Source organism: Mixophyes fleayi, unplaced genomic scaffold (genome assembly GCF_038048845.1).
Source record: "Mixophyes fleayi isolate aMixFle1 unplaced genomic scaffold, aMixFle1.hap1 Scaffold_34, whole genome shotgun sequence".
In the NCBI taxonomy this organism is placed as follows: Eukaryota; Metazoa; Chordata; class Amphibia; order Anura; family Limnodynastidae; genus Mixophyes; species Mixophyes fleayi.
In genome coordinates this window covers 749470-893648 of record NW_027447404.1, presented here as the reverse complement: position 1 = coordinate 893648, position 144179 = coordinate 749470, and positions in this window count along the sequence as shown.

Here is a 144179-nt window from a genome sequence, read left to right as displayed (position 1 = left end):
ACTTTAATTTGTTGAAGGTTTTATGACAGCTATTGCAAGGTGCTAGCGCCCTTGGCTCAATGCAATGCCCTTCCTGGGGACCCACAATTATGAGACTGGTACAGTTGAACAGGGGGGACTCTGAAGTGTATGCGGTTTAAATTCGGCATCACTGACCCATTTGTAAGCGGAGAAACACCCCTTGAATATTATCAATCACAGGCGGCATAAAGCCCCAGGAGGCTTATACCTGGATACCCTATATTCATCATCTCATATCTCAGGCCCCCTTAGTCCTCCAGGCTTTATAGAGGGGTCATAATTTAAAGGAGAGTCTCAGCTCTTTCAGGGTACCACTGGAATTGTAATAGACCCAGGAGAGCAAGAGATATCGACATTCATATCGTCCTATTACGTCTTAAGGCCTTACCGACAAAACTGCACATGCTAGAGGCATTTTCTTGCTGTTATGGGTCCAATAGTATCCCAGACTCTGGCTTTGGCCTTAAACTTTAGCAGACAATCCCATCTTTCAGGGAACATTGAAAGCTAATCAATAGCCCCTCCAGAATCGGAGAAATCGAGGTTTCAGCCCCCCACCCCTGCTTCCAGAAAGGTAGGCCTGAAAAGGGTGGATGGGGGAACATCATTCAGTTGGGCATAACTCTGCAGTGCAAGGCCGTAGAGAAGTGAGGAAGGACTCCTTGGAAAGAGGAGGGTGGGGGCTTCAAGTTCTCTATTAGGCACCTGGGCCTTTGGGGCCCTTGGAAGGGCCAGACTCACTTTAATTTGTTGAAGGTTTTATGACAGCTATTGCAAGGTGCTAGCGCCCTTGGCTCAATGCAATGCCCTTCCTGGGGACCCACAATTATGAGACTGGTACAGTTGAACAGGGGGGACTCTGAAGTGTATGCGGTTTAAATTTGGCATCACTGACCCATTTGTAAGCGGAGAAACACCCCTTCAAAATTATCAATCACAGGCGGCATAAAGCCCCAGGAGGCTGATACCTGGATACCCTATATTCATCATTTCATATCTCAGGCCCCCTTAGTCCCCTAGGCTATATAGAGGGGTCATAATTTAAAGGAGAGTCCCAGCTCTTTCAGGGTACCACTGGAATTGTAATAAACCCAGGAGAGCAAGAGATATCGACATTCATATCGTCCTATTACGTCTTAAGGCCTTACCGACAAAACTGCACATGCTAGAGGCATTTTCTTGCTCTTATGGGTCCAAGAGTATCCCAGACTCTGGCTTTGGCCTTAAACTTTAGCAGACAATCCCATCTTTCAGGGAACATTGAAAGCTAATCAATAGCCCCTCCAGAATCGGAGAAATCGAGGTTTCAGCCCCCCACCCCTGCTTCCAGAAAAGTAGGCCTGAAAAGGGTGGATGGGGGAACATCATTCAGTTGGGCATAACTCTGCAGTGCAAGGCCGTAGAGAAGTGAGGAAGGACTCCTTGGAAAGAGGAGGGTGGGGGCTTCAAGTTCTCTATTAGGCACCTGGGCCTTTGGGGCCCTTGGAAGGGCCAGACTCACTTTAATTTGTTGAAGGTTTTATGACAGCTATTGCAAGGTGCTAGCGCCCTTGGCTCAATGCAATGCCCTTCCTGGGGACCCACAATTATGAGACTGGTACAGTTGAACAGGGGGGACTCTGAAGTGTATGCGGTTTAAATTCGGCATCACTGACCCATTTGTAAGCGGAGAAACACCCCTTGAATATTATCAATCACAGGCGGCATAAAGCCCCAGGAGGCTTATACCTGGATACCCTATATTCATCATCTCATATCTCAGGCCCCCTTAGTCCTCCAGGCTTTATAGAGGGGTCATAATTTAAAGGAGAGTCTCAGCTCTTTCAGGGTACCACTGGAATTGTAATAGACCCAGGAGAGCAAGAGATATCGACATTCATATTGTCCTATTACGTCCTAAGGCCTTACCGACAAAACTGAACATGCTAGAGGCATTTTCTTGCTGTTATGGGTCCAAGAGTATCCCAGACTCTGGCTTTGGCCTTAACCTTTAGCAGATAATCTCAGCTTTCAGGGGACATTGAAAGCTAATCAATAGCCCCTCCAGAATCGGAGAAATCGAGGTTTCAGCCACCCACCCCTGCTTCCAGAAAGGTAGGCCTGAAAAGGGTGGATGGGGGAACATCATTCAGTTGGGCATAACTTTGCAGTGCAAGGCCGTAGAGAAGTGAGGAAGGACTCCTTGGAAAGAGGAGGGTGGGGGCTTCAAGTTCTCTATTAGGCACCTGGGCCTTTGGGGCCCTTGGAAGGGCCAGACTCACTTTAGGTTGTTGAAGGTTTTATGAGAGCTATTGCAAGGTACTAGCGCCCTTGGCTCAATGCAGTGCCCTTCCTGGGGACCCACAATTATGAGACTGGTACAGTTGAACAGGGGGGACTCTGAAGTGTATGCGGTTTAAATTTGGCATCACTGACCCATTTGTAAGCGGAGAAACACCCCTTCAAAATTATCAATCACAGGCGGCATAAAGCCCCAGGAGGCTGATACCTGGATACCCTATATTCATCATTTCATATCTCAGGCCCCCTTAGTCCCCTAGGCTATATAGAGGGGTCATAATTTAAAGGAGAGTCCCAGCTCTTTCAGGGTACCACTGGAATTGTAATAAACCCAGGAGAGCAAGAGATATCGACATTCATATCGTCCTATTACGTCTTAAGGCCTTACCGACAAAACTGCACATGCTAGAGGCATTTTCTTGCTCTTATGGGTCCAAGAGTATCCCAGACTCTGGCTTTGGCCTTAAACTTTAGCAGACAATCCCATCTTTCAGGGAACATTGAAAGCTAATCAATAGCCCCTCCAGAATCGGAGAAATCGAGGTTTCAGCCCCCCACCCCTGCTTCCAGAAAGGTAGGCCTGAAAAGGGTGGATGGGGGAACATCATTCAGTTGGGCATAACTCTGCAGTGCAAGGCCGTAGAGAAGTGAGGAAGGACTCCTTGGAAAGAGGAGGGTGGGGGCTTCAAGTTCTCTATTAGGCACCTGGGCCTTTGGGGCCCTTGGAAGGGCCAGACTCACTTTAATTTGTTGAAGGTTTTATGACAGCTATTGCAAGGTGCTAGCGCCCTTGGCTCAATGCAATGCCCTTCCTGGGGACCCACAATTATGAGACTGGTACAGTTGAACAGGGGGGACTCTGAAGTGTATGCGGTTTAAATTTGGCATCACTGACCCATTTGTAAGCGGAGAAACACCCCTTCAAAATTATCAATCACAGGCGGCATAAAGCCCCAGGAGGCTGATACCTGGATACCCTATATTCATCATTTCATATCTCAGGCCCCCTTAGTCCCCTAGGCTATATAGAGGGGTCATAATTTAAAGGAGAGTCCCAGCTCTTTCAGGGTGCCACTGGAATTGTAATAAACCCAGGAGAGCAAGAGATATCGACATTCATATCGTCCTATTACGTCTTAAGGCCTTACCGACAAAACTGCACATGCTAGAGGCATTTTCTTGCTCTTATGGGTCCAAGAGTATCCCAGACTCTGGCTTTGACCTTAAACTTTAGCAGACAATCCCATCTTTCAGGGAACATTGAAAGCTAATCAATAGCCCCTCCAGAATCGGAGAAATCGAGGTTTCAGCCCCCCACCCCTGCTTCCAGAAAGGTAGGCCTGAAAAGGGTGGATGGGGGAACATCATTCAGTTGGGCATAACTCTGCAGTGCAAGGCCGTAGAGAAGTGAGGAAGGACTCCTTGGAAAGAGGAGGGTGGGGGCTTCAAGTTCTCTATTAGGCACCTGGGCCTTTGGGGCCCTTGGAAGGGCCAGACTCACTTTAAGTTGTTGAAGGTTTTATGAGAGCTATTGCAAGGTGCTAGCGCCCTTGGCTCAATGCAGTGTCCTTCCTGGGGACCCACAATTATGAGACTGGTACAGTTGAACAGGGGGGACTCTGAAGTGTATGCGGTTTAAATTTGGCATCACTGACCCATTTGTAAGCGGAGAAACACCCCTTCAAAATTATCAATCACAGGCGGCATAAAGCCCCAGGAGGCTGATACCTGGATACCCTATATTCATCATTTCATATCTCAGGCCCCCTTAGTCCCCTAGGCTATATAGAGGGGTCATAATTTAAAGGAGAGTCCCAGCTCTTTCAGGGTACCACTGGAATTGTAATAAACCCAGGAGAGCAAGAGATATCGACATTCATATCGTCCTATTACGTCTTAAGGCCTTACCGACAAAACTGCACATGCTAGAGGCATTTTCTTGCTCTTATGGGTCCAAGAGTATCCCAGACTCTGGCTTTGGCCTTAAACTTTAGCAGACAATCCCATCTTTCAGGGAACATTGAAAGCTAATCAATAGCCCCTCCAGAATCGGAGAAATCGAGGTTTCAGCCCCCCACCCCTGCTTCCAGAAAGGTAGGCCTGAAAAGGGTGGATGGGGGAACATCATTCAGTTGGGCATAACTCTGCAGTGCAAGGCCGTAGAGAAGTGAGGAAGGACTCCTTGGAAAGAGGAGGGTGGGGGCTTCAAGTTCTCTATTAGGCACCTGGGCCTTTGGGGCCCTTGGAAGGGCCAGACTCACTTTAATTTGTTGAAGGTTTTATGACAGCTATTGCAAGGTGCTAGCGCCCTTGGCTCAATGCAATGCCCTTCCTGGGGACCCACAATTATGAGACTGGTACAGTTGAACAGGGGGGACTCTGAAGTGTATGCGGTTTAAATTCGGCATCACTGACCCATTTGTAAGCGGAGAAACACCCCTTGAATATTATCAATCACAGGCGGCATAAAGCCCCAGGAGGCTTATACCTGGATACCCTATATTCATCATCTCATATCTCAGGCCCCCTTAGTCCTCCAGGCTTTATAGAGGGGTCATAATTTAAAGGAGAGTCTCAGCTCTTTCAGGGTACCACTGGAATTGTAATAGACCCAGGAGAGCAAGAGATATCGACATTCATATCGTCCTATTACGTCTTAAGGCCTTACCGACAAAACTGCACATGCTAGAGGCATTTTCTTGCTGTTATGGGTCCAATAGTATCCCAGACTCTGGCTTTGGCCTTAAACTTTAGCAGACAATCCCATCTTTCAGGGAACATTGAAAGCTAATCAATAGCCCCTCCAGAATCGGAGAAATCGAGGTTTCAGCCCCCCACCCCTGCTTCCAGAAAGGTAGGCCTGAAAAGGGTGGATGGGGGAACATCATTCAGTTGGGCATAACTCTGCAGTGCAAGGCCGTAGAGAAGTGAGGAAGGACTCCTTGGAAAGAGGAGGGTGGGGGCTTCAAGTTCTCTATTAGGCACCTGGGCCTTTGGGGCCCTTGGAAGGGCCAGACTCACTTTAATTTGTTGAAGGTTTTATGACAGCTATTGCAAGGTGCTAGCGCCCTTGGCTCAATGCAATGCCCTTCCTGGGGACCCACAATTATGAGACTGGTACAGTTGAACAGGGGGGACTCTGAAGTGTATGCGGTTTAAATTCGGCATCACTGACCCATTTGTAAGCGGAGAAACACCCCTTGAATATTATCAATCACAGGCGGCATAAAGCCCCAGGAGGCTTATACCTGGATACCCTATATTCATCATCTCATATCTCAGGCCCCCTTAGTCCTCCAGGCTTTATAGAGGGGTCATAATTTAAAGGAGAGTCTCAGCTCTTTCAGGGTACCACTGGAATTGTAATAGACCCAGGAGAGCAAGAGATATCGACATTCATATCGTCCTATTACGTCTTAAGGCCTTACCGACAAAACTGCACATGCTAGAGGCATTTTCTTGCTGTTATGGGTCCAATAGTATCCCAGACTCTGGCTTTGGCCTTAAACTTTAGCAGACAATCCCATCTTTCAGGGAACATTGAAAGCTAATCAATAGCCCCTCCAGAATCGGAGAAATCGAGGTTTCAGCCCCCCACCCCTGCTTCCAGAAAGGTAGGCCTGAAAAGGGTGGATGGGGGAACATCATTCAGTTGGGCATAACTCTGCAGTGCAAGGCCGTAGAGAAGTGAGGAAGGACTCCTTGGAAAGAGGAGGGTGGGGGCTTCAAGTTCTCTATTAGGCACCTGGGCCTTTGGGGCCCTTGGAAGGGCCAGACTCACTTTAATTTGTTGAAGGTTTTATGACAGCTATTGCAAGGTGCTAGCGCCCTTGGCTCAATGCAATGCCCTTCCTGGGGACCCACAATTATGAGACTGGTACAGTTGAACAGGGGGGACTCTGAAGTGTATGCGGTTTAAATTTGGCATCACTGACCCATTTGTAAGCGGAGAAACACCCCTTCAAAATTATCAATCACAGGCGGCATAAAGCCCCAGGAGGCTGATACCTGGATACCCTATATTCATCATTTCATATCTCAGGCCCCCTTAGTCCCCTAGGCTATATAGAGGGGTCATAATTTAAAGGAGAGTCCCAGCTCTTTCAGGGTACCACTGGAATTGTAATAAACCCAGGAGAGCAAGAGATATCGACATTCATATCGTCCTATTACGTCTTAAGGCCTTACCGACAAAACTGCACATGCTAGAGGCATTTTCTTGCTCTTATGGGTCCAAGAGTATCCCAGACTCTGGCTTTGGCCTTAAACTTTAGCAGACAATCCCATCTTTCAGGGAACATTGAAAGCTAATCAATAGCCCCTCCAGAATCGGAGAAATCGAGGTTTCAGCCCCCCACCCCTGCTTCCAGAAAGGTAGGCCTGAAAAGGGTGGATGGGGGAACATCATTCAGTTGGGCATAACTCTGCAGTGCAAGGCCGTAGAGAAGTGAGGAAGGACTCCTTGGAAAGAGGAGGGTGGGGGCTTCAAGTTCTCTATTAGGCACCTGGGCCTTTGGGGCCCTTGGAAGGGCCAGACTCACTTTAATTTGTTGAAGGTTTTATGACAGCTATTGCAAGGTGCTAGCGCCCTTGGCTCAATGCAATGCCCTTCCTGGGGACCCACAATTATGAGACTGGTACAGTTGAACAGGGGGGACTCTGAAGTGTATGCGGTTTAAATTCGGCATCACTGACCCATTTGTAAGCGGAGAAACACCCCTTGAATATTATCAATCACAGGCGGCATAAAGCCCCAGGAGGCTTATACCTGGATACCCTATATTCATCATCTCATATCTCAGGCCCCCTTAGTCCTCCAGGCTTTATAGAGGGGTCATAATTTAAAGGAGAGTCTCAGCTCTTTCAGGGTACCACTGGAATTGTAATAGACCCAGGAGAGCAAGAGATATCGACATTCATATTGTCCTATTACGTCCTAAGGCCTTACCGACAAAACTGAACATGCTAGAGGCATTTTCTTGCTGTTATGGGTCCAAGAGTATCCCAGACTCTGGCTTTGGCCTTAACCTTTAGCAGATAATCTCAGCTTTCAGGGGACATTGAAAGCTAATCAATAGCCCCTCCAGAATCGGAGAAATCGAGGTTTCAGCCACCCACCCCTGCTTCCAGAAAGGTAGGCCTGAAAAGGGTGGATGGGGGAACATCATTCAGTTGGGCATAACTTTGCAGTGCAAGGCCGTAGAGAAGTGAGGAAGGACTCCTTGGAAAGAGGAGGGTGGGGGCTTCAAGTTCTCTATTAGGCACCTGGGCCTTTGGGGCCCTTGGAAGGGCCAGACTCACTTTAGGTTGTTGAAGGTTTTATGAGAGCTATTGCAAGGTACTAGCGCCCTTGGCTCAATGCAGTGCCCTTCCTGGGGACCCACAATTATGAGACTGGTACAGTTGAACAGGGGGGACTCTGAAGTGTTTGCGGTTTAAATTTGGCATCACTGACCCATTTGTAAGCGGAGAAACACCCCTTCAAAATTATCAATCACAGGCGGCATAAAGCCCCAGGAGGCTGATACCTGGATACCCTATATTCATCATTTCATATCTCAGGCCCCCTTAGTCCCCTAGGCTATATAGAGGGGTCATAATTTAAAGGAGAGTCCCAGCTCTTTCAGGGTACCACTGGAATTGTAATAAACCCAGGAGAGCAAGAGATATCGACATTCATATCGTCCTATTACGTCTTAAGGCCTTACCGACAAAACTGCACATGCTAGAGGCATTTTCTTGCTCTTATGGGTCCAAGAGTATCCCAGACTCTGGCTTTGGCCTTAAACTTTAGCAGACAATCCCATCTTTCAGGGAACATTGAAAGCTAATCAATAGCCCCTCCAGAATCGGAGAAATCGAGGTTTCAGCCCCCCACCCCTGCTTCCAGAAAGGTAGGCCTGAAAAGGGTGGATGGGGGAACATCATTCAGTTGGGCATAACTCTGCAGTGCAAGGCCGTAGAGAAGTGAGGAAGGACTCCTTGGAAAGAGGAGGGTGGGGGCTTCAAGTTCTCTATTAGGCACCTGGGCCTTTGGGGCCCTTGGAAGGGCCAGACTCACTTTAATTTGTTGAAGGTTTTATGACAGCTATTGCAAGGTGCTAGCGCCCTTGGCTCAATGCAATGCCCTTCCTGGGGACCCACAATTATGAGACTGGTACAGTTGAACAGGGGGGACTCTGAAGTGTATGCGGTTTAAATTTGGCATCACTGACCCATTTGTAAGCGGAGAAACACCCCTTCAAAATTATCAATCACAGGCGGCATAAAGCCCCTAGAGGCTGATACCTGGATACCCTATATTCATCATTTCATATCTCAGGCCCCCTTAGTCCCCTAGGCTATATAGAGGGGTCATAATTTAAAGGAGAGTCCCAGCTCTTTCAGGGTGCCACTGGAATTGTAATAAACCCAGGAGAGCAAGAGATATCGACATTCATATCGTCCTATTACGTCTTAAGGCCTTACCGACAAAACTGCACATGCTAGAGGCATTTTCTTGCTCTTATGGGTCCAAGAGTATCCCAGACTCTGGCTTTGACCTTAAACTTTAGCAGACAATCCCATCTTTCAGGGAACATTGAAAGCTAATCAATAGCCCCTCCAGAATCGGAGAAATCGAGGTTTCAGCCCCCCACCCCTGCTTCCAGAAAGGTAGGCCTGAAAAGGGTGGATGGGGGAACATCATTCAGTTGGGCATAACTCTGCAGTGCAAGGCCGTAGAGAAGTGAGGAAGGACTCCTTGGAAAGAGGAGGGTGGGGGCTTCAAGTTCTCTATTAGGCACCTGGGCCTTTGGGGCCCTTGGAAGGGCCAGACTCACTTTAAGTTGTTGAAGGTTTTATGAGAGCTATTGCAAGGTGCTAGCGCCCTTGGCTCAATGCAGTGTCCTTCCTGGGGACCCACAATTATGAGACTGGTACAGTTGAACAGGGGGGACTCTGAAGTGTATGCGGTTTAAATTTGGCATCACTGACCCATTTGTAAGCGGAGAAACACCCCTTCAAAATTATCAATCACAGGCGGCATAAAGCCCCAGGAGGCTGATACCTGGATACCCTATATTCATCATCTCATATCTCAGGCCCCCTTAGTCCTCCAGGCTTTATAGAGGGGTCATAATTTAAAGGAGAGTCTCAGCTCTTTCAGGGTACCACTGGAATTGTAATAGACCCAGGAGAGCAAGAGATATCGACATTCATATCGTCCTATTACGTCTTCAGGCCTTACCGACAAAACTGCACATGCTAGAGGCATTTTCTTGCTGTTATGGGTCCAAGAGTATCCCAGACTCTGGCTTTGGCCTTAAACTTTAGCAGACAATCTCAGCTTTCAGGGGACATTGAAAGCTAATCAATAGCCCCTCCAGAATCGGAGAAATCGAGGTTTCAGCCACCCACCCCTGCTTCCAGAAAGGTAGGCCTGAAAAGGGTGGATGGGGGAACATCATTCAGTTGGGCATAACTTTGCAGTGCAAGGCCGTAGAGAAGTGAGGAAGGATTCCTTGGAAAGAGGAGGGTGGGGGCTTCAAGTTCTCTATTAGGCACCTGGCCCTTTGGGGCCCTTAAGAAGGGCCAGACTCACTTTATGTTGTTGAAGGTTTTATGAGAGCTATTGCAAGGTACTAGCGCCCTTGGCTCAATGCAGTGCCCTTCCTGGGGACCCACAATTATGAGACTGGTACAGTTGAACAGGGGGGACTCTGAAGTGTATGCGGTTAAAATTTGGCATCACTGACCCATTTGTAAGCGGAAAAACACCCCTTCAAAATTATCAATCACAGGCGGCATAAAGCCCCAGGAGGCTTATACCTGGATACCCTATATTCATCATCTCATATGTCAGGCCCCCTTAGTCCCCTAGGCTATATAGAGGGGTCATAATTTAAAGGAGAGTCTCAGCTTTTCAGGGTACCACTGGAATTGTAATAGACCCAGGAGAGCAAGAGATATCGACATTCATATTGTCCTATTACGTCCTAAGGCCTTACCGACAAAACTGCACATGCTAGAGGCATTTTCTTGCTGTTATGGGTCCAAGAGTATCCCAGACTCTGGCTTTGGCCTTAAACTTTAGCAGACAATCCCATCTTTCAGGGAACATTGAAAGCTAATCAATAGCCCCTCCAGAATCGGAGAAATCGAGGTTTCAGCCCCCCACCCCTGCTTCCAGAAAGGTAGGCCTGAAAAGGGTGGATGGGGGAACATCATTCAGTTGGGCATAACTCTGCAGTGCAAGGCCGTAGAGAAGTGAGGAAGGACTCCTTGGAAAGAGGAGGGTGGGGGCTTCAAGTTCTCTATTAGGCACCTGGGCCTTTGGGGCCCTTGGAAGGGCCAGACTCACTTTAATTTGTTGAAGGTTTTATGACAGCTATTGCAAGGTGCTAGCGCCCTTGGCTCAATGCAATGCCCTTCCTGGGGACCCACAATTATGAGACTGGTACAGTTGAACAGGGGGGACTCTGAAGTGTATGCAGTTTAAATTCGGCATCACTGACCCATTTGTAAGCGGAGAAACACCCCTTGAATATTATCAATCACAGGCGGCATAAAGCCCCAGGAGGCTTATACCTGGATACCCTATATTCATCATCTCATATCTCAGGCCCCCTTAGTCCTCCAGGCTTTATAGAGGGGTCATAATTTAAAGGAGAGTCTCAGCTCTTTCAGGGTACCACTGGAATTGTAATAGACCCAGGAGAGCAAGAGATATCGACATTCATATCGTCCTATTCCGTCTTAAGGCCTTACCGACAAAACTGCACATGCTAGAGGCATTTTCTTGCTGTTATGGGTCCAAGAGTATCCCAGACTCTGGCTTTGGCCTTAAACTTTAGCAGACAATCTCAGCTTTCAGGGGACATTGAAAGCTAATCAATAGCCCCTCCAGAATCGGAGAAACCGAGGTTTCAGCCCCCCACCCCTGCTTCCAGAAAGGTAGGCCTGAAAAGGGTGGATGGGGGAACATCATTCAGTTGGGCATAACTTTGCAGTGCAAGGCCGTAGAGAAGCGAGGAAGGACTCCTTGGAAAGAGGAGGGTGGGGGCTTCAAGTTCTCTATTAGGCACCTGGGCCTTTGGGGCCCTTGGAAGGGCCAGACTCACTTTAAGTTGTTAAATGGTTTTATGAGAGCTATTGCAAGGTGCTAGCGCCCTTGGCTCAATGCAGTGTCCTTCCTGGGGACCCACAATTATGAGACTGGTACAGTTGAACAGGGGGGACTCTGAAGTTTATGCGGTTTAAATTTGACATCACTGACCCATTTGTAAGCGGAGAAACACCCCTTCAAAATTATCAATCACAGGCGGCATAAAGCCCCAGGAGGCTTATACCTGGATACCCTATATTCATCATCTCATATGTCAGGCCCCCTTAGTCCCCTAGGCTATATAGAGGGGTCATAATTTAAAGGAGAGTCTCAGCTTTTCAGGGTACCACTGGAATTGTAATAGACCCAGGAGAGCAAGAGATATCGACATTCATAATGTCCTATTACGTCCTAAGGCCTTACCGACAAAACTGCACATGCTAGAGGCATTTTCTTGCTCTTATGGGTCCAAGAGTATCCCAGACTCTGGCTTTGGCCTTAACCTTTAGCAGATAATCTCAGCTTTCAGGGGACATTGAAAGCTAATCAATAGCCCCTCTAGAATCGGAGAAATGGAGGTTTCAGCCCTCCCACCCCTGCTTCCAGAAAGGTAGGCCTGAAAAGGGTGGATGGGGAAACATCATTCAGTTGGGCATAACTCTGCAGTGCAAGGCCGTAGAGAAGCGAGGAAGGACTCCTTGGAAAGAGGAGGGTGGGGGCTTCAAGTTCTCTATTAGGCACCTGGGCCTTTGGGGCCCTTGGAAGGGCCAGACTCACTTTAAGTTGTTGAAGGTTTTATGAGAGCTATTGCAAGGTGCTAGCGCCCTTGGCTCAATGCAGTGTCCTTCCTGGGGACCCACAATTATGAGACTGGTACAGTTGAACAGGGGGGACTCTGAAGTGTATGCGGTTTAAATTTGGCATCACTGACCCATTTGTAAGCGGAGAAACACCCCTTCAAAATTATCAATCACAGGCGGCATAAAGCCCCAGGAGGCTGATACCTGGATACCCTATATTCATCATTTCATATCTCAGGCCCCCTTAGTCCCCTAGGCTATATAGAGGGGTCATAATTTAAAGGAGAGTCCCAGCTCTTTCAGGGTGCCACTGGAATTGTAATAAACCCAGGAGAGCAAGAGATATCGACATTCATATCGTCCTATTACGTCTTAAGGCCTTACCGACAAAACTGCACATGCTAGAGGCATTTTCTTGCTCTTATGGGTCCAAGAGTATCCCAGACTCTGGCTTTGACCTTAAACTTTAGCAGACAATCCCATCTTTCAGGGAACATTGAAAGCTAATCAATAGCCCCTCCAGAATCGGAGAAATCGAGGTTTCAGCCCCCCACCCCTGCTTCCAGAAAGGTAGGCCTGAAAAGGGTGGATGGGGGAACATCATTCAGTTGGGCATAACTCTGCAGTGCAAGGCCGTAGAGAAGTGAGGAAGGACTCCTTGGAAAGAGGAGGGTGGGGGCTTCAAGTTCTCTATTAGGCACCTGGGCCTTTGGGGCCCTTGGAAGGGCCAGACTCACTTTAAGTTGTTGAAGGTTTTATGAGAGCTATTGCAAGGTGCTAGCGCCCTTGGCTCAATGCAGTGTCCTTCCTGGGGACCCACAATTATGAGACTGGTACAGTTGAACAGGGGGGACTCTGAAGTGTATGCGGTTTAAATTTGGCATCACTGACCCATTTGTAAGCGGAGAAACACCCCTTCAAAATTATCAATCACAGGCGGCATAAAGCCCCAGGAGGCTGATACCTGGATACCCTATATTCATCATTTCATATCTCAGGCCCCCTTAGTCCCCTAGGCTATATAGAGGGGTCATAATTTAAAGGAGAGTCCCAGCTCTTTCAGGGTACCACTGGAATTGTAATAAACCCAGGAGAGCAAGAGATATCGACATTCATATCGTCCTATTACGTCTTAAGGCCTTACCGACAAAACTGCACATGCTAGAGGCATTTTCTTGCTCTTATGGGTCCAAGAGTATCCCAGACTCTGGCTTTGGCCTTAAACTTTAGCAGACAATCCCATCTTTCAGGGAACATTGAAAGCTAATCAATAGCCCCTCCAGAATCGGAGAAATCGAGGTTTCAGCCCCCCACCCCTGCTTCCAGAAAGGTAGGCCTGAAAAGGGTGGATGGGGGAACATCATTCAGTTGGGCATAACTCTGCAGTGCAAGGCCGTAGAGAAGTGAGGAAGGACTCCTTGGAAAGAGGAGGGTGGGGGCTTCAAGTTCTCTATTAGGCACCTGGGCCTTTGGGGCCCTTGGAAGGGCCAGACTCACTTTAATTTGTTGAAGGTTTTATGACAGCTATTGCAAGGTGCTAGCGCCCTTGGCTCAATGCAATGCCCTTCCTGGGGACCCACAATTATGAGACTGGTACAGTTGAACAGGGGGGACTCTGAAGTGTATGCGGTTTAAATTCGGCATCACTGACCCATTTGTAAGCGGAGAAACACCCCTTGAATATTATCAATCACAGGCGGCATAAAGCCCCAGGAGGCTTATACCTGGATACCCTATATTCATCATCTCATATCTCAGGCCCCCTTAGTCCTCCAGGCTTTATAGAGGGGTCATAATTTAAAGGAGAGTCTCAGCTCTTTCAGGGTACCACTGGAATTGTAATAGACCCAGGAGAGCAAGAGATATCGACATTCATATCGTCCTATTACGTCTTAAGGCCTTACCGACAAAACTGCACATGCTAGAGGCATTTTCTTGCTGTTATGGGTCCAATAGTATCCCAGACTCTGGCTTTGGCCTTAAACTTTAGCAGACAATCCCATCTTTCAGGGAACATTGAAAGCTAATCAATAGCCCCTCCAGAATCGGAGAAATCGAGGTTTCAGCCCCCCACCCCTGCTTCCAGAAAGGTAGGCCTGAAAAGGGTGGATGGGGGAACATCATTCAGTTGGGCATAACTCTGCAGTGCAAGGCCGTAGAGAAGTGAGGAAGGACTCCTTGGAAAGAGGAGGGTGGGGGCTTCAAGTTCTCTATTAGGCACCTGGGCCTTTGGGGCCCTTGGAAGGGCCAGACTCACTTTAATTTGTTGAAGGTTTTATGACAGCTATTGCAAGGTGCTAGCGCCCTTGGCTCAATGCAATGCCCTTCCTGGGGACCCACAATTATGAGACTGGTACAGTTGAACAGGGGGGACTCTGAAGTGTATGCGGTTTAAATTTGGCATCACTGACCCATTTGTAAGCGGAGAAACACCCCTTCAAAATTATCAATCACAGGCGGCATAAAGCCCCAGGAGGCTGATACCTGGATACCCTATATTCATCATTTCATATCTCAGGCCCCCTTAGTCCCCTAGGCTATATAGAGGGGTCATAATTTAAAGGAGAGTCCCAGCTCTTTCAGGGTACCACTGGAATTGTAATAAACCCAGGAGAGCAAGAGATATCGACATTCATATCGTCCTATTACGTCTTAAGGCCTTACCGACAAAACTGCACATGCTAGAGGCATTTTCTTGCTCTTATGGGTCCAAGAGTATCCCAGACTCTGGCTTTGGCCTTAAACTTTAGCAGACAATCCCATCTTTCAGGGAACATTGAAAGCTAATCAATAGCCCCTCCAGAATCGGAGAAATCGAGGTTTCAGCCCCCCACCCCTGCTTCCAGAAAAGTAGGCCTGAAAAGGGTGGATGGGGGAACATCATTCAGTTGGGCATAACTCTGCAGTGCAAGGCCGTAGAGAAGTGAGGAAGGACTCCTTGGAAAGAGGAGGGTGGGGGCTTCAAGTTCTCTATTAGGCACCTGGGCCTTTGGGGCCCTTGGAAGGGCCAGACTCACTTTAATTTGTTGAAGGTTTTATGACAGCTATTGCAAGGTGCTAGCGCCCTTGGCTCAATGCAATGCCCTTCCTGGGGACCCACAATTATGAGACTGGTACAGTTGAACAGGGGGGACTCTGAAGTGTATGCGGTTTAAATTCGGCATCACTGACCCATTTGTAAGCGGAGAAACACCCCTTGAATATTATCAATCACAGGCGGCATAAAGCCCCAGGAGGCTTATACCTGGATACCCTATATTCATCATCTCATATCTCAGGCCCCCTTAGTCCTCCAGGCTTTATAGAGGGGTCATAATTTAAAGGAGAGTCTCAGCTCTTTCAGGGTACCACTGGAATTGTAATAGACCCAGGAGAGCAAGAGATATCGACATTCATATTGTCCTATTACGTCCTAAGGCCTTACCGACAAAACTGAACATGCTAGAGGCATTTTCTTGCTGTTATGGGTCCAAGAGTATCCCAGACTCTGGCTTTGGCCTTAACCTTTAGCAGATAATCTCAGCTTTCAGGGGACATTGAAAGCTAATCAATAGCCCCTCCAGAATCGGAGAAATCGAGGTTTCAGCCACCCACCCCTGCTTCCAGAAAGGTAGGCCTGAAAAGGGTGGATGGGGGAACATCATTCAGTTGGGCATAACTTTGCAGTGCAAGGCCGTAGAGAAGTGAGGAAGGACTCCTTGGAAAGAGGAGGGTGGGGGCTTCAAGTTCTCTATTAGGCACCTGGGCCTTTGGGGCCCTTGGAAGGGCCAGACTCACTTTAGGTTGTTGAAGGTTTTATGAGAGCTATTGCAAGGTACTAGCGCCCTTGGCTCAATGCAGTGCCCTTCCTGGGGACCCACAATTATGAGACTGGTACAGTTGAACAGGGGGGACTCTGAAGTGTATGCGGTTTAAATTTGGCATCACTGACCCATTTGTAAGCGGAGAAACACCCCTTCAAAATTATCAATCACAGGCGGCATAAAGCCCCAGGAGGCTGATACCTGGATACCCTATATTCATCATTTCATATCTCAGGCCCCCTTAGTCCCCTAGGCTATATAGAGGGGTCATAATTTAAAGGAGAGTCCCAGCTCTTTCAGGGTACCACTGGAATTGTAATAAACCCAGGAGAGCAAGAGATATCGACATTCATATCGTCCTATTACGTCTTAAGGCCTTACCGACAAAACTGCACATGCTAGAGGCATTTTCTTGCTCTTATGGGTCCAAGAGTATCCCAGACTCTGGCTTTGGCCTTAAACTTTAGCAGACAATCCCATCTTTCAGGGAACATTGAAAGCTAATCAATAGCCCCTCCAGAATCGGAGAAATCGAGGTTTCAGCCCCCCACCCCTGCTTCCAGAAAGGTAGGCCTGAAAAGGGTGGATGGGGGAACATCATTCAGTTGGGCATAACTCTGCAGTGCAAGGCCGTAGAGAAGTGAGGAAGGACTCCTTGGAAAGAGGAGGGTGGGGGCTTCAAGTTCTCTATTAGGCACCTGGGCCTTTGGGGCCCTTGGAAGGGCCAGACTCACTTTAATTTGTTGAAGGTTTTATGACAGCTATTGCAAGGTGCTAGCGCCCTTGGCTCAATGCAATGCCCTTCCTGGGGACCCACAATTATGAGACTGGTACAGTTGAACAGGGGGGACTCTGAAGTGTATGCGGTTTAAATTTGGCATCACTGACCCATTTGTAAGCGGAGAAACACCCCTTCAAAATTATCAATCACAGGCGGCATAAAGCCCCAGGAGGCTGATACCTGGATACCCTATATTCATCATTTCATATCTCAGGCCCCCTTAGTCCCCTAGGCTATATAGAGGGGTCATAATTTAAAGGAGAGTCCCAGCTCTTTCAGGGTGCCACTGGAATTGTAATAAACCCAGGAGAGCAAGAGATATCGACATTCATATCGTCCTATTACGTCTTAAGGCCTTACCGACAAAACTGCACATGCTAGAGGCATTTTCTTGCTCTTATGGGTCCAAGAGTATCCCAGACTCTGGCTTTGACCTTAAACTTTAGCAGACAATCCCATCTTTCAGGGAACATTGAAAGCTAATCAATAGCCCCTCCAGAATCGGAGAAATCGAGGTTTCAGCCCCCCACCCCTGCTTCCAGAAAGGTAGGCCTGAAAAGGGTGGATGGGGGAACATCATTCAGTTGGGCATAACTCTGCAGTGCAAGGCCGTAGAGAAGTGAGGAAGGACTCCTTGGAAAGAGGAGGGTGGGGGCTTCAAGTTCTCTATTAGGCACCTGGGCCTTTGGGGCCCTTGGAAGGGCCAGACTCACTTTAAGTTGTTGAAGGTTTTATGAGAGCTATTGCAAGGTGCTAGCGCCCTTGGCTCAATGCAGTGTCCTTCCTGGGGACCCACAATTATGAGACTGGTACAGTTGAACAGGGGGGACTCTGAAGTGTATGCGGTTTAAATTTGGCATCACTGACCCATTTGTAAGCGGAGAAACACCCCTTCAAAATTATCAATCACAGGCGGCATAAAGCCCCAGGAGGCTGATACCTGGATACCCTATATTCATCATTTCATATCTCAGGCCCCCTTAGTCCCCTAGGCTATATAGAGGGGTCATAATTTAAAGGAGAGTCCCAGCTCTTTCAGGGTACCACTGGAATTGTAATAAACCCAGGAGAGCAAGAGATATCGACATTCATATCGTCCTATTACGTCTTAAGGCCTTACCGACAAAACTGCACATGCTAGAGGCATTTTCTTGCTCTTATGGGTCCAAGAGTATCCCAGACTCTGGCTTTGGCCTTAAACTTTAGCAGACAATCCCATCTTTCAGGGAACATTGAAAGCTAATCAATAGCCCCTCCAGAATCGGAGAAATCGAGGTTTCAGCCCCCCACCCCTGCTTCCAGAAAGGTAGGCCTGAAAAGGGTGGATGGGGGAACATCATTCAGTTGGGCATAACTCTGCAGTGCAAGGCCGTAGAGAAGTGAGGAAGGACTCCTTGGAAAGAGGAGGGTGGGGGCTTCAAGTTCTCTATTAGGCACCTGGGCCTTTGGGGCCCTTGGAAGGGCCAGACTCACTTTAATTTGTTGAAGGTTTTATGACAGCTATTGCAAGGTGCTAGCGCCCTTGGCTCAATGCAATGCCCTTCCTGGGGACCCACAATTATGAGACTGGTACAGTTGAACAGGGGGGACTCTGAAGTGTATGCGGTTTAAATTCGGCATCACTGACCCATTTGTAAGCGGAGAAACACCCCTTGAATATTATCAATCACAGGCGGCATAAAGCCCCAGGAGGCTTATACCTGGATACCCTATATTCATCATCTCATATCTCAGGCCCCCTTAGTCCTCCAGGCTTTATAGAGGGGTCATAATTTAAAGGAGAGTCTCAGCTCTTTCAGGGTACCACTGGAATTGTAATAGACCCAGGAGAGCAAGAGATATCGACATTCATATCGTCCTATTACGTCTTAAGGCCTTACCGACAAAACTGCACATGCTAGAGGCATTTTCTTGCTGTTATGGGTCCAATAGTATCCCAGACTCTGGCTTTGGCCTTAAACTTTAGCAGACAATCCCATCTTTCAGGGAACATTGAAAGCTAATCAATAGCCCCTCCAGAATCGGAGAAATCGAGGTTTCAGCCCCCCACCCCTGCTTCCAGAAAGGTAGGCCTGAAAAGGGTGGATGGGGGAACATCATTCAGTTGGGCATAACTCTGCAGTGCAAGGCCGTAGAGAAGTGAGGAAGGACTCCTTGGAAAGAGGAGGGTGGGGGCTTCAAGTTCTCTATTAGGCACCTGGGCCTTTGGGGCCCTTGGAAGGGCCAGACTCACTTTAATTTGTTGAAGGTTTTATGACAGCTATTGCAAGGTGCTAGCGCCCTTGGCTCAATGCAATGCCCTTCCTGGGGACCCACAATTATGAGACTGGTACAGTTGAACAGGGGGGACTCTGAAGTGTATGCGGTTTAAATTCGGCATCACTGACCCATTTGTAAGCGGAGAAACACCCCTTGAATATTATCAATCACAGGCGGCATAAAGCCCCAGGAGGCTTATACCTGGATACCCTATATTCATCATCTCATATCTCAGGCCCCCTTAGTCCTCCAGGCTTTATAGAGGGGTCATAATTTAAAGGAGAGTCTCAGCTCTTTCAGGGTACCACTGGAATTGTAATAGACCCAGGAGAGCAAGAGATATCGACATTCATATCGTCCTATTACGTCTTAAGGCCTTACCGACAAAACTGCACATGCTAGAGGCATTTTCTTGCTGTTATGGGTCCAATAGTATCCCAGACTCTGGCTTTGGCCTTAAACTTTAGCAGACAATCCCATCTTTCAGGGAACATTGAAAGCTAATCAATAGCCCCTCCAGAATCGGAGAAATCGAGGTTTCAGCCCCCCACCCCTGCTTCCAGAAAGGTAGGCCTGAAAAGGGTGGATGGGGGAACATCATTCAGTTGGGCATAACTCTGCAGTGCAAGGCCGTAGAGAAGTGAGGAAGGACTCCTTGGAAAGAGGAGGGTGGGGGCTTCAAGTTCTCTATTAGGCACCTGGGCCTTTGGGGCCCTTGGAAGGGCCAGACTCACTTTAATTTGTTGAAGGTTTTATGACAGCTATTGCAAGGTGCTAGCGCCCTTGGCTCAATGCAATGCCCTTCCTGGGGACCCACAATTATGAGACTGGTACAGTTGAACAGGGGGGACTCTGAAGTGTATGCGGTTTAAATTTGGCATCACTGACCCATTTGTAAGCGGAGAAACACCCCTTCAAAATTATCAATCACAGGCGGCATAAAGCCCCAGGAGGCTGATACCTGGATACCCTATATTCATCATTTCATATCTCAGGCCCCCTTAGTCCCCTAGGCTATATAGAGGGGTCATAATTTAAAGGAGAGTCCCAGCTCTTTCAGGGTACCACTGGAATTGTAATAAACCCAGGAGAGCAAGAGATATCGACATTCATATCGTCCTATTACGTCTTAAGGCCTTACCGACAAAACTGCACATGCTAGAGGCATTTTCTTGCTCTTATGGGTCCAAGAGTATCCCAGACTCTGGCTTTGGCCTTAAACTTTAGCAGACAATCCCATCTTTCAGGGAACATTGAAAGCTAATCAATAGCCCCTCCAGAATCGGAGAAATCGAGGTTTCAGCCCCCCACCCCTGCTTCCAGAAAGGTAGGCCTGAAAAGGGTGGATGGGGGAACATCATTCAGTTGGGCATAACTCTGCAGTGCAAGGCCGTAGAGAAGTGAGGAAGGACTCCTTGGAAAGAGGAGGGTGGGGGCTTCAAGTTCTCTATTAGGCACCTGGGCCTTTGGGGCCCTTGGAAGGGCCAGACTCACTTTAATTTGTTGAAGGTTTTATGACAGCTATTGCAAGGTGCTAGCGCCCTTGGCTCAATGCAATGCCCTTCCTGGGGACCCACAATTATGAGACTGGTACAGTTGAACAGGGGGGACTCTGAAGTGTATGCGGTTTAAATTCGGCATCACTGACCCATTTGTAAGCGGAGAAACACCCCTTGAATATTATCAATCACAGGCGGCATAAAGCCCCAGGAGGCTTATACCTGGATACCCTATATTCATCATCTCATATCTCAGGCCCCCTTAGTCCTCCAGGCTTTATAGAGGGGTCATAATTTAAAGGAGAGTCTCAGCTCTTTCAGGGTACCACTGGAATTGTAATAGACCCAGGAGAGCAAGAGATATCGACATTCATATTGTCCTATTACGTCCTAAGGCCTTACCGACAAAACTGAACATGCTAGAGGCATTTTCTTGCTGTTATGGGTCCAAGAGTATCCCAGACTCTGGCTTTGGCCTTAACCTTTAGCAGATAATCTCAGCTTTCAGGGGACATTGAAAGCTAATCAATAGCCCCTCCAGAATCGGAGAAATCGAGGTTTCAGCCACCCACCCCTGCTTCCAGAAAGGTAGGCCTGAAAAGGGTGGATGGGGGAACATCATTCAGTTGGGCATAACTTTGCAGTGCAAGGCCGTAGAGAAGTGAGGAAGGACTCCTTGGAAAGAGGAGGGTGGGGGCTTCAAGTTCTCTATTAGGCACCTGGGCCTTTGGGGCCCTTGGAAGGGCCAGACTCACTTTAGGTTGTTGAAGGTTTTATGAGAGCTATTGCAAGGTACTAGCGCCCTTGGCTCAATGCAGTGCCCTTCCTGGGGACCCACAATTATGAGACTGGTACAGTTGAACAGGGGGGACTCTGAAGTGTATGCGGTTTAAATTTGGCATCACTGACCCATTTGTAAGCGGAGAAACACCCCTTCAAAATTATCAATCACAGGCGGCATAAAGCCCCAGGAGGCTGATACCTGGATACCCTATATTCATCATTTCATATCTCAGGCCCCCTTAGTCCCCTAGGCTATATAGAGGGGTCATAATTTAAAGGAGAGTCCCAGCTCTTTCAGGGTACCACTGGAATTGTAATAAACCCAGGAGAGCAAGAGATATCGACATTCATATCGTCCTATTACGTCTTAAGGCCTTACCGACAAAACTGCACATGCTAGAGGCATTTTCTTGCTCTTATGGGTCCAAGAGTATCCCAGACTCTGGCTTTGGCCTTAAACTTTAGCAGACAATCCCATCTTTCAGGGAACATTGAAAGCTAATCAATAGCCCCTCCAGAATCGGAGAAATCGAGGTTTCAGCCCCCCACCCCTGCTTCCAGAAAGGTAGGCCTGAAAAGGGTGGATGGGGGAACATCATTCAGTTGGGCATAACTCTGCAGTGCAAGGCCGTAGAGAAGTGAGGAAGGACTCCTTGGAAAGAGGAGGGTGGGGGCTTCAAGTTCTCTATTAGGCACCTGGGCCTTTGGGGCCCTTGGAAGGGCCAGACTCACTTTAATTTGTTGAAGGTTTTATGACAGCTATTGCAAGGTGCTAGCGCCCTTGGCTCAATGCAATGCCCTTCCTGGGGACCCACAATTATGAGACTGGTACAGTTGAACAGGGGGGACTCTGAAGTGTATGCGGTTTAAATTTGGCATCACTGACCCATTTGTAAGCGGAGAAACACCCCTTCAAAATTATCAATCACAGGCGGCATAAAGCCCCTAGAGGCTGATACCTGGATACCCTATATTCATCATTTCATATCTCAGGCCCCCTTAGTCCCCTAGGCTATATAGAGGGGTCATAATTTAAAGGAGAGTCCCAGCTCTTTCAGGGTGCCACTGGAATTGTAATAAACCCAGGAGAGCAAGAGATATCGACATTCATATCGTCCTATTACGTCTTAAGGCCTTACCGACAAAACTGCACATGCTAGAGGCATTTTCTTGCTCTTATGGGTCCAAGAGTATCCCAGACTCTGGCTTTGACCTTAAACTTTAGCAGACAATCCCATCTTTCAGGGAACATTGAAAGCTAATCAATAGCCCCTCCAGAATCGGAGAAATCGAGGTTTCAGCCCCCCACCCCTGCTTCCAGAAAGGTAGGCCTGAAAAGGGTGGATGGGGGAACATCATTCAGTTGGGCATAACTCTGCAGTGCAAGGCCGTAGAGAAGTGAGGAAGGACTCCTTGGAAAGAGGAGGGTGGGGGCTTCAAGTTCTCTATTAGGCACCTGGGCCTTTGGGGCCCTTGGAAGGGCCAGACTCACTTTAAGTTGTTGAAGGTTTTATGAGAGCTATTGCAAGGTGCTAGCGCCCTTGGCTCAATGCAGTGTCCTTCCTGGGGACCCACAATTATGAGACTGGTACAGTTGAACAGGGGGGACTCTGAAGTGTATGCGGTTTAAATTTGGCATCACTGACCCATTTGTAAGCGGAGAAACACCCCTTCAAAATTATCAATCACAGGCGGCATAAAGCCCCAGGAGGCTGATACCTGGATACCCTATATTCATCATTTCATATCTCAGGCCCCCTTAGTCCCCTAGGCTATATAGAGGGGTCATAATTTAAAGGAGAGTCCCAGCTCTTTCAGGGTACCACTGGAATTGTAATAAACCCAGGAGAGCAAGAGATATCGACATTCATATCGTCCTATTACGTCTTAAGGCCTTACCGACAAAACTGCACATGCTAGAGGCATTTTCTTGCTCTTATGGGTCCAAGAGTATCCCAGACTCTGGCTTTGGCCTTAAACTTTAGCAGACAATCCCATCTTTCAGGGAACATTGAAAGCTAATCAATAGCCCCTCCAGAATCGGAGAAATCGAGGTTTCAGCCCCCCACCCCTGCTTCCAGAAAGGTAGGCCTGAAAAGGGTGGATGGGGGAACATCATTCAGTTGGGCATAACTCTGCAGTGCAAGGCCGTAGAGAAGTGAGGAAGGACTCCTTGGAAAGAGGAGGGTGGGGGCTTCAAGTTCTCTATTAGGCACCTGGGCCTTTGGGGCCCTTGGAAGGGCCAGACTCACTTTAATTTGTTGAAGGTTTTATGACAGCTATTGCAAGGTGCTAGCGCCCTTGGCTCAATGCAATGCCCTTCCTGGGGACCCACAATTATGAGACTGGTACAGTTGAACAGGGGGGACTCTGAAGTGTATGCGGTTTAAATTCGGCATCACTGACCCATTTGTAAGCGGAGAAACACCCCTTGAATATTATCAATCACAGGCGGCATAAAGCCCCAGGAGGCTTATACCTGGATACCCTATATTCATCATCTCATATCTCAGGCCCCCTTAGTCCTCCAGGCTTTATAGAGGGGTCATAATTTAAAGGAGAGTCTCAGCTCTTTCAGGGTACCACTGGAATTGTAATAGACCCAGGAGAGCAAGAGATATCGACATTCATATCGTCCTATTACGTCTTAAGGCCTTACCGACAAAACTGCACATGCTAGAGGCATTTTCTTGCTGTTATGGGTCCAATAGTATCCCAGACTCTGGCTTTGGCCTTAAACTTTAGCAGACAATCCCATCTTTCAGGGAACATTGAAAGCTAATCAATAGCCCCTCCAGAATCGGAGAAATCGAGGTTTCAGCCCCCCACCCCTGCTTCCAGAAAGGTAGGCCTGAAAAGGGTGGATGGGGGAACATCATTCAGTTGGGCATAACTCTGCAGTGCAAGGCCGTAGAGAAGTGAGGAAGGACTCCTTGGAAAGAGGAGGGTGGGGGCTTCAAGTTCTCTATTAGGCACCTGGGCCTTTGGGGCCCTTGGAAGGGCCAGACTCACTTTAATTTGTTGAAGGTTTTATGACAGCTATTGCAAGGTGCTAGCGCCCTTGGCTCAATGCAATGCCCTTCCTGGGGACCCACAATTATGAGACTGGTACAGTTGAACAGGGGGGACTCTGAAGTGTATGCGGTTTAAATTTGGCATCACTGACCCATTTGTAAGCGGAGAAACACCCCTTCAAAATTATCAATCACAGGCGGCATAAAGCCCCAGGAGGCTGATACCTGGATACCCTATATTCATCATTTCATATCTCAGGCCCCCTTAGTCCCCTAGGCTATATAGAGGGGTCATAATTTAAAGGAGAGTCCCAGCTCTTTCAGGGTACCACTGGAATTGTAATAAACCCAGGAGAGCAAGAGATATCGACATTCATATCGTCCTATTACGTCTTAAGGCCTTACCGACAAAACTGCACATGCTAGAGGCATTTTCTTGCTCTTATGGGTCCAAGAGTATCCCAGACTCTGGCTTTGGCCTTAAACTTTAGCAGACAATCCCATCTTTCAGGGAACATTGAAAGCTAATCAATAGCCCCTCCAGAATCGGAGAAATCGAGGTTTCAGCCCCCCACCCCTGCTTCCAGAAAGGTAGGCCTGAAAAGGGTGGATGGGGGAACATCATTCAGTTGGGCATAACTCTGCAGTGCAAGGCCGTAGAGAAGTGAGGAAGGACTCCTTGGAAAGAGGAGGGTGGGGGCTTCAAGTTCTCTATTAGGCACCTGGGCCTTTGGGGCCCTTGGAAGGGCCAGACTCACTTTAATTTGTTGAAGGTTTTATGACAGCTATTGCAAGGTGCTAGCGCCCTTGGCTCAATGCAATGCCCTTCCTGGGGACCCACAATTATGAGACTGGTACAGTTGAACAGGGGGGACTCTGAAGTGTATGCGGTTTAAATTCGGCATCACTGACCCATTTGTAAGCGGAGAAACACCCCTTGAATATTATCAATCACAGGCGGCATAAAGCCCCAGGAGGCTTATACCTGGATACCCTATATTCATCATCTCATATCTCAGGCCCCCTTAGTCCTCCAGGCTTTATAGAGGGGTCATAATTTAAAGGAGAGTCTCAGCTCTTTCAGGGTACCACTGGAATTGTAATAGACCCAGGAGAGCAAGAGATATCGACATTCATATTGTCCTATTACGTCCTAAGGCCTTACCGACAAAACTGAACATGCTAGAGGCATTTTCTTGCTGTTATGGGTCCAAGAGTATCCCAGACTCTGGCTTTGGCCTTAACCTTTAGCAGATAATCTCAGCTTTCAGGGGACATTGAAAGCTAATCAATAGCCCCTCCAGAATCGGAGAAATCGAGGTTTCAGCCACCCACCCCTGCTTCCAGAAAGGTAGGCCTGAAAAGGGTGGATGGGGGAACATCATTCAGTTGGGCATAACTTTGCAGTGCAAGGCCGTAGAGAAGTGAGGAAGGACTCCTTGGAAAGAGGAGGGTGGGGGCTTCAAGTTCTCTATTAGGCACCTGGGCCTTTGGGGCCCTTGGAAGGGCCAGACTCACTTTAGGTTGTTGAAGGTTTTATGAGAGCTATTGCAAGGTACTAGCGCCCTTGGCTCAATGCAGTGCCCTTCCTGGGGACCCACAATTATGAGACTGGTACAGTTGAACAGGGGGGACTCTGAAGTGTATGCGGTTTAAATTTGGCATCACTGACCCATTTGTAAGCGGAGAAACACCCCTTCAAAATTATCAATCACAGGCGGCATAAAGCCCCAGGAGGCTGATACCTGGATACCCTATATTCATCATTTCATATCTCAGGCCCCCTTAGTCCCCTAGGCTATATAGAGGGGTCATAATTTAAAGGAGAGTCCCAGCTCTTTCAGGGTACCACTGGAATTGTAATAAACCCAGGAGAGCAAGAGATATCGACATTCATATCGTCCTATTACGTCTTAAGGCCTTACCGACAAAACTGCACATGCTAGAGGCATTTTCTTGCTCTTATGGGTCCAAGAGTATCCCAGACTCTGGCTTTGGCCTTAAACTTTAGCAGACAATCCCATCTTTCAGGGAACATTGAAAGCTAATCAATAGCCCCTCCAGAATCGGAGAAATCGAGGTTTCAGCCCCCCACCCCTGCTTCCAGAAAGGTAGGCCTGAAAAGGGTGGATGGGGGAACATCATTCAGTTGGGCATAACTCTGCAGTGCAAGGCCGTAGAGAAGTGAGGAAGGACTCCTTGGAAAGAGGAGGGTGGGGGCTTCAAGTTCTCTATTAGGCACCTGGGCCTTTGGGGCCCTTGGAAGGGCCAGACTCACTTTAATTTGTTGAAGGTTTTATGACAGCTATTGCAAGGTGCTAGCGCCCTTGGCTCAATGCAATGCCCTTCCTGGGGACCCACAATTATGAGACTGGTACAGTTGAACAGGGGGGACTCTGAAGTGTATGCGGTTTAAATTCGGCATCACTGACCCATTTGTAAGCGGAGAAACACCCCTTGAATATTATCAATCACAGGCGGCATAAAGCCCCAGGAGGCTTATACCTGGATACCCTATATTCATCATCTCATATCTCAGGCCCCCTTAGTCCTCCAGGCTTTATAGAGGGGTCATAATTTAAAGGAGAGTCTCAGCTCTTTCAGGGTACCACTGGAATTGTAATAGACCCAGGAGAGCAAGAGATATCGACATTCATATTGTCCTATTACGTCCTAAGGCCTTACCGACAAAACTGCACATGCTAGAGGCATTTTCTTGCTGTTATGGGTCCAAGAGTATCCCAGACTCTGGCTTTGGCCTTAACCTTTAGCAGATAATCTCAGCTTTCAGGGGACATTGAAAGCTAATCAATAGCCCCTCCAGAATCGGAGAAATCGAGGTTTCAGCCCTCCCACCCCTGCTTCCAGAAAGGTAGGCCTGAAAAGGGTGGATGGGGAAACATCATTCAGTTGGGCATAACTCTGCAGTGCAAGGCCGTAGAGAAGCGAGGAAGGACTCCTTGGAAAGAGAAGGGTGGGGGCTTCAAGTTCTCTATTAGGCACCTGGGCCTTTGGGTCCCTTGGAAGGGCCAGACTCACTTTAAGTTGTTGAAGGTTTTATGAGAGCTATTGCAAGGTGCTAGCGCCCTTGGCTCAATGCAGTGTCCTTCCTGGGGACCCACAATTATGAGACTGGTACAGTTGAACAGGGGGGACTCTGAAGTGTATGCGGTTTAAATTTGGCATCACTGACCCATTTGTAAGCGGAGAAACACCCCTTCAAAATTATCAATCACAGGCGGCATAAAGCCCCAGGAGGCTGATACCTGGATACCCTATATTCATCATTTCATATCTCAGGCCCCCTTAGTCCCCTAGGCTATATAGAGGGGTCATAATTTAAAGGAGAGTCCCAGCTCTTTCAGGGTACCACTGGAATTGTAATAGACCCAGGAGAGCAAGAGATATCGACATTCATATCGTCCTATTACGTCTTAAGGCCTTACCGACAAAACTGCACATGCTAGAGGCATTTTCTTGCTCTTATGGGTCCAAGAGTATCCCAGACTCTGGCTTTGGCCTTAAACTTTAGCAGACAATCTCAGCTTTCAGGGGACATTGAAAGCTAATCAATAGCCCCTCTAGAATCGGAGAAATCGAGGTTTCAGCCCCCCACCCCTGCTTCCAGAAAGGTAGGCCTGAAAAGGGTGGATGGGGAAACATCATTCAGTTGGGCATAACTTTGCAGTGCAAGGCCGTAGAGAAGTGAGGAAGGACTCCTTGGAAAGAGGAGGGTGGGGGCTTCAAGTTCTCTATTAGGCACCTGGGCCTTTGGGGCCCTTGGAAGGGCCAGACTCACTTTAATTTGTTGAAGGTTTTATGAGAGCTATTGCAAGGTGCTAGCGCCCTTGGCTCAATGCAATGCCCTTCCTGGGGACCCACAATTATGAGACTGGTACAGTTGAACAGGGGGGACTCTGAAGTGTATGCGGTTTAAATTCGGCATCACTGACCCATTTGTAAGCGGAGAAACACCCCTTGAATATTATCAATCACAGGCGGCATAAAGCCCCAGAAGGCTTATACCTGGATACCCTATATTCATCATTTCATATCTCAGGCCCCCTTAGTCCTCCAGGCTTTATAGAGGGGTCATAATTTAAAGGAGAGTCTCAGCTCTTTCAAATGTTTGTAAATTAGAAAAGAATTGTTATGATTTAACACTCGGTTAAAGTCCAAGTCTGACAGGCCCACTGATCCACTGGGAATTCAAATGTAATTTTGGTTGTGTATACTAATACATCAGTGCGGAAGAACTAGTCTAATCCTCTGTTTGTAAGAAGGGCACACAATTCATTTCATCCTGCCAACAGTTTAGACCATATATTTGTGGTAACAATGTACTTTGACAACCACCTCCATGGAGGCAGCTGTTACTTTGACTGTAGCCAGCTGATTGTAAGGAAGCAGCAATAATGTCCTCTAGGAAAGTGCAGGCATTCTAAGGTGGAGGTTCATCGTCCATGTGAAGGGGATGTGTCAGGATAAATGATCTTTCATACTTTCTGGGGGAGTTTGTTGTACCTCATCTTCCTCTTCCACCTCCTGTTTTCTTTTGCTTGAAGTCGATTCAGCATTTATGAGAATACAAAGTCAATGGCCCCAGTGGGTCAGGTGTTATGTTTCTGGACAGTCATTTATACTGCAGTTTCATCTTTTGAACAGTCATCTATATTGAGCTATTATGTGTGTGTATGTATGTATGTGTATATATATATATATATATATATATATATATATATATATATATATTATAATAATTTTTTTTTTTTTTTATTAGAATCATATTGTACATGTATGCTATGTGTTTGAAGGAAGGGTTAGGGTCACTGTAATAAGATTGTAGTACGATTTTCAGCAGTGTCACAATAGCTGCAGTGAGATGAACTAGTAGACAGGTTTAATCAGCAGCGTTTGCACTGTCTATTGGTGCTGCTGAGTTGTCACAGGTTGGACAACACTGATCTAGCCCATAGCATTTGATTAGTCTATTAGTGAAAGCTGTAGGTAACAGCTGGTATTAGGAAGTGGAATGTGATTGGTTCATGTGCTATTCCTTGTGTTTAAAAGGACAGCTCATACCTGTGCTAACAATGGCTGGATATTGACACATTTGGTAAGAGGTCTAAGGGACACAAAATCTGTTTTGAAATGTATTTTGGATTTTTGAATTAAATACACTGGGCCTGATTCATTAGGGGAAGTTAGCCACTATTTAATTTGTAACCTTTGCATTATAGCTGAACAAATATTTAATATGATGTAGCACTTACCCTTGTGTATCAAACCATTGTCCTATAGATTGTAATTTTTTTTGTGTGTTAGTAAATTTTCTGGAAATTATTTTATTTTGCACATAAGTTAAATACTGGCTGTTCTTTCAAGTAGCACATAGTCTGTGTGACACAGATACTTGAAAACTTATTTGTGCACTGAAATTTAAAGTGGATCTAGGAAATGAGCCAGTGTTTTCTTTATGTGCAAAATAAACTAATATGCACCCCTTGCATTGTAACATGATTTTGTCCAGAAAACTCACTAAAGTGAATTATCCACCCCCCCTCCCAGTGTCAGTACATGCCCTCATGTTCTAATACTTCTCTTCCTTTGTAGAATGTTTAACTCCTGCACCTTGTTCAAACCCTTGATATATTTAAATGTTTCTATTATCCTTTCTCTTCTGTGCTCAAAACTATACATATCACACATAACGCATAATAGTGCAAAAGACAATGTCTTGTTCCCCCCCCCCCATACACTAGAAGTCCCCCCCCCATACACTAGAAGTCCCCCCCCCCCCATACACTAGAAGTCCCCCCCCCCATACACTAGAAGTCCCCCCCCCCCATACACTAGAAGTCCCCCCCCCCCCATACACTAGAAGTCCCCCCCCCCATACACTAGAAGTCCCCCCCCCATACACTAGAAGTCCCCCCCCCCCATACACTAGAAGTCCCCCCCCATACACTGCAGGCCCCCCCCCCATTTACAGCAGGCCCCCCACGTTTTGTGCGCGCACCCCACCCCCCACATTTTGTGCGCGCACCCCACCCCCCACATTTTGTGCGCGCACCCCACCCCCCAACATTTTGTGCGTGCACCCCACCCCCCACATTTTGTGCGTGCACCCCACCCCCCACATTTTGTGCGTGCACCCCACCCCCCACATTTTGTGCGTGCACCCCACCCCCCACATTTTGTGCGTGCACCCCACCCCCCACATTTTGTGCGTGCACCCCCCACATTTTGTGAAACATTTTATGAAACAGTACTTGGGGCAGGCCGTAGGGTCAGCAAATATCCAATAACGTATGAAACTTTGAACAGAACATGCCACACTAGAAATTATAAACTTGTCTGCAAGTTATGTGATATGGCACCTTCTTTCATCCTTTTTTTTTGGGGAGTTTGTTGCATATTAACATCAACTTCCTCTTCCACCTCTCGGTTTCTTTTGCTTGAAGACGATTCAGCATTTCTGAAAATGCAAAAAGTCAATGATATATGTTTCTGGAAAGTCATTTATAGTGGGCTATTATGTGTGTATGTGGATAGAAATAGAGATATATTTATTTTATTAGAACCTTAATGTAGATGTATGCTGGGTGTTTGATGGAAGTGACATCACTGTAATAAAATTGCAGTAAGTATTTCAGCAGTGTCACAATAGCTGCAGTGAGATGAACTACTAGACAGGTTTAATCAGCAGCATTTGCACTGTCTATTGGTGCTGCTGAGTTATCATGTGTGTAATAAGGGCACAGACTTGTACAGTGTGTATATACACGTACCTTATTGTAGATGTATGCTGGGTGTTTGAAGATTTCCTGTGAAGCTGATTGCTGTAGAATTGTCTATATACAGATATCTGTGAGAAGCTAAGACGCTACATCTGTTGTGATGCAACACTCGGCTTATCAAAGAGAGCCCTGTATAGAAGTGTCAGCACCCTAGGAGAGGATATATATATATATATATATCTTATTGTAGATGTATGCTGGGTGTTTGATGGAAGTGACATCACTGTAATAAAATTGCAGTAAGTATTTCAGCAGTGTCACAATAGCTGCAGTGAGATGAACTACTAGACAGGTTTAATCAGCAGCGTTTGCACTGTCTATTGGTGCTGCTGAGTTATCATGTGTGTAATAAGGGCACAGACTTGTACAGTGTGTATATACACGTACCTTATTGTAGATGTATGCTGGGTGTTTGAAGGAAGTGACATCACTGCCATTCACCTGCCAACCAGGAAGTGCTGAGTGACAGGAAATACCTGGCAGCCATGCTCATTTCTCAGCACATAGCACATTGTACAGACATGTGTTCACAGCTCTCCTGACTCTTCTTATTCATTTCACCTCAGACCATTCTACAACAATCAGCTTCTCAAAGAGAGCCTTGTATATAAGTGTCAGCACCCTAGGAGAGGAGATAGATAGATAGATAGATAGCTAGATAGAGATGCAGCTCTTTGCAAATTGAAAAATGGTTCCAGAGAAGTGAATATCACACAATATCAATATCTGAGTGAGAGAAGTTAAAAATATCCAAGGCAATGTAAAATACAATATAACATTTTAATATACAATTAAGTCACAATGCTCAATATCAAAAGTATATATCAAAAGTCGTATACTGTGGAGATTAACCTATTATCTAATCTTTACATAACAGTTCCACTGGTGTTCACACTTATTATGATTGATCATCTACAATCTTATATAATAGTTCCATCTGTGTTTACACTTGCTATTATGATTGATCTATAATCAATATCATATCTTCTAATTTATTACTGCAGTAATATATACTTTTTATATTGAGTATTGTGACTTTTAATTGTATATTAAAATGTTATATTGTATTTTACATTGCCTTGGATATTTTTAACTTCTCTCACTCAGATATTGATATCATGTGATATTCACTTCTCTGGAACCATTTTTCAGCGCTGTGTAATTGTTTTCTTCCCAGGAGATTATAACCCTAACTCCCAGGCTCGGGTCTATGGAGGAGAAAATACTTTACCTACAGCTTGGCAGGGTGCTTTGGATACATATCAGTGAGAAGCTAAGATATTCACCAATAGTGCAAAAGCACTCAGCTTCTCACAGATATCCACAGAAGTTTATTCAGATCCCTATTCAATATATTTACCAACCAGCAGGGGATGTCAAGATGGTTTTATTGTACATTGGGTGGAATTCTGCAGTAATGAAATTACATTGATTAAATGGATTGTATCGGGGGGGGAGGAAGCACGGCAACCACTGACACTTGCACAGAGGAAAGGCCTAGCATCCCAGGACATATCTGTAAATAAAATAAAATTATATTTTAAAAAGTACATTGATAGTCAATTAAAATATATATTAGACAACAGGTGATAATACTTAAAAGTGGCAAGTTTTTCTGCTCAAAGGCATTTCCCAGCGATTTGGGTCACACGTGACTTTACCGGTCACTTGGTCATTGTTGGAAGTTTCATGCAAATCTGAGATGGCTCGGCCTCCATTCTCGGTTCTGCATTATGCGTAGATAGAGCGTGCTGTTTTATCAGGTTCCTTGCTATATCCATCTCTGTAGCTTCCACCTTTACCTGCATCCTCCTGGCACCAACATATGTTTATCCCCAAAATGTGGCTTATCCCCATTCCAGAACCTGGAAAGCTGAAGAATGCAAACTCCCGAGCTAGTTTCAGATAGTTGGTAGATAGATACGTTCACGGCACTAACAGTCATCCGCCAGCTCTGCTTTTTCCAACAGCAAGAATAAGCTGTTTTTTTGGAATGACATAGCCAGCACAGACATCATCCATCCATCCATTCTGTGCATGCACCAGAAATATTTATCCAAATATATCTTGCTGAAATATATTAGAATTTCCATGACTGTCCACTAGTCAGTCAATTAGTGACCAATGTTTGTAAATTAGAAAATAATTGTGTTTAGGCAGCTTAAGCTGTAATGGAAGTGAATAGCATTGATTACTATAATACATACAAACTGCACAGTGTGAATCTTTCTTGCAATATCAATATTTATTAGTCTTTGGGTAACATGTGGGTCCAAGATGGCCTGTTTACTGGTTTAACCTCTTTAGTTGGAGTTAATTTGCTTTAAAATCGGATTTATAAACTGCACATTTGAACATTACAGTTAACCATCATTAAGAAGTGGCTGCTTTATTTAAGAACAAAAATAAATACAAAATACCATACAGGTGTCAAATAACTGCCTTCCATATTCTCGCCTCCACTCACCCAGTTCATTAAAACACAAAATTATGACTGACTCTTCAAGCTTCCTGAATCAGCTACAGTTGATTAATAGGGCCTTCAGATTAAAAATGATTGTGTTTGTCCCTGGGGGAGGAAAGGTCTCGTGATGGAAGGGGCAGAATATCACAAATATCAAAGGGCTGTCAATCTTGTATGGGTTTGAATTAAAGAAACCCAACAAATTATTTAGCCTCTTTAGGGGAAACAATTTAGTTTTAGAAACAAAGGAAATTCTAGAATGTAGAATTTCTTACCAATAATATCCTTCATGCGCATCTTATTCTGCGCCTTCCTCCACTTGTCATAGCAAAAACGACCTTTGCAGACACAATAGTTACTTGAATGACATAATTCATATCGATTTATTTTTTTAATGAAAAGGGGATTTTATTTACTTTTTCAAAATCGTAAAATTTGAGGTAAAATACTTTACTTTCAAATTTTGTACAAAATACAGAGCTATCACATACCCCTGGGAAACTATGTATATTATACATATATTTCTATATAACATTACATCATATATATAATATATATGCCAAAAAAGGTGTGTTTTTTTTAAAAAAAATATGTATTTATTAAACGGAACAATTTAAGGAGCACTTTGTTGGAAGCACTCTGAAACGGTACTTGTGGCAGGGAATGATTGCAGCCCGTAGGGTCAGTAAATATCCGATAACTGTCCACCAGTCAGTCAATTGGTGACAAATGTTTGTAAATTAGAAAAGAATTGTTATGATTTAACACTCGGTTAAAGTCCAAGTCTGACAGGCCCACTGAACCACTGGGAATTAAAATGTAATTTAGGTTGTGTATACTAATGAGTCAGTGCGGAAGAACTAGTCTAATCCTCTGTTTGTAAGAAGGGCACACAATTCATTTCATCCTGCCAACAGTTTAGACCATATATTTGTGGTAACAATGTACTTTGACAACCACCTCCATGGAGGCAGCTGTTACTTTGACTGTAGCCAGCTGATTGTAAGGAAGCAGCAATAATGTCCTCTAGGAAAGTGCAGGCACTCTAAGGTGGAGGTTCATCGTCCATGTGAAGGGGATGTGTCAGGATAAATGATGAAAATACATCTTTCATACTTTCTGGGGGAGTTTGTTGTACCTCATCTTCCTCTTCCACCTCCTGGTTTCTTTTGCTTGAAGTCGATTCAGCATTTATGAGAATACAAAGTCAATGGCCCCAGTGGGTCAGGTGTTATGTTTCTGGACAGTCATTTATACTGCAGTTTCATCTTTTGAACAGTCATCTATATTGAGCTATTATGTGTGTGTATGTATGTATGTGTATATATATATATATATTATAATAATTTTTATTTTTTTTTATTAGAATCATATTGTACATGTATGCTATGTGTTTGAAGGAAGGGTTAGGGTCACTGTAATAATATTGTAGTACGATTTTCAGCAGTGTCACAATAGCTGAGTGAGATGAAGAACCACTAAAAACAGGTTTAATCAGCCGTTTTTGCACTGTCTATTGGTGCTGCTGAGATATCATTGTGTGTAATAAGGTCATAGACTTTCTCCCATTTGGGTTGTTTTTAATCTTCTTTCCACTTCATCATGGGATATTAAAGTTTCATGGTAGTCGCATAAGATCTCCCCTTTCCGAAACAGCCTGGTGGCAACCACTTTCTTTCCTTTAGTTTCATCTGGAATAAATGCCAGACCCTTCCATTCCTGACGGGAGATCAGATGCTCTACATCCTTGTTGTCTTTTTTGGACCCTGTGGCTTCCAGTTCACTAAAATCTCGCAGGTTCGCGGGATGTTTTGTTTCCATCCCTGGAGCTCAACATATTTAATAATTTGACGTTCCTCTGGAAGCCTTGTCCAAAAACGACCTGAAGAAAATTGACAAAACAAATATTAGAATGGCTAAAAAACATTTTAATAGTGCATAATCAAAGGGCTGTCAATCTTGTATGGGTTTGAATTAAAGAAATCCAACACATTATTTAGCCTTTTTAGGGGAAACAATTTAGTTTTAGAAACAAAAGAATGTAGAATTTCTTACCAATATTTTCCTCCATTCGCATCTTATTCTGCGCCTTCCGCCACTTAGGGAAAGTGATCAAAAGTGCGTGGGTGCCAACAGAATCACATATCTGTATTAAGGTCTCCTGACCCGTGATTTATGGCCCCCTGGATTGCCAGTCCAGATGCACATTTGTCCCAACCTTTCAAAGCTGCATTCCAGCCCTCTAACCAAAGAGGCAAGTGCTGATCTGCCACAACTGCACTTGATCTTGGCCGAAAGCCATAAAGAGATGTGAAGGCTGTAGGGCCTTCTGTGACTGCCCTCCAAATAAGTGTTTCTTGGTCTTTTTGTTTCTCAGATATCTGTCCCCAAGTCTGTAGTTTAGTGTGGGCATTGTGCAAATATACTAAGGAAAGGAGGAACTTCCATGCATAGATCAGGCTCTGAGCCTTTAACAGATGCGCAAGAACATCTACTTCACGCTGGAAACCATTTTCTAGTGGAGACAGTATAGGATGGTGAATGGTTGTACTTTTTTAAAATTGCTTCCAAGATGTTAATAAACATATTTAAAAGAAAATTCATTTAGCAAAAAATAAAATTTTAAACCAGGACAGTCCACCAAAAAACTAATCGTCTAAGTCGGCCCCTTCCCCTCCAAAAGAGGCTTTTTAACTCCATAGTCAAATAGAAGTTCCACCCCAGGACCGATGTATTGTCGCTGTGAGGTTACTGGGTTTAATTATGTTTTTATAGTCCACAGTTTGTAAGAAACTGGCTTAATGTTGTACTTGTTTCTAGAGTGATTCTTTTTTTTTTTTTTTTTTTGCCAAAAGTTGCTTTGAGGTGCAAGTGACAACTGTACGGTGCACTTATTGTGTCCACACACAACGCTATTCCTTGGAATCTTTAAAACAAAGCAGGTGCCCCATTGCTTCCTATGGGATTATCTTCATTCTTTTATCCCCTTCATCATTATATATTAAAGATCCATGAGAGTCACATAAGATTTCCCTTTCCGAACCCAAACTGGTGGCAACCAGTTTGTCTTCTTTATTTTCATCTGGAAACATTGCCGGACCCTTCCATTTGTGATGAAAGACCAGATATTGTTATTTTGGTTACTCAGACACTGTGGCTTTCAGTTGGGTCCTGCGGGGGGACCCTGTCGCCAGCTGACGGACTCTGGAACAGAAAAAAAAAGCAGGGCCCTGTCGTCCGGGCTGGGGATGTTTTGTGTCCATCTCTGGTGCTTAACGTACCGAAGAATCTGATGTTCTTCTGGAAGCAGTCAAAAAAATATTTGGCCTATTTGGGGGAACAATTTAGTTTTTGAAACAAAAGAATGCAGAATTTCCTACCAATAATATCCTCCATGCACATCTTATTCTGCACCTTTCACCAGAATAAGCAGCACAGACATCAGCATCCATCCATTCTGTGCATGCTCCAGAAGTAGTCATCTAAATGTATTTTGCTGAAATATATTACAATTTCCATGACTGTCCACCTGTCAGTCAATTAGTGACAAATGTTTGTAAATTAGAAAATAAGTGTTTAGTCCATTTGCACCGGACTGAAGTTTCTGAATCTGACGTTGCCATATTCCACTTGGCTCAGCTTCTCCAACATCTTCCTCATGTTGGAATGAGCTTCCTCTACCAAAATAGTGATCTGTCTTCTTCTGGCACACTCTTTGCAGATGCACTTTACACAAATCTATCACAGAACTTGCAGTAAATTTGACATGCTAATGGCACACAAACTGAATGAGTATTTTTTTTATAATATGTATTTGTTAAATGGAACAATTTAAGTACCCCTTTGTTCGAAGCACTATGAAACAGTACTTGGGGCAGGCCGTAGGGTCAGCAAATATCCAATAACGTATGAAACTTTGAACAGAACATGCCACACTAGAAATTATAAACTTGTCTGCAAGTTATGTGATATGGCACCTTCTTTCATCCTTTTTTTTTGGGGAGTTTGTTGCATATTAACATCAACTTCCTCTTCCACCTCTCGGTTTCTTTTGCTTGAAGACGATTCAGCATTTCTGAAAATGCAAAAAGTCAATGATATATGTTTCTGGAAAGTCATTTATAGTGGGCTATTATGTGTGTATGTGGATAGAAATAGAGATATATTTATTTTATTAGAACCTTAATGTAGATGTATGCTGGGTGTTTGATGGAAGTGACATCACTGTAATAAAATTGCAGTAAGTATTTCAGCAGTGTCACAATAGCTGCAGTGAGATGAACTACTAGACAGGTTTAATCAGCAGCGTTTGCACTGTCTATTGGTGCTGCTGAGATATCATTGTGTGTAATAAGGTCATAGACTTTCTCCCATTTGGGTTGTTTTTAATCTTCTTTCCACTTCATCATGGGATATTAAAGTTTCATGGTAGTCGCATAAGATCTCCCCTTTCCGAAACAGCCTGGTGGCAACCACTTTCTTTCCTTTAGTTTCATCTGGAATAAATGCCAGACCCTTCCATTCCTGACGGGAGATCAGATGCTCTACATCCTTGTTGTCTTTTTTGGACCCTGTGGCTTCCAGTTCACTAAAATCTCGCAGGTTCGCGGGATGTTTTGTTTCCATCCCTGGAGCTCAACATATTTAATAATTTGACGTTCCTCTGGAAGCCTTGTCCAAAAACGACCTGAAGAAAATTGACAAAACAAATATTAGAATGGCTAAAAAACATTTTAATAGTGCATAATCAAAGGGCTGTCAATCTTGTATGGGTTTGAATTAAAGAAATCCAACACATTATTTAGCCTTTTTAGGGGAAACAATTTAGTTTTAGAAACAAAAGAATGTAGAATTTCTTACCAATAATATCCTCCATTCGCATCTTATTCTGCGCCTTCCGCCACTTAGGGAAAGTGATCAAAAGTGCGTGGGTGCCAACAGAATCACATATCTGTATTAAGGTCTCCTGACCCGTGATTTATGGCCCCCTGGATTGCCAGTCCAGATGCACATTTGTCCCAACCTTTCAAAGCTGCATTCCAGCCCTCTAACCAAAGAGGCAAGTGCTGATCTGCCACAACTGCACTTGATCTTGGCCGAAAGCCATAAAGAGATGTGAAGGCTGTAGGGCCTTCTGTGACTGCCCTCCAAATAAGTGTTTCTTGGTCTTTTTGTTTCTCAGATATCTGTCCCCAAGTCTGTAGTTTAGTGTGGGCATTGTGCAAATATACTAAGGAAAGGAGGAACTTCCATGCATAGATCAGGCTCTGAGCCTTTAACAGATGCGCAAGAACATCTACTTCACGCTGGAAACCATTTTCTAGTGGAGACAGTATAGGATGGTGAATGGTTGTACTTTTTTAAAATTGCTTCCAAGATGTTAACTAGCGCCTCAGAGTTTATGAATTTTTGAGTGCACAGTGTGTACATTTTCTCATAGAAATCTGCAATTTCCATGCGAGCCTGACCAAAAAATACAGTTCTGACAAATGTGAAAGCAGTTCTACCTAGTGAGGAGCTGTCCCACCAACAGCATTTCTACCTGTAGTTACCACTTTATTGAGTTCATTGTACAGTGAGGTATAATTTGTCCTGATAGAATTTTTCCTACTAAAGAAGCCCCTTCCCCTCCAAAGGAGGCTTTTCTAACTCCATAATCAAAGTGGAGTATTTTGCAGTAAATTTGATATATTAATGGCACACAAACTGCATGAGTTATTTTTTTTTTTTTTAGAAAATGTGTATTTATTAAACACAACAATTTAAGTAGCACATATCTAAAACACCCTGCCAAGCTGATCCAAAGATTCTTTTGATATGATTTTTATACTTTTGAAATAAAAAAGGTTTTTTCCAAAATATGTATCCAATGTACAGATATCTGTGAGAAGCTTAAGATATTCACCAATTGTGCAAAAGCTCTCGGCTTCTCACAGACATTGCACTGGGATCTGAATACACTTCTGTGTATATCTTTACCAACTTTTACCAAATTTTATTTACTTTTTCAAAATCGTAAAATTTGAGGTAAAATACTTTACTTTCAAATTTGATACAAAATAGAGCTATCTCATACCCCTGGGAAAATATGTATATTATACATATATTTCTATATAACACTATATCATATATATATATATATATATATATATATATATATATATATATATATATATATATATATATATATATATATATATATATATAATGTAACCCCCTGTCACTGTGTGTATTGTGTGGTGCAATGGGTACACAGTGCACCTCCTTCTCAAGCCCAGGCTAGCTGATGGGCCATGGGTGTAAATGATCAGGGGGTCCCTGCACATGCAGGTGTTTCTCTGTAGTTAGTGGGACACAGGTGATGCAGTGTAATAAAAGTCACAATAAATTTGGGCGCCAGACCATCTCTATAACAAATTAAACTCTTTATTTACACTCCTCTTCCTCCAGCACGATAATCATATTGGTTTCATCAATAAAGAAATATATGTACAGCTCCTCACTCTCTCCAGCACAGTTCTTAATCAGCAATACGAATATGGTTGCAAATATCTTATTACTCCTCCTGCACAGTTCTTAATGTTATCCAGATGTTATGTAACATAAATCATAGGTTTTTCTTACACTCCATACTCACTGCAGATCACCCTCCTCTGCAGGGCACTCACATGGATGCTAACAGTCAGGCCGCTTCTCCTCCATGCAGCTCTGACACACTCTGTGTAACTCTCAGCTGCAGCTCATCCCTCCTCTGCGGGGATGATGTCTCCTGTCGGCTCTGACACGTCACTCTGTGTACTCCCAGCCTCAGGATCTGACAATGCAGCTACCATGCCTCTTGTAGCAACCCTCACTCCAGGGGCTCTTCCATGCAGATGTCCCCCTCTCTCTTGGGTTCTCTATAGTGACATGGAGTTCTCCCCCTCATCCAGGGCACACATTCCTTGCCCTGGCTGTCACCATCCTCAGACTTCCAGGCAAGGCTGGGGGATCCTGGATCTTCCACCCCACTCCCAGGTCCCCAGCTACATCTCTCCTCTTCTGTATCACCTCTCTATATCTCTCTCTCAATTCCTCCCTTTCTGACAGCCCCTCCTTCTTCTCCCCTAGTCTCACAGACTGGGCTGGGTTATCACCATGGTAACCAGTTTATGTAACTTTTCATAAACTTCTAGCTTGCCCTCTAGGTGACCCCTCCTGTATTCACTGAAGTAAAGGCTTTACTAACATGCCACTAGGGGGCGTTACATATATATATATATATATATATATATATATGCCAAACAAGTTGTGTTTTTTTAAGACTTTTTAGAAATTGTAACGTCTAAAGACACTGCACAGATTAGCTAGTTTACAGTTGTGTACATATGGAGGAGTGTTGGACAAGGGATATTCCTTGTGGCTTAGAATATACTAGAAGAGGTACATTAGAAAAATACAAATATTTGATACGCACCATTTCCTCATCCTGCTGAAGTACAAAAGTAGCAACTTGCTGCGTGGATGTCTTATGGTTCTTCACACCAACAACAGTAGTGTTTACCACTTCATCTCCAAGATTGCGCTGATGGCGTTTCCTTTGCAGCCACTCAGTCACCTGCAGATGATAAAGTCATTTAACTTATCTACAGTTTACCTGGAGGAAACAGAGGTCAGGTATTAGGGTGTTACTTACTGTCATGTTCTGCACTACACCCGGTCGTTGCAGGTGCTTGAGAATGACCACAGCCTCCAGATAGTAGAGGATTGTCAGCTTCTCTTTTTTCCTCAAGCTTCTGATCTGTTTTAGCTTTCTCAATGGCTTCAAGAAATCCAGGCTTTGCCACCGCCAGAAGCTTACGGTACTCCTCTGGGGTTTTAATGTCATCACTCAGCAAGTCGTACCTGTAAATAATACATACAAGAATGATTACACATGCAGCAGTTATAATATAATTGTACAATAATGTAGGACAGCCGAGGAGCTGTTGTAGGTACCTAGACACCCTGACTGTTGCAGTGCACAGTTTCTACCTAGAGCTTATGTGTATCTTTTGAATAGTTATTTAAAAGCAATTTCCTTTACCCTTGTCAGAGAGGTCTATGAGGAACAAAACTATGTATACCTGAAGTAAAACTGTGCCTGCCCCTGAATCCGTGCTTGAGTGTTACCTTTTTGCCACGATCTCCTTTGAGACGGCTTTATTGATGGCCCCTTGGATGTCCTTTGTCCGATTCATAAAAGATTGAAAGGCTTCAAACAGGTCCTTGTTTTGAAGCACCAGGTTGGTGGATGTGATCTGGTACTGAACAAACCTCTTCAAGCTCTTAAGATAGTTTGCAGCAGTCTGGTTCGTTAGTCCAGTTTCTCTAAGCTTGTTAAAATACTGGATGGTTTTTTCAATGTCCAGTACAAAATCCAAGGAGACTTTTGTTCTGTCCATGTAGAACAAGTACCTTGCGACATTTTCCACCTAAGATTAAAAAGTCCCACTGAACCATCTGACTTGTCACATTTGGCAGCTGATGCCTAGGAAGTGTTGGTTATAAAGGTATATTGGTGTTTACAAAGCCTGTTTCTTAAAAAAAACAAGTGTGCAGGCAGTGACATAGGAAGTGTAACACTGGCACAGGAAATACCTGGCAGCCATGTTCAGTTCTCAGCACATACCACATAGTAAGGACATTTTTTCACAGCTCTCCAGCCTCTTCTTCATTTGAACTCAGACCATTCTACAACAATCAGCTTCACAGGAAATCTTCTGTGTACACATCTGTGAGAATCTAAGACACTACATCTGTTTTGATGACACACTCGGCTTTTCAAAGACAACCTTATATGTAGGGAGCCCTTTATGCACTCACTAAGAGTGTCAGCTCCCTGGGAGAGGGTTCTAGGTCAGATGCCAAGTGAGACTGAGCTATCTGTACAGCACTGCGGTATATAAATATATGATGTGCTAAAAGCCACCAGGTCACATGTGACCTCCCCTTTAATATTCTGTCCATATGACCATTATACACTGTGCAGGAGGAGACGGATATATATAGGAATTGGGTAAATATATATATATATACACATCACTGCAACAGTTTGAAAAGATTAATGTTATATAGAGATACATATTTTTAAAGACAACCTTATATTTACAGTATCTAAATAAAAACTACAGTGATATTCAATAAAATTATATATTTATTGGACAACTGGTGATATTAATACATAATTAACAGTTAATGATATAGGTGCAACTATTTATGAACATATTAAAAATTTGAAAATAACCCAAACAATATTTTAAACCAGGACACAAAAAACTAATCGTCTAGAAAAGAGAGGTCAGCCCCTTCCCCTCCAAAGGAGGCTTTTGTAACTCCATAATCAAAGAGCAGTTCCACTCCAGGACTGATGTCCTCTGACGCCATCAGTAATATTGAAGATATGGAATTGTTGAAAAGGATTAAAGATATTGGCTTAATGTTGAACTTGTGTCTTGAATGATTGATTTTTCTACCAAAAGTCGATTGAAGGTGTGGGTGACAACTGCATGGCGCAGTTGTTGCGTCCACACACAAACGTTTTTGCTTTGAGTCTTTAAAAAAGTATAGGTACCCCATTTCTCCCATTTGGGTTGTTTTTAATCTTCTTTCCCCTTCATCATGGGATATTAAAGTTCCATGGTAGTCGCATAAGATCTCCCCTTTCCGAAACAGCCTGGTGGCAACCACTTTCTCTCCTTTAGTTTCATCTGGAATGATTGCCAGACCCTTCCATTCCTGACGGGAGATCAGATGCTCTACATCCTTGTTGTCTTTTTGGTCTTTCGGACGCTGTGGCTTCCAGTTCGCTAAAATCTCACAGGTTCTCGGGATGTTTTGTTTCCATCCCTGGAGCTCAACATATTTAATAATTTGACGTTCCTCTGGAAGCCTTGTCCGAAAACGACCTGAAGAAAATTGACAAAACAAATATTAGAATGGCTAAAAAACATTTTAATAGTGCATAATCAAAGGGCTGTCAATCTTGTATGGGTTTGAATTAAAGAAATCCAACACATTATTTAGCCTTTTTAGGGGAAACAATTTAGTTTTAGAAACAAAAGAATGTAGAATTTCTTACCAATAATATCCTCCATTCGCATCTTATTCTGCGCCTTCCGCCACTTGTCGTAGCAAAAACGACCTCTAGGAAGTTGCAGGCACTCTTTAAGAGGTGGAACTTCACGGTCCATGAGAAGGGGATATGTCAGGATGAATGACGAGTATACATCATCTTTCATCCTTTTTTGGGGAGATTGGGGTACCTCAACATCATCTTCCTCTTCTACCTCTCGGTTTCTTTTGGTCGAAGAAGATTCAGCAGTTCTGAAAATTCAAAGTCAATGTTATATGTGTTTCTGGACAATGAATTATAGTGCAGTTTCCCCTAATAATATATTTACTTTGTCGATGCTTGAGGTGGTTCCTTGGGAATCGTGCTATTTATCATTTCTGAGGCCATCACCAGGTCCTCTATGTTTTTCATCCGATAAAACCGCTCTGCGGTGGCATCCGAATGTGATAAATACTTGGCAAATGCACTCTTTTGGCCATCCGAGAACTTAGAGGACACATAAGTTTCCATAACGCGGCGGATTTCCTGGCTTGTGATGGGTTTCAGATTAAATCTAGAAAGGGAAAATAAAGTATAGTAAAGTAATGAAAATGTTAAGAGTATGGTAGCAAAATTGACCAATGTTTTTGCGTATCTCCAATGTGTTTATCCCCCCATGAGAAATGTAATATAGCTATGTTACGTGCAGATAAACAAGTCATCTTCACTTACTTTTGGTGGAACCTTGAGAGGTCATTGGATGCATTATATATTTTTTCACCCGTTGTTGAGATGAAAAAATATGCGCTGTCCTGGTTGTTCTTGAAGAATGTGGTTCTGATCTTCTTGAAATAAACATCAAACCACTGAAAGGAAAGAGAAACAAATGTTACCTTTGCAGACACAATAGTTACTTGAATGACATGTCATATCTATTTATTTATTTTTTAATGAAAGGAATCTTATTTACTTTTTCAAAATCATAAAATTTGAGGTAAAACACTTTACTTTCAAATTTGATACAAAATACAGAGCTATCTCATACCCCTGGGAAAATATGTATATTATACATATATTTCTATATAACACTATATCATATATATATATATATATATATATATGCCAAACAAGTTGTGTTTTTTTAAGACTTTTTAGAAATTGTAACGTCTAAAGACACTGCACAGATTAGCTAGTTTACAGTTGTGTACATATGGAGGAGTGTTGGACAAGGGATATTCCTTGTGGCTTAGAATATACTAGAAGAGGTACATTAGAAAAATACAAATATTTGATACGCACCATTTCCTCATCCTGCTGAAGTACAAAAGTAGCAACTTGCTGCGTGGATGTCTTATGGTTCTTCACACCAACAACAGTAGTGTTTACCACTTCATCTCCAAGATTGCGCTGATGGCGTTTCCTTTGCAGCCACTCAGTCACCTGCAGATGATAAAGTCATTTAACTTATCTACAGTTTACCTGGAGGAAACAGAGGTCAGGTATTAGGGTGTTACTTACTGTCATGTTCTGCACTACACCCGGTCGTTGCAGGTGCTTGAGAATGACCACAGCCTCCAGATAGTAGAGGATTGTCAGCTTCTCTTTTTCCTCAAGCTTCTGATCTGTTTTAGCTTTCTCAATGGCTTCAAGAAATCCAGGCTTTGCCACCGCCAGAAGCTTACGGTACTCCTCTGGGGGTTTAATGTCATCACTCAGCAAGTCGTACCTGTAAATAATACATACAAGAATGATTACACATGCAGCAGTTATAATATAATTGTACAATAATGTAGGACAGCCGAGGAGCTGTTGTAGGTACCTAGACACCCTGACTGTTGCAGTGCACAGTTTCTACCTAGAGCTTGTGTATCTTTTGAATAGTTATTTAAAAGCAATTTCCTTTACCCTTGTCGGAGAGGTCTATGAGGAACAAAACTATGTATACCTGAAGTAAAACTGTGCCTGCCCCTGAATCCGTGCTTGAGTGTTACCTTTTTGCCACGATCTCCTTTGAGACGGCTTTATTGATGGCCCCTTGGATGTCCTTTGAAGCCTTTCAATCTTTTATGAATCGGACAAACAGGTCCTTGTTTTGAAGCACCAGGTTGGTGGATGTGATCTGGTACTGAACAAACCTCTTCAAGCTCTTAAGATAGTTTGCAGCAGTCTGGTTCGTTAGTCCAGTTTCTCTAAGCTTATTAAAATACTGGATTGTTTTTTCAATGTCCAGTACAAAATCCAAGGAGACTTTTGTGCTGTCCATGTAGAACAAGTACCTTGCGACATTTTCCACCTCAGATTAAAAAGAGAGAAAAATGAGATTAAATACCATGCTGAAATAAAATGAAGCTGATATAAAGTACATTCCAATAACAGCAACCAATACTATGGGTTCTATATAGGAAAGTAATGTTGTATACAGTGTACGGGATATTAAGAGAAAAATGGTAATGTTTATATGTAGGCATGGAGCGCGAGTCTGTTGTATATAAAGGACCCATCACTGAACATTACTGACTATGCAACATATAAATGGCTGATGATTATGATAGGAAATACAAGATAATGTAATTGTTTATTACTACTAAAATTTGTACCTCCTGCTGGCAATTTGGTACATTCAAGGTATGTGTCAAGTGCTTTTGGAATCCTTTAAGGATGGGATGCTCCTTGCTGTGTTTGTCGTACAAACCAGCTTCAGACATCTTCTTCCTTAGTGGAACACTCCAGTTTGGTGCGTTATCACTGGAATTAAAGACAAACAAAACAAGTTATATTATCATTGCGTCCAAATATTGGTAACAAATGAAGCCCAATGATAGAGAGAGTGAGAAACGAAGGAACAAATGTATGATCCACTTTACTTACATTGCTTGATTTTCATTATGAATTTCATCATCATCTTCCCCATCTGTATCAACATTAACTGATGGACGTCTGTCCTTAATTTGGTTGTGTTTTTGCAGAGGCCTAAGGACACATTATGTAACAAATAAGAAATGAACAGGTTATATAAATAAATGGTGATGATGATGATAATACAAGGCCCTGACAATTCTGCAAATTATAAGAATGGGTGGGGGGGGGGGGTAGCATTGACAGGTGCAAGATATATTATCAGTTATCTTATAAATAGTAATACTATTAATTATTACATTGTTGCTTTAATGGAAACCTGAAGTTATGTGAAGCTATGGAAACAGATTGTAATTAGAAATAACCAATACAATCTTTACAGACCGTGCTGGGGTTGGTGAGGGTTTTCCTTTAACGTAAACTCCAGACTGCTCAAAAAACCTGACCAGCTCCTCCATGTGTGCCGCACTGAAGGTTCTGAATCTGTTGTCAGTATAGTTAACTATGCTGAGCTTTTCCAACATCTTCCTCATGTTGGAACGAGCTTCCTCTACCAAAATGGGGATGCTTGAAGGATCTGCCTTCTTCTGGCACACTCGTTGGAGATGGACTGATAAATTTGTGTCTAGTTTCTCACAGAACTTGCAGACCAGTGGAGTTCTGTGAGACCTGCCAAAAAAGCAAAATATTAGTTTTTCAAAGACGACATTATATACAATGTACTAAATAAATGATAGCTAGAATCTGGTTGCTATAAGCAACATCTCAAACTCAGTTTACTATCCCTATGTGTTTTGCCCCCAAAAAATATATGGCCTGCCAACTTTGGGGCCAAAAAAAAGCTCTTTGGGGGCCAAAACGCGTTTCGGGGTCGTCTCGTTCATCTGAGCATAATTTTTTTGTATGGAGGTATTTTTAAAGGTTCAAACCGGAAAATCCGTCTCAAAGGGTGGAAAATGATTTTCCCAAAGTCGGCCATCTTGAGGCTCAGAGCGACCGGCATGGTTTGCCCTGCGGTTTGACCGCGAAACAGGAGCGGGGGGCCAAGAACCATTTTAAAGCACCGTTCAGCTTGCGATTTCCACTGGTTTTTGCTGCGCGGTCACTCAAAAGCATAAAAGGCTAACGCTGGAAAACGCGTTTTGTCAAAAACAAAGTCGCTATTCATCTCCGGGATTGCAAAAAGCTTCATTCTGGCCTTTGTGCCGACGCGTCAGGACAAATATTACATTTCTTATGATTAATATTTCGTCAAGCGTGGTGCATATTTTTAAAAAAAGTCTGTGGTATCGATTAACAATTATGTCGCTGGAAGACTGACGACACAGCGATATAAGAGCAAGGGAAAAAAGTACATTTCAAACAATATTTAGTGGCCCAATTTATGCTTAAAAATTCTTCGCAGGGGACAAAGCCAAGGTGCTCACCTCATCTGGTACATCTGCTTTTTTCACAAAGCGAAAAATATACTTTATAACAAATTCCCTAGGAAAATTTGAGTAGGCATCTCGGTTTGACGGCGGACTGGTTAAGATAAAAAAAATTTTTTTAAAAAGCAAGCTTGGAAACGCGATAAACGCTGGTCTTAACAAATATAATTAATAAGAAAAGAAAAGTTCGCGACGCTTGAATATTGTTTTTTTCAAACTTCAAAACCAGATTCAGACAAGCTTTTGCGTCAGGCTTCCGATTGTACAAAATTTTTTCGTTTAGGCGCAAAAAGCGCCGATACTCAAGGATTACGCCAACAGTGATACCCTACTGGAGTGCATAAGACCACGAAGGCACCTCGTTCAGCAGGGCTGAACTCCGCAGTGCAAGGCCCTAGAAATGCCAAGGAGAATTCTTTGAACAGAGGAGGGTTGGGGCTACAAGATCTCTTTTGGGAACGTGGGCCCCTGGGGCCCCGGGATGGACAAGCATTTTTTTCAAAGGTTTTACATGATCACTGGATACCCTATATACCTGGATACCCTATATTCATCATCTCATATCTAAGGGACCCTTGGTCCCCTAGGCTATATAGAGGGGTCATAATTTAAAGGAGAGTCTCAGCTCTTTCAGGGTACCACTGGAATTGTAATAGACCCAGGAGAGCAAGAGATATCGACATTCATATCGTCCTATTACGTCTTAAGGCCTTACCGACAAAACTGCACATGCTAGAGGCATTTTCTTGCTGTTATGGGTCCAAGAGGATCCCAGACTCTGGCTTTGGCCTTAAACTTTAGCAGACAATCTCAGCTTTCAGAAGACATTGAAAGCTAATCAATAGCCCCTCCAGAATCGGAGAAATCGAGGTTTCAGCCCCCCACCCCTGCTTCCAGAAAGGTAGGCCTGAAAAGGGTGGATGGGGGAACATCATTCAGTTGGGCATAACTTTGCAGTGCAAGGCCGTAGAGAAGCGAGGAAGGACTCCTTGGAAAGAGGAGGGTGGGGGCTTCAAGTTCTCTATTAGGCACCTGGGCCTTTGGGGCCCTTGGAAGGGCCAGACTCACTTTAGGTTGTTGAAGGTTTTATGAGAGCTATTGCAAGGTGCTAGCGCCCTTGGCTCAATGCAGTGTCCTTCCTGGGGACCCACAATTATGAGACTGGTACAGTTGAACAGGGGGGACTCTGAAGTGTATGCGGTTTAAATTTGGCATCACTGACCCATTTGTAAGCGGAGAAACACCCCTTCAAAATTATCAATCACAGGCAGCATAAAGCCCCAGGAGGCTGATACCTGGATACCCTATATTCATCATTTCATATCTCAGGCCCCCTTAGTCCCCTAGGCTATATAGAGGGGTCATAATTTAAAGGAGAGTCCCAGCTCTTTCAGGGTACCACTGGAATTGTAATAAACCCAGGAGAGCAAGAGATATCGACATTCATATCGTCCTATTACGTCTTAAGGCCTTACCGACAAAACTGCACATGCTAGAGGCATTTTCTTGCTCTTATGGGTCCAAGAGTATCCCAGACTCTGGCTTTGGCCTTAAACTTTAGCAGACAATCCCATCTTTCAGGGAACATTGAAAGCTAATCAATAGCCCCTCCAGAATCGGAGAAATCGAGGTTTCAGCCCCCCACCCCTGCTTCCAGAAAGGTAGGCCTGAAAAGGGTGGATGGGGGAACATCATTCAGTTGGGCATAACTCTGCAGTGCAAGGCCGTAGAGAAGTGAGGTAGGACTCCTTGGAAAGAGGAGGGTGGGGGCTTCAAGTTCTCTATTAGGCACCTGGGCCTTTGGGGCCCTTGGAAGGGCCAGACTCACTTTAATTTGTTGAAGGTTTTATGACAGCTATTGCAAGGTGCTAGCGCCCTTGGCTCAATGCAATGCCCTTCCTGGGGACCCACAATTATGAGACTGGTACAGTTGAACAGGGGGGACTCTGAAGTGTATGCGGTTTAAATTCGGCATCACTGACCCATTTGTAAGCGGAGAAACACCCCTTGAATATTATCAATCACAGGCGGCATAAAGCCCCAGGAGGCTGATACCTGGATACCCTATATTCATCATCTCATATCTCAGGCCCCCTTAGTCCTCCAGGCTTTATAGAGGGGTCATAATTTAAAGGAGAGTCTCAGCTCTTTCAGGGTACCACTGGAATTGTAATAGACCCAGGAGAGCAAGAGATATCGACATTCATATCGTCCTATTACGTCTTAAGGCCTTACTGACAAAACTGCACATGCTAGAGGCATTTTCTTGCTGTTATGGGTCCAAGAGTATCCCAGACTCTGGCTTTGGCCTTAAACTTTAGCAGACAATCTCAGCTTTCAGGGGACATTGAAAGCTAATCAATAGCCCCTCCAGAATCGGAGAAATCGAGGTTTCAGCCACCCACCCCTGCTTCCAGAAAGGTAGGCCTGAAAAGGGTGAATGGGGGAACATCATTCAGTTGGGCATAACTTTGCAGTGCAAGGCCGTAGAGAAGTGAGGAAGGATTCCTTGGAAAGAGGAGGGTGGGGGCTTCAAGTTCTCTATTAGGCACCTGGCCCTTTGGGGCCCTTGGAAGGGCCAGACTCACTTTAGGTTGTTGAAGGTTTTATGAGAGCTATTGCAAGGTACTAGCGCCCTTGGCTCAATGCAGTGCCCTTCCTGGGGACCCACAATTATGAGACTGGTACAGTTGAACAGGGGGGACTCTGAAGTGTATGCGGTTAAAATTTGGCATCACTGACCCATTTGTAAGCGGAGAAACACCCCTTGAATATTATCAATCACAGGCGGCATAAAGCCCCAGGAGGCTTATACCTGGATACCCTATATTCATCATCTCATATCTCAGGCCCCCTTAGTCCCCTAGGCTATATAGAGGGGTCATAATTTAAAGGAGAGTCCCAGCTCTTTCAGGGTACCACTGGAATTGTAATAAACCCAGGAGAGCAAGAGATATCGACATTCATATCGTCCTATTACGTCTTAAGGCCTTACCGACAAAACTGCACATGCTAGAGGCATTTTCTTGCTCTTATGGGTCCAAGAGTATCCCAGACTCTGGCTTTGGCCTTAAACTTTAGCAGACAATCCCATCTTTCAGGGAACATTGAAAGCTAATCAATAGCCCCTCCAGAATCGGAGAAATCGAGGTTTCAGGCCCCCACCCCTGCTTCCAGAAAGGTAGGCCTGAAAAGGGTGGATGGGGGAACATCATTCAGTTGGGCATAACTCTGCAGTGCAAGGCCGTAGAGAAGTGAGGAAGGACTCCTTGGAAAGAGGAGGGTGGGGGCTTCAAGTTCTCTATTAGGCACCTGGGCCTTTGGGGCCCTTGGAAGGGCCAGACTCACTTTAATTTGTTGAAGGTTTTATGACAGCTATTGCAAGGTGCTAGCGCCCTTGGCTCAATGCAATGCCCTTCCTGGGGACCCACAATTATGAGACTGGTACAGTTGAACAGGGGGGACTCTGAAGTGTATGCGGTTTAAATTCGGCATCACTGACCCATTTGTAAGCGGAGAAACACCCCTTGAATATTATCAATCACAGGCGGCATAAAGCCCCAGGAGGCTTATACCTGGATACCCTATATTCATCATCTCATATCTCAGGCCCCCTTAGTCCTCCAGGCTTTATAGAGGGGTCATAATTTAAAGGAGAGTCTCAGCTCTTTCAGGGTACCACTGGAATTGTAATAGACCCAGGAGAGCAAGAGATATCGACATTCATATCGTCCTATTACGTCTTCAGGCCTTACCGACAAAACTGCACATGCTAGAGGCATTTTCTTGCTGTTATGGGTCCAAGAGTATCCCAGACTCTGGCTTTGGCCTTAAACTTTAGCAGACAATCTCAGCTTTCAGGGGACATTGAAAGCTAATCAATAGCCCCTCCAGAATCGGAGAAATCGAGGTTTCAGCCACCCACCCCTGCTTCCAGAAAGGTAGGCCTGAAAAGGGTGGATGGGGGAACATCATTCAGTTGGGCATAACTTTGCAGTGCAAGGCCGTAGAGAAGTGAGGAAGGATTCCTTGGAAAGAGGAGGGTGGGGGCTTCAAGTTCTCTATTAGGCACCTGGCCCTTTGGGGCCCTTAAGAAGGGCCAGACTCACTTTAGGTTGTTGAAGGTTTTATGAGAGCTATTGCAAGGTACTAGCGCCCTTGGCTCAATGCAGTGCCCTTCCTGGGGACCCACAATTATGAGACTGGTACAGTTGAACAGGGGGGACTCTGAAGTGTATGCGGTTAAAATTTGGCATCACTGACCCATTTGTAAGCGGAAAAACACCCCTTCAAAATTATCAATCACAGGCGGCATAAAGCCCCAGGAGGCTTATACCTGGATACCCTATATTCATCATCTCATATGTCAGGCCCCCTTAGTCCCCTAGGCTATATAGAGGGGTCATAATTTAAAGGAGAGTCTCAGCTTTTCAGGGTACCACTGGAATTGTAATAGACCCAGGAGAGCAAGAGATATCGACATTCATATTGTCCTATTACGTCCTAAGGCCTTACCGACAAAACTGCACATGCTAGAGGCATTTTCTTGCTGTTATGGGTCCAAGAGTATCCCAGACTCTGGCTTTGGCCTTAAACTTTAGCAGACAATCCCATCTTTCAGGGAACATTGAAAGCTAATCAATAGCCCCTCCAGAATCGGAGAAATCGAGGTTTCAGCCCCCCACCCCTGCTTCCAGAAAGGTAGGCCTGAAAAGGGTGGATGGGGGAACATCATTCAGTTGGGCATAACTCTGCAGTGCAAGGCCGTAGAGAAGTGAGGAAGGACTCCTTGGAAAGAGGAGGGTGGGGGCTTCAAGTTCTCTATTAGGCACCTGGGCCTTTGGGGCCCTTGGAAGGGCCAGACTCACTTTAATTTGTTGAAGGTTTTATGACAGCTATTGCAAGGTGCTAGCGCCCTTGGCTCAATGCAATGCCCTTCCTGGGGACCCACAATTATGAGACTGGTACAGTTGAACAGGGGGGACTCTGAAGTGTATGCAGTTTAAATTCGGCATCACTGACCCATTTGTAAGCGGAGAAACACCCCTTGAATATTATCAATCACAGGCGGCATAAAGCCCCAGGAGGCTTATACCTGGATACCCTATATTCATCATCTCATATCTCAGGCCCCCTTAGTCCTCCAGGCTTTATAGAGGGGTCATAATTTAAAGGAGAGTCTCAGCTCTTTCAGGGTACCACTGGAATTGTAATAGACCCAGGAGAGCAAGAGATATCGACATTCATATCGTCCTATTCCGTCTTAAGGCCTTACCGACAAAACTGCACATGCTAGAGGCATTTTCTTGCTGTTATGGGTCCAAGAGTATCCCAGACTCTGGCTTTGGCCTTAAACTTTAGCAGACAATCTCAGCTTTCAGGGGACATTGAAAGCTAATCAATAGCCCCTCCAGAATCGGAGAAACCGAGGTTTCAGCCCCCCACCCCTGCTTCCAGAAAGGTAGGCCTGAAAAGGGTGGATGGGGGAACATCATTCAGTTGGGCATAACTTTGCAGTGCAAGGCCGTAGAGAAGCGAGGAAGGACTCCTTGGAAAGAGGAGGGTGGGGGCTTCAAGTTCTCTATTAGGCACCTGGGCCTTTGGGGCCCTTGGAAGGGCCAGACTCACTTTAAGTTGTTAAATGGTTTTATGAGAGCTATTGCAAGGTGCTAGCGCCCTTGGCTCAATGCAGTGTCCTTCCTGGGGACCCACAATTATGAGACTGGTACAGTTGAACAGGGGGGACTCTGAAGTTTATGCGGTTTAAATTTGACATCACTGACCCATTTGTAAGCGGAGAAACACCCCTTCAAAATTATCAATCACAGGCGGCATAAAGCCCCAGGAGGCTTATACCTGGATACCCTATATTCATCATCTCATATGTCAGGCCCCCTTAGTCCCCTAGGCTATATAGAGGGGTCATAATTTAAAGGAGAGTCTCAGCTTTTCAGGGTACCACTGGAATTGTAATAGACCCAGGAGAGCAAGAGATATCGACATTCATAATGTCCTATTACGTCCTAAGGCCTTACCGACAAAACTGCACATGCTAGAGGCATTTTCTTGCTCTTATGGGTCCAAGAGTATCCCAGACTCTGGCTTTGGCCTTAACCTTTAGCAGATAATCTCAGCTTTCAGGGGACATTGAAAGCTAATCAATAGCCCCTCCAGAATCGGAGAAACCGAGGTTTCAGCCCCCCACCCCTGCTTCCAGAAAGGTAGGCCTGAAAAGGGTGGATGGGGGAACATCATTCAGTTGGGCATAACTTTGCAGTGCAAGGCCGTAGAGAAGCGAGGAAGGACTCCTTGGAAAGAGGAGGGTGGGGGCTTCAAGTTCTCTATTAGGCACCTGGGCCTTTGGGGCCCTTGGAAGGGCCAGACTCACTTTAAGTTGTTAAATGGTTTTATGAGAGCTATTGCAAGGTGCTAGCGCCCTTGGCTCAATGCAGTGTCCTTCCTGGGGACCCACAATTATGAGACTGGTACAGTTGAACAGGGGGGACTCTGAAGTTTATGCGGTTTAAATTTGACATCACTGACCCATTTGTAAGCGGAGAAACACCCCTTCAAAATTATCAATCACAGGCGGCATAAAGCCCCAGGAGGCTTATACCTGGATACCCTATATTCATCATCTCATATGTCAGGCCCCCTTAGTCCCCTAGGCTATATAGAGGGGTCATAATTTAAAGGAGAGTCTCAGCTTTTCAGGGTACCACTGGAATTGTAATAGACCCAGGAGAGCAAGAGATATCGACATTCATAATGTCCTATTACGTCCTAAGGCCTTACCGACAAAACTGCACATGCTAGAGGCATTTTCTTGCTCTTATGGGTCCAAGAGTATCCCAGACTCTGGCTTTGGCCTTAACCTTTAGCAGATAATCTCAGCTTTCAGGGGACATTGAAAGCTAATCAATAGCCCCTCTAGAATCGGAGAAATGGAGGTTTCAGCCCTCCCACCCCTGCTTCCAGAAAGGTAGGCCTGAAAAGGGTGGATGGGGAAACATCATTCAGTTGGGCATAACTCTGCAGTGCAAGGCCGTAGAGAAGCGAGGAAGGACTCCTTGGAAAGAGGAGGGTGGGGGCTTCAAGTTCTCTATTAGGCACCTGGGCCTTTGGGGCCCTTGGAAGGGCCAGACTCACTTTAAGTTGTTGAAGGTTTTATGAGAGCTATTGCAAGGTGCTAGCGCCCTTGGCTCAATGCAGTGTCCTTCCTGGGGACCCACAATTATGAGACTGGTACAGTTGAACAGGGGGGACTCTGAAGTGTATGCGGTTTAAATTTGGCATCACTGACCCATTTGTAAGCGGAGAAACACCCCTTCAAAATTATCAATCACAGGCGGCATAAAGCCCCAGGAGGCTGATACCTGGATACCCTATATTCATCATTTCATATCTCAGGCCCCCTTAGTCCCCTAGGCTATATAGAGGGGTCATAATTTAAAGGAGAGTCCCAGCTCTTTCAGGGTGCCACTGGAATTGTAATAAACCCAGGAGAGCAAGAGATATCGACATTCATATCGTCCTATTACGTCTTAAGGCCTTACCGACAAAACTGCACATGCTAGAGGCATTTTCTTGCTCTTATGGGTCCAAGAGTATCCCAGACTCTGGCTTTGACCTTAAACTTTAGCAGACAATCCCATCTTTCAGGGAACATTGAAAGCTAATCAATAGCCCCTCCAGAATCGGAGAAATCGAGGTTTCAGCCCCCCACCCCTGCTTCCAGAAAGGTAGGCCTGAAAAGGGTGGATGGGGGAACATCATTCAGTTGGGCATAACTCTGCAGTGCAAGGCCGTAGAGAAGTGAGGAAGGACTCCTTGGAAAGAGGAGGGTGGGGGCTTCAAGTTCTCTATTAGGCACCTGGGCCTTTGGGGCCCTTGGAAGGGCCAGACTCACTTTAAGTTGTTGAAGGTTTTATGAGAGCTATTGCAAGGTGCTAGCGCCCTTGGCTCAATGCAGTGTCCTTCCTGGGGACCCACAATTATGAGACTGGTACAGTTGAACAGGGGGGACTCTGAAGTGTATGCGGTTTAAATTTGGCATCACTGACCCATTTGTAAGCGGAGAAACACCCCTTCAAAATTATCAATCACAGGCGGCATAAAGCCCCAGGAGGCTGATACCTGGATACCCTATATTCATCATTTCATATCTCAGGCCCCCTTAGTCCCCTAGGCTATATAGAGGGGTCATAATTTAAAGGAGAGTCCCAGCTCTTTCAGGGTACCACTGGAATTGTAATAAACCCAGGAGAGCAAGAGATATCGACATTCATATCGTCCTATTACGTCTTAAGGCCTTACCGACAAAACTGCACATGCTAGAGGCATTTTCTTGCTCTTATGGGTCCAAGAGTATCCCAGACTCTGGCTTTGGCCTTAAACTTTAGCAGACAATCCCATCTTTCAGGGAACATTGAAAGCTAATCAATAGCCCCTCCAGAATCGGAGAAATCGAGGTTTCAGCCCCCCACCCCTGCTTCCAGAAAGGTAGGCCTGAAAAGGGTGGATGGGGGAACATCATTCAGTTGGGCATAACTCTGCAGTGCAAGGCCGTAGAGAAGCGAGGAAGGACTCCTTGGAAAGAGGAGGGTGGGGGCTTCAAGTTCTCTATTAGGCACCTGGGCCTTTGGGGCCCTTGGAAGGGCCAGACTCACTTTAAGTTGTTAAATGGTTTTATGAGAGCTATTGCAAGGTGCTAGCGCCCTTGGCTCAATGCAGTGTCCTTCCTGGGGACCCACAATTATGAGACTGGTACAGTTGAACAGGGGGGACTCTGAAGTTTATGCGGTTTAAATTTGACATCACTGACCCATTTGTAAGCGGAGAAACACCCCTTCAAAATTATCAATCACAGGCGGCATAAAGCCCCAGGAGGCTTATACCTGGATACCCTATATTCATCATCTCATATGTCAGGCCCCCTTAGTCCCCTAGGCTATATAGAGGGGTCATAATTTAAAGGAGAGTCTCAGCTTTTCAGGGTACCACTGGAATTGTAATAGACCCAGGAGAGCAAGAGATATCGACATTCATAATGTCCTATTACGTCCTAAGGCCTTACCGACAAAACTGCACATGCTAGAGGCATTTTCTTGCTCTTATGGGTCCAAGAGTATCCCAGACTCTGGCTTTGGCCTTAACCTTTAGCAGATAATCTCAGCTTTCAGGGGACATTGAAAGCTAATCAATAGCCCCTCCAGAATCGGAGAAACCGAGGTTTCAGCCCCCCACCCCTGCTTCCAGAAAGGTAGGCCTGAAAAGGGTGGATGGGGGAACATCATTCAGTTGGGCATAACTTTGCAGTGCAAGGCCGTAGAGAAGCGAGGAAGGACTCCTTGGAAAGAGGAGGGTGGGGGCTTCAAGTTCTCTATTAGGCACCTGGGCCTTTGGGGCCCTTGGAAGGGCCAGACTCACTTTAAGTTGTTAAATGGTTTTATGAGAGCTATTGCAAGGTGCTAGCGCCCTTGGCTCAATGCAGTGTCCTTCCTGGGGACCCACAATTATGAGACTGGTACAGTTGAACAGGGGGGACTCTGAAGTTTATGCGGTTTAAATTTGACATCACTGACCCATTTGTAAGCGGAGAAACACCCCTTCAAAATTATCAATCACAGGCGGCATAAAGCCCCAGGAGGCTTATACCTGGATACCCTATATTCATCATCTCATATGTCAGGCCCCCTTAGTCCCCTAGGCTATATAGAGGGGTCATAATTTAAAGGAGAGTCTCAGCTTTTCAGGGTACCACTGGAATTGTAATAGACCCAGGAGAGCAAGAGATATCGACATTCATAATGTCCTATTACGTCCTAAGGCCTTACCGACAAAACTGCACATGCTAGAGGCATTTTCTTGCTCTTATGGGTCCAAGAGTATCCCAGACTCTGGCTTTGGCCTTAACCTTTAGCAGATAATCTCAGCTTTCAGGGGACATTGAAAGCTAATCAATAGCCCCTCTAGAATCGGAGAAATGGAGGTTTCAGCCCTCCCACCCCTGCTTCCAGAAAGGTAGGCCTGAAAAGGGTGGATGGGGAAACATCATTCAGTTGGGCATAACTCTGCAGTGCAAGGCCGTAGAGAAGCGAGGAAGGACTCCTTGGAAAGAGGAGGGTGGGGGCTTCAAGTTCTCTATTAGGCACCTGGGCCTTTGGGGCCCTTGGAAGGGCCAGACTCACTTTAAGTTGTTGAAGGTTTTATGAGAGCTATTGCAAGGTGCTAGCGCCCTTGGCTCAATGCAGTGTCCTTCCTGGGGACCCACAATTATGAGACTGGTACAGTTGAACAGGGGGGACTCTGAAGTGTATGCGGTTTAAATTTGGCATCACTGACCCATTTGTAAGCGGAGAAACACCCCTTCAAAATTATCAATCACAGGCGGCATAAAGCCCCAGGAGGCTGATACCTGGATACCCTATATTCATCATTTCATATCTCAGGCCCCCTTAGTCCCCTAGGCTATATAGAGGGGTCATAATTTAAAGGAGAGTCCCAGCTCTTTCAGGGTGCCACTGGAATTGTAATAAACCCAGGAGAGCAAGAGATATCGACATTCATATCGTCCTATTACGTCTTAAGGCCTTACCGACAAAACTGCACATGCTAGAGGCATTTTCTTGCTCTTATGGGTCCAAGAGTATCCCAGACTCTGGCTTTGACCTTAAACTTTAGCAGACAATCCCATCTTTCAGGGAACATTGAAAGCTAATCAATAGCCCCTCCAGAATCGGAGAAATCGAGGTTTCAGCCCCCCACCCCTGCTTCCAGAAAGGTAGGCCTGAAAAGGGTGGATGGGGGAACATCATTCAGTTGGGCATAACTCTGCAGTGCAAGGCCGTAGAGAAGTGAGGAAGGACTCCTTGGAAAGAGGAGGGTGGGGGCTTCAAGTTCTCTATTAGGCACCTGGGCCTTTGGGGCCCTTGGAAGGGCCAGACTCACTTTAAGTTGTTGAAGGTTTTATGAGAGCTATTGCAAGGTGCTAGCGCCCTTGGCTCAATGCAGTGTCCTTCCTGGGGACCCACAATTATGAGACTGGTACAGTTGAACAGGGGGGACTCTGAAGTGTATGCGGTTTAAATTTGGCATCACTGACCCATTTGTAAGCGGAGAAACACCCCTTCAAAATTATCAATCACAGGCGGCATAAAGCCCCAGGAGGCTGATACCTGGATACCCTATATTCATCATTTCATATCTCAGGCCCCCTTAGTCCCCTAGGCTATATAGAGGGGTCATAATTTAAAGGAGAGTCCCAGCTCTTTCAGGGTACCACTGGAATTGTAATAAACCCAGGAGAGCAAGAGATATCGACATTCATATCGTCCTATTACGTCTTAAGGCCTTACCGACAAAACTGCACATGCTAGAGGCATTTTCTTGCTCTTATGGGTCCAAGAGTATCCCAGACTCTGGCTTTGGCCTTAAACTTTAGCAGACAATCCCATCTTTCAGGGAACATTGAAAGCTAATCAATAGCCCCTCCAGAATCGGAGAAATCGAGGTTTCAGCCCCCCACCCCTGCTTCCAGAAAGGTAGGCCTGAAAAGGGTGGATGGGGGAACATCATTCAGTTGGGCATAACTCTGCAGTGCAAGGCCGTAGAGAAGTGAGGAAGGACTCCTTGGAAAGAGGAGGGTGGGGGCTTCAAGTTCTCTATTAGGCACCTGGGCCTTTGGGGCCCTTGGAAGGGCCAGACTCACTTTAATTTGTTGAAGGTTTTATGACAGCTATTGCAAGGTGCTAGCGCCCTTGGCTCAATGCAATGCCCTTCCTGGGGACCCACAATTATGAGACTGGTACAGTTGAACAGGGGGGACTCTGAAGTGTATGCGGTTTAAATTCGGCATCACTGACCCATTTGTAAGCGGAGAAACACCCCTTGAATATTATCAATCACAGGCGGCATAAAGCCCCAGGAGGCTTATACCTGGATACCCTATATTCATCATCTCATATCTCAGGCCCCCTTAGTCCTCCAGGCTTTATAGAGGGGTCATAATTTAAAGGAGAGTCTCAGCTCTTTCAGGGTACCACTGGAATTGTAATAGACCCAGGAGAGCAAGAGATATCGACATTCATATCGTCCTATTCCGTCTTAAGGCCTTACCGACAAAACTGCACATGCTAGAGGCATTTTCTTGCTGTTATCGGTCCAAGAGTATCCCAGACTCTGGCTTTGGCCTTAAACTTTAGCAGACAATCTCAGCTTTCAGGGGACATTGAAAGCTAATCAATAGCCCCTCCAGAATCGGAGAAACCGAGGTTTCAGCCCCCCACCCCTGCTTCCAGAAAGGTAGGCCTGAAAAGGGTGGATGGGGGAACATCATTCAGTTGGGCATAACTTTGCAGTGCAAGGCCGTAGAGAAGCGAGGAAGGACTCCTTGGAAAGAGGAGGGTGGGGGCTTCAAGTTCTCTATTAGGCACCTGGGCCTTTGGGGCCCTTGGAAGGGCCAGACTCACTTTAAGTTGTTGAAGGTTTTATGGGAGCTATTGCAAGGTGCTAGCGCCCTTGGCTCAATGCAGTGTCCTTCCTGGGGACCCACAATTATGAGACTGGTACAGTTGAACAGGGGGGACTCTGAAGTGTATGCGGTTTAAATTTGGCATCACTGACCCATTTGTAAGCGGAGAAACACCCCTTCAAAATTATCAATCACAGGCGGCATAAAGCCCCAGGAGGCTGATACCTGGATACCCTATATTCATCATTTCATATCTCAGGCCCCCTTAGTCCCCTAGGCTATATAGAGGGGTCATAATTTAAAGGAGAGTCCCAGCTCTTTCAGGGTGCCACTGGAATTGTAATAAACCCAGGAGAGCAAGAGATATCGACATTCATATCGTCCTATTACGTCTTAAGGCCTTACCGACAAAACTGCACATGCTAGAGGCATTTTCTTGCTCTTATGGGTCCAAGAGTATCCCAGACTCTGGCTTTGACCTTAAACTTTAGCAGACAATCCCATCTTTCAGGGAACATTGAAAGCTAATCAATAGCCCCTCCAGAATCGGAGAAATCGAGGTTTCAGCCCCCCACCCCTGCTTCCAGAAAGGTAGGCCTGAAAAGGGTGGATGGGGGAACATCATTCAGTTGGGCATAACTCTGCAGTGCAAGGCCGTAGAGAAGTGAGGAAGGACTCCTTGGAAAGAGGAGGGTGGGGGCTTCAAGTTCTCTATTAGGCACCTGGGCCTTTGGGGCCCTTGGAAGGGCCAGACTCACTTTAAGTTGTTGAAGGTTTTATGAGAGCTATTGCAAGGTGCTAGCGCCCTTGGCTCAATGCAGTGTCCTTCCTGGGGACCCACAATTATGAGACTGGTACAGTTGAACAGGGGGGACTCTGAAGTGTATGCGGTTTAAATTTGGCATCACTGACCCATTTGTAAGCGGAGAAACACCCCTTCAAAATTATCAATCACAGGCGGCATAAAGCCCCAGGAGGCTGATACCTGGATACCCTATATTCATCATTTCATATCTCAGGCCCCCTTAGTCCCCTAGGCTATATAGAGGGGTCATAATTTAAAGGAGAGTCCCAGCTCTTTCAGGGTACCACTGGAATTGTAATAAACCCAGGAGAGCAAGAGATATCGACATTCATATCGTCCTATTACGTCTTAAGGCCTTACCGACAAAACTGCACATGCTAGAGGCATTTTCTTGCTCTTATGGGTCCAAGAGTATCCCAGACTCTGGCTTTGGCCTTAAACTTTAGCAGACAATCCCATCTTTCAGGGAACATTGAAAGCTAATCAATAGCCCCTCCAGAATCGGAGAAATCGAGGTTTCAGCCCCCCACCCCTGCTTCCAGAAAGGTAGGCCTGAAAAGGGTGGATGGGGGAACATCATTCAGTTGGGCATAACTCTGCAGTGCAAGGCCGTAGAGAAGTGAGGAAGGACTCCTTGGAAAGAGGAGGGTGGGGGCTTCAAGTTCTCTATTAGGCACCTGGGCCTTTGGGGCCCTTGGAAGGGCCAGACTCACTTTAATTTGTTGAAGGTTTTATGACAGCTATTGCAAGGTGCTAGCGCCCTTGGCTCAATGCAATGCCCTTCCTGGGGACCCACAATTATGAGACTGGTACAGTTGAACAGGGGGGACTCTGAAGTGTATGCGGTTTAAATTCGGCATCACTGACCCATTTGTAAGCGGAGAAACATTCCTTGAATATTATCAATCACAGGCGGCATAAAGCCCCAGGAGGCTTATACCTGGATACCCTATATTCATCATCTCATATCTCAGGCCCCCTTAGTCCTCCAGGCTTTATAGAGGGGTCATAATTTAAAGGAGAGTCTCAGCTCTTTCAGGGTACCACTGGAATTGTAATAGACCCAGGAGAGCAAGAGATATCGACATTCATATTGTCCTATTACGTCCTAAGGCCTTACCGACAAAACTGAACATGCTAGAGGCATTTTCTTGCTCTTATGGGTCCAAGAGTATCCCAGACTCTGGCTTTGGCCTTAACCTTTAGCAGATAATCTCAGCTTTCAGGGGACATTGAAAGCTAATCAATAGCCCCTCTAGAATCGGAGAAATGGAGGTTTCAGCCCTCCCACCCCTGCTTCCAGAAAGGTAGGCCTGAAAAGGGTGGATGGGGAAACATCATTCAGTTGGGCATAACTCTGCAGTGCAAGGCCGTAGAGAAGCGAGGAAGGACTCCTTGGAAAGAGGAGGGTGGGGGCTTCAAGTTCTCTATTAGGCACCTGGGCCTTTGGGGCCCTTGGAAGGGCCAGACTCACTTTAAGTTGTTGAAGGTTTTATGAGAGCTATTGCAAGGTGCTAGCGCCCTTGGCTCAATGCAGTGTCCTTCCTGGGGACCCACAATTATGAGACTGGTACAGTTGAACAGGGGGGACTCTGAAGTGTATGCGGTTTAAATTTGGCATCACTGACCCATTTGTAAGCGGAGAAACACCCCTTCAAAATTATCAATCACAGGCGGCATAAAGCCCCAGGAGGCTGATACCTGGATACCCTATATTCATCATTTCATATCTCAGGCCCCCTTAGTCCCCTAGGCTATATAGAGGGGTCATAATTTAAAGGAGAGTCCCAGCTCTTTCAGGGTACCACTGGAATTGTAATAAACCCAGGAGAGCAAGAGATATCGACATTCATATCGTCCTATTACGTCTTAAGGCCTTACCGACAAAACTGCACATGCTAGAGGCATTTTCTTGCTCTTATGGGTCCAAGAGTATCCCAGACTCTGGCTTTGGCCTTAAACTTTAGCAGACAATCCCATCTTTCAGGGAACATTGAAAGCTAATCAATAGCCCCTCCAGAATCGGAGAAATCGAGGTTTCAGCCCCCCACCCCTGCTTCCAGAAAGGTAGGCCTGAAAAGGGTGGATGGGGGAACATCATTCAGTTGGGCATAACTCTGCAGTGCAAGGCCGTAGAGAAGTGAGGAAGGACTCCTTGGAAAGAGGAGGGTGGGGGCTTCAAGTTCTCTATTAGGCACCTGGGCCTTTGGGGCCCTTGGAAGGGCCAGACTCACTTTAATTTGTTGAAGGTTTTATGACAGCTATTGCAAGGTGCTAGCGCCCTTGGCTCAATGCAATGCCCTTCCTGGGGACCCACAATTATGAGACTGGTACAGTTGAACAGGGGGGACTCTGAAGTGTATGCGGTTTAAATTCGGCATCACTGACCCATTTGTAAGCGGAGAAACATTCCTTGAATATTATCAATCACAGGCGGCATAAAGCCCCAGGAGGCTTATACCTGGATACCCTATATTCATCATCTCATATCTCAGGCCCCCTTAGTCCTCCAGGCTTTATAGAGGGGTCATAATTTAAAGGAGAGTCTCAGCTCTTTCAGGGTACCACTGGAATTGTAATAGACCCAGGAGAGCAAGAGATATCGACATTCATATTGTCCTATTACGTCCTAAGGCCTTACCGACAAAACTGAACATGCTAGAGGCATTTTCTTGCTCTTATGGGTCCAAGAGTATCCCAGACTCTGGCTTTGGCCTTAACCTTTAGCAGATAATCTCAGCTTTCAGGGGACATTGAAAGCTAATCAATAGCCCCTCTAGAATCGGAGAAATGGAGGTTTCAGCCCTCCCACCCCTGCTTCCAGAAAGGTAGGCCTGAAAAGGGTGGATGGGGAAACATCATTCAGTTGGGCATAACTCTGCAGTGCAAGGCCGTAGAGAAGCGAGGAAGGACTCCTTGGAAAGAGGAGGGTGGGGGCTTCAAGTTCTCTATTAGGCACCTGGGCCTTTGGGGCCCTTGGAAGGGCCAGACTCACTTTAAGTTGTTGAAGGTTTTATGAGAGCTATTGCAAGGTGCTAGCGCCCTTGGCTCAATGCAGTGTCCTTCCTGGGGACCCACAATTATGAGACTGGTACAGTTGAACAGGGGGGACTCTGAAGTGTATGCGGTTTAAATTTGGCATCACTGACCCATTTGTAAGCGGAGAAACACCCCTTCAAAATTATCAATCACAGGCGGCATAAAGCCCCAGGAGGCTGATACCTGGATACCCTATATTCATCATTTCATATCTCAGGCCCCCTTAGTCCCCTAGGCTATATAGAGGGGTCATAATTTAAAGGAGAGTCCCAGCTCTTTCAGGGTACCACTGGAATTGTAATAAACCCAGGAGAGCAAGAGATATCGACATTCATATCGTCCTATTACGTCTTAAGGCCTTACCGACAAAACTGCACATGCTAGAGGCATTTTCTTGCTCTTATGGGTCCAAGAGTATCCCAGACTCTGGCTTTGGCCTTAAACTTTAGCAGACAATCCCATCTTTCAGGGAACATTGAAAGCTAATCAATAGCCCCTCCAGAATCGGAGAAATCGAGGTTTCAGCCCCCCACCCCTGCTTCCAGAAAGGTAGGCCTGAAAAGGGTGGATGGGGGAACATCATTCAGTTGGGCATAACTCTGCAGTGCAAGGCCGTAGAGAAGTGAGGAAGGACTCCTTGGAAAGAGGAGGGTGGGGGCTTCAAGTTCTCTATTAGGCACCTGGGCCTTTGGGGCCCTTGGAAGGGCCAGACTCACTTTAATTTGTTGAAGGTTTTATGACAGCTATTGCAAGGTGCTAGCGCCCTTGGCTCAATGCAATGCCCTTCCTGGGGACCCACAATTATGAGACTGGTACAGTTGAACAGGGGGGACTCTGAAGTGTATGCGGTTTAAATTCGGCATCACTGACCCATTTGTAAGCGGAGAAACATTCCTTGAATATTATCAATCACAGGCGGCATAAAGCCCCAGGAGGCTTATACCTGGATACCCTATATTCATCATCTCATATCTCAGGCCCCCTTAGTCCTCCAGGCTTTATAGAGGGGTCATAATTTAAAGGAGAGTCTCAGCTCTTTCAGGGTACCACTGGAATTGTAATAGACCCAGGAGAGCAAGAGATATCGACATTCATATTGTCCTATTACGTCCTAAGGCCTTACCGACAAAACTGAACATGCTAGAGGCATTTTCTTGCTCTTATGGGTCCAAGAGTATCCCAGACTCTGGCTTTGGCCTTAACCTTTAGCAGATAATCTCAGCTTTCAGGGGACATTGAAAGCTAATCAATAGCCCCTCTAGAATCGGAGAAATGGAGGTTTCAGCCCTCCCACCCCTGCTTCCAGAAAGGTAGGCCTGAAAAGGGTGGATGGGGAAACATCATTCAGTTGGGCATAACTCTGCAGTGCAAGGCCGTAGAGAAGCGAGGAAGGACTCCTTGGAAAGAGGAGGGTGGGGGCTTCAAGTTCTCTATTAGGCACCTGGGCCTTTGGGGCCCTTGGAAGGGCCAGACTCACTTTAAGTTGTTGAAGGTTTTATGAGAGCTATTGCAAGGTGCTAGCGCCCTTGGCTCAATGCAGTGTCCTTCCTGGGGACCCACAATTATGAGACTGGTACAGTTGAACAGGGGGGACTCTGAAGTGTATGCGGTTTAAATTTGGCATCACTGACCCATTTGTAAGCGGAGAAACACCCCTTCAAAATTATCAATCACAGGCGGCATAAAGCCCCAGGAGGCTGATACCTGGATACCCTATATTCATCATTTCATATCTCAGGCCCCCTTAGTCCCCTAGGCTATATAGAGGGGTCATAATTTAAAGGAGAGTCCCAGCTCTTTCAGGGTACCACTGGAATTGTAATAAACCCAGGAGAGCAAGAGATATCGACATTCATATCGTCCTATTACGTCTTAAGGCCTTACCGACAAAACTGCACATGCTAGAGGCATTTTCTTGCTCTTATGGGTCCAAGAGTATCCCAGACTCTGGCTTTGGCCTTAAACTTTAGCAGACAATCCCATCTTTCAGGGAACATTGAAAGCTAATCAATAGCCCCTCCAGAATCGGAGAAATCGAGGTTTCAGCCCCCCACCCCTGCTTCCAGAAAGGTAGGCCTGAAAAGGGTGGATGGGGGAACATCATTCAGTTGGGCATAACTCTGCAGTGCAAGGCCGTAGAGAAGTGAGGAAGGACTCCTTGGAAAGAGGAGGGTGGGGGCTTCAAGTTCTCTATTAGGCACCTGGGCCTTTGGGGCCCTTGGAAGGGCCAGACTCACTTTAATTTGTTGAAGGTTTTATGACAGCTATTGCAAGGTGCTAGCGCCCTTGGCTCAATGCAATGCCCTTCCTGGGGACCCACAATTATGAGACTGGTACAGTTGAACAGGGGGGACTCTGAAGTGTATGCGGTTTAAATTCGGCATCACTGACCCATTTGTAAGCGGAGAAACATTCCTTGAATATTATCAATCACAGGCGGCATAAAGCCCCAGGAGGCTTATACCTGGATACCCTATATTCATCATCTCATATCTCAGGCCCCCTTAGTCCTCCAGGCTTTATAGAGGGGTCATAATTTAAAGGAGAGTCTCAGCTCTTTCAGGGTACCACTGGAATTGTAATAGACCCAGGAGAGCAAGAGATATCGACATTCATATTGTCCTATTACGTCCTAAGGCCTTACCGACAAAACTGAACATGCTAGAGGCATTTTCTTGCTCTTATGGGTCCAAGAGTATCCCAGACTCTGGCTTTGGCCTTAACCTTTAGCAGATAATCTCAGCTTTCAGGGGACATTGAAAGCTAATCAATAGCCCCTCTAGAATCGGAGAAATGGAGGTTTCAGCCCTCCCACCCCTGCTTCCAGAAAGGTAGGCCTGAAAAGGGTGGATGGGGAAACATCATTCAGTTGGGCATAACTCTGCAGTGCAAGGCCGTAGAGAAGCGAGGAAGGACTCCTTGGAAAGAGGAGGGTGGGGGCTTCAAGTTCTCTATTAGGCACCTGGGCCTTTGGGGCCCTTGGAAGGGCCAGACTCACTTTAAGTTGTTGAAGGTTTTATGAGAGCTATTGCAAGGTGCTAGCGCCCTTGGCTCAATGCAGTGTCCTTCCTGGGGACCCACAATTATGAGACTGGTACAGTTGAACAGGGGGGACTCTGAAGTGTATGCGGTTTAAATTTGGCATCACTGACCCATTTGTAAGCGGAGAAACACCCCTTCAAAATTATCAATCACAGGCGGCATAAAGCCCCAGGAGGCTGATACCTGGATACCCTATATTCATCATTTCATATCTCAGGCCCCCTTAGTCCCCTAGGCTATATAGAGGGGTCATAATTTAAAGGAGAGTCCCAGCTCTTTCAGGGTGCCACTGGAATTGTAATAAACCCAGGAGAGCAAGAGATATCGACATTCATATCGTCCTATTACGTCTTAAGGCCTTACCGACAAAACTGCACATGCTAGAGGCATTTTCTTGCTCTTATGGGTCCAAGAGTATCCCAGACTCTGGCTTTGACCTTAAACTTTAGCAGACAATCCCATCTTTCAGGGAACATTGAAAGCTAATCAATAGCCCCTCCAGAATCGGAGAAATCGAGGTTTCAGCCCCCCACCCCTGCTTCCAGAAAGGTAGGCCTGAAAAGGGTGGATGGGGGAACATCATTCAGTTGGGCATAACTCTGCAGTGCAAGGCCGTAGAGAAGTGAGGAAGGACTCCTTGGAAAGAGGAGGGTGGGGGCTTCAAGTTCTCTATTAGGCACCTGGGCCTTTGGGGCCCTTGGAAGGGCCAGACTCACTTTAAGTTGTTGAAGGTTTTATGAGAGCTATTGCAAGGTGCTAGCGCCCTTGGCTCAATGCAGTGTCCTTCCTGGGGACCCACAATTATGAGACTGGTACAGTTGAACAGGGGGGACTCTGAAGTGTATGCGGTTTAAATTTGGCATCACTGACCCATTTGTAAGCGGAGAAACACCCCTTCAAAATTATCAATCACAGGCGGCATAAAGCCCCAGGAGGCTGATACCTGGATACCCTATATTCATCATTTCATATCTCAGGCCCCCTTAGTCCCCTAGGCTATATAGAGGGGTCATAATTTAAAGGAGAGTCCCAGCTCTTTCAGGGTACCACTGGAATTGTAATAAACCCAGGAGAGCAAGAGATATCGACATTCATATCGTCCTATTACGTCTTAAGGCCTTACCGACAAAACTGCACATGCTAGAGGCATTTTCTTGCTCTTATGGGTCCAAGAGTATCCCAGACTCTGGCTTTGGCCTTAAACTTTAGCAGACAATCCCATCTTTCAGGGAACATTGAAAGCTAATCAATAGCCCCTCCAGAATCGGAGAAATCGAGGTTTCAGCCCCCCACCCCTGCTTCCAGAAAGGTAGGCCTGAAAAGGGTGGATGGGGGAACATCATTCAGTTGGGCATAACTCTGCAGTGCAAGGCCGTAGAGAAGTGAGGAAGGACTCCTTGGAAAGAGGAGGGTGGGGGCTTCAAGTTCTCTATTAGGCACCTGGGCCTTTGGGGCCCTTGGAAGGGCCAGACTCACTTTAATTTGTTGAAGGTTTTATGACAGCTATTGCAAGGTGCTAGCGCCCTTGGCTCAATGCAATGCCCTTCCTGGGGACCCACAATTATGAGACTGGTACAGTTGAACAGGGGGGACTCTGAAGTGTATGCGGTTTAAATTCGGCATCACTGACCCATTTGTAAGCGGAGAAACACCCCTTGAATATTATCAATCACAGGCGGCATAAAGCCCCAGGAGGCTTATACCTGGATACCCTATATTCATCATCTCATATCTCAGGCCCCCTTAGTCCTCCAGGCTTTATAGAGGGGTCATAATTTAAAGGAGAGTCTCAGCTCTTTCAGGGTACCACTGGAATTGTAATAGACCCAGGAGAGCAAGAGATATCGACATTCATATCGTCCTATTCCGTCTTAAGGCCTTACCGACAAAACTGCACATGCTAGAGGCATTTTCTTGCTGTTATCGGTCCAAGAGTATCCCAGACTCTGGCTTTGGCCTTAAACTTTAGCAGACAATCTCAGCTTTCAGGGGACATTGAAAGCTAATCAATAGCCCCTCCAGAATCGGAGAAACCGAGGTTTCAGCCCCCCACCCCTGCTTCCAGAAAGGTAGGCCTGAAAAGGGTGGATGGGGGAACATCATTCAGTTGGGCATAACTTTGCAGTGCAAGGCCGTAGAGAAGCGAGGAAGGACTCCTTGGAAAGAGGAGGGTGGGGGCTTCAAGTTCTCTATTAGGCACCTGGGCCTTTGGGGCCCTTGGAAGGGCCAGACTCACTTTAAGTTGTTGAAGGTTTTATGAGAGCTATTGCAAGGTGCTAGCGCCCTTGGCTCAATGCAGTGTCCTTCCTGGGGACCCACAATTATGAGACTGGTACAGTTGAACAGGGGGGACTCTGAAGTGTATGCGGTTTAAATTTGGCATCACTGACCCATTTGTAAGCGGAGAAACACCCCTTCAAAATTATCAATCACAGGCGGCATAAAGCCCCAGGAGGCTGATACCTGGATACCCTATATTCATCATTTCATATCTCAGGCCCCCTTAGTCCCCTAGGCTATATAGAGGGGTCATAATTTAAAGGAGAGTCCCAGCTCTTTCAGGGTGCCACTGGAATTGTAATAAACCCAGGAGAGCAAGAGATATCGACATTCATATCGTCCTATTACGTCTTAAGGCCTTACCGACAAAACTGCACATGCTAGAGGCATTTTCTTGCTCTTATGGGTCCAAGAGTATCCCAGACTCTGGCTTTGACCTTAAACTTTAGCAGACAATCCCATCTTTCAGGGAACATTGAAAGCTAATCAATAGCCCCTCCAGAATCGGAGAAATCGAGGTTTCAGCCCCCCACCCCTGCTTCCAGAAAGGTAGGCCTGAAAAGGGTGGATGGGGGAACATCATTCAGTTGGGCATAACTCTGCAGTGCAAGGCCGTAGAGAAGTGAGGAAGGACTCCTTGGAAAGAGGAGGGTGGGGGCTTCAAGTTCTCTATTAGGCACCTGGGCCTTTGGGGCCCTTGGAAGGGCCAGACTCACTTTAAGTTGTTGAAGGTTTTATGAGAGCTATTGCAAGGTGCTAGCGCCCTTGGCTCAATGCAGTGTCCTTCCTGGGGACCCACAATTATGAGACTGGTACAGTTGAACAGGGGGGACTCTGAAGTGTATGCGGTTTAAATTTGGCATCACTGACCCATTTGTAAGCGGAGAAACACCCCTTCAAAATTATCAATCACAGGCGGCATAAAGCCCCAGGAGGCTGATACCTGGATACCCTATATTCATCATTTCATATCTCAGGCCCCCTTAGTCCCCTAGGCTATATAGAGGGGTCATAATTTAAAGGAGAGTCCCAGCTCTTTCAGGGTACCACTGGAATTGTAATAAACCCAGGAGAGCAAGAGATATCGACATTCATATCGTCCTATTACGTCTTAAGGCCTTACCGACAAAACTGCACATGCTAGAGGCATTTTCTTGCTCTTATGGGTCCAAGAGTATCCCAGACTCTGGCTTTGGCCTTAAACTTTAGCAGACAATCCCATCTTTCAGGGAACATTGAAAGCTAATCAATAGCCCCTCCAGAATCGGAGAAATCGAGGTTTCAGCCCCCCACCCCTGCTTCCAGAAAGGTAGGCCTGAAAAGGGTGGATGGGGGAACATCATTCAGTTGGGCATAACTCTGCAGTGCAAGGCCGTAGAGAAGTGAGGAAGGACTCCTTGGAAAGAGGAGGGTGGGGGCTTCAAGTTCTCTATTAGGCACCTGGGCCTTTGGGGCCCTTGGAAGGGCCAGACTCACTTTAATTTGTTGAAGGTTTTATGACAGCTATTGCAAGGTGCTAGCGCCCTTGGCTCAATGCAATGCCCTTCCTGGGGACCCACAATTATGAGACTGGTACAGTTGAACAGGGGGGACTCTGAAGTGTATGCGGTTTAAATTCGGCATCACTGACCCATTTGTAAGCGGAGAAACATTCCTTGAATATTATCAATCACAGGCGGCATAAAGCCCCAGGAGGCTTATACCTGGATACCCTATATTCATCATCTCATATCTCAGGCCCCCTTAGTCCTCCAGGCTTTATAGAGGGGTCATAATTTAAAGGAGAGTCTCAGCTCTTTCAGGGTACCACTGGAATTGTAATAGACCCAGGAGAGCAAGAGATATCGACATTCATATTGTCCTATTACGTCCTAAGGCCTTACCGACAAAACTGAACATGCTAGAGGCATTTTCTTGCTGTTATGGGTCCAAGAGTATCCCAGACTCTGGCTTTGGCCTTAACCTTTAGCAGATAATCTCAGCTTTCAGGGGACATTGAAAGCTAATCAATAGCCCCTCCAGAATCGGAGAAATCGAGGTTTCAGCCACCCACCCCTGCTTCCAGAAAGGTAGGCCTGAAAAGGGTGGATGGGGGAACATCATTCAGTTGGGCATAACTTTGCAGTGCAAGGCCGTAGAGAAGTGAGGAAGGACTCCTTGGAAAGAGGAGGGTGGGGGCTTCAAGTTCTCTATTAGGCACCTGGGCCTTTGGGGCCCTTGGAAGGGCCAGACTCACTTTAAGTTGTTGAAGGTTTTATGACAGCTATTGCAAGGTGCTAGCGCCCTTGGCTCAATGCAGTGTCCTTCCTGGGGACCCACAATTATGAGACTGGTACAGTTGAACAGGGGGGACTCTGAAGTGTATGCGGTTTAAATTTGGCATCACTGACCCATTTGTAAGCGGAGAAACACCCCTTCAAAATTATCAATCACAGGCGGCATAAAGCCCCAGGAGGCTGATACCTGGATACCCTATATTCATCATTTCATATCTCAGGCCCCCTTAGTCCCATAGGCTATATAGAGGGGTCATAATTTAAAGGAGAGTCCCAGCTCTTTCAGGGTACCACTGGAATTGTAATAGACCCAGGAGAGCAAGAGATATCGACATTCATATCGTCCTATTACGTCTTAAGGCCTTACCGACAAAACTGCACATGCTAGAGGCATTTTCTTGCTCTTATGGGTCCAAGAGTATCCCAGACTCTGGCTTTGGCCTTAAACTTTAGCAGACAATCTCAGCTTTCAGGGGACATTGAAAGCTAATCAATAGCCCCTCTAGAATCGGAGAAATCGAGGTTTCAGCCCCCCACCCCTGCTTCCAGAAAGGTAGGCCTGAAAAGGGTGGATGGGGAAACATCATTCAGTTGGGCATAACTTTGCAGTGCAAGGCCGTAGAGAAGTGAGGAAGGACTCCTTGGAAAGAGGAGGGTGGGGGCTTCAAGTTCTCTATTAGGCACCTGGGCCTTTGGGGCCCTTGGAAGGGCCAGACTCACTTTAATTTGTTGAAGGTTTTATGACAGCTATTGCAAGGTGCTAGCGCCCTTGGCTCAATGCAATGCCCTTCCTGGGGACCCACAATTATGAGACTGGTACAGTTGAACAGGGGGGACTCTGAAGTGTATGCGGTTTAAATTCGGCATCACTGACCCATTTGTAAGCGGAGAAACACCCCTTGAATATTATCAATCACAGGCGGCATAAAGCCCCAGAAGGCTTATACCTGGATACCCTATATTCATCATGTCATATCTCAGGCCCCCTTAGTCCTCCAGGCTTTATAGAGGGGTCATAATTTAAAGGAGAGTCTCAGCTTTTCAGGGTACCACTGGAATTGTAATAGACCCAGGAGAGCAAGAGATATCGACATTCATATTGTCCTATTACGTCCTAAGGCCTTACCGACAAAACTGCACATGCTAGAGGCATTTTCTTGCTGTTATGGGTCCAAGAGTATCCCAGACTCTGGCTTTGGCCTTAAACTTTAGCAGACAATCTCAGCTTTCAGGGGACATTGAAAGCTAATCAATAGCCCCTCCAGAATCGGAGAAATCGAGGTTTCAGCCCCCCACCCCTGCTTCCAGAAAGGTAGGCCTGAAAAGGGTGGATGGGGAAACATCATTTAGTTGGGCATAACTCTGCAGTGCAAGGCCGTAGAGAAGCGAGGAAGGACTCCTTGGAAAGAGGAGGGTGGGGGCTTCAAGTTCTCTATTAGGCACCTGGGCCTTTGGGGCCCTTGGAAGGGCCAGACTCACTTTAATTTGTTGAAGGTTTTATGACAGCTATTGCAAGGTGCTAGCGCCCTTGGCTCAATGCAATGGCCTTCCTGGGGACCCACAATTATGAGACTGGTACAGTTGAACAGGGGGGACTCTGAAGTGTATGCGGTTTAAATTCGGCATCACTGACCCATTTGTAAGCGGAGAAACACCCCTTGAATATTATCAATCACAGGCGGCATAAAGCCCCAGAAGGCTTATACCTGGATACCCTATATTCATCATGTCATATCTCAGGCCCTCTTAGTCCTCCAGGCTTTATAGATGGGTCATAATTTAAAGGAGAGTCTCAGCTCTTTCAGGGTACCACTGGAATTGTAATAGACCCAGGAGAGCAAGAGATATCGACATTCATATCGTCCTATTACGTCTTAAGGCCTTACCGACAAAACTGCACATGCTAGAGGCATTTTATTGCTGTTATGGGTCCAAAGAGTATCCCAGACTCTGGCTTTGGCCTTAAACTTTAGCAGACAATCTCAGCTTTCAGGGGACATTGAAAGCTAATCAATAGCCCCTCCAGAATCAGAGAAATCGAGGTTTCAGCCCCCCACCCCTGCTTCCAGAAAGGTAGGCCTGAAAAGGGTGGATGGGGAAACATCATTTAGTTGGGCATAACTCTGCAGTGCAAGGCCGTAGAGAAGCGAGGAAGGACTCCTTGGAAAGAGGAGGGTGGGGGCTTCAAGTTCTCTATTAGGCACCTGGCCCTTTGGGGCCCTTGGAAGGGCCAGACTCACTTTAATTTGTTGAAGGTTTTATGAGAGCTATTGCAAGGTGCTGGCGCCCTTGGCTTAATGCAGTGCCTTCCTGGGGACCCACAATTTTGAGACTGGTACAGTTGAACAGGGGGGACTCTGAAGTGTATGCGGTTTAAATTTGGCATCACTGACCCATTTGTAAGCGGAGAAACACCCCTTCAAAATTATCAATCACAGGCGGCATAAAGCCCCAGGAGGCTTATACCTGGATACCCTATATTCATTATTTCATATCTCAGGCCCTCTTAGTCCCCTAGGCTATATAGAGGGGTCATAATTTAAAGGAGAGTCTCAGCTCTTTCAAATGTTTGTAAATTAGAAAAGAATTGTTATGATTTAACACTCGGTTAAAGTCCAAGTCTGACAGGCCCACTGATCCACTGGGAATTCAAATGTAATTTTGGTTGTGTATACTAATACATCAGTGCGGAAGAACTAGTCTAATCCTCTGTTTGTAAGAAGGGCACACAATTCATTTCATCCTGCCAACAGTTTAGACCATATATTTGTGGTAACAATGTACTTTGACAACCACCTCCATGGAGGCAGCTGTTACTTTGACTGTAGCCAGCTGATTGTAAGGAAGCAGCAATAATGTCCTCTAGGAAAGTGCAGGCACTCTAAGGTGGAGGTTCATCGTCCATGTGAAGGGGATGTGTCAGGATAAATGATCTTTCATACTTTCTGGGGGAGTTTGTTGTACCTCATCTTCCTCTTCCACCTCCTGGTTTCTTTTGCTTGAAGTCGATTCAGCATTTATGAGAATACAAAGTCAATGGCCCCAGTGGGTCAGGTGTTATGTTTCTGGACAGTCATTTATACTGCAGTTTCATCTTTTGAACAGTCATCTATATTGAGCTATTATGTGTGTGTATGCATGTATGTGTATATATATATCTATATATATATATATATATATATATATATATATATATATATTATAATAATTTTTTTTTTTTTTTATTAGAATCATATTGTACATGTATGCTATGTGTTTGAAGGAAGGGTTAGGGTCACTGTAATAAGATTGTAGTACGATTTTCAGCAGTGTCACAATAGCTGCAGTGAGATGAACTAGTAGACAGGTTTAATCAGCAGCGTTTGCACTGTCTATTGGTGCTGCTGAGTTGTCACAGGTTGGACAACACTGATCTAGCCCATAGCATTTGATTAGTCTATTAGTGAAAGCTGTAGGTAACAGCTGGTATTAGGAAGTGGAATGTGATTGGTTCATGTGCTATTCCTTGTGTTTAAAAGGACAGCTCATACCTGTGCTAACAATGGCTGGATATTGACACATTTGGTAAGAGGTCTAAGGGACACAAAATCTGTTTTGAAATGTATTTTGGATTTTTGAATTAAATACACTGGGCCTGATTCATTAGGGGAAGTTAGCCACTATTTAATTTGTAACCTTTGCATTATAGCTGAACAAATATTTAATATGATGTAGCACTTACCCTTGTGTATCAAACCATTGTCCTATAGATTGTAATTTTTTTTTTGTGTTAGTAAATTTTCTGGAAATTATTTTATTTTGCACATAAGTTAAATACTGGCTGTTCTTTCAAGTAGCACATAGTCTGTGTGACACAGATACTTGAAAACTTATTTGTGCACTGAAATTTAAAGTGGATCTAGGAAATGAGCCAGTGTTTTCTTTATGTGCAAAATAAACTAATATGCACCCCTTGCATTGTAACATGATTTTGTCCAGAAAACTCACTAAAGTGAATTATCCACCCCCCCTCCCAGTGTCAGTACATGCCCTCATGTTCTAATACTTCTCTTCCTTTGTAGAATGTTTAACTCCTGCACCTTGTTCAAACCCTTGATATATTTAAATGTTTCTATTATCCTTTCTCTTCTGTGCTCAAAACTATACATATCACACATAACGCATAATAGTGCAAAAGACAATGTCTTGTTCCCCCCCCCCATACACTAGAAGTCCCCCCCCCCCATACACTAGAAGTCCCCCCCCCCATACACTAGAAGTCCCCCCCCCCATACACTAGAAGTCCCCCCCCCCATACACTGCAGGCCCCCCCCCCATTTACAGCAGGCCCCCCACGTTTTGTGCGCGCACCCCACCCCCCACATTTTGTGCGCACACCCCACCCCCCACATTTTGTGCGCGCACCCCACCCCCCACATTTTGTGCGCGCACCCCACCCCCCAACATTTTGTGCGTGCACCCCACCCCCCACATTTTGTGCGTGCACCCCACCCCCCACATTTTGTGCGTGCACCCCACCCCCCACATTTTGTGCGTGCACCCCCCACATTTTGTGAGTGCACCCCCCACATTTTGTGCCTGCACCCTCCCCACCCACTTTATGCACCTGCCCTGCCCCCCACCACTTTTTATTTGCACAAATGTGTTTTTTTTAATTTTTTTAATTTTCATTTTTAAATAAATAAAGATATGTTAAGCTAACAAATTCTGTGGCGCTTTACCATCATGTTGCTTTTTCCAGAGACCAGACCCCCCCCCCCCCAGGTGTGTGCCTGCCCCCCTCCATCACTCTGTGCCATTCTGCCACCACCTTCATCACTACAGGGGCTATCACACTCTCATTACATTGCCACAAGCCCCCTGTGCCAGCACACACATTACTGTGCCCCCTTAAGATCACACTGCTCACTCCACTGCAGAGAGACTTTACAGGCTCAAGACTGGTGAGCGAGATTGGAAGGAGAAGTGACCCAGAGGAGAACAGACCAAGCTGTTCAAGGTGAGTCCCTGATGTTTCCTTACATCAGTACATTCTCCATGGCTGCACCTTTATTCTCCTGTGTCTGTTTCTAAAATCTCCTCTGTTATAATTTCTTGTGTCATATTCATTATACATGTCCAAACAGGGAAGGTCTTCAAGACTCTGTAGGTATACCGAGGGATGAAGACTTCCAGAAGCTGCGGAGACAGTTCCCTGTGATAGCTGATGGACGTGGGCCACAGTTAAGGGACTACAGACTCCTATCACTCAAGATCAACAGCATAAGAAAATATGGTAAATAAGAATTTATACTAAATTTTAGGTAATAATGAAATTAGTGATTCTGCTTTATAAGGTTTCACAGGAAATGTTATATGTACAGTGTGTGGGAGAAGCTAAGAAACAAAGAAACGCTCAGCTTTTCAAAGACAACTTTTATATGTAGAGCCCTGTATATAGTCACTAAGAGTGTCAGCTCCCTGGGAGAGGGTTCATGGTCAGAGGCCAAGTGAGACTGAGCTATCTGTACAGCGCTGCGGTATATAAATATATGATGTGTGCCTCTAACAGGAGAGAGATATGGGAGCTAAAAGCCACCAGGTCACATGTGACCTCCCCATTAATATTATGTCCATATGACCTTTATACACTGTGCAGGAGGAGACAGGAGATGTATATAGGAGCTGTATATATTTACTTATCACTGCAACACTTTGAAAAGTGTGTGTGTGTATATATGTGTATATATATGTGTATATTTATTTTATTAGAACCTTAATGTAGATGTATGCTGGGTGTTTGATGGAAGTGACATCACTGTAATAAAATTGCAGTAAGTATTTCAGCAGTGTCACAATAGCTGCAGTGAGATGAACTACTAGACAGGTTTAATCAGCAGCGTTTGCACTGTCTATTGGTGCTGCTGAGTTATCATGTGTGTAATAAGGGCACAGACTTGTACAGTGTGTATATACATGTACCTTATTGTAGATGTATGCTGGGTGTTTGAAGATTTCCTGTGAAGCTGATTGCTGTAGAATTGTCTATATACAGATATCTGTGAGAAGCTAAGACGCTACATCTGTTGTGATGCAACACTCGGCTTCTCAAAGAGATCCCTGTATAGAAGTGTCAGCACCCTAGGAGAGGATATCTATATATCTATATATCTATATATCTATATATCTATATATCTATATATCTATATATCTATATATCTATATATATATATATATCTTATTGTAGATGTATGCTGGGTGTTTGAAGGAAGTGACATCACTGCCATTCACCTGCCAACCAGGAAGTGCTGAGTGACAGGAAATACCTGGCAGCCATGCTCATTTCTCAGCACATAGCACATTGTACAGACATGTGTTCACAGCTCTCCTGACTCTTCTTATTCATTTCACCTCAGACCATTCTACAACAATCAGCTTCTCAAAGAGAGCCTTGTATATAAGTGTCAGCACCCTAGGAGAGGAGATAGATAGATAGATAGATAGCTAGATAGAGATGCAGCTCTTTGCAAATTGAAAAATGGTTCCAGAGAAGTGAATATCACACAATATCAATATCTGAGTGAGAGAAGTTAAAAATATCCAAGGCAATGTAAAATACAATATAACATTTTAATATACAATTAAGTCACAATGCTCAATATCAAAAGTATATATCAAAAGTCGTATACTGTGGAGATTAACCTATTATCTAATCTTTACATAACAGTTCCACTGGTGTTCACACTTATTATGATTGATCATCTACAATCTTATATAATAGTTCCATCTGTGTTTACACTTGCTATTATGATTGATCTATAATCAATATCATATCTTCTAATTTATTACTGCAGTAATATATACTTTTTATATTGAGTATTGTGACTTTTAATTGTATATTAAAATGTTATATTGTATTTTACATTGCCTTGGATATTTTTAACTTCTCTCACTCAGATATTGATATCATGTGATATTCACTTCTCTGGAACCATTTTTCAGCGCTGTGTAATTGTTTTCTTCCCAGGAGATTATAACCCTAACTCCCAGGCTCGGGTCTATGGAGGAGAAAATACTTTACCTACAGCTTGGCAGGGTGCTTTGGATACATATCAGTGAGAAGCTAAGATATTCACCAATAGTGCAAAAGCACTCAGCTTCTCACAGATATCCACAGAAGTTTATTCAGATCCCTATTCAATATATTTACCAACCAGCAGGGGATGTCAAGATGGTTTTATTGTACATTGGGTGGAATTCTGCAGTAATGAAATTACATTGATTAAATGGATTGTATCGGGGGGGGAGGAAGCACGGCAACCACTGACACTTGCACAGAGGAAAGGCCTAGCATCCCAGGACATATCTGTAAATAAAATAAAATTATATTTTAAAAAGTACATTGATAGTCAATTAAAATATATATTAGACAACAGGTGATAATACTTAAAAGTGGCAAGTTTTTCTGCTCAAAGGCATTTCCCAGCGATTTGGGTCACACGTGACTTTACCGGTCACTTGGTCATTGTTGGAAGTTTCATGCAAATCTGAGATGGCTCGGCCTCCATTCTCGGTTCTGCATTATGCGTAGATAGAGCGTGCTGTTTTATCAGGTTCCTTGCTATATCCATCTCTGTAGCTTCCACCTTTACCTGCATCCTCCTGGCACCAACATATGTTTATCCCCAAAATGTGGCTTATCCCCATTCCAGAACCTGGAAAGCTGAAGAATGCAAACTCCCGAGCTAGTTTCAGATAGTTGGTAGATAGATACGTTCACGGCACTAACAGTCATCCGCCAGCTCTGCTTTTTCCAACAGCAAGAATAAGCTGTTTTTTTGGAATGACATAGCCAGCACAGACATCATCCATCCATCCATTCTGTGCATGCACCAGAAATATTTATCCAAATATATCTTGCTGAAATATATTAGAATTTCCATGACTGTCCACTAGTCAGTCAATTAGTGACAAATGTTTGTAAATTAGAAAATAATTGTGTTTAGGCAGCTTAAGCTGTAATGGAAGTGAATAGCATTGATTACTATAATACATACAAACTGCACAGTGTGAATCTTTCTTGCAATATCAATATTTATTAGTCTTTGGGTAACATGTGGGTCCAAGATGGCCTGTTTACTGGTTTAACCTCTTTAGTTGGAGTTAATTTGCTTTAAAATCGGATTTATAAACTGCACATTTGAACATTACAGTTAACCATCATTAAGAAGTGGCTGCTTTATTTAAGAACAAAAATAAATACAAAATACCATACAGGTGTCAAATAACTGCCTTCCATATTCTCGCCTCCACTCACCCAGTTCATTAAAACACAAAATTATGACTGACTCTTCAAGCTTCCTGAATCAGCTACAGTTGATTAATAGGGCCTTCAGATTAAAAATGATTGTGTTTGTCCCTGGGGGAGGAAAGGTCTCGTGATGGAAGGGGCAGAATATCACAAATATCAAAGGGCTGTCAATCTTGTATGGGTTTGAATTAAAGAAACCCAACAAATTATTTAGCCTCTTTAGGGGAAACAATTTAGTTTTAGAAACAAAGGAAATTCTAGAATGTAGAATTTCTTACCAATAATATCCTTCATGCGCATCTTATTCTGCGCCTTCCTCCACTTGTCATAGCAAAAACGACCTTTGCAGACACAATAGTTACTTGAATGACATAATTCATATCGATTTATTTTTTTAATGAAAAGGGGATTTTATTTACTTTTTCAAAATCGTAAAATTTGAGGTAAAATACTTTACTTTCAAATTTTGTACAAAATACAGAGCTATCACATACCCCTGGGAAACTATGTATATTATACATATATTTCTATATAACATTACATCATATATATAATATATATGCCAAAAAAGGTGTGTTTTTTTAAAAAAAATATGTATTTATTAAACGGAACAATTTAAGGAGCACTTTGTTGGAAGCACTCTGAAACGGTACTTGTGGCAGGGAATGATTGCAGCCCGTAGGGTCAGTAAATATCCGATAACTGTCCACCAGTCAGTCAATTGGTGACAAATGTTTGTAAATTAGAAAAGAATTGTTATGATTTAACACTCGGTTAAAGTCCAAGTCTGACAGGCCCACTGAACCACTGGGAATTAAAATGTAATTTAGGTTGTGTATACTAATGAGTCAGTGCGGAAGAACTAGTCTAATCCTCTGTTTGTAAGAAGGGCACACAATTCATTTCATCCTGCCAACAGTTTAGACCATATATTTGTGGTAACAATGTACTTTGACAACCACCTCCATGGAGGCAGCTGTTACTTTGACTGTAGCCAGCTGATTGTAAGGAAGCAGCAATAATGTCCTCTAGGAAAGTGCAGGCACTCTAAGGTGGAGGTTCATCGTCCATGTGAAGGGGATGTGTCAGGATAAATGATGAAAATACATCTTTCATACTTTCTGGGGGAGTTTGTTGTACCTCATCTTCCTCTTCCACCTCCTGGTTTCTTTTGCTTGAAGTCGATTCAGCATTTATGAGAATACAAAGTCAATGGCCCCAGTGGGTCAGGTGTTATGTTTCTGGACAGTCATTTATACTGCAGTTTCATCTTTTGAACAGTCATCTATATTGAGCTATTATGTGTGTGTATGTATGTATGTGTATATATATATATATATAATTATAATAATTTTTATTTTTTTTTATTAGAATCATATTGTACATGTATGCTATGTGTTTGAAGGAAGGGTTAGGGTCACTGTAATAATATTGTAGTACGATTTTCAGCAGTGTCACAATAGCTGAGTGAGATGAAGAACCACTAAAAACAGGTTTAATCAGCCGTTTTTGCACTGTCTATTGGTGCTGCTGAGATATCATTGTGTGTAATAAGGTCATAGACTTTCTCCCATTTGGGTTTTTAATCTTCTTTCCACTTCATCATGGGATATTAAAGTTTCATGGTAGTCGCATAAGATCTCCCCTTTCCGAAACAGCCTGGTGGCAACCACTTTCTTTCCTTTAGTTTCATCTGGAATAAATGCCAGACCCTTCCATTCCTGACGGGAGATCAGATGCTCTACATCCTTGTTGTCTTTTTTGGACCCTGTGGCTTCCAGTTCACTAAAATCTCGCAGGTTCGCGGGATGTTTTGTTTCCATCCCTGGAGCTCAACATATTTAATAATTTGACGTTCCTCTGGAAGCCTTGTCCAAAAACGACCTGAAGAAAATTGACAAAACAAATATTAGAATGGCTAAAAAACATTTTAATAGTGCATAATCAAAGGGCTGTCAATCTTGTATGGGTTTGAATTAAAGAAATCCAACACATTATTTAGCCTTTTTAGGGGAAACAATTTAGTTTTAGAAACAAAAGAATGTAGAATTTCTTACCAATAATATCCTCCATTCGCATCTTATTCTGCGCCTTCCGCCACTTAGGGAAAGTGATCAAAAGTGCGTGGGTGCCAACAGAATCACATATCTGTATTAAGGTCTCCTGACCCGTGATTTATGGCCCCCTGGATTGCCAGTCCAGATGCACATTTGTCCCAACCTTTCAAAGCTGCATTCCAGCCCTCTAACCAAAGAGGCAAGTGCTGATCTGCCACAACTGCACTTGATCTTGGCCGAAAGCCATAAAGAGATGTGAAGGCTGTAGGGCCTTCTGTGACTGCCCTCCAAATAAGTGTTTCTTGGTCTTTTTGTTTCTCAGATATCTGTCCCCAAGTCTGTAGTTTAGTGTGGGCATTGTGCAAATATACTAAGGAAAGGAGGAACTTCCATGCATAGATCAGGCTCTGAGCCTTTAACAGATGCGCAAGAACATCTACTTCACGCTGGAAACCATTTTCTAGTGGAGACAGTATAGGATGGTGAATGGTTGTACTTTTTTAAAATTGCTTCCAAGATGTTAATAAACATATTTAAAAGAAAATTCATTTAGCAAAAAATAAAATTTTAAACCAGGACAGTCCACCAAAAAACTAATCGTCTAAGTCGGCCCCTTCCCCTCCAAAAGAGGCTTTTTAACTCCATAGTCAAATAGAAGTTCCACCCCAGGACCGATGTATTGTCGCTGTGAGGTTACTGGGTTTAATTATGTTTTTATAGTCCACAGTTTGTAAGAAACTGGCTTAATGTTGTACTTGTTTCTAGAGTGATTCTTTTTTTTTTTTTTTTTTTTTGCCAAAAGTTGCTTTGAGGTGCAAGTGACAACTGTACGGTGCACTTATTGTGTCCACACACAACGCTATTCCTTGGAATCTTTAAAACAAAGCAGGTGCCCCATTGCTTCCTATGGGATTATCTTCATTCTTTTATCCCCTTCATCATTATATATTAAAGATCCATGAGAGTCACATAAGATTTCCCTTTCCGAACCCAAACTGGTGGCAACCAGTTTGTCTTCTTTATTTTCATCTGGAAACATTGCCGGACCCTTCCATTTGTGATGAAAGACCAGATATTGTTATTTTGGTTACTCAGACACTGTGGCTTTCAGTTGGGTCCTGCGGGGGGACCCTGTCGCCAGCTGACGGACTCTGGAACAGAAAAAAAAAGCAGGGCCCTGTCGTCCGGGCTGGGGATGTTTTGTGTCCATCTCTGGTGCTTAACGTACCGAAGAATCTGATGTTCTTCTGGAAGCAGTCAAAAAAATATTTGGCCTATTTGGGGGAACAATTTAGTTTTTGAAACAAAAGAATGCAGAATTTCCTACCAATAATATCCTCCATGCACATCTTATTCTGCACCTTTCACCAGAATAAGCAGCACAGACATCAGCATCCATCCATTCTGTGCATGCTCCAGAAGTAGTCATCTAAATGTATTTTGCTGAAATATATTACAATTTCCATGACTGTCCACCTGTCAGTCAATTAGTGACAAATGTTTGTAAATTAGAAAATAAGTGTTTAGTCCATTTGCACCGGACTGAAGTTTCTGAATCTGACGTTGCCATATTCCACTTGGCTCAGCTTCTCCAACATCTTCCTCATGTTGGAATGAGCTTCCTCTACCAAAATAGTGATCTGTCTTCTTCTGGCACACTCTTTGCAGATGCACTTTACACAAATCTATCACAGAACTTGCAGTAAATTTGACATGCTAATGGCACACAAACTGAATGAGTATTTTTTTTATAATATGTATTTGTTAAATGGAACAATTTAAGTACCCCTTTGTTCGAAGCACTATGAAACAGTACTTGGGGCAGGCCGTAGGGTCAGCAAATATCCAATAACGTATGAAACTTTGAACAGAACATGCCACACTAGAAATTATAAACTTGTCTGCAAGTTATGTGATATGGCACCTTCTTTCATCCTTTTTTTTTGGGGAGTTTGTTGCATATTAACATCAACTTCCTCTTCCACCTCTCGGTTTCTTTTGCTTGAAGACGATTCAGCATTTCTGAAAATGCAAAAAGTCAATGATATATGTTTCTGGAAAGTCATTTATAGTGGGCTATTATGTGTGTATGTGGATAGAAATAGAGATATATTTATTTTATTAGAACCTTAATGTAGATGTATGCTGGGTGTTTGATGGAAGTGACATCACTGTAATAAAATTGCAGTAAGTATTTCAGCAGTGTCACAATAGCTGCAGTGAGATGAACTACTAGACAGGTTTAATCAGCAGCGTTTGCACTGTCTATTGGTGCTGCTGAGTTATCATGTGTGTAATAAGGGCACAGACTTGTACAGTGTGTATATACACGTACCTTATTGTAGATGTATGCTGGGTGTTTGAAGATTTCCTGTGAAGCTGATTGCTGTAGAATTGTCTATATACAGATATCTGTGAGAAGCTAAGACGCTACATCTGTTGTGATGCAACACTCGGCTTATCAAAGAGAGCCCTGTATAGAAGTGTCAGCACCCTAGGAGAGGATATATATATATATATATATATATATATATATATCTTATTGTAGATGTATGCTGGGTGTTTGATGGAAGTGACATCACTGTAATAAAATTGCAGTAAGTATTTCAGCAGTGTCACAATAGCTGCAGTGAGATGAACTACTAGACAGGTTTAATCAGCAGCGTTTGCACTGTCTATTGGTGCTGCTGAGTTATCATGTGTGTAATAAGGGCACAGACTTGTACAGTGTGTATATACACGTACCTTATTGTAGATGTATGCTGGGTGTTTGAAGGAAGTGACATCACTGCTATTCACCTGCCAACCAGGAAGTGCTGAGTGACAGGAAATACCTGGCAGCCATGCTCATTTCTCAGCACATAGCACATTGTACAGACATGTGTTCACAGCTCTCCTGACTCTTCTTATTCATTTCACCTCAGACCATTCTACAACAATCAGCTTCTCAAAGAGAGCCTTGTATATAAGTGTCAGCACCCTAGGAGAGGAGATAGATAGATAGATAGATAGCTAGATAGAGATGCAGCTCTTTGCAAATTGAAAAATGGTTCCAGAGAAGTGAATATCACACAATATCAATATCTGAGTGAGAGAAGTTAAAAATATCCAAGGCAATGTAAAATACAATATAACATTTTAATATACAATTAAGTCACAATGCTCAATATCAAAAGTATATATCAAAAGTCGTATACTGTGGAGATTAACCTATTATCTAATCTTTACATAACAGTTCCACTGGTGTTCACACTTATTATGATTGATCATCTACAATCTTATATAATAGTTCCATCTGTGTTTACACTTGCTATTATGATTGATCTATAATCAATATCATATCTTCTAATTTATTACTGCAGTAATATATACTTTTTATATTGAGTATTGTGACTTTTAATTGTATATTAAAATGTTATATTGTATTTTACATTGCCTTGGATATTTTTAACTTCTCTCACTCAGATATTGATATCATGTGATATTCACTTCTCTGGAACCATTTTTCAGCGCTGTGTAATTGTTTTCTTCCCAGGAGATTATAACCCTAACTCCCAGGCTCGGGTCTATGGAGGAGAAAATACTTTACCTACAGCTTGGCAGGGTGCTTTGGATACATATCAGTGAGAAGCTAAGATATTCACCAATAGTGCAAAAGCACTCAGCTTCTCACAGATATCCACAGAAGTTTATTCAGATCCCTATTCAATATATTTACCAACCAGCAGGGGATGTCAAGATGGTTTTATTGTACATTGGGTGGAATTCTGCAGTAATGAAATTACATTGATTAAATGGATTGTATCGGGGGGGGAGGAAGCACGGCAACCACTGACACTTGCACAGAGGAAAGGCCTAGCATCCCAGGACATATCTGTAAATAAAATAAAATTATATTTTAAAAAGTACATTGATAGTCAATTAAAATATATATTAGACAACAGGTGATAATACTTAAAAGTGGCAAGTTTTTCTGCTCAAAGGCATTTCCCAGCGATTTGGGTCACACGTGACTTTACCGGTCACTTGGTCATTGTTGGAAGTTTCATGCAAATCTGAGATGGCTCGGCCTCCATTCTCGGTTCTGCATTATGCGTAGATAGAGCGTGCTGTTTTATCAGGTTCCTTGCTATATCCATCTCTGTAGCTTCCACCTTTACCTGCATCCTCCTGGCACCAACATATGTTTATCCCCAAAATGTGGCTTATCCCCATTCCAGAACCTGGAAAGCTGAAGAATGCAAACTCCCGAGCTAGTTTCAGATAGTTGGTAGATAGATACGTTCACGGCACTAACAGTCATCCGCCAGCTCTGCTTTTTCCAACAGCAAGAATAAGCTGTTTTTTTGGAATGACATAGCCAGCACAGACATCATCCATCCATCCATTCTGTGCATGCACCAGAAATATTTATCCAAATATATCTTGCTGAAATATATTAGAATTTCCATGACTGTCCACTAGTCAGTCAATTAGTGACCAATGTTTGTAAATTAGAAAATAATTGTGTTTAGGCAGCTTAAGCTGTAATGGAAGTGAATAGCATTGATTACTATAATACATACAAACTGCACAGTGTGAATCTTTCTTGCAATATCAATATTTATTAGTCTTTGGGTAACATGTGGGTCCAAGATGGCCTGTTTACTGGTTTAACCTCTTTAGTTGGAGTTAATTTGCTTTAAAATCGGATTTATAAACTGCACATTTGAACATTACAGTTAACCATCATTAAGAAGTGGCTGCTTTATTTAAGAACAAAAATAAATACAAAATACCATACAGGTGTCAAATAACTGCCTTCCATATTCTCGCCTCCACTCACCCAGTTCATTAAAACACAAAATTATGACTGACTCTTCAAGCTTCCTGAATCAGCTACAGTTGATTAATAGGGCCTTCAGATTAAAAATGATTGTGTTTGTCCCTGGGGGAGGAAAGGTCTCGTGATGGAAGGGGCAGAATATCACAAATATCAAAGGGCTGTCAATCTTGTATGGGTTTGAATTAAAGAAACCCAACAAATTATTTAGCCTCTTTAGGGGAAACAATTTAGTTTTAGAAACAAAGGAAATTCTAGAATGTAGAATTTCTTACCAATAATATCCTTCATGCGCATCTTATTCTGCGCCTTCCTCCACTTGTCATAGCAAAAACGACCTTTGCAGACACAATAGTTACTTGAATGACATAATTCATATCGATTTATTTTTTTAATGAAAAGGGGATTTTATTTACTTTTTCAAAATCGTAAAATTTGAGGTAAAATACTTTACTTTCAAATTTTGTACAAAATACAGAGCTATCACATACCCCTGGGAAACTATGTATATTATACATATATTTCTATATAACATTACATCATATATATAATATATATGCCAAAAAAGGTGTGTTTTTTTAAAAAAAATATGTATTTATTAAACGGAACAATTTAAGGAGCACTTTGTTGGAAGCACTCTGAAACGGTACTTGTGGCAGGGAATGATTGCAGCCCGTAGGGTCAGTAAATATCCGATAACTGTCCACCAGTCAGTCAATTGGTGACAAATGTTTGTAAATTAGAAAAGAATTGTTATGATTTAACACTCGGTTAAAGTCCAAGTCTGACAGGCCCACTGAACCACTGGGAATTAAAATGTAATTTAGGTTGTGTATACTAATGAGTCAGTGCGGAAGAACTAGTCTAATCCTCTGTTTGTAAGAAGGGCACACAATTCATTTCATCCTGCCAACAGTTTAGACCATATATTTGTGGTAACAATGTACTTTGACAACCACCTCCATGGAGGCAGCTGTTACTTTGACTGTAGCCAGCTGATTGTAAGGAAGCAGCAATAATGTCCTCTAGGAAAGTGCAGGCACTCTAAGGTGGAGGTTCATCGTCCATGTGAAGGGGATGTGTCAGGATAAATGATGAAAATACATCTTTCATACTTTCTGGGGGAGTTTGTTGTACCTCATCTTCCTCTTCCACCTCCTGGTTTCTTTTGCTTGAAGTCGATTCAGCATTTATGAGAATACAAAGTCAATGGCCCCAGTGGGTCAGGTGTTATGTTTCTGGACAGTCATTTATACTGCAGTTTCATCTTTTGAACAGTCATCTATATTGAGCTATTATGTGTGTGTATGTATGTATGTGTATATATATATATATATTATAATAATTTTTATTTTTTTTTATTAGAATCATATTGTACATGTATGCTATGTGTTTGAAGGAAGGGTTAGGGTCACTGTAATAATATTGTAGTACGATTTTCAGCAGTGTCACAATAGCTGAGTGAGATGAAGAACCACTAAAAACAGGTTTAATCAGCCGTTTTTGCACTGTCTATTGGTGCTGCTGAGATATCATTGTGTGTAATAAGGTCATAGACTTTCTCCCATTTGGGTTGTTTTTAATCTTCTTTCCACTTCATCATGGGATATTAAAGTTTCATGGTAGTCGCATAAGATCTCCCCTTTCCGAAACAGCCTGGTGGCAACCACTTTCTTTCCTTTAGTTTCATCTGGAATAAATGCCAGACCCTTCCATTCCTGACGGGAGATCAGATGCTCTACATCCTTGTTGTCTTTTTTGGACCCTGTGGCTTCCAGTTCACTAAAATCTCGCAGGTTCGCGGGATGTTTTGTTTCCATCCCTGGAGCTCAACATATTTAATAATTTGACGTTCCTCTGGAAGCCTTGTCCAAAAACGACCTGAAGAAAATTGACAAAACAAATATTAGAATGGCTAAAAAACATTTTAATAGTGCATAATCAAAGGGCTGTCAATCTTGTATGGGTTTGAATTAAAGAAATCCAACACATTATTTAGCCTTTTTAGGGGAAACAATTTAGTTTTAGAAACAAAAGAATGTAGAATTTCTTACCAATATTTTCCTCCATTCGCATCTTATTCTGCGCCTTCCGCCACTTAGGGAAAGTGATCAAAAGTGCGTGGGTGCCAACAGAATCACATATCTGTATTAAGGTCTCCTGACCCGTGATTTATGGCCCCCTGGATTGCCAGTCCAGATGCACATTTGTCCCAACCTTTCAAAGCTGCATTCCAGCCCTCTAACCAAAGAGGCAAGTGCTGATCTGCCACAACTGCACTTGATCTTGGCCGAAAGCCATAAAGAGATGTGAAGGCTGTAGGGCCTTCTGTGACTGCCCTCCAAATAAGTGTTTCTTGGTCTTTTTGTTTCTCAGATATCTGTCCCCAAGTCTGTAGTTTAGTGTGGGCATTGTGCAAATATACTAAGGAAAGGAGGAACTTCCATGCATAGATCAGGCTCTGAGCCTTTAACAGATGCGCAAGAACATCTACTTCACGCTGGAAACCATTTTCTAGTGGAGACAGTATAGGATGGTGAATGGTTGTACTTTTTTAAAATTGCTTCCAAGATGTTAACTAGCGCCTCAGAGTTTATGAATTTTTGAGTGCACAGTGTGTACATTTTCTCATAGAAATCTGCAATTTCCATGCGAGCCTGACCAAAAAATACAGTTCTGACAAATGTGAAAGCAGTTCTACCTAGTGAGGAGCTGTCCCACCAACAGCATTTCTACCTGTAGTTACCACTTTATTGAGTTCATTGTACAGTGAGGTATAATTTGTCCTGATAGAATTTTTCCTACTAAAGAAGCCCCTTCCCCTCCAAAGGAGGCTTTTCTAACTCCATAATCAAAGTGGAGTATTTTGCAGTAAATTTGATATATTAATGGCACACAAACTGCATGAGTTATTTTTTTTTTTTTTAGAAAATGTGTATTTATTAAACACAACAATTTAAGTAGCACATATCTAAAACACCCTGCCAAGCTGATCCAAAGATTCTTTTGATATGATTTTTATACTTTTGAAATAAAAAAGGTTTTTTCCAAAATATGTATCCAATGTACAGATATCTGTGAGAAGCTTAAGATATTCACCAATTGTGCAAAAGCTCTCGGCTTCTCACAGACATTGCACTGGGATCTGAATACACTTCTGTGTATATCTTTACCAACTTTTACCAAATTTTATTTACTTTTTCAAAATCGTAAAATTTGAGGTAAAATACTTTACTTTCAAATTTGATACAAAATAGAGCTATCTCATACCCCTGGGAAAATATGTATATTATACATATATTTCTATATAACACTATATCATATATATATATATATATATATATATATATATATATATATATATATATATATATATATATATATATTATATATATATATATATATATATATATATATAATGTAACCCCCTGTCACTGTGTGTATTGTGTGGTGCAATGGGTACACAGTGCACCTCCTTCTCAAGCCCAGGCTAGCTGATGGGCCATGGGTGTAAATGATCAGGGGGTCCCTGCACATGCAGGTGTTTCTCTGTAGTTAGTGGGACACAGGTGATGCAGTGTAATAAAAGTCACAATAAATTTGGGCGCCAGACCATCTCTATAACAAATTAAACTCTTTATTTACACTCCTCTTCCTCCAGCACGATAATCATATTGGTTTCATCAATAAAGAAATATATGTACAGCTCCTCACTCTCTCCAGCACAGTTCTTAATCAGCAATACGAATATGGTTGCAAATATCTTATTACTCCTCCTGCACAGTTCTTAATGTTATCCAGATGTTATGTAACATAAATCATAGGTTTTTCTTACACTCCATACTCACTGCAGATCACCCTCCTCTGCAGGGCACTCACATGGATGCTAACAGTCAGGCCGCTTCTCCTCCATGCAGCTCTGACACACTCTGTGTAACTCTCAGCTGCAGCTCATCCCTCCTCTGCGGGGATGATGTCTCCTGTCGGCTCTGACACGTCACTCTGTGTACTCCCAGCCTCAGGATCTGACAATACAGCTACCATGCCTCTTGTAGCAACCCTCACTCCAGGGGCTCTTCCATGCAGATGTCCCCCTCTCTCTTGGGTTCTCTATAGTGACATGGAGTTCTCCCCCTCATCCAGGGCACACATTCCTTGCCCTGGCTGTCACCATCCTCAGACTTCCAGGCAAGGCTGGGGGATCCTGGATCTTCCACCCCACTCCCAGGTCCCCAGCTACATCTCTCCTCTTCTGTATCACCTCTCTATATCTCTCTCTCAATTCCTCCCTTTCTGACAGCCCCTCCTTCTTCTCCCCTAGTCTCACAGACTGGGCTGGGTTATCACCATGGTAACCAGTTTATGTAACTTTTCATAAACTTCTAGCTTGCCCTCTAGGTGACCCCTCCTGTATTCACTGAAGTAAAGGCTTTACTAACATGCCACTAGGGGGCGTTACATATATATATATATATATATATGCCAAACAAGTTGTGTTTTTTTAAGACTTTTTAGAAATTGTAACGTCTAAAGACACTGCACAGATTAGCTAATTTACAGTTGTGTACATATGGAGGAGTGTTGGACAAGGGATATTCCTTGTGGCTTAGAATATACTAGAAGAGGTACATTAGAAAAATACAAATATTTGATACGCACCATTTCCTCATCCTGCTGAAGTACAAAAGTAGCAACTTGCTGCGTGGATGTCTTATGGTTCTTCACACCAACAACAGTAGTGTTTACCACTTCATCTCCAAGATTGCGCTGATGGCGTTTCCTTTGCAGCCACTCAGTCACCTGCAGATGATAAAGTCATTTAACTTATCTACAGTTTACCTGGAGGAAACAGAGGTCAGGTATTAGGGTGTTACTTACTGTCATGTTCTGCACTACACCCGGTCGTTGCAGGTGCTTGAGAATGACCACAGCCTCCAGATAGTAGAGGATTGTCAGCTTCTCTTTTTTCCTCAAGCTTCTGATCTGTTTTAGCTTTCTCAATGGCTTCAAGAAATCCAGGCTTTGCCACCGCCAGAAGCTTACGGTACTCCTCTGGGGTTTTAATGTCATCACTCAGCAAGTCGTACCTGTAAATAATACATACAAGAATGATTACACATGCAGCAGTTATAATATAATTGTACAATAATGTAGGACAGCCGAGGAGCTGTTGTAGGTACCTAGACACCCTGACTGTTGCAGTGCACAGTTTCTACCTAGAGCTTATGTGTATCTTTTGAATAGTTATTTAAAAGCAATTTCCTTTACCCTTGTCAGAGAGGTCTATGAGGAACAAAACTATGTATACCTGAAGTAAAACTGTGCCTGCCCCTGAATCCGTGCTTGAGTGTTACCTTTTTGCCACGATCTCCTTTGAGACGGCTTTATTGATGGCCCCTTGGATGTCCTTTGTCCGATTCATAAAAGATTGAAAGGCTTCAAACAGGTCCTTGTTTTGAAGCACCAGGTTGGTGGATGTGATCTGGTACTGAACAAACCTCTTCAAGCTCTTAAGATAGTTTGCAGCAGTCTGGTTCGTTAGTCCAGTTTCTCTAAGCTTGTTAAAATACTGGATGGTTTTTTCAATGTCCAGTACAAAATCCAAGGAGACTTTTGTTCTGTCCATGTAGAACAAGTACCTTGCGACATTTTCCACCTAAGATTAAAAAGTCCCACTGAACCATCTGACTTGTCACATTTGGCAGCTGATGCCTAGGAAGTGTTGGTTATAAAGGTATATTGGTGTTTACAAAGCCTGTTTCTTAAAAAAAACAAGTGTGCAGGCAGTGACATAGGAAGTGTAACACTGGCACAGGAAATACCTGGCAGCCATGTTCAGTTCTCAGCACATACCACATAGTAAGGACATTTTTTCACAGCTCTCCAGCCTCTTCTTCATTTGAACTCAGACCATTCTACAACAATCAGCTTCACAGGAAATCTTCTGTGTACACATCTGTGAGAATCTAAGACACTACATCTGTTTTGATGACACACTCGGCTTTTCAAAGACAACCTTATATGTAGGGAGCCCTTTATGCACTCACTAAGAGTGTCAGCTCCCTGGGAGAGGGTTCTAGGTCAGATGCCAAGTGAGACTGAGCTATCTGTACAGCACTGCGGTATATAAATATATGATGTGCTAAAAGCCACCAGGTCACATGTGACCTCCCCTTTAATATTCTGTCCATATGACCATTATACACTGTGCAGGAGGAGACGGATATATATAGGAATTGGGTAAATATATATATATATACACATCACTGCAACAGTTTGAAAAGATTAATGTTATATAGAGATACATATTTTTAAAGACAACCTTATATTTACAGTATCTAAATAAAAACTACAGTGATATTCAATAAAATTATATATTTATTGGACAACTGGTGATATTAATACATAATTAACAGTTAATGATATAGGTGCAACTATTTATGAACATATTAAAAATTTGAAAATAACCCAAACAATATTTTAAACCAGGACACAAAAAACTAATCGTCTAGAAAAGAGAGGTCAGCCCCTTCCCCTCCAAAGGAGGCTTTTGTAACTCCATAATCAAAGAGCAGTTCCACTCCAGGACTGATGTCCTCTGACGCCATCAGTAATATTGAAGATATGGAATTGTTGAAAAGGATTAAAGATATTGGCTTAATGTTGAACTTGTGTCTTGAATGATTGATTTTTCTACCAAAAGTCGATTGAAGGTGTGGGTGACAACTGCATGGCGCAGTTGTTGCGTCCACACACAAACGTTTTTGCTTTGAGTCTTTAAAAAAGTATAGGTACCCCATTTCTCCCATTTGGGTTGTTTTTAATCTTCTTTCCCCTTCATCATGGGATATTAAAGTTCCATGGTAGTCGCATAAGATCTCCCCTTTCCGAAACAGCCTGGTGGCAACCACTTTCTCTCCTTTAGTTTCATCTGGAATGATTGCCAGACCCTTCCATTCCTGACGGGAGATCAGATGCTCTACATCCTTGTTGTCTTTTTGGTCTTTCGGACGCTGTGGCTTCCAGTTCGCTAAAATCTCACAGGTTCTCGGGATGTTTTGTTTCCATCCCTGGAGCTCAACATATTTAATAATTTGACGTTCCTCTGGAAGCCTTGTCCGAAAACGACCTGAAGAAAATTGACAAAACAAATATTAGAATGGCTAAAAAACATTTTAATAGTGCATAATCAAAGGGCTGTCAATCTTGTATGGGTTTGAATTAAAGAAATCCAACACATTATTTAGCCTTTTTAGGGGAAACAATTTAGTTTTAGAAACAAAAGAATGTAGAATTTCTTACCAATAATATCCTCCATTCGCATCTTATTCTGCGCCTTCCGCCACTTGTCGTAGCAAAAACGACCTCTAGGAAGTTGCAGGCACTCTTTAAGAGGTGGAACTTCACGGTCCATGAGAAGGGGATATGTCAGGATGAATGACGAGTATACATCATCTTTCATCCTTTTTTGGGGAGATTGGGGTACCTCAACATCATCTTCCTCTTCTACCTCTCGGTTTCTTTTGGTCGAAGAAGATTCAGCAGTTCTGAAAATTCAAAGTCAATGTTATATGTGTTTCTGGACAATGAATTATAGTGCAGTTTCCCCTAATAATATATTTACTTTGTCGATGCTTGAGGTGGTTCCTTGGGAATCGTGCTATTTATCATTTCTGAGGCCATCACCAGGTCCTCTATGTTTTTCATCCGATAAAACCGCTCTGCGGTGGCATCCGAATGTGATAAATACTTGGCAAATGCACTCTTTTGGCCATCCGAGAACTTAGAGGACACATAAGTTTCCATAACGCGGCGGATTTCCTGGCTTGTGATGGGTTTCAGATTAAATCTAGAAAGGGAAAATAAAGTATAGTAAAGTAATGAAAATGTTAAGAGTATGGTAGCAAAATTGACCAATGTTTTTGCGTATCTCCAATGTGTTTATCCCCCCATGAGAAATGTAATATAGCTATGTTACGTGCAGATAAACAAGTCATCTTCACTTACTTTTGGTGGAACCTTGAGAGGTCATTGGATGCATTATATATTTTTTCACCCGTTGTTGAGATGAAAAAATATGCGCTGTCCTGGTTGTTCTTGAAGAATGTGGTTCTGATCTTCTTGAAATAAACATCAAACCACTGAAAGGAAAGAGAAACAAATGTTACCTTTGCAGACACAATAGTTACTTGAATGACATGTCATATCTATTTATTTATTTTTTAATGAAAGGAATCTTATTTACTTTTTCAAAATCATAAAATTTGAGGTAAAACACTTTACTTTCAAATTTGATACAAAATACAGAGCTATCTCATACCCCTGGGAAAATATGTATATTATACATATATTTCTATATAACACTATATCATATATATATATATATATATATATATATATATATATATATATATATATATATATGCCAAACAAGTTGTGTTTTTTTAAGACTTTTTAGAAATTGTAACGTCTAAAGACACTGCACAGATTAGCTAGTTTACAGTTGTGTACATATGGAGGAGTGTTGGACAAGGGATATTCCTTGTGGCTTAGAATATACTAGAAGAGGTACATTAGAAAAATACAAATATTTGATACGCACCATTTCCTCATCCTGCTGAAGTACAAAAGTAGCAACTTGCTGCGTGGATGTCTTATGGTTCTTCACACCAACAACAGTAGTGTTTACCACTTCATCTCCAAGATTGCGCTGATGGCGTTTCCTTTGCAGCCACTCAGTCACCTGCAGATGATAAAGTCATTTAACTTATCTACAGTTTACCTGGAGGAAACAGAGGTCAGGTATTAGGGTGTTACTGTCATGTTCTGCACTACACCCGGTCGTTGCAGGTGCTTGAGAATGACCACAGCCTCCAGATAGTAGAGGATTGTCAGCTTCTCTTTTTCCTCAAGCTTCTGATCTGTTTTAGCTTTCTCAATGGCTTCAAGAAATCCAGGCTTTGCCACCGCCAGAAGCTTACGGTACTCCTCTGGGGGTTTAATGTCATCACTCAGCAAGTCGTACCTGTAAATAATACATACAAGAATGATTACACATGCAGCAGTTATAATATAATTGTACAATAATGTAGGACAGCCGAGGAGCTGTTGTAGGTACCTAGACACCCTGACTGTTGCAGTGCACAGTTTCTACCTAGAGCTTATGTGTATCTTTTGAATAGTTATTTAAAAGCAATTTCCTTTACCCTTGTCGGAGAGGTCTATGAGGAACAAAACTATGTATACCTGAAGTAAAACTGTGCCTGCCCCTGAATCCGTGCTTGAGTGTTACCTTTTTGCCACGATCTCCTTTGAGACGGCTTTATTGATGGCCCCTTGGATGTCCTTTGAAGCCTTTCAATCTTTTATGAATCGGACAAACAGGTCCTTGTTTTGAAGCACCAGGTTGGTGGATGTGATCTGGTACTGAACAAACCTCTTCAAGCTCTTAAGATAGTTTGCAGCAGTCTGGTTCGTTAGTCCAGTTTCTCTAAGCTTATTAAAATACTGGATTGTTTTTTCAATGTCCAGTACAAAATCCAAGGAGACTTTTGTGCTGTCCATGTAGAACAAGTACCTTGCGACATTTTCCACCTAAGATTAAAAAGAGAGAAAAATGAGATTAAATACCATGCTGAAATAAAATGAAGCTGATATAAAGTACATTCCAATAACAGCAACCAATACTATGGGTTCTATATAGGAAAGTAATGTTGTATACAGTGTACGGGATATTAAGAGAAAAATGGTAATGTTTATATGTAGGCATGGAGCGCGAGTCTGTTGTATATAAAGGACCCATCACTGAACATTACTGACTATGCAACATATAAATGGCTGATGATTATGATAGGAAATACAAGATAATGTAATTGTTTATTACTACTAAAATTTGTACCTCCTGCTGGCAATTTGGTACATTCAAGGTATGTGTCAAGTGCTTTTGGAATCCTTTAAGGATGGGATGCTCCTTGCTGTGTTTGTCGTACAAACCAGCTTCAGACATCTTCTTCCTTAGTGGAACACTCCAGTTTGGTGCGTTATCACTGGAATTAAAGACAAACAAAACAAGTTATATTATCATTGCGTCCAAATATTGGTAACAAATGAAGCCCAATGATAGAGAGAGTGAGAAACGAAGGAACAAATGTATGATCCACTTTACTTACATTGCTTGATTTTCATTATGAATTTCATCATCATCTTCCCCATCTGTATCAACATTAACTGATGGACGTCTGTCCTTAATTTGGTTGTGTTTTTGCAGAGGCCTAAGGACACATTATGTAACAAATAAGAAATGAACAGGTTATATAAATAAATGGTGATGATGATGATAATACAAGGCCCTGACAATTCTGCAAATTATAAGAATGGGTGGGGGGGGGGGTAGCATTGACAGGTGCAAGATATATTATCAGTTATCTTATAAATAGTAATACTATTAATTATTACATTGTTGCTTTAATGGAAACCTGAAGTTATGTGAAGCTATGGAAACAGATTGTAATTAGAAATAACCAATACAATCTTTACAGACCGTGCTGGGGTTGGTGAGGGTTTTCCTTTAACGTAAACTCCAGACTGCTCAAAAAACCTGACCAGCTCCTCCATGTGTGCCGCACTGAAGGTTCTGAATCTGTTGTCAGTATAGTTAACTATGCTGAGCTTTTCCAACATCTTCCTCATGTTGGAACGAGCTTCCTCTACCAAAATGGGGATGCTTGAAGGATCTGCCTTCTTCTGGCACACTCGTTGGAGATGGACTGATAAATTTGTGTCTAGTTTCTCACAGAACTTGCAGACCAGTGGAGTTCTGTGAGACCTGCCAAAAAAGCAAAATATTAGTTTTTCAAAGACGACATTATATACAATGTACTAAATAAATGATAGCTAGAATCTGGTTGCTATAAGCAACATCTCAAACTCAGTTTACTATCCCTATGTGTTTTGCCCCCAAAAAATATATGGCCTGCCAACTTTGGGGCCAAAAAAAAGCTCTTTGGGGGCCAAAACGCGTTTCGGGGTCGTCTCGTTCATCTGAGCATAATTTTTTTGTATGGAGGTATTTTTAAAGGTTCAAACCGGAAAATCCGTCTCAAAGGGTGGAAAATGATTTTCCCAAAGTCGGCCATCTTGAGGCTCAGAGCGACCGGCATGGTTTGCCCTGCGGTTTGACCGCGAAACAGGAGCGGGGGGCCAAGAACCATTTTAAAGCACCGTTCAGCTTGCGATTTCCACTGGTTTTTGCTGCGCGGTCACTCAAAAGCATAAAAGGCTAACGCTGGAAAACGCGTTTTGTCAAAAACAAAGTCGCTATTCATCTCCGGGATTGCAAAAAGCTTCATTCTGGCCTTTGTGCCGACGCGTCAGGACAAATATTACATTTCTTATGATTAATATTTCGTCAAGCGTGGTGCATATTTTTAAAAAAAGTCTGTGGTATCGATTAACAATTATGTCGCTGGAAGACTGACGACACAGCGATATAAGAGCAAGGGAAAAAAGTACATTTCAAACAATATTTAGTGGCCCAATTTATGCTTAAAAATTCTTCGCAGGGGACAAAGCCAAGGTGCTCACCTCATCTGGTACATCTGCTTTTTTCACAAAGCGAAAAATATACTTTATAACAAATTCCCTAGGAAAATTTGAGTAGGCATCTCGGTTTGACGGCGGACTGGTTAAGATAAAAAAAAAATTTTTAAAAAGCAAGCTTGGAAACGCGATAAACGCTGGTCTTAACAAATATAATTAATAAGAAAAGAAAAGTTCGCGACGCTTGAATATTGTTTTTTTCAAACTTCAAAACCAGATTCAGACAAGCTTTTGCGTCAGGCTTCCGATTGTACAAAAAATTTTCGTTTAGGCGCAAAAAGCGCCGATACTCAAGGATTACGCCAACAGTGATACCCTACTGGAGTGCATAAGACCACGAAGGCACCTCGTTCAGCAGGGCTGAACTCCGCAGTGCAAGGCCCTAGAAATGCCAAGGAGAATTCTTTGAACAGAGGAGGGTTGGGGCTACAAGATCTCTTTTGGGAACGTGGGCCCCTGGGGCCCCGGGATGGACAAGCATTTTTTTTAAAGGTTTTACATGATCACTGGATACCCTATATACCTGGATACCCTATATTCATCATCTCATATCTAAGGGACCCTTGGTCCCCTAGGCTATATAGAGGGGTCATAATTTAAAGGAGAGTCTCAGCTCTTTCAGGGTACCACTGGAATTGTAATAGACCCAGGAGAGCAAGAGATATCGACATTCATATCGTCCTATTACGTCTTAAGGCCTTACCGACAAAACTGCACATGCTAGAGGCATTTTCTTGCTGTTATGGGTCCAAGAGGATCCCAGACTCTGGCTTTGGCCTTAAACTTTAGCAGACAATCTCAGCTTTCAGAAGACATTGAAAGCTAATCAATAGCCCCTCCAGAATCGGAGAAATCGAGGTTTCAGCCCCCCACCCCTGCTTCCAGAAAGGTAGGCCTGAAAAGGGTGGATGGGGGAACATCATTCAGTTGGGCATAACTTTGCAGTGCAAGGCCGTAGAGAAGCGAGGAAGGACTCCTTGGAAAGAGGAGGGTGGGGGCTTCAAGTTCTCTATTAGGCACCTGGGCCTTTGGGGCCCTTGGAAGGGCCAGACTCACTTTAAGTTGTTGAAGGTTTTATGAGAGCTATTGCAAGGTGCTAGCGCCCTTGGCTCAATGCAGTGTCCTTCCTGGGGACCCACAATTATGAGACTGGTACAGTTGAACAGGGGGGACTCTGAAGTGTATGCGGTTTAAATTTGGCATCACTGACCCATTTGTAAGCGGAGAAACACCCCTTCAAAATTATCAATCACAGGCAGCATAAAGCCCCAGGAGGCTGATACCTGGATACCCTATATTCATCATTTCATATCTCAGGCCCCCTTAGTCCCCTAGGCTATATAGAGGGGTCATAATTTAAAGGAGAGTCCCAGCTCTTTCAGGGTACCACTGGAATTGTAATAAACCCAGGAGAGCAAGAGATATCGACATTCATATCGTCCTATTACGTCTTAAGGCCTTACCGACAAAACTGCACATGCTAGAGGCATTTTCTTGCTCTTATGGGTCCAAGAGTATCCCAGACTCTGGCTTTGGCCTTAAACTTTAGCAGACAATCCCATCTTTCAGGGAACATTGAAAGCTAATCAATAGCCCCTCCAGAATCGGAGAAATCGAGGTTTCAGCCCCCCACCCCTGCTTCCAGAAAGGTAGGCCTGAAAAGGGTGGATGGGGGAACATCATTCAGTTGGGCATAACTCTGCAGTGCAAGGCCGTAGAGAAGTGAGGTAGGACTCCTTGGAAAGAGGAGGGTGGGGGCTTCAAGTTCTCTATTAGGCACCTGGGCCTTTGGGGCCCTTGGAAGGGCCAGACTCACTTTAATTTGTTGAAGGTTTTATGACAGCTATTGCAAGGTGCTAGCGCCCTTGGCTCAATGCAATGCCCTTCCTGGGGACCCACAATTATGAGACTGGTACAGTTGAACAGGGGGGACTCTGAAGTGTATGCGGTTTAAATTCGGCATCACTGACCCATTTGTAAGCGGAGAAACACCCCTTGAATATTATCAATCACAGGCGGCATAAAGCCCCAGGAGGCTGATACCTGGATACCCTATATTCATCATCTCATATCTCAGGCCCCCTTAGTCCTCCAGGCTTTATAGAGGGGTCATAATTTAAAGGAGAGTCCCAGCTCTTTCAGGGTACCACTGGAATTGTAATAAACCCAGGAGAGCAAGAGATATCGACATTCATATCGTCCTATTACGTCTTAAGGCCTTACCGACAAAACTGCACATGCTAGAGGCATTTTCTTGCTCTTATGGGTCCAAGAGTATCCCAGACTCTGGCTTTGGCCTTAAACTTTAGCAGACAATCCCATCTTTCAGGGAACATTGAAAGCTAATCAATAGCCCCTCCAGAATCGGAGAAATCGAGGTTTCAGGCCCCCACCCCTGCTTCCAGAAAGGTAGGCCTGAAAAGGGTGGATGGGGGAACATCATTCAGTTGGGCATAACTCTGCAGTGCAAGGCCGTAGAGAAGTGAGGAAGGACTCCTTGGAAAGAGGAGGGTGGGGGCTTCAAGTTCTCTATTAGGCACCTGGGCCTTTGGGGCCCTTGGAAGGGCCAGACTCACTTTAATTTGTTGAAGGTTTTATGACAGCTATTGCAAGGTGCTAGCGCCCTTGGCTCAATGCAATGCCCTTCCTGGGGACCCACAATTATGAGACTGGTACAGTTGAACAGGGGGGACTCTGAAGTGTATGCGGTTTAAATTCGGCATCACTGACCCATTTGTAAGCGGAGAAACACCCCTTGAATATTATCAATCACAGGCGGCATAAAGCCCCAGGAGGCTTATACCTGGATACCCTATATTCATCATCTCATATCTCAGGCCCCCTTAGTCCTCCAGGCTTTATAGAGGGGTCATAATTTAAAGGAGAGTCTCAGCTCTTTCAGGGTACCACTGGAATTGTAATAGACCCAGGAGAGCAAGAGATATCGACATTCATATCGTCCTATTACGTCTTCAGGCCTTACCGACAAAACTGCACATGCTAGAGGCATTTTCTTGCTGTTATGGGTCCAAGAGTATCCCAGACTCTGGCTTTGGCCTTAAACTTTAGCAGACAATCTCAGCTTTCAGGGGACATTGAAAGCTAATCAATAGCCCCTCCAGAATCGGAGAAATCGAGGTTTCAGCCACCCACCCCTGCTTCCAGAAAGGTAGGCCTGAAAAGGGTGGATGGGGGAACATCATTCAGTTGGGCATAACTTTGCAGTGCAAGGCCGTAGAGAAGTGAGGAAGGATTCCTTGGAAAGAGGAGGGTGGGGGCTTCAAGTTCTCTATTAGGCACCTGGCCCTTTGGGGCCCTTAAGAAGGGCCAGACTCACTTTATGTTGTTGAAGGTTTTATGAGAGCTATTGCAAGGTACTAGCGCCCTTGGCTCAATGCAGTGCCCTTCCTGGGGACCCACAATTATGAGACTGGTACAGTTGAACAGGGGGGACTCTGAAGTGTATGCGGTTAAAATTTGGCATCACTGACCCATTTGTAAGCGGAAAAACACCCCTTCAAAATTATCAATCACAGGCGGCATAAAGCCCCAGGAGGCTTATACCTGGATACCCTATATTCATCATCTCATATGTCAGGCCCCCTTAGTCCCCTAGGCTATATAGAGGGGTCATAATTTAAAGGAGAGTCTCAGCTTTTCAGGGTACCACTGGAATTGTAATAGACCCAGGAGAGCAAGAGATATCGACATTCATATTGTCCTATTACGTCCTAAGGCCTTACCGACAAAACTGCACATGCTAGAGGCATTTTCTTGCTGTTATGGGTCCAAGAGTATCCCAGACTCTGGCTTTGGCCTTAAACTTTAGCAGACAATCCCATCTTTCAGGGAACATTGAAAGCTAATCAATAGCCCCTCCAGAATCGGAGAAATCGAGGTTTCAGCCCCCCACCCCTGCTTCCAGAAAGGTAGGCCTGAAAAGGGTGGATGGGGGAACATCATTCAGTTGGGCATAACTCTGCAGTGCAAGGCCGTAGAGAAGTGAGGAAGGACTCCTTGGAAAGAGGAGGGTGGGGGCTTCAAGTTCTCTATTAGGCACCTGGGCCTTTGGGGCCCTTGGAAGGGCCAGACTCACTTTAATTTGTTGAAGGTTTTATGACAGCTATTGCAAGGTGCTAGCGCCCTTGGCTCAATGCAATGCCCTTCCTGGGGACCCACAATTATGAGACTGGTACAGTTGAACAGGGGGGACTCTGAAGTGTATGCAGTTTAAATTCGGCATCACTGACCCATTTGTAAGCGGAGAAACACCCCTTGAATATTATCAATCACAGGCGGCATAAAGCCCCAGGAGGCTTATACCTGGATACCCTATATTCATCATCTCATATCTCAGGCCCCCTTAGTCCTCCAGGCTTTATAGAGGGGTCATAATTTAAAGGAGAGTCTCAGCTCTTTCAGGGTACCACTGGAATTGTAATAGACCCAGGAGAGCAAGAGATATCGACATTCATATCGTCCTATTCCGTCTTAAGGCCTTACCGACAAAACTGCACATGCTAGAGGCATTTTCTTGCTGTTATGGGTCCAAGAGTATCCCAGACTCTGGCTTTGGCCTTAAACTTTAGCAGACAATCTCAGCTTTCAGGGGACATTGAAAGCTAATCAATAGCCCCTCCAGAATCGGAGAAACCGAGGTTTCAGCCCCCCACCCCTGCTTCCAGAAAGGTAGGCCTGAAAAGGGTGGATGGGGGAACATCATTCAGTTGGGCATAACTTTGCAGTGCAAGGCCGTAGAGAAGCGAGGAAGGACTCCTTGGAAAGAGGAGGGTGGGGGCTTCAAGTTCTCTATTAGGCACCTGGGCCTTTGGGGCCCTTGGAAGGGCCAGACTCACTTTAAGTTGTTAAATGGTTTTATGAGAGCTATTGCAAGGTGCTAGCGCCCTTGGCTCAATGCAGTGTCCTTCCTGGGGACCCACAATTATGAGACTGGTACAGTTGAACAGGGGGGACTCTGAAGTTTATGCGGTTTAAATTTGACATCACTGACCCATTTGTAAGCGGAGAAACACCCCTTCAAAATTATCAATCACAGGCGGCATAAAGCCCCAGGAGGCTTATACCTGGATACCCTATATTCATCATCTCATATGTCAGGCCCCCTTAGTCCCCTAGGCTATATAGAGGGGTCATAATTTAAAGGAGAGTCTCAGCTTTTCAGGGTACCACTGGAATTGTAATAGACCCAGGAGAGCAAGAGATATCGACATTCATAATGTCCTATTACGTCCTAAGGCCTTACCGACAAAACTGCACATGCTAGAGGCATTTTCTTGCTCTTATGGGTCCAAGAGTATCCCAGACTCTGGCTTTGGCCTTAACCTTTAGCAGATAATCTCAGCTTTCAGGGGACATTGAAAGCTAATCAATAGCCCCTCTAGAATCGGAGAAATGGAGGTTTCAGCCCTCCCACCCCTGCTTCCAGAAAGGTAGGCCTGAAAAGGGTGGATGGGGAAACATCATTCAGTTGGGCATAACTCTGCAGTGCAAGGCCGTAGAGAAGCGAGGAAGGACTCCTTGGAAAGAGGAGGGTGGGGGCTTCAAGTTCTCTATTAGGCACCTGGGCCTTTGGGGCCCTTGGAAGGGCCAGACTCACTTTAAGTTGTTGAAGGTTTTATGAGAGCTATTGCAAGGTGCTAGCGCCCTTGGCTCAATGCAGTGTCCTTCCTGGGGACCCACAATTATGAGACTGGTACAGTTGAACAGGGGGGACTCTGAAGTGTATGCGGTTTAAATTTGGCATCACTGACCCATTTGTAAGCGGAGAAACACCCCTTCAAAATTATCAATCACAGGCGGCATAAAGCCCCAGGAGGCTGATACCTGGATACCCTATATTCATCATTTCATATCTCAGGCCCCCTTAGTCCCCTAGGCTATATAGAGGGGTCATAATTTAAAGGAGAGTCCCAGCTCTTTCAGGGTGCCACTGGAATTGTAATAAACCCAGGAGAGCAAGAGATATCGACATTCATATCGTCCTATTACGTCTTAAGGCCTTACCGACAAAACTGCACATGCTAGAGGCATTTTCTTGCTCTTATGGGTCCAAGAGTATCCCAGACTCTGGCTTTGACCTTAAACTTTAGCAGACAATCCCATCTTTCAGGGAACATTGAAAGCTAATCAATAGCCCCTCCAGAATCGGAGAAATCGAGGTTTCAGCCCCCCACCCCTGCTTCCAGAAAGGTAGGCCTGAAAAGGGTGGATGGGGGAACATCATTCAGTTGGGCATAACTCTGCAGTGCAAGGCCGTAGAGAAGTGAGGAAGGACTCCTTGGAAAGAGGAGGGTGGGGGCTTCAAGTTCTCTATTAGGCACCTGGGCCTTTGGGGCCCTTGGAAGGGCCAGACTCACTTTAAGTTGTTGAAGGTTTTATGAGAGCTATTGCAAGGTGCTAGCGCCCTTGGCTCAATGCAGTGTCCTTCCTGGGGACCCACAATTATGAGACTGGTACAGTTGAACAGGGGGGACTCTGAAGTGTATGCGGTTTAAATTTGGCATCACTGACCCATTTGTAAGCGGAGAAACACCCCTTCAAAATTATCAATCACAGGCGGCATAAAGCCCCAGGAGGCTGATACCTGGATACCCTATATTCATCATTTCATATCTCAGGCCCCCTTAGTCCCCTAGGCTATATAGAGGGGTCATAATTTAAAGGAGAGTCCCAGCTCTTTCAGGGTACCACTGGAATTGTAATAAACCCAGGAGAGCAAGAGATATCGACATTCATATCGTCCTATTACGTCTTAAGGCCTTACCGACAAAACTGCACATGCTAGAGGCATTTTCTTGCTCTTATGGGTCCAAGAGTATCCCAGACTCTGGCTTTGGCCTTAAACTTTAGCAGACAATCCCATCTTTCAGGGAACATTGAAAGCTAATCAATAGCCCCTCCAGAATCGGAGAAATCGAGGTTTCAGCCCCCCACCCCTGCTTCCAGAAAGGTAGGCCTGAAAAGGGTGGATGGGGGAACATCATTCAGTTGGGCATAACTCTGCAGTGCAAGGCCGTAGAGAAGTGAGGAAGGACTCCTTGGAAAGAGGAGGGTGGGGGCTTCAAGTTCTCTATTAGGCACCTGGGCCTTTGGGGCCCTTGGAAGGGCCAGACTCACTTTAATTTGTTGAAGGTTTTATGACAGCTATTGCAAGGTGCTAGCGCCCTTGGCTCAATGCAATGCCCTTCCTGGGGACCCACAATTATGAGACTGGTACAGTTGAACAGGGGGGACTCTGAAGTGTATGCGGTTTAAATTCGGCATCACTGACCCATTTGTAAGCGGAGAAACACCCCTTGAATATTATCAATCACAGGCGGCATAAAGCCCCAGGAGGCTTATACCTGGATACCCTATATTCATCATCTCATATCTCAGGCCCCCTTAGTCCTCCAGGCTTTATAGAGGGGTCATAATTTAAAGGAGAGTCTCAGCTCTTTCAGGGTACCACTGGAATTGTAATAGACCCAGGAGAGCAAGAGATATCGACATTCATATCGTCCTATTACGTCTTAAGGCCTTACCGACAAAACTGCACATGCTAGAGGCATTTTCTTGCTGTTATGGGTCCAATAGTATCCCAGACTCTGGCTTTGGCCTTAAACTTTAGCAGACAATCCCATCTTTCAGGGAACATTGAAAGCTAATCAATAGCCCCTCCAGAATCGGAGAAATCAAGGTTTCAGCCCCCCACCCCTGCTTCCAGAAAGGTAGGCCTGAAAAGGGTGGATGGGGGAACATCATTCAGTTGGGCATAACTCTGCAGTGCAAGGCCGTAGAGAAGTGAGGAAGGACTCCTTGGAAAGAGGAGGGTGGGGGCTTCAAGTTCTCTATTAGGCACCTGGGCCTTTGGGGCCCTTGGAAGGGCCAGACTCACTTTAATTTGTTGAAGGTTTTATGACAGCTATTGCAAGGTGCTAGCGCCCTTGGCTCAATGCAATGCCCTTCCTGGGGACCCACAATTATGAGACTGGTACAGTTGAACAGGGGGGACTCTGAAGTGTATGCGGTTTAAATTTGGCATCACTGACCCATTTGTAAGCGGAGAAACACCCCTTCAAAATTATCAATCACAGGCGGCATAAAGCCCCAGGAGGCTGATACCTGGATACCCTATATTCATCATTTCATATCTCAGGCCCCCTTAGTCCCCTAGGCTATATAGAGGGGTCATAATTTAAAGGAGAGTCCCAGCTCTTTCAGGGTACCACTGGAATTGTAATAAACCCAGGAGAGCAAGAGATATCGACATTCATATCGTCCTATTACGTCTTAAGGCCTTACCGACAAAACTGCACATGCTAGAGGCATTTTCTTGCTCTTATGGGTCCAAGAGTATCCCAGACTCTGGCTTTGGCCTTAAACTTTAGCAGACAATCCCATCTTTCAGGGAACATTGAAAGCTAATCAATAGCCCCTCCAGAATCGGAGAAATCGAGGTTTCAGCCCCCCACCCCTGCTTCCAGAAAGGTAGGCCTGAAAAGGGTGGATGGGGGAACATCATTCAGTTGGGCATAACTCTGCAGTGCAAGGCCGTAGAGAAGTGAGGAAGGACTCCTTGGAAAGAGGAGGGTGGGGGCTTCAAGTTCTCTATTAGGCACCTGGGCCTTTGGGGCCCTTGGAAGGGCCAGACTCACTTTAATTTGTTGAAGGTTTTATGACAGCTATTGCAAGGTGCTAGCGCCCTTGGCTCAATGCAATGCCCTTCCTGGGGACCCACAATTATGAGACTGGTACAGTTGAACAGGGGGGACTCTGAAGTGTATGCGGTTTAAATTCGGCATCACTGACCCATTTGTAAGCGGAGAAACACCCCTTGAATATTATCAATCACAGGCGGCATAAAGCCCCAGGAGGCTTATACCTGGATACCCTATATTCATCATCTCATATCTCAGGCCCCCTTAGTCCTCCAGGCTTTATAGAGGGGTCATAATTTAAAGGAGAGTCTCAGCTCTTTCAGGGTACCACTGGAATTGTAATAGACCCAGGAGAGCAAGAGATATCGACATTCATATTGTCCTATTACGTCCTAAGGCCTTACCGACAAAACTGAACATGCTAGAGGCATTTTCTTGCTGTTATGGGTCCAAGAGTATCCCAGACTCTGGCTTTGGCCTTAACCTTTAGCAGATAATCTCAGCTTTCAGGGGACATTGAAAGCTAATCAATAGCCCCTCCAGAATCGGAGAAATCGAGGTTTCAGCCACCCACCCCTGCTTCCAGAAAGGTAGGCCTGAAAAGGGTGGATGGGGGAACATCATTCAGTTGGGCATAACTTTGCAGTGCAAGGCCGTAGAGAAGTGAGGAAGGACTCCTTGGAAAGAGGAGGGTGGGGGCTTCAAGTTCTCTATTAGGCACCTGGGCCTTTGGGGCCCTTGGAAGGGCCAGACTCACTTTAGGTTGTTGAAGGTTTTATGAGAGCTATTGCAAGGTACTAGCGCCCTTGGCTCAATGCAGTGCCCTTCCTGGGGACCCACAATTATGAGACTGGTACAGTTGAACAGGGGGGACTCTGAAGTGTATGCGGTTTAAATTTGGCATCACTGACCCATTTGTAAGCGGAGAAACACCCCTTCAAAATTATCAATCACAGGCGGCATAAAGCCCCAGGAGGCTGATACCTGGATACCCTATATTCATCATTTCATATCTCAGGCCCCCTTAGTCCCCTAGGCTATATAGAGGGGTCATAATTTAAAGGAGAGTCCCAGCTCTTTCAGGGTACCACTGGAATTGTAATAAACCCAGGAGAGCAAGAGATATCGACATTCATATCGTCCTATTACGTCTTAAGGCCTTACCGACAAAACTGCACATGCTAGAGGCATTTTCTTGCTCTTATGGGTCCAAGAGTATCCCAGACTCTGGCTTTGGCCTTAAACTTTAGCAGACAATCCCATCTTTCAGGGAACATTGAAAGCTAATCAATAGCCCCTCCAGAATCGGAGAAATCGAGGTTTCAGCCCCCCACCCCTGCTTCCAGAAAGGTAGGCCTGAAAAGGGTGGATGGGGGAACATCATTCAGTTGGGCATAACTCTGCAGTGCAAGGCCGTAGAGAAGTGAGGAAGGACTCCTTGGAAAGAGGAGGGTGGGGGCTTCAAGTTCTCTATTAGGCACCTGGGCCTTTGGGGCCCTTGGAAGGGCCAGACTCACTTTAATTTGTTGAAGGTTTTATGACAGCTATTGCAAGGTGCTAGCGCCCTTGGCTCAATGCAATGCCCTTCCTGGGGACCCACAATTATGAGACTGGTACAGTTGAACAGGGGGGACTCTGAAGTGTATGCGGTTTAAATTTGGCATCACTGACCCATTTGTAAGCGGAGAAACACCCCTTCAAAATTATCAATCACAGGCGGCATAAAGCCCCAGGAGGCTGATACCTGGATACCCTATATTCATCATTTCATATCTCAGGCCCCCTTAGTCCCCTAGGCTATATAGAGGGGTCATAATTTAAAGGAGAGTCCCAGCTCTTTCAGGGTGCCACTGGAATTGTAATAAACCCAGGAGAGCAAGAGATATCGACATTCATATCGTCCTATTACGTCTTAAGGCCTTACCGACAAAACTGCACATGCTAGAGGCATTTTCTTGCTCTTATGGGTCCAAGAGTATCCCAGACTCTGGCTTTGACCTTAAACTTTAGCAGACAATCCCATCTTTCAGGGAACATTGAAAGCTAATCAATAGCCCCTCCAGAATCGGAGAAATCGAGGTTTCAGCCCCCCACCCCTGCTTCCAGAAAGGTAGGCCTGAAAAGGGTGGATGGGGGAACATCATTCAGTTGGGCATAACTCTGCAGTGCAAGGCCGTAGAGAAGTGAGGAAGGACTCCTTGGAAAGAGGAGGGTGGGGGCTTCAAGTTCTCTATTAGGCACCTGGGCCTTTGGGGCCCTTGGAAGGGCCAGACTCACTTTAAGTTGTTGAAGGTTTTATGAGAGCTATTGCAAGGTGCTAGCGCCCTTGGCTCAATGCAGTGTCCTTCCTGGGGACCCACAATTATGAGACTGGTACAGTTGAACAGGGGGGACTCTGAAGTGTATGCGGTTTAAATTTGGCATCACTGACCCATTTGTAAGCGGAGAAACACCCCTTCAAAATTATCAATCACAGGCGGCATAAAGCCCCAGGAGGCTGATACCTGGATACCCTATATTCATCATTTCATATCTCAGGCCCCCTTAGTCCCCTAGGCTATATAGAGGGGTCATAATTTAAAGGAGAGTCCCAGCTCTTTCAGGGTACCACTGGAATTGTAATAAACCCAGGAGAGCAAGAGATATCGACATTCATATCGTCCTATTACGTCTTAAGGCCTTACCGACAAAACTGCACATGCTAGAGGCATTTTCTTGCTCTTATGGGTCCAAGAGTATCCCAGACTCTGGCTTTGGCCTTAAACTTTAGCAGACAATCCCATCTTTCAGGGAACATTGAAAGCTAATCAATAGCCCCTCCAGAATCGGAGAAATCGAGGTTTCAGCCCCCCACCCCTGCTTCCAGAAAGGTAGGCCTGAAAAGGGTGGATGGGGGAACATCATTCAGTTGGGCATAACTCTGCAGTGCAAGGCCGTAGAGAAGTGAGGAAGGACTCCTTGGAAAGAGGAGGGTGGGGGCTTCAAGTTCTCTATTAGGCACCTGGGCCTTTGGGGCCCTTGGAAGGGCCAGACTCACTTTAATTTGTTGAAGGTTTTATGACAGCTATTGCAAGGTGCTAGCGCCCTTGGCTCAATGCAATGCCCTTCCTGGGGACCCACAATTATGAGACTGGTACAGTTGAACAGGGGGGACTCTGAAGTGTATGCGGTTTAAATTCGGCATCACTGACCCATTTGTAAGCGGAGAAACACCCCTTGAATATTATCAATCACAGGCGGCATAAAGCCCCAGGAGGCTTATACCTGGATACCCTATATTCATCATCTCATATCTCAGGCCCCCTTAGTCCTCCAGGCTTTATAGAGGGGTCATAATTTAAAGGAGAGTCTCAGCTCTTTCAGGGTACCACTGGAATTGTAATAGACCCAGGAGAGCAAGAGATATCGACATTCATATCGTCCTATTACGTCTTAAGGCCTTACCGACAAAACTGAACATGCTAGAGGCATTTTCTTGCTGTTATGGGTCCAAGAGTATCCCAGACTCTGGCTTTGGCCTTAAACTTTAGCAGACAATCCCATCTTTCAGGGAACATTGAAAGCTAATCAATAGCCCCTCCAGAATCGGAGAAATCGAGGTTTCAGCCCCCACCCCTGCTTCCAGAAAGGTAGGCCTGAAAAGGGTGGATGGGGGAACATCATTCAGTTGGGCATAACTTTGCAGTGCAAGGCCGTAGAGAAGTGAGGAAGGACTCCTTGGAAAGAGGAGGGTGGGGGCTTCAAGTTCTCTATTAGGCACCTGGGCCTTTGGGGCCCTTGGAAGGGCCAGACTCACTTTAGGTTGTTGAAGGTTTTATGAGAGCTATTGCAAGGTACTAGCGCCCTTGGCTCAATGCAGTGCCCTTCCTGGGGACCCACAATTATGAGACTGGTACAGTTGAACAGGGGGGACTCTGAAGTGTATGCGGTTTAAATTTGGCATCACTGACCCATTTGTAAGCGGAGAAACACCCCTTCAAAATTATCAATCACAGGCGGCATAAAGCCCCAGGAGGCTGATACCTGGATACCCTATATTCATCATTTCATATCTCAGGCCCCCTTAGTCCCCTAGGCTATATAGAGGGGTCATAATTTAAAGGAGAGTCCCAGCTCTTTCAGGGTACCACTGGAATTGTAATAAACCCAGGAGAGCAAGAGATATCGACATTCATATCGTCCTATTACGTCTTAAGGCCTTACCGACAAAACTGCACATGCTAGAGGCATTTTCTTGCTCTTATGGGTCCAAGAGTATCCCAGACTCTGGCTTTGGCCTTAAACTTTAGCAGACAATCCCATCTTTCAGGGAACATTGAAAGCTAATCAATAGCCCCTCCAGAATCGGAGAAATCGAGGTTTCAGCCCCCCACCCCTGCTTCCAGAAAGGTAGGCCTGAAAAGGGTGGATGGGGGAACATCATTCAGTTGGGCATAACTCTGCAGTGCAAGGCCGTAGAGAAGTGAGGAAGGACTCCTTGGAAAGAGGAGGGTGGGGGCTTCAAGTTCTCTATTAGGCACCTGGGCCTTTGGGGCCCTTGGAAGGGCCAGACTCACTTTAATTTGTTGAAGGTTTTATGACAGCTATTGCAAGGTGCTAGCGCCCTTGGCTCAATGCAATGCCCTTCCTGGGGACCCACAATTATGAGACTGGTACAGTTGAACAGGGGGGACTCTGAAGTGTATGCGGTTTAAATTTGGCATCACTGACCCATTTGTAAGCGGAGAAACACCCCTTCAAAATTATCAATCACAGGCGGCATAAAGCCCCAGGAGGCTGATACCTGGATACCCTATATTCATCATTTCATATCTCAGGCCCCCTTAGTCCCCTAGGCTATATAGAGGGGTCATAATTTAAAGGAGAGTCCCAGCTCTTTCAGGGTGCCACTGGAATTGTAATAAACCCAGGAGAGCAAGAGATATCGACATTCATATCGTCCTATTACGTCTTAAGGCCTTACCGACAAAACTGCACATGCTAGAGGCATTTTCTTGCTCTTATGGGTCCAAGAGTATCCCAGACTCTGGCTTTGACCTTAAACTTTAGCAGACAATCCCATCTTTCAGGGAACATTGAAAGCTAATCAATAGCCCCTCCAGAATCGGAGAAATCGAGGTTTCAGCCCCCCACCCCTGCTTCCAGAAAGGTAGGCCTGAAAAGGGTGGATGGGGGAACATCATTCAGTTGGGCATAACTCTGCAGTGCAAGGCCGTAGAGAAGTGAGGAAGGACTCCTTGGAAAGAGGAGGGTGGGGGCTTCAAGTTCTCTATTAGGCACCTGGGCCTTTGGGGCCCTTGGAAGGGCCAGACTCACTTTAAGTTGTTGAAGGTTTTATGAGAGCTATTGCAAGGTGCTAGCGCCCTTGGCTCAATGCAGTGTCCTTCCTGGGGACCCACAATTATGAGACTGGTACAGTTGAACAGGGGGGACTCTGAAGTGTATGCGGTTTAAATTTGGCATCACTGACCCATTTGTAAGCGGAGAAACACCCCTTCAAAATTATCAATCACAGGCGGCATAAAGCCCCAGGAGGCTGATACCTGGATACCCTATATTCATCATTTCATATCTCAGGCCCCCTTAGTCCCCTAGGCTATATAGAGGGGTCATAATTTAAAGGAGAGTCCCAGCTCTTTCAGGGTACCACTGGAATTGTAATAAACCCAGGAGAGCAAGAGATATCGACATTCATATCGTCCTATTACGTCTTAAGGCCTTACCGACAAAACTGCACATGCTAGAGGCATTTTCTTGCTCTTATGGGTCCAAGAGTATCCCAGACTCTGGCTTTGGCCTTAAACTTTAGCAGACAATCCCATCTTTCAGGGAACATTGAAAGCTAATCAATAGCCCCTCCAGAATCGGAGAAATCGAGGTTTCAGCCCCCCACCCCTGCTTCCAGAAAGGTAGGCCTGAAAAGGGTGGATGGGGGAACATCATTCAGTTGGGCATAACTCTGCAGTGCAAGGCCGTAGAGAAGTGAGGAAGGACTCCTTGGAAAGAGGAGGGTGGGGGCTTCAAGTTCTCTATTAGGCACCTGGGCCTTTGGGGCCCTTGGAAGGGCCAGACTCACTTTAATTTGTTGAAGGTTTTATGACAGCTATTGCAAGGTGCTAGCGCCCTTGGCTCAATGCAATGCCCTTCCTGGGGACCCACAATTATGAGACTGGTACAGTTGAACAGGGGGGACTCTGAAGTGTATGCGGTTTAAATTCGGCATCACTGACCCATTTGTAAGCGGAGAAACACCCCTTGAATATTATCAATCACAGGCGGCATAAAGCCCCAGGAGGCTTATACCTGGATACCCTATATTCATCATCTCATATCTCAGGCCCCCTTAGTCCTCCAGGCTTTATAGAGGGGTCATAATTTAAAGGAGAGTCTCAGCTCTTTCAGGGTACCACTGGAATTGTAATAGACCCAGGAGAGCAAGAGATATCGACATTCATATCGTCCTATTACGTCTTAAGGCCTTACCGACAAAACTGCACATGCTAGAGGCATTTTCTTGCTGTTATGGGTCCAATAGTATCCCAGACTCTGGCTTTGGCCTTAAACTTTAGCAGACAATCCCATCTTTCAGGGAACATTGAAAGCTAATCAATAGCCCCTCCAGAATCGGAGAAATCGAGGTTTCAGCCCCCCACCCCTGCTTCCAGAAAGGTAGGCCTGAAAAGGGTGGATGGGGGAACATCATTCAGTTGGGCATAACTCTGCAGTGCAAGGCCGTAGAGAAGTGAGGAAGGACTCCTTGGAAAGAGGAGGGTGGGGGCTTCAAGTTCTCTATTAGGCACCTGGGCCTTTGGGGCCCTTGGAAGGGCCAGACTCACTTTAATTTGTTGAAGGTTTTATGACAGCTATTGCAAGGTGCTAGCGCCCTTGGCTCAATGCAATGCCCTTCCTGGGGACCCACAATTATGAGACTGGTACAGTTGAACAGGGGGGACTCTGAAGTGTATGCGGTTTAAATTTGGCATCACTGACCCATTTGTAAGCGGAGAAACACCCCTTCAAAATTATCAATCACAGGCGGCATAAAGCCCCAGGAGGCTGATACCTGGATACCCTATATTCATCATTTCATATCTCAGGCCCCCTTAGTCCCCTAGGCTATATAGAGGGGTCATAATTTAAAGGAGAGTCCCAGCTCTTTCAGGGTACCACTGGAATTGTAATAAACCCAGGAGAGCAAGAGATATCGACATTCATATCGTCCTATTACGTCTTAAGGCCTTACCGACAAAACTGCACATGCTAGAGGCATTTTCTTGCTCTTATGGGTCCAAGAGTATCCCAGACTCTGGCTTTGGCCTTAAACTTTAGCAGACAATCCCATCTTTCAGGGAACATTGAAAGCTAATCAATAGCCCCTCCAGAATCGGAGAAATCGAGGTTTCAGCCCCCCACCCCTGCTTCCAGAAAGGTAGGCCTGAAAAGGGTGGATGGGGGAACATCATTCAGTTGGGCATAACTCTGCAGTGCAAGGCCGTAGAGAAGTGAGGAAGGACTCCTTGGAAAGAGGAGGGTGGGGGCTTCAAGTTCTCTATTAGGCACCTGGGCCTTTGGGGCCCTTGGAAGGGCCAGACTCACTTTAATTTGTTGAAGGTTTTATGACAGCTATTGCAAGGTGCTAGCGCCCTTGGCTCAATGCAATGCCCTTCCTGGGGACCCACAATTATGAGACTGGTACAGTTGAACAGGGGGGACTCTGAAGTGTATGCGGTTTAAATTCGGCATCACTGACCCATTTGTAAGCGGAGAAACACCCCTTGAATATTATCAATCACAGGCGGCATAAAGCCCCAGGAGGCTTATACCTGGATACCCTATATTCATCATTTCATATCTCAGGCCCCCTTAGTCCCCTAGGCTATATAGAGGGGTCATAATTTAAAGGAGAGTCCCAGCTCTTTCAGGGTACCACTGGAATTGTAATAAACCCAGGAGAGCAAGAGATATCGACATTCATATCGTCCTATTACGTCTTAAGGCCTTACCGACAAAACTGCACATGCTAGAGGCATTTTCTTGCTCTTATGGGTCCAAGAGTATCCCAGACTCTGGCTTTGGCCTTAAACTTTAGCAGACAATCCCATCTTTCAGGGAACATTGAAAGCTAATCAATAGCCCCTCCAGAATCGGAGAAATCGAGGTTTCAGCCCCCCACCCCTGCTTCCAGAAAGGTAGGCCTGAAAAGGGTGGATGGGGGAACATCATTCAGTTGGGCATAACTCTGCAGTGCAAGGCCGTAGAGAAGTGAGGAAGGACTCCTTGGAAAGAGGAGGGTGGGGGCTTCAAGTTCTCTATTAGGCACCTGGGCCTTTGGGGCCCTTGGAAGGGCCAGACTCACTTTAATTTGTTGAAGGTTTTATGACAGCTATTGCAAGGTGCTAGCGCCCTTGGCTCAATGCAATGCCCTTCCTGGGGACCCACAATTATGAGACTGGTACAGTTGAACAGGGGGGACTCTGAAGTGTATGCGGTTTAAATTCGGCATCACTGACCCATTTGTAAGCGGAGAAACACCCCTTGAATATTATCAATCACAGGCGGCATAAAGCCCCAGGAGGCTTATACCTGGATACCCTATATTCATCATCTCATATCTCAGGCCCCCTTAGTCCTCCAGGCTTTATAGAGGGGTCATAATTTAAAGGAGAGTCTCAGCTCTTTCAGGGTACCACTGGAATTGTAATAGACCCAGGAGAGCAAGAGATATCGACATTCATATTGTCCTATTACGTCCTAAGGCCTTACCGACAAAACTGCACATGCTAGAGGCATTTTCTTGCTGTTATGGGTCCAAGAGTATCCCAGACTCTGGCTTTGGCCTTAACCTTTAGCAGATAATCTCAGCTTTCAGGGGACATTGAAAGCTAATCAATAGCCCCTCCAGAATCGGAGAAATCGAGGTTTCAGCCCTCCCACCCCTGCTTCCAGAAAGGTAGGCCTGAAAAGGGTGGATGGGGAAACATCATTCAGTTGGGCATAACTCTGCAGTGCAAGGCCGTAGAGAAGCGAGGAAGGACTCCTTGGAAAGAGGAGGGTGGGGGCTTCAAGTTCTCTATTAGGCACCTGGGCCTTTGGGGCCCTTGGAAGGGCCAGACTCACTTTAATTTGTTGAAGGTTTTATGACAGCTATTGCAAGGTGCTAGCGCCCTTGGCTCAATGCAATGCCCTTCCTGGGGACCCACAATTATGAGACTGGTACAGTTGAACAGGGGGGACTCTGAAGTGTATGCGGTTTAAATTTGGCATCACTGACCCATTTGTAAGCGGAGAAACACCCCTTCAAAATTATCAATCACAGGCGGCATAAAGCCCCAGGAGGCTGATACCTGGATACCCTATATTCATCATTTCATATCTCAGGCCCCCTTAGTCCCCTAGGCTATATAGAGGGGTCATAATTTAAAGGAGAGTCCCAGCTCTTTCAGGGTGCCACTGGAATTGTAATAAACCCAGGAGAGCAAGAGATATCGACATTCATATCGTCCTATTACGTCTTAAGGCCTTACCGACAAAACTGCACATGCTAGAGGCATTTTCTTGCTCTTATGGGTCCAAGAGTATCCCAGACTCTGGCTTTGACCTTAAACTTTAGCAGACAATCCCATCTTTCAGGGAACATTGAAAGCTAATCAATAGCCCCTCCAGAATCGGAGAAATCGAGGTTTCAGCCCCCCACCCCTGCTTCCAGAAAGGTAGGCCTGAAAAGGGTGGATGGGGGAACATCATTCAGTTGGGCATAACTCTGCAGTGCAAGGCCGTAGAGAAGTGAGGAAGGACTCCTTGGAAAGAGGAGGGTGGGGGCTTCAAGTTCTCTATTAGGCACCTGGGCCTTTGGGGCCCTTGGAAGGGCCAGACTCACTTTAAGTTGTTGAAGGTTTTATGAGAGCTATTGCAAGGTGCTAGCGCCCTTGGCTCAATGCAGTGTCCTTCCTGGGGACCCACAATTATGAGACTGGTACAGTTGAACAGGGGGGACTCTGAAGTGTATGCGGTTTAAATTTGGCATCACTGACCCATTTGTAAGCGGAGAAACACCCCTTCAAAATTATCAATCACAGGCGGCATAAAGCCCCAGGAGGCTGATACCTGGATACCCTATATTCATCATTTCATATCTCAGGCCCCCTTAGTCCCCTAGGCTATATAGAGGGGTCATAATTTAAAGGAGAGTCCCAGCTCTTTCAGGGTACCACTGGAATTGTAATAAACCCAGGAGAGCAAGAGATATCGACATTCATATCGTCCTATTACGTCTTAAGGCCTTACCGACAAAACTGCACATGCTAGAGGCATTTTCTTGCTCTTATGGGTCCAAGAGTATCCCAGACTCTGGCTTTGGCCTTAAACTTTAGCAGACAATCCCATCTTTCAGGGAACATTGAAAGCTAATCAATAGCCCCTCCAGAATCGGAGAAATCGAGGTTTCAGCCCCCCACCCCTGCTTCCAGAAAGGTAGGCCTGAAAAGGGTGGATGGGGGAACATCATTCAGTTGGGCATAACTCTGCAGTGCAAGGCCGTAGAGAAGTGAGGAAGGACTCCTTGGAAAGAGGAGGGTGGGGGCTTCAAGTTCTCTATTAGGCACCTGGGCCTTTGGGGCCCTTGGAAGGGCCAGACTCACTTTAATTTGTTGAAGGTTTTATGACAGCTATTGCAAGGTGCTAGCGCCCTTGGCTCAATGCAATGCCCTTCCTGGGGACCCACAATTATGAGACTGGTACAGTTGAACAGGGGGGACTCTGAAGTGTATGCGGTTTAAATTCGGCATCACTGACCCATTTGTAAGCGGAGAAACACCCCTTGAATATTATCAATCACAGGCGGCATAAAGCCCCAGGAGGCTTATACCTGGATACCCTATATTCATCATCTCATATCTCAGGCCCCCTTAGTCCTCCAGGCTTTATAGAGGGGTCATAATTTAAAGGAGAGTCTCAGCTCTTTCAGGGTACCACTGGAATTGTAATAGACCCAGGAGAGCAAGAGATATCGACATTCATATCGTCCTATTACGTCTTAAGGCCTTACCGACAAAACTGCACATGCTAGAGGCATTTTCTTGCTGTTATGGGTCCAATAGTATCCCAGACTCTGGCTTTGGCCTTAAACTTTAGCAGACAATCCCATCTTTCAGGGAACATTGAAAGCTAATCAATAGCCCCTCCAGAATCGGAGAAATCGAGGTTTCAGCCCCCCACCCCTGCTTCCAGAAAGGTAGGCCTGAAAAGGGTGGATGGGGGAACATCATTCAGTTGGGCATAACTCTGCAGTGCAAGGCCGTAGAGAAGTGAGGAAGGACTCCTTGGAAAGAGGAGGGTGGGGGCTTCAAGTTCTCTATTAGGCACCTGGGCCTTTGGGGCCCTTGGAAGGGCCAGACTCACTTTAATTTGTTGAAGGTTTTATGACAGCTATTGCAAGGTGCTAGCGCCCTTGGCTCAATGCAATGCCCTTCCTGGGGACCCACAATTATGAGACTGGTACAGTTGAACAGGGGGGACTCTGAAGTGTATGCGGTTTAAATTTGGCATCACTGACCCATTTGTAAGCGGAGAAACACCCCTTCAAAATTATCAATCACAGGCGGCATAAAGCCCCAGGAGGCTGATACCTGGATACCCTATATTCATCATTTCATATCTCAGGCCCCCTTAGTCCCCTAGGCTATATAGAGGGGTCATAATTTAAAGGAGAGTCCCAGCTCTTTCAGGGTACCACTGGAATTGTAATAAACCCAGGAGAGCAAGAGATATCGACATTCATATCGTCCTATTACGTCTTAAGGCCTTACCGACAAAACTGCACATGCTAGAGGCATTTTCTTGCTCTTATGGGTCCAAGAGTATCCCAGACTCTGGCTTTGGCCTTAAACTTTAGCAGACAATCCCATCTTTCAGGGAACATTGAAAGCTAATCAATAGCCCCTCCAGAATCGGAGAAATCGAGGTTTCAGCCCCCCACCCCTGCTTCCAGAAAGGTAGGCCTGAAAAGGGTGGATGGGGGAACATCATTCAGTTGGGCATAACTCTGCAGTGCAAGGCCGTAGAGAAGTGAGGAAGGACTCCTTGGAAAGAGGAGGGTGGGGGCTTCAAGTTCTCTATTAGGCACCTGGGCCTTTGGGGCCCTTGGAAGGGCCAGACTCACTTTAATTTGTTGAAGGTTTTATGACAGCTATTGCAAGGTGCTAGCGCCCTTGGCTCAATGCAATGCCCTTCCTGGGGACCCACAATTATGAGACTGGTACAGTTGAACAGGGGGGACTCTGAAGTGTATGCGGTTTAAATTCGGCATCACTGACCCATTTGTAAGCGGAGAAACACCCCTTGAATATTATCAATCACAGGCGGCATAAAGCCCCAGGAGGCTTATACCTGGATACCCTATATTCATCATTTCATATCTCAGGCCCCCTTAGTCCCCTAGGCTATATAGAGGGGTCATAATTTAAAGGAGAGTCCCAGCTCTTTCAGGGTACCACTGGAATTGTAATAAACCCAGGAGAGCAAGAGATATCGACATTCATATCGTCCTATTACGTCTTAAGGCCTTACCGACAAAACTGCACATGCTAGAGGCATTTTCTTGCTCTTATGGGTCCAAGAGTATCCCAGACTCTGGCTTTGGCCTTAAACTTTAGCAGACAATCCCATCTTTCAGGGAACATTGAAAGCTAATCAATAGCCCCTCCAGAATCGGAGAAATCGAGGTTTCAGCCCCCCACCCCTGCTTCCAGAAAGGTAGGCCTGAAAAGGGTGGATGGGGGAACATCATTCAGTTGGGCATAACTCTGCAGTGCAAGGCCGTAGAGAAGTGAGGAAGGACTCCTTGGAAAGAGGAGGGTGGGGGCTTCAAGTTCTCTATTAGGCACCTGGGCCTTTGGGGCCCTTGGAAGGGCCAGACTCACTTTAATTTGTTGAAGGTTTTATGACAGCTATTGCAAGGTGCTAGCGCCCTTGGCTCAATGCAATGCCCTTCCTGGGGACCCACAATTATGAGACTGGTACAGTTGAACAGGGGGGACTCTGAAGTGTATGCGGTTTAAATTCGGCATCACTGACCCATTTGTAAGCGGAGAAACACCCCTTGAATATTATCAATCACAGGCGGCATAAAGCCCCAGGAGGCTTATACCTGGATACCCTATATTCATCATCTCATATCTCAGGCCCCCTTAGTCCTCCAGGCTTTATAGAGGGGTCATAATTTAAAGGAGAGTCTCAGCTCTTTCAGGGTACCACTGGAATTGTAATAGACCCAGGAGAGCAAGAGATATCGACATTCATATTGTCCTATTACGTCCTAAGGCCTTACCGACAAAACTGCACATGCTAGAGGCATTTTCTTGCTGTTATGGGTCCAAGAGTATCCCAGACTCTGGCTTTGGCCTTAACCTTTAGCAGATAATCTCAGCTTTCAGGGGACATTGAAAGCTAATCAATAGCCCCTCCAGAATCGGAGAAATCGAGGTTTCAGCCCTCCCACCCCTGCTTCCAGAAAGGTAGGCCTGAAAAGGGTGGATGGGGAAACATCATTCAGTTGGGCATAACTCTGCAGTGCAAGGCCGTAGAGAAGCGAGGAAGGACTCCTTGGAAAGAGAAGGGTGGGGGCTTCAAGTTCTCTATTAGGCACCTGGGCCTTTGGGTCCCTTGGAAGGGCCAGACTCACTTTAAGTTGTTGAAGGTTTTATGAGAGCTATTGCAAGGTGCTAGCGCCCTTGGCTCAATGCAGTGTCCTTCCTGGGGACCCACAATTATGAGACTGGTACAGTTGAACAGGGGGGACTCTGAAGTGTATGCGGTTTAAATTTGGCATCACTGACCCATTTGTAAGCGGAGAAACACCCCTTCAAAATTATCAATCACAGGCGGCATAAAGCCCCAGGAGGCTGATACCTGGATACCCTATATTCATCATTTCATATCTCAGGCCCCCTTAGTCCCCTAGGCTATATAGAGGGGTCATAATTTAAAGGAGAGTCCCAGCTCTTTCAGGGTACCACTGGAATTGTAATAAACCCAGGAGAGCAAGAGATATCGACATTCATATCGTCCTATTACGTCTTAAGGCCTTACCGACAAAACTGCACATGCTAGAGGCATTTTCTTGCTCTTATGGGTCCAAGAGTATCCCAGACTCTGGCTTTGGCCTTAAACTTTAGCAGACAATCCCATCTTTCAGGGAACATTGAAAGCTAATCAATAGCCCCTCCAGAATCGGAGAAATCGAGGTTTCAGCCCCCCACCCCTGCTTCCAGAAAGGTAGGCCTGAAAAGGGTGGATGGGGGAACATCATTCAGTTGGGCATAACTCTGCAGTGCAAGGCCGTAGAGAAGTGAGGAAGGACTCCTTGGAAAGAGGAGGGTGGGGGCTTCAAGTTCTCTATTAGGCACCTGGGCCTTTGGGGCCCTTGGAAGGGCCAGACTCACTTTAATTTGTTGAAGGTTTTATGACAGCTATTGCAAGGTGCTAGCGCCCTTGGCTCAATGCAATGCCCTTCCTGGGGACCCACAATTATGAGACTGGTACAGTTGAACAGGGGGGACTCTGAAGTGTATGCGGTTTAAATTCGGCATCACTGACCCATTTGTAAGCGGAGAAACACCCCTTGAATATTATCAATCACAGGCGGCATAAAGCCCCAGGAGGCTTATACCTGGATACCCTATATTCATCATTTCATATCTCAGGCCCCCTTAGTCCCCTAGGCTATATAGAGGGGTCATAATTTAAAGGAGAGTCCCAGCTCTTTCAGGGTACCACTGGAATTGTAATAAACCCAGGAGAGCAAGAGATATCGACATTCATATCGTCCTATTACGTCTTAAGGCCTTACCGACAAAACTGCACATGCTAGAGGCATTTTCTTGCTCTTATGGGTCCAAGAGTATCCCAGACTCTGGCTTTGGCCTTAAACTTTAGCAGACAATCCCATCTTTCAGGGAACATTGAAAGCTAATCAATAGCCCCTCCAGAATCGGAGAAATCGAGGTTTCAGCCCCCCACCCCTGCTTCCAGAAAGGTAGGCCTGAAAAGGGTGGATGGGGGAACATCATTCAGTTGGGCATAACTCTGCAGTGCAAGGCCGTAGAGAAGTGAGGAAGGACTCCTTGGAAAGAGGAGGGTGGGGGCTTCAAGTTCTCTATTAGGCACCTGGGCCTTTGGGGCCCTTGGAAGGGCCAGACTCACTTTAATTTGTTGAAGGTTTTATGACAGCTATTGCAAGGTGCTAGCGCCCTTGGCTCAATGCAATGCCCTTCCTGGGGACCCACAATTATGAGACTGGTACAGTTGAACAGGGGGGACTCTGAAGTGTATGCGGTTTAAATTCGGCATCACTGACCCATTTGTAAGCGGAGAAACACCCCTTGAATATTATCAATCACAGGCGGCATAAAGCCCCAGGAGGCTTATACCTGGATACCCTATATTCATCATCTCATATCTCAGGCCCCCTTAGTCCTCCAGGCTTTATAGAGGGGTCATAATTTAAAGGAGAGTCTCAGCTCTTTCAGGGTACCACTGGAATTGTAATAGACCCAGGAGAGCAAGAGATATCGACATTCATATTGTCCTATTACGTCCTAAGGCCTTACCGACAAAACTGCACATGCTAGAGGCATTTTCTTGCTGTTATGGGTCCAAGAGTATCCCAGACTCTGGCTTTGGCCTTAACCTTTAGCAGATAATCTCAGCTTTCAGGGGACATTGAAAGCTAATCAATAGCCCCTCCAGAATCGGAGAAATCGAGGTTTCAGCCCTCCCACCCCTGCTTCCAGAAAGGTAGGCCTGAAAAGGGTGGATGGGGAAACATCATTCAGTTGGGCATAACTCTGCAGTGCAAGGCCGTAGAGAAGCGAGGAAGGACTCCTTGGAAAGAGAAGGGTGGGGGCTTCAAGTTCTCTATTAGGCACCTGGGCCTTTGGGTCCCTTGGAAGGGCCAGACTCACTTTAAGTTGTTGAAGGTTTTATGAGAGCTATTGCAAGGTGCTAGCGCCCTTGGCTCAATGCAGTGTCCTTCCTGGGGACCCACAATTATGAGACTGGTACAGTTGAACAGGGGGGACTCTGAAGTGTATGCGGTTTAAATTTGGCATCACTGACCCATTTGTAAGCGGAGAAACACCCCTTCAAAATTATCAATCACAGGCGGCATAAAGCCCCAGGAGGCTGATACCTGGATACCCTATATTCATCATTTCATATCTCAGGCCCCCTTAGTCCCCTAGGCTATATAGAGGGGTCATAATTTAAAGGAGAGTCCCAGCTCTTTCAGGGTACCACTGGAATTGTAATAGACCCAGGAGAGCAAGAGATATCGACATTCATATCGTCCTATTACGTCTTAAGGCCTTACCGACAAAACTGCACATGCTAGAGGCATTTTCTTGCTCTTATGGGTCCAAGAGTATCCCAGACTCTGGCTTTGGCCTTAAACTTTAGCAGACAATCTCAGCTTTCAGGGGACATTGAAAGCTAATCAATAGCCCCTCTAGAATCGGAGAAATCGAGGTTTCAGCCCCCCACCCCTGCTTCCAGAAAGGTAGGCCTGAAAAGGGTGGATGGGGAAACATCATTCAGTTGGGCATAACTTTGCAGTGCAAGGCCGTAGAGAAGTGAGGAAGGACTCCTTGGAAAGAGGAGGGTGGGGGCTTCAAGTTCTCTATTAGGCACCTGGGCCTTTGGGGCCCTTGGAAGGGCCAGACTCACTTTAATTTGTTGAAGGTTTTATGAGAGCTATTGCAAGGTGCTAGCGCCCTTGGCTCAATGCAATGCCCTTCCTGGGGACCCACAATTATGAGACTGGTACAGTTGAACAGGGGGGACTCTGAAGTGTATGCGGTTTAAATTCGGCATCACTGACCCATTTGTAAGCGGAGAAACACCCCTTGAATATTATCAATCACAGGCGGCATAAAGCCCCAGAAGGCTTATACCTGGATACCCTATATTCATCATTTCATATCTCAGGCCCCCTTAGTCCTCCAGGCTTTATAGAGGGGTCATAATTTAAAGGAGAGTCTCAGCTCTTTCAAATGTTTGTAAATTAGAAAAGAATTGTTATGATTTAACACTCGGTTAAAGTCCAAGTCTGACAGGCCCACTGATCCACTGGGAATTCAAATGTAATTTTGGTTGTGTATACTAATACATCAGTGCGGAAGAACTAGTCTAATCCTCTGTTTGTAAGAAGGGCACACAATTCATTTCATCCTGCCAACAGTTTAGACCATATATTTGTGGTAACAATGTACTTTGACAACCACCTCCATGGAGGCAGCTGTTACTTTGACTGTAGCCAGCTGATTGTAAGGAAGCAGCAATAATGTCCTCTAGGAAAGTGCAGGCATTCTAAGGTGGAGGTTCATCGTCCATGTGAAGGGGATGTGTCAGGATAAATGATCTTTCATACTTTCTGGGGGAGTTTGTTGTACCTCATCTTCCTCTTCCACCTCCTGTTTTCTTTTGCTTGAAGTCGATTCAGCATTTATGAGAATACAAAGTCAATGGCCCCAGTGGGTCAGGTGTTATGTTTCTGGACAGTCATTTATACTGCAGTTTCATCTTTTGAACAGTCATCTATATTGAGCTATTATGTGTGTGTATGTATGTATGTGTATATATATATATATATATATATATATATATATATATATATATATATATTATAATAATTTTTTTTTTTTTTTATTAGAATCATATTGTACATGTATGCTATGTGTTTGAAGGAAGGGTTAGGGTCACTGTAATAAGATTGTAGTACGATTTTCAGCAGTGTCACAATAGCTGCAGTGAGATGAACTAGTAGACAGGTTTAATCAGCAGCGTTTGCACTGTCTATTGGTGCTGCTGAGTTGTCACAGGTTGGACAACACTGATCTAGCCCATAGCATTTGATTAGTCTATTAGTGAAAGCTGTAGGTAACAGCTGGTATTAGGAAGTGGAATGTGATTGGTTCATGTGCTATTCCTTGTGTTTAAAAGGACAGCTCATACCTGTGCTAACAATGGCTGGATATTGACACATTTGGTAAGAGGTCTAAGGGACACAAAATCTGTTTTGAAATGTATTTTGGATTTTTGAATTAAATACACTGGGCCTGATTCATTAGGGGAAGTTAGCCACTATTTAATTTGTAACCTTTGCATTATAGCTGAACAAATATTTAATATGATGTAGCACTTACCCTTGTGTATCAAACCATTGTCCTATAGATTGTAATTTTTTTTGTGTGTTAGTAAATTTTCTGGAAATTATTTTATTTTGCACATAAGTTAAATACTGGCTGTTCTTTCAAGTAGCACATAGTCTGTGTGACACAGATACTTGAAAACTTATTTGTGCACTGAAATTTAAAGTGGATCTAGGAAATGAGCCAGTGTTTTCTTTATGTGCAAAATAAACTAATATGCACCCCTTGCATTGTAACATGATTTTGTCCAGAAAACTCACTAAAGTGAATTATCCACCCCCCCTCCCAGTGTCAGTACATGCCCTCATGTTCTAATACTTCTCTTCCTTTGTAGAATGTTTAACTCCTGCACCTTGTTCAAACCCTTGATATATTTAAATGTTTCTATTATCCTTTCTCTTCTGTGCTCAAAACTATACATATCACACATAACGCATAATAGTGCAAAAGACAATGTCTTGTTCCCCCCCCCCCATACACTAGAAGTCCCCCCCCCATACACTAGAAGTCCCCCCCCCCCCATACACTAGAAGTCCCCCCCCCCATACACTAGAAGTCCCCCCCCCCCATACACTAGAAGTCCCCCCCCCCCCATACACTAGAAGTCCCCCCCCCCATACACTAGAAGTCCCCCCCCCATACACTAGAAGTCCCCCCCCCCCATACACTAGAAGTCCCCCCCCCATACACTGCAGGCCCCCCCCCCATTTACAGCAGGCCCCCCACGTTTTGTGCGCGCACCCCACCCCCCACATTTTGTGCGCGCACCCCACCCCCCACATTTTGTGCGCGCACCCCACCCCCCAACATTTTGTGCGTGCACCCCACCCCCCACATTTTGTGCGTGCACCCCACCCCCCACATTTTGTGCGTGCACCCCACCCCCCACATTTTGTGCGTGCACCCCACCCCCCACATTTTGTGCGTGCACCCCCCACATTTTGTGAGTGCACCCCCCACATTTTGTGCCTGCACCCTCCCCACCCACTTTATGCACCTGCCCTGCCCCCCACCACTTTTTATTTGCACAAATGTGTTTTTTTTTAATTTTTTAATTTTCATTTTTAAATAAATAAAGATATGTTAAGCTAACAAATTCTGTGGCGCTTTACCATCATGTTGCTTTTTCCAGAGACCAGACCCCCCCCCCCCCCCCAGGTGTGTGCCTGCCCCCCTCCATCACTCTGTGCCATTCTGCCACCACCTTCATCACTACAGGGGCTATCACACTCTCATTACATTGCCACAAGCCCCCTGTGCCAGCACACACATTACTGTGCCCCCTTAAGATCACACTGCTCACTCCACTGCAGAGAGACTTTACAGGCTCAAGACTGGTGAGCGAGATTGGAAGGAGAAGTGACCCAGAGGAGAACAGACCAAGCTGTTCAAGGTGAGTCCCTGATGTTTCCTTACATCAGTACATTCTCCATGGCTGCACCTTTATTCTCCTGTGTCTGTTTCTAAAATCTCCTCTGTTATAATTTCTTGTGTCATATTCATTATACATGTCCAAACAGGGAAGGTCTTCAAGACTCTGTAGGTATACCGAGGGATGAAGACTTCCAGAAGCTGCGGAGACAGTTCCCTGTGATAGCTGATGGACGTGGGCCACAGTTAAGGGACTACAGACTCCTATCACTCAAGATCAACAGCATAAGAAAATATGGTAAATAAGAATTTATACTAAATTTTAGGTAATAATGAAATTAGTGATTCTGCTTTATAAGGTTTCACAGGAAATGTTATATGTACAGTGTCTGTGAGAAGCTAAGAAACAAAGAAACGCTCAGCTTTTCAAAGACAACTTTTATATGTAGAGCCCTGTATATAGTCACTAAGAGTGTCAGCTCCCTGGGAGAGGGTTCATGGTCAGAGGCCAAGTGAGACTGAGCTATCTGTACAGCGCTGCGGTATATAAATATATGATGTGTGCCTCTAACAGGAGAGAGATATGGGAGCTAAAAGCCACCAGGTCACATGTGACCTCCCCATTAATATTATGTCCATATGACCTTTATACACTGTGCAGGAGGAGACAGGAGATGTATATAGGAGCTGTATATATTTACCTATCACTGCAACACTTTGAAAAGTGTATATGTGTATATATATGTGTATATATATGTGTATATATATGTGTATATATATGTGTATATATATGTGTATATATATGTGTATATATATGTGTATATATATGTGTATATATATGTGTATATATATATATATATATATATATATATATATATATATATATATACTTTTTTTTTTTTTTCAGATATTCACATAGATGGTAATAAAAATATATATTTGACAACTGGTGATAATACATAATAAACTATTAATAATAAATGACCAACTGTTAATAAACATATTTAAAAGAAAATTCATTTAGCAAAAAATAAAATTTTAAACCAGGACAGTCCACCAAAAAACTAATCGTCTAAGTCGGCCCCTTCCCCTCCAAAAGAGGCTTTTTAACTCCATAGTCAAATAGAAGTTCCACCCCAGGACCGATGTATTGTCGCTGTGAGGTTACTGGGTTTAATTATGTTTTTATAGTCCACAGTTTGTAAGAAACTGGCTTAATGTTGTACTTGTTTCTAGAGTGATTCTTTTTTTTTTTTTTTTTTTTTGCCAAAAGTTGCTTTGAGGTGCAAGTGACAACTGTACGGTGCACTTATTGTGTCCACACACAACGCTATTCCTTGGAATCTTTAAAACAAAGCAGGTGCCCCATTGCTTCCTATGGGATTATCTTCATTCTTTTATCCCCTTCATCATTATATATTAAAGATCCATGAGAGTCACATAAGATTTCCCTTTCCGAACCCAAACTGGTGGCAACCAGTTTGTCTTCTTTATTTTAATCTGGAAACATTGCCGGACCCTTCCATTTGTGATGAAAGACCAGATATTGTTATTTTGGTTACTCAGACACTGTGGCTTTCAGTTGGGTCCTGCGGGGGGACCCTGTCACCAGCTGACGGACTCTGGAACAGAAAAAAAAAGCAGGGCCCTGTCGTCCGGGCTGGGGATGTTTTGTGTCCATCTCTGGTGCTTAACGTACCGAAGAATCTGATGTTCTTCTGGAAGCAGTCAAAAAAATATTTGGCCTATTTGGGGGAACAATTTAGTTTTTGAAACAAAAGAATGCAGAATTTCCTACCAATAATATCCTCCATGCACATCTTATTCTGCACCTTTCACCAGAATAAGCAGCACAGACATCAGCATCCATCCATTCTGTGCATGCTCCAGAAGTAGTCATCTAAATGTATTTTGCTGAAATATATTACAATTTCCATGACTGTCCACCTGTCAGTCAATTAGTGACAAATGTTTGTAAATTAGAAAATAAGTGTTTAGTCCATTTGCACCGGACTGAAGTTTCTGAATCTGACGTTGCCATATTCCACTTGGCTCAGCTTCTCCAACATCTTCCTCATGTTGGAATGAGCTTCCTCTACCAAAATAGTGATCTGTCTTCTTCTGGCACACTCTTTGCAGATGCACTTTACACAAATCTATCACAGAACTTGCAGTAAATTTGACATGCTAATGGCACACAAACTAAATGAGTATTTTTTTTATAATATGTATTTGTTAAATGGAACAATTTAAGTACCCCTTTGTTCGAAGCACTATGAAACAGTACTTGGGGCAGGCCGTAGGGTCAGCAAATATCCAATAACGTATGAAACTTTGAACAGAACATGCCACACTAGAAATTATAAACTTGTCTGCAAGTTATGTGATATGGCACCTTCTTTCATCCTTTTTTTTTGGGGAGTTTGTTGCATATTAACATCAACTTCCTCTTCCACCTCTCTGTTTCTTTTGCTTGAAGACGATTCAGCATTTCTGAAAATGCAAAAAGTCAATGATATATGTTTCTGGAAAGTCATTTATAGTGGGCTATTATGTGTGTATGTGGATAGAAATAGAGATATATTTATTTTATTAGAACCTTAATGTAGATGTATGCTGGGTGTTTGATGGAAGTGACATCACTGTAATAAAATTGCAGTAAGTATTTCAGCAGTGTCACAATAGCTGCAGTGAGATGAACTACTAGACAGGTTTAATCAGCAGCGTTTGCACTGTCTATTGGTGCTGCTGAGTTATCATGTGTGTAATAAGGGCACAGACTTGTACAGTGTGTATATACACGTACCTTATTGTAGATGTATGCTGGGTGTTTGAAGGAAGTGACATCACTGCCATTCACCTGCCAACCAGGAAGTGCTGAGTGACAGGAAATACCTGGCAGCCATGCTCATTTCTCAGCACATAGCACATTGTACAGACATGTGTTCACAGCTCTCCTGACTCTTCTTATTCATTTCACCTCAGACCATTCTACAACAATCAGCTTCTCAAAGAGAGCCTTGTATATAAGTGTCAGCACCCTAGGAGAGGAGATAGATAGATAGATAGATAGCTAGATAGAGATGCAGCTCTTTGCAAATTGAAAAATGGTTCCAGAGAAGTGAATATCACACAATATCAATATCTGAGTGAGAGAAGTTAAAAATATCCAAGGCAATGTAAAATACAATATAACATTTTAATATACAATTAAGTCACAATGCTCAATATCAAAAGTATATATCAAAAGTCGTATACTGTGGAGATTAACCTATTATCTAATCTTTACATAACAGTTCCACTGGTGTTCACACTTATTATGATTGATCATCTACAATCTTATATAATAGTTCCATCTGTGTTTACACTTGCTATTATGATTGATCTATAATCAATATCATATCTTCTAATTTATTACTGCAGTAATATATACTTTTTATATTGAGTATTGTGACTTTTAATTGTATATTAAAATGTTATATTGTATTTTACATTGCCTTGGATATTTTTAACTTCTCTCACTCAGATATTGATATCATGTGATATTCACTTCTCTGGAACCATTTTTCAGCGCTGTGTAATTGTTTTCTTCCCAGGAGATTATAACCCTAACTCCCAGGCTCGGGTCTATGGAGGAGAAAATACTTTACCTACAGCTTGGCAGGGTGCTTTGGATACATATCAGTGAGAAGCTAAGATATTCACCAATAGTGCAAAAGCACTCAGCTTCTCACAGATATCCACAGAAGTTTATTCAGATCCCTATTCAATATATTTACCAACCAGCAGGGGATGTCAAGATGGTTTTATTGTACATTGGGTGGAATTCTGCAGTAATGAAATTACATTGATTAAATGGATTGTATCGGGGGGGGAGGAAGCACGGCAACCACTGACACTTGCACAGAGGAAAGGCCTAGCATCCCAGGACATATCTGTAAATAAAATAAAATTATATTTTAAAAAGTACATTGATAGTCAATTAAAATATATATTAGACAACAGGTGATAATACTTAAAAGTGGCAAGTTTTTCTGCTCAAAGGCATTTCCCAGCGATTTGGGTCACACGTGACTTTACCGGTCACTTGGTCATTGTTGGAAGTTTCATGCAAATCTGAGATGGCTCGGCCTCCATTCTCGGTTCTGCATTATGCGTAGATAGAGCGTGCTGTTTTATCAGGTTCCTTGCTATATCCATCTCTGTAGCTTCCACCTTTACCTGCATCCTCCTGGCACCAACATATGTTTATCCCCAAAATGTGGCTTATCCCCATTCCAGAACCTGGAAAGCTGAAGAATGCAAACTCCCGAGCTAGTTTCAGATAGTTGGTAGATAGATACGTTCACGGCACTAACAGTCATCCGCCAGCTCTGCTTTTTCCAACAGCAAGAATAAGCTGTTTTTTTGGAATGACATAGCCAGCACAGACATCATCCATCCATCCATTCTGTGCATGCACCAGAAATATTTATCCAAATATATCTTGCTGAAATATATTAGAATTTCCATGACTGTCCACTAGTCAGTCAATTAGTGACCAATGTTTGTAAATTAGAAAATAATTGTGTTTAGGCAGCTTAAGCTGTAATGGAAGTGAATAGCATTGATTACTATAATACATACAAACTGCACAGTGTGAATCTTTCTTGCAATATCAATATTTATTAGTCTTTGGGTAACATGTGGGTCCAAGATGGCCTGTTTACTGGTTTAACCTCTTTAGTTGGAGTTAATTTGCTTTAAAATCGGATTTATAAACTGCACATTTGAACATTACAGTTAACCATCATTAAGAAGTGGCTGCTTTATTTAAGAACAAAAATAAATACAAAATACCATACAGGTGTCAAATAACTGCCTTCCATATTCTCGCCTCCACTCACCCAGTTCATTAAAACACAAAATTATGACTGACTCTTCAAGCTTCCTGAATCAGCTACAGTTGATTAATAGGGCCTTCAGATTAAAAATGATTGTGTTTGTCCCTGGGGGAGGAAAGGTCTCGTGATGGAAGGGGCAGAATATCACAAATATCAAAGGGCTGTCAATCTTGTATGGGTTTGAATTAAAGAAACCCAACAAATTATTTAGCCTCTTTAGGGGAAACAATTTAGTTTTAGAAACAAAGGAAATTCTAGAATGTAGAATTTCTTACCAATAATATCCTTCATGCGCATCTTATTCTGCGCCTTCCTCCACTTGTCATAGCAAAAACGACCTTTGCAGACACAATAGTTACTTGAATGACATAATTCATATCGATTTATTTTTTTAATGAAAAGGGGATTTTATTTACTTTTTCAAAATCGTAAAATTTGAGGTAAAATACTTTACTTTCAAATTTTGTACAAAATACAGAGCTATCACATACCCCTGGGAAACTATGTATATTATACATATATTTCTATATAACATTACATCATATATATAATATATATGCCAAAAAAGGTGTGTTTTTTTTAAAAAAAATATGTATTTATTAAACGGAACAATTTAAGGAGCACTTTGTTGGAAGCACTCTGAAACGGTACTTGTGGCAGGGAATGATTGCAGCCCGTAGGGTCAGTAAATATCCGATAACTGTCCACCAGTCAGTCAATTGGTGACAAATGTTTGTAAATTAGAAAAGAATTGTTATGATTTAACACTCGGTTAAAGTCCAAGTCTGACAGGCCCACTGATCCACTGGGAATTAAAATGTAATTTAGGTTGTGTATACTAATGAGTCAGTGCGGAAGAACTAGTCTAATCCTCTGTTTGTAAGAAGGGCACACAATTCATTTCATCCTGCCAACAGTTTAGACCATATATTTGTGGTAACAATGTACTTTGACAACCACCTCCATGGAGGCAGCTGTTACTTTGACTGTAGCCAGCTGATTGTAAGGAAGCAGCAATAATGTCCTCTAGGAAAGTGCAGGCACTCTAAGGTGGAGGTTCATCGTCCATGTGAAGGGGATGTGTCAGGATAAATGATGAAAATACATCTTTCATACTTTCTGGGGGAGTTTGTTGTACCTCATCTTCCTCTTCCACCTCCTGGTTTCTTTTGCTTGAAGTCGATTCAGCATTTATGAGAATACAAAGTCAATGGCCCCAGTGGGTCAGGTGTTATGTTTCTGGACAGTCATTTATACTGCAGTTTCATCTTTTGAACAGTCATCTATATTGAGCTATTATGTGTGTGTATGTATGTATGTGTAATATATATATATATATATTATAATAATTTTTTTTTTTTTTTTATTAGAATCATATTGTACATGTATGCTATGTGTTTGAAGGAAGGGTTAGGGTCACTGTAATAATATTGTAGTACGATTTTCAGCAGTGTCACAATAGCTGAGTGAGATGAAGAACCACTAAAAACAGGTTTAATCAGCCGTTTTTGCACTGTCTATTGGTGCTGCTGAGATATCATTGTGTGTAATAAGGTCATAGACTTTCTCCCATTTGGGTTGTTTTTAATCTTCTTTCCACTTCATCATGGGATATTAAAGTTTCATGGTAGTCGCATAAGATCTCCCCTTTCCGAAACAGCCTGGTGGCAACCACTTTCTTTCCTTTAGTTTCATCTGGAATAAATGCCAGACCCTTTTATTCCTGACGGGAGATCAGATGCTCTACATCCTTGTTGTCTTTTTTGGACCCTGTGGCTTCCAGTTCACTAAAATCTCGCAGGTTCGCGGGATGTTTTGTTTCCATCCCTGGAGCTCAACATATTTAATAATTTGACGTTCCTCTGGAAGCCTTGTCCAAAAACGACCTGAAGAAAATTGACAAAACAAATATTAGAATGGCTAAAAAACATTTTAATAGTGCATAATCAAAGGGCTGTCAATCTTGTATGGGTTTGAATTAAAGAAATCCAACACATTATTTAGCCTTTTTAGGGGAAACAATTTAGTTTTAGAAACAAAAGAATGTAGAATTTCTTACCAATAATATCCTCCATTCGCATCTTATTCTGCGCCTTCCGCCACTTAGGGAAAGTGATCAAAAGTGCGTGGGTGCCAACAGAATCACATATCTGTATTAAGGTCTCCTGACCCGTGATTTATGGCCCCCTGGATTGCCAGTCCAGATGCACATTTGTCCCAACCTTTCAAAGCTGCATTCCAGCCCTCTAACCAAAGAGGCAAGTGCTGATCTGCCACAACTGCACTTGATCTTGGCCGAAAGCCATAAAGAGATGTGAAGGCTGTAGGGCCTTCTGTGACTGCCCTCCAAATAAGTGTTTCTTGGTCTTTTTGTTTCTCAGATATCTGTCCCCAAGTCTGTAGTTTAGTGTGGGCATTGTGCAAATATACTAAGGAAAGGAGGAACTTCCATGCATAGATCAGGCTCTGAGCCTTTAACAGATGCGCAAGAACATCTACTTCACGCTGGAAACCATTTTCTAGTGGAGACAGTATAGGATGGTGAATGGTTGTACTTTTTTAAAATTGCTTCCAAGATGTTAACTAGCGCCTCAGAGTTTATGAATTTTTGAGTGCACAGTGTGTACATTTTCTCATAGAAATCTGCAATTTCCATGCGAGCCTGACCAAAAAATACAGTTCTGACAAATGTGAAAGCAGTTCTACCTAGTGAGGAGCTGTCCCACCAACAGCATTTCTACCTGTAGTTACCACTTTATTGAGTTCATTGTACAGTGAGGTATAATTTGTCCTGATAGAATTTTTCCTACTAAAGAAGCCCCTTCCCCTCCAAAGGAGGCTTTTCTAACTCCATAATCAAAGTGGAGTATTTTGCAGTAAATTTGATATATTAATGGCACACAAACTGCATGAGTTATTTTTTTTTTTTTTAGAAAATGTGTATTTATTAAACACAACAATTTAAGTAGCACATATCTAAAACACCCTGCCAAGCTGATCCAAAGATTCTTTTGATATGATTTTTATACTTTTGAAATAAAAAAGGTTTTTTCCAAAATATGTATCCAATGTACAGATATCTGTGAGAAGCTTAAGATATTCACCAATTGTGCAAAAGCTCTCGGCTTCTCACAGACATTGCACTGGGATCTGAATACACTTCTGTGTATATCTTTACCAACTTTTACCAAATTTTATTTACTTTTTCAAAATCGTAAAATTTGAGGTAAAATACTTTACTTTCAAATTTGATACAAAATAGAGCTATCTCATACCCCTGGGAAAATATGTATATTATACATATATTTCTATATAACACTATATCATATATATATATATATATATATATATATATGTAACCCCCTGTCACTGTGTGTATTGTGTGGTGCAATGGGTACACAGTGCACCTCCTTCTCAAGCCCAGGCTAGCTGATGGGCCATGGGTGTAAATGATCAGGGGGTCCCTGCACATGCAGGTGTTTCTCTGTAGTTAGTGGGACACAGGTGATGCAGTGTAATAAAAGTCACAATAAATTTGGGCGCCAGACCATCTCTATAACAAATTAAACTCTTTATTTACACTCCTCTTCCTCCAGCACGATAATCATATTGGTTTCATCAATAAAGAAATATATGTACAGCTCCTCACTCTCTCCAGCACAGTTCTTAATCAGCAATACGAATATGGTTGCAAATATCTTATTACTCCTCCTGCACAGTTCTTAATGTTATCCAGATGTTATGTAACATAAATCATAGGTTTTTCTTACACTCCATACTCACTGCAGATCACCCTCCTCTGCAGGGCACTCACATGGATGCTAACAGTCAGGCCGCTTCTCCTCCATGCAGCTCTGACACACTCTGTGTAACTCTCAGCTGCAGCTCATCCCTCCTCTGCGGGGATGATGTCTCCTGTCGGCTCTGACACGTCACTCTGTGTACTCCCAGCCTCAGGATCTGACAATGCAGCTACCATGCCTCTTGTAGCAACCCTCACTCCAGGGGCTCTTCCATGCAGATGTCCCCCTCTCTCTTGGGTTCTCTATAGTGACATGGAGTTCTCCCCCTCATCCAGGGCACACATTCCTTGCCCTGGCTGTCACCATCCTCAGACTTCCAGGCAAGGCTGGGGGATCCTGGATCTTCCACCCCACTCCCAGGTCCCCAGCTACATCTCTCCTCTTCTGTATCACCTCTCTATATCTCTCTCTCAATTCCTCCCTTTCTGACAGCCCCTCCTTCTTCTCCCCTAGTCTCACAGACTGGGCTGGGTTATCACCATGGTAACCAGTTTATGTAACTTTTCATAAACTTCTAGCTTGCCCTCTAGGTGACCCCTCCTGTATTCACTGAAGTAAAGGCTTTACTAACATGCCACTAGGGGGCGTTACATATATATATATATATATATATATATATATATATATATATATATATGCCAAACAAGTTGTGTTTTTTTAAGACTTTTTAGAAATTGTAACGTCTAAAGACACTGCACAGATTAGCTAGTTTACAGTTGTGTACATATGGAGGAGTGTTGGACAAGGGATATTCCTTGTGGCTTAGAATATACTAGAAGAGGTACATTAGAAAAATACAAATATTTGATACGCACCATTTCCTCATCCTGCTGAAGTACAAAAGTAGCAACTTGCTGCGTGGATGTCTTATGGTTCTTCACACCAACAACAGTAGTGTTTACCACTTCATCTCCAAGATTGCGCTGATGGCGTTTCCTTTGCAGCCACTCAGTCACCTGCAGATGATAAAGTCATTTAACTTATCTACAGTTTACCTGGAGGAAACAGAGGTCAGGTATTAGGGTGTTACTTACTGTCATGTTCTGCACTACACCCGGTCGTTGCAGGTGCTTGAGAATGACCACAGCCTCCAGATAGTAGAGGATTGTCAGCTTCTCTTTTTTCCTCAAGCTTCTGATCTGTTTTAGCTTTCTCAATGGCTTCAAGAAATCCAGGCTTTGCCACCGCCAGAAGCTTACGGTACTCCTCTGGGGTTTTAATGTCATCACTCAGCAAGTCGTACCTGTAAATAATACATACAAGAATGATTACACATGCAGCAGTTATAATATAATTGTACAATAATGTAGGACAGCCGAGGAGCTGTTGTAGGTACCTAGACACCCTGACTGTTGCAGTGCACAGTTTCTACCTAGAGCTTATGTGTATCTTTTGAATAGTTATTTAAAAGCAATTTCCTTTACCCTTGTCAGAGAGGTCTATGAGGAACAAAACTATGTATACCTGAAGTAAAACTGTGCCTGCCCCTGAATCCGTGCTTGAGTGTTACCTTTTTGCCACGATCTCCTTTGAGACGGCTTTATTGATGGCCCCTTGGATGTCCTTTGTCCGATTCATAAAAGATTGAAAGGCTTCAAACAGGTCCTTGTTTTGAAGCACCAGGTTGGTGGATGTGATCTGGTACTGAACAAACCTCTTCAAGCTCTTAAGATAGTTTGCAGCAGTCTGGTTCGTTAGTCCAGTTTCTCTAAGCTTGTTAAAATACTGGATGGTTTTTTCAATGTCCAGTACAAAATCCAAGGAGACTTTTGTTCTGTCCATGTAGAACAAGTACCTTGCGACATTTTCCACCTAAGATTAAAAAGTCCCACTGAACCATCTGACTTGTCACATTTGGCAGCTGATGCCTAGGAAGTGTTGGTTATAAAGGTATATTGGTGTTTACAAAGCCTGTTTCTTAAAAAAAACAAGTGTGCAGGCAGTGACATAGGAAGTGTAACACTGGCACAGGAAATACCTGGCAGCCATGTTCAGTTCTCAGCACATACCACATAGTAAGGACATTTTTTCACAGCTCTCCAGCCTCTTCTTCATTTGAACTCAGACCATTCTACAACAATCAGCTTCACAGGAAATCTTCTGTGTACACATCTGTGAGAATCTAAGACACTACATCTGTTTTGATGACACACTCGGCTTTTCAAAGACAACCTTATATGTAGGGAGCCCTTTATGCACTCACTAAGAGTGTCAGCTCCCTGGGAGAGGGTTCTAGGTCAGATGCCAAGTGAGACTGAGCTATCTGTACAGCACTGCGGTATATAAATATATGATGTGCTAAAAGCCACCAGGTCACATGTGACCTCCCCTTTAATATTCTGTCCATATGACCATTATACACTGTGCAGGAGTAGACGGATATATATAGGAATTGGGTAAATATATATATATATACACATCACTGCAACAGTTTGAAAAGATTAATGTTATATAGAGATACATATTTTTAAAGACAACCTTATATTTACAGTATCTAAATAAAAACTACAGTGATATTCAATAAAATTATATATTTATTGGACAACTGGTGATATTAATACATAATTAACAGTTAATGATATAGGTGCAACTATTTATGAACATATTAAAAATTTGAAAATAACCCAAACAATATTTTAAACCAGGACACAAAAAACTAATCGTCTAGAAAAGAGAGGTCAGCCCCTTCCCCTCCAAAGGAGGCTTTTGTAACTCCATAATCAAAGAGCAGTTCCACTCCAGGACTGATGTCCTCTGACGCCATCAGTAATATTGAAGATATGGAATTGTTGAAAAGGATTAAAGGTATTGGCTTAATGTTGAACTTGTGTCTTGAATGATTGATTTTTCTACCAAAAGTCGATTGAAGGTGTGGGTGACAACTGCATGGCGCAGTTGTTGCGTCCACACACAAACGTTTTTGCTTTGAGTCTTTAAAAAAGTATAGGTACCCCATTTCTCCCATTTGGGTTGTTTTTAATCTTCTTTCCCCTTCATCATGGGATATTAAAGTTCCATGGTAGTCGCATAAGATCTCCCCTTTCCGAAACAGCCTGGTGGCAACCACTTTCTCTCCTTTAGTTTCATCTGGAATGATTGCCAGACCCTTCCATTCCTGACGGGAGATCAGATGCTCTACATCCTTGTTGTCTTTTTGGTCTTTCGGACGCTGTGGCTTCCAGTTCGCTAAAATCTCACAGGTTCTCGGGATGTTTTGTTTCCATCCCTGGAGCTCAACATATTTAATAATTTGACGTTCCTCTGGAAGCCTTGTCCGAAAACGACCTGAAGAAAATTGACAAAACAAATATTAGAATGGCTAAAAAACATTTTAATAGTGCATAATCAAAGGGCTGTCAATCTTGTATGGGTTTGAATTAAAGAAATCCAACACATTATTTAGCCTTTTTAGGGGAAACAATTTAGTTTTAGAAACAAAAGAATGTAGAATTTCTTACCAATAATATCCTCCATTCGCATCTTATTCTGCGCCTTCCGCCACTTGTCGTAGCAAAAACGACCTCTAGGAAGTTGCAGGCACTCTTTAAGAGGTGGAACTTCACGGTCCATGAGAAGGGGATATGTCAGGATGAATGACGAGTATACATCATCTTTCATCCTTTTTTGGGGAGATTGGGGTACCTCAACATCATCTTCCTCTTCTACCTCTCGGTTTCTTTTGGTCGAAGAAGATTCAGCAGTTCTGAAAATTCAAAGTCAATGTTATATGTGTTTCTGGACAATGAATTATAGTGCAGTTTCCCCTAATAATATATTTACTTTGTCGATGCTTGAGGTGGTTCCTTGGGAATCGTGCTATTTATCATTTCTGAGGCCATCACCAGGTCCTCTATGTTTTTCATCCGATAAAACCGCTCTGCGGTGGCATCCGAATGTGATAAATACTTGGCAAATGCACTCTTTTGGCCATCCGAGAACTTAGAGGACACATAAGTTTCCATAACGCGGCGGATTTCCTGGCTTGTGATGGGTTTCAGATTAAATCTAGAAAGGGAAAATAAAGTATAGTAAAGTAATGAAAATGTTAAGAGTATGGTAGCAAAATTGACCAATGTTTTTGCGTATCTCCAATGTGTTTATCCCCCCATGAGAAATGTAATATAGCTATGTTACGTGCAGATAAACAAGTCATCTTCACTTACTTTTGGTGGAACCTTGAGAGGTCATTGGATGCATTATATATTTTTTCACCCGTTGTTGAGATGAAAAAATATGCGCTGTCCTGGTTGTTCTTGAAGAATGTGGTTCTGATCTTCTTGAAATAAACATCAAACCACTGAAAGGAAAGAGAAACAAATGTTACCTTTGCAGACACAATAGTTACTTGAATGACATGTCATATCTATTTATTTATTTTTTAATGAAAGGAATCTTATTTACTTTTTCAAAATCATAAAATTTGAGGTAAAACACTTTACTTTCAAATTTGATACAAAATACAGAGCTATCTCATACCCCTGGGAAAATATGTATATTATACATATATTTCTATATAACACTATATCATATATATATATATATATATATATATATATATATATATATATATATATATATATATATATATATTATATAATATATAATATATAATATATATATATATATGCCAAACAAGTTGTGTTTTTTTAAGACTTTTTAGAAATTGTAACGTCTAAAGACACTGCACAGATTAGCTAGTTTACAGTTGTGTACATATGGAGGAGTGTTGGACAAGGGATATTCCTTGTGGCTTAGAATATACTAGAAGAGGTACATTAGAAAAATACAAATATTTGATACGCACCATTTCCTCATCCTGCTGAAGTACAAAAGTAGCAACTTGCTGCGTGGATGTCTTATGGTTCTTCACACCAACAACAGTAGTGTTTACCACTTCATCTCCAAGATTGCGCTGATGGCGTTTCCTTTGCAGCCACTCAGTCACCTGCAGATGATAAAGTCATTTAACTTATCTACAGTTTACCTGGAGGAAACAGAGGTCAGGTATTAGGGTGTTACTGTCATGTTCTGCACTACACCCGGTCGTTGCAGGTGCTTGAGAATGACCACAGCCTCCAGATAGTAGAGGATTGTCAGCTTCTCTTTTTCCTCAAGCTTCTGATCTGTTTTAGCTTTCTCAATGGCTTCAAGAAATCCAGGCTTTGCCACCGCCAGAAGCTTACGGTACTCCTCTGGGGGTTTAATGTCATCACTCAGCAAGTCGTACCTGTAAATAATACATACAAGAATGATTACACATGCAGCAGTTATAATATAATTGTACAATAATGTAGGACAGCCGAGGAGCTGTTGTAGGTACCTAGACACCCTGACTGTTGCAGTGCACAGTTTCTACCTAGAGCTTATGTGTATCTTTTGAATAGTTATTTAAAAGCAATTTCCTTTACCCTTGTCGGAGAGGTCTATGAGGAACAAAACTATGTATACCTGAAGTAAAACTGTGCCTGCCCCTGAATCCGTGCTTGAGTGTTACCTTTTTGCCACGATCTCCTTTGAGACGGCTTTATTGATGGCCCCTTGGATGTCCTTTGAAGCCTTTCAATCTTTTATGAATCGGACAAACAGGTCCTTGTTTTGAAGCACCAGGTTGGTGGATGTGATCTGGTACTGAACAAACCTCTTCAAGCTCTTAAGATAGTTTGCAGCAGTCTGGTTCGTTAGTCCAGTTTCTCTAAGCTTATTAAAATACTGGATTGTTTTTTCAATGTCCAGTACAAAATCCAAGGAGACTTTTGTGCTGTCCATGTAGAACAAGTACCTTGCGACATTTTCCACCTAAGATTAAAAAGAGAGAAAAATGAGATTAAATACCATGCTGAAATAAAATGAAGCTGATATAAAGTACATTCCAATAACAGCAACCAATACTATGGGTTCTATATAGGAAAGTAATGTTGTATACAGTGTACGGGATATTAAGAGAAAAATGGTAATGTTTATATGTAGGCATGGAGCGCGAGTCTGTTGTATATAAAGGACCCATCACTGAACATTACTGACTATGCAACATATAAATGGCTGATGATTATGATAGGAAATACAAGATAATGTAATTGTTTATTACTACTAAAATTTGTACCTCCTGCTGGCAATTTGGTACATTCAAGGTATGTGTCAAGTGCTTTTGGAATCCTTTAAGGATGGGATGCTCCTTGCTGTGTTTGTCGTACAAACCAGCTTCAGACATCTTCTTCCTTAGTGGAACACTCCAGTTTGGTGCGTTATCACTGGAATTAAAGACAAACAAAACAAGTTATATTATCATTGCGTCCAAATATTGGTAACAAATGAAGCCCAATGATAGAGAGAGTGAGAAACGAAGGAACAAATGTATGATCCACTTTACTTACATTGCTTGATTTTCATTATGAATTTCATCATCATCTTCCCCATCTGTATCAACATTAACTGATGGACGTCTGTCCTTAATTTGGTTGTGTTTTTGCAGAGGCCTAAGGACACATTATGTAACAAATAAGAAATGAACAGGTTATATAAATAAATGGTGATGATGATGATAATACAAGGCCCTGACAATTCTGCAAATTATAAGAATGGGTGGGGGGGGGGGGGGTAGCATTGACAGGTGCAAGATATATTATCAGTTATCTTATAAATAGTAATACTATTAATTATTACATTGTTGCTTTAATGGAAACCTGAAGTTATGTGAAGCTATGGAAACAGATTGTAATTAGAAATAACCAATACAATCTTTACAGACCGTGCTGGGGTTGGTGAGGGTTTTCCTTTAACGTAAACTCCAGACTGCTCAAAAAACCTGACCAGCTCCTCCATGTGTGCCGCACTGAAGGTTCTGAATCTGTTGTCAGTATAGTTAACTATGCTGAGCTTTTCCAACATCTTCCTCATGTTGGAACGAGCTTCCTCTACCAAAATGGGGATGCTTGAAGGATCTGCCTTCTTCTGGCACACTCGTTGGAGATGGACTGATAAATTTGTGTCTAGTTTCTCACAGAACTTGCAGACCAGTGGAGTTCTGTGAGACCTGCCAAAAAAGCAAAATATTAGTTTTTCAAAGACGACATTATATACAATAGAATGTACTAAATAAATGATAGCTAGAATCTGGTTGCTATAAGCAACATCTCAAACTCAGTTTACTATCCCTATGTGTTTTGCCCCCAAAAAATATATGGCCTGCCAACTTTGGGGCCAAAAAAAAGCTCTTTGGGGGCCAAAACGCGTTTCGGGGTCGTCTCGTTCATCTGAGCATAATTTTTTTGTATGGAGGTATTTTTAAAGGTTCAAACCGGAAAATCCGTCTCAAAGGGTGGAAAATGATTTTCCCAAAGTCGGCCATCTTGAGGCTCAGAGCGACCGGCATGGTTTGCCCTGCGGTTTGACCGCGAAACAGGAGCGGGGGGCCAAGAACCATTTTAAAGCACCGTTCAGCTTGCGATTTCCACTGGTTTTTGCTGCGCGGTCACTCAAAAGCATAAAAGGCTAACGCTGGAAAACGCGTTTTGTCAAAAACAAAGTCGCTATTCATCTCCGGGATTGCAAAAAGCTTCATTCTGGCCTTTGTGCCGACGCGTCAGGACAAATATTACATTTCTTATGATTAATATTTCGTCAAGCGTGGTGCATATTTTTAAAAAAAGTCTGTGGTATCGATTAACAATTATGTCGCTGGAAGACTGACGACACAGCGATATAAGAGCAAGGGAAAAAAGTACATTTCAAACAATATTTAGTGGCCCAATTTATGCTTAAAAATTCTTCGCAGGGGACAAAGCCAAGGTGCTCACCTCATCTGGTACATCTGCTTTTTTCACAAAGCGAAAAATATACTTTATAACAAATTCCCTAGGAAAATTTGAGTAGGCATCTCGGTTTGACGGCGGACTGGTTAAGATAAAAAAAATTTTTTTAAAAAGCAAGCTTGGAAACGCGATAAACGCTGGTCTTAACAAATATAATTAATAAGAAAAGAAAAGTTCGCGACGCTTGAATATTGTTTTTTTCAAACTTCAAAACCAGATTCAGACAAGCTTTTGCGTCAGGCTTCCGATTGTACAAAAATTTTTCGTTTAGGCGCAAAAAGCGCCGATACTCAAGGATTACGCCAACAGTGATACCCTACTGGAGTGCATAAGACCACGAAGGCACCTCGTTCAGCAGGGCTGAACTCCGCAGTGCAAGGCCCTAGAAATGCCAAGGAGAATTCTTTGAACAGAGGAGGGTTGGGGCTACAAGATCTCTTTTGGGAACGTGGGCCCCTGGGGCCCCGGGATGGACAAGCATTTTTTTTAAAGGTTTTACATGATCACTGGATACCCTATATACCTGGATACCCTATATTCATCATCTCATATCTCAGGCCCCCTTAGTCCTCCAGGCTTTATAGAGGGGTCATAATTTAAAGGAGAGTCTCAGCTCTTTCAGGGTACCACTGACATTGTAATAGACCCAGGAGAGCAAGAGATATCGACATTCATATCGTCCTATTCCGTCTTAAGGCCTTACCGACAAAACTGCACATGCTAGAGGCATTTTCTTGCTGTTATGGGTCCAAGAGGATCCCAGACTCTGGCTTTGGCCGTAAACTTTAGCAGACAATCCCATCTTTCAGGGAACATTGAAAGC